Source organism: Salvelinus namaycush, chromosome 23 (assembly GCF_016432855.1).
Source record: "Salvelinus namaycush isolate Seneca chromosome 23, SaNama_1.0, whole genome shotgun sequence".
NCBI classification, from domain to species: domain Eukaryota; kingdom Metazoa; phylum Chordata; class Actinopteri; order Salmoniformes; family Salmonidae; genus Salvelinus; species Salvelinus namaycush.
Genome location: NC_052329.1, coordinates 12,387,592 through 12,531,770, shown reverse-complemented (window position 1 = coordinate 12,531,770; position 144,179 = coordinate 12,387,592). Strand labels below are relative to the sequence as shown.

General features: G+C 44.3%; 1 pseudogene; it reads right to left on the bottom strand.

Moving 5' to 3' along the window:
- Positions 1-35,811: 35,811 nt before the first annotated feature.
- LOC120018083 lies at positions 35,812-115,042 on the bottom strand (annotated as a pseudogene).
- Positions 115,043-144,179: the final 29,137 nt, after the last annotated feature.

The following is a 144,179-nucleotide window of genomic DNA, read 5'->3' as shown; positions in this document are numbered from 1 at the left end:
GGCACTTTCACATATGGCCTGAATGAGTGAGAGTGAGTGAGTGAGGTGGGTGGGTGGGTGGATGGTGCTGGGGAATGAGTGTGTGGTTGATGGCTGTCCCACCAAAGGTAAAAACTGAGAGAACCCATGTACAGGTAATTACTGGGAGAACCCATGTACAGGTAATTACTGGGAGAACCCATGTACAGGTAATTACTGGGAGAACCCATGTACAAGTAATTACTGAGAGAACCCATGTACAGGTAATTACTAGGAGAACCCATGTACAGGTAATTACTGAGAGAACCCATGTACAGGTAATTACTGGGAGAACCCATGTACAGGTAATTACTGAGAGAATCCATGTACAGGTAATTACTGGGAGAACCCATGTACAGGTAATTACTGAGAGAATCCATGTACAGGTAATTACTGGGAGAATCCATGTACAGGTAATTACTGGGAGAACCCATGTACAGGTCATTACTGAGAGAACCCATGTACAGGTAATTACTGGGAGAACCCATGTACAGGTCATTACTGAGAGAACCCATGTACAGGTCATTACTGAGAGAACCCATGTACAGGTAGTTACTGGGAGAACCCATGTACAGGTAATTACTGGGAGAATCCATGTACAGGTAATTACTGAGAGAACCCATGTACAGGTAATTACTGGGAGAACCCATGTACAGGTAATTACTGAGAGAACCCATGTACAGGTAATTACTGGGAGAACCCATGTACAGGTAATTACTGGGAGAACCCATGTACAGGTAATTACTGAGAGAACCCATGTACAGGTAATTACTGAGAGAACCCATGTACAGGTAATTACTGAGAGAACCCATGTACAGGTAATTACAGGGAGAACCCATGTACAGGTAATTATTAAGCGGACCCATGAACAGGTAATTACTAGGAGAACCCAGGTACAGGTAATTACTGAGAGAACCCATGTACAGGTAATTACTGAGAGAACCCATGTACAGGTAGTTACTGGGAGAACCCATGTACAGGTAATTACTGGGAGAACCCATGTACAGGTAATTACTGGGAGAACCCAGGTACAGGTAATTACTGAGAGAACCCATGTACAGGTAATTACTGAGAGAACCCATGTACAGGTAATTACTGGGAGAATCCATGTACAGGTAATTACTGAGAGAACCCATGTACAGGTAATTACCGGGAGAACCCAGGTACAGGTAATTATTAAGCGAACCCATGTACAGGTAATTACTGGGAGAACCCATGTACAGGTAATTACAGAGAGAACCCAGGTACAGGTAATTATTAAGCGAACCCATGTACAGGTAATTACTGGGAGAACCCATGTACAGGTAATTACAGAGAGAACCCAGGTACAGGTAATTATTAAGCGAACCCATGTACAGGTAATTACTGGGAGAACCCAGGTACAGGTAATTACTGAGAGAACCCATGTACAGGTAATTACTGGGAGAACCCATGTACAGGTAATTACTGGGAGAACCCATGTACAGGTAATTACTGGGAGAACCCATGTATAGCAGGTCAGGGACAGGAGGGGATCACAGAGGAGATGAGAGACGAAGGAAGCAAGGGAGAGGCAAGGTCTATAGTCATGGTAGGTTATATAGGTCTGTGTGTGTACGTGTGTGATATCTACAGTACCAGTCAACAGTTTGGACAAACTTACTCATGCAAGGGTTTTTCTTTATTTTTACTGTTTTCTACATTATAAACTCAGCAAAAAAAGAAATGTCCCGTTTTCAGGACCCTGTCTTTCAAAGATAATTCGTAAAAATCCAAATACCTTTACAGATCTTCATTGTAAAGGCTTTAAACACTGTTTTCCATGCTTGTTCAATGAACCATAAACAATTAATGAACATGCACCTATGGAACGGTCGTTAAGACACTAACAGCTTAAGGTCACAGTTATAAAAACTTAGGACACTAAAAAGGCCTTTCTACTGACTCTGAAAAACACCAAAAGAAAGATGCCCAGGGTCCCTGCTCATCTGCGTGAACGTGCCTTAGGCATGATGCAAAGAGGCATGAGAACTGCAGATGTGGCCAGGGCAATAAATTGCAATGTCCGTACTGTGAGACGCCTAAGACAGTGCGACAGGGAGACAGGACGGACAGCTGATTGTCCTCGCAGTGGCAGACCACGTGTAACAACACCTGTACAGGATCGGTACATCCGAACATCACACCTGCGGGACAGGTACAGGATGGCAACAACAACTGCATGAGTTACACTACAATCCTTCCATCAGTGCTCAGACTGTCCACAATAGGCCTAGAGAGGCTGGACTGAGGGCTTGTAGGCCTGTTGTAAGGCAGGTCCTCACCAGATATCCTGACATGACCCTCCAGCATGACAATGCCACCAGCCATACTGTTCATTCTGTGCGTGATTTCCTGCAAGACAGGAATGTCAGTGTTCTGCCATGGCCAGCGAAGAGCCCGGATCTCAATCCCATTGAGCATGTCTGGGACCTGTTGGATCGGAGGGTGAGGGCTAGGGCCATTCCCCCCAGAAATGTCCGGGAACTTGCAGGTGCCTTGGTGGAAGAGTGGGGTAACATCTCACAGCGAGAACTGGCAAATCTAGTGCAATCCATGAGGAGGAGATGCACTGCAGTACTTAATGCAGCTGGTGACCACACCAGATACTGACTGTTACTTTTGATTTTGACTCCCCCCTTTGTTCAGGGACACATTATTCTGTCAGTCACATGTCTGTGGAACTTGTTCAGTTTATGTCTCAGTTGTTGAATCTTATGTTCATACAAATATTTACACGTTAAGATTGCTGAAAATAAATGTAGTTGACAGTGAGAGGACGGTTCTTTTTTTGATGAGTTTAGAATAATTGTGAAGACATCAAAACTATGAAAAAAAACATGGAATCATGTAGTAACCAAAAAAGTGTTCAACAAATCCAAACAAATTTTATTTTGAGAATCTTCAAAGTAGCCACCCTTTGACTTGATGACAGCTTTGCACACTCTTGGCATTCGCTCAACCAGCTTCATGAGGTAGTCACCTGGAATGCATTTCAATTAACAGGTATGCCTTGTTAAAAGTTAATTTGTGGAATTTCTTTCCTTCTTAATGCATTTGAGCCAATCAGTTGTGTTGAGGCAATCAGTAGGGGTTGTGTACAGAAGATTGCCCTATTTGGTAAAAGACCAAGTCCATATTATGGCAAGAACAGCTCAAATAAGAAAAGAGAAACGACAGTCCATCATTACCTTAAGACATGAAGATCAGTCCAACCGGAAAATGTCAAGAACTTTGAACGTTTCTTCAAGTGCAGTTGCAACAACCATCAAACACTATGATGAAACTGGCTCTCATGAGGACCGCCACAGGAAAGGAAGACCCAGAGCTACCTCTGCTGCAGAGGATACGTTCATTAGAGTTACCAGCCTCAGAAATTGCTGCCCAAATAAATTCTTCACAGAGATCAAGTAACAGACACATCTCAACATCAACTGTTCAGAAGAGACTGTCAAAATCAGGCCTTCATGGTCGAATTGCTGCAAAGAAACCACTACTGAAGGACACCAATAATAAGAAGGTACTTGCTTGGGCCAAGAAACACGAACAATGGACATTAGACTGGTGGAAATCTGTCCTTTGGTCTGATGAGTCCAAGCTTGAGATTTTTGGTTCCAACCGCTGTGTCTTTGTGAGACCAGACTTAGTGAACGTATGATCTCCACATGTGTGGTTCCCACCGTGAAGTATGGAGGAGGAGGTGTGATAGTGTGGGGATGCTTTGCTGGTGACATTGTCAGTGATTTATTTAGAATTCAAGGCACACTTAACCAGCATGGCTACCACAGCATTCTACAGCGATACGCCATCCCATCTGGTTTGCGCTTAATGGGACAATCATTTGTTTTTCAACAGGAAATTGACCCAAAACACACCTCCAGGCTGTGTAAGGGCTATTTGACCAAGGAGAGTGATGGAGTGCTGCATCAGATGACCTGGCCTCCACAATCACCCGACCTCAACCCAATTGAGAGGGTTGGGATGTTGGACCGCAGAGTGAAGTAAAAGCAGCAAACAAGTGCTCATCATACTCCTTCAAGACTGTTGGAAAAGCATTCCAGGTGGAGAGAATGCCAAGTGTGCAAAGGTGTCATCAAGGCAAAGGGTGGCTACTTTGAAGAATCTCAAATATAAAATATATTTCGATTTGCTTAACACTTTTTTGGTTACTACATGATTCCATATGTGTTTTTCATAGTTTTGATGTGTTGAGTATTATTCTACAATGTAGAAAATAGTAAAAATAAAGAAAAATCCTTGAATGAGTAGATGTGTCCAATCTTTTGACTGGTACTGTATGTATGTGGGTGTGTATATGAACATATTGAGTAATGATCTGTGTGTGTTATGTATGTGTGTTGTGTATATGTGTGTGTGTTGTATGTGTGTGTGTTGTGTATGTGTGTCTCCAGCCCCATTTACATCTGGGTCTAACATGAGTCCTTTTTTCTGATATTGTCCACATTCTGATCGTGCCCACATTTTTAGACAGGTGTAAACGATTAAAAGGCACATTGTGATCTGACTGTGATCAGATCTTCCTGACCACCTCGGGAGCAGTGGTGTAAAGTACTTTATTAAAAATACTTTAAAGTACTTCTTAAGTTGTTTTTTGGGGTATCTGTACTTTACTTTACTATTGATATTTTTGGCAACTTTTACTTCACTACATTCCTGAAGAAAATAATGTACTTTTTTCTCCATACATTTTCCCTGACACCCAAAAGCACTTATTACATTTTGACAGGACAATGGTCTAATTCACACACTTATCAAGAGAACATCCCTGGTCATCCCTACTGCCTCTGACCTGGCAGACCTCACACAAATGCTTAGTTTGTAAATTATGTCTGAGTGTTTTAGTGTGCCCCTCGCTATGCGTCAACAAAAAAAAGAAAATTGTGCAGTCTCGTTTGCTTAATATGAGGAATTTGAAATGATTTATACTTTTACTTTTGATACTTAAGTACATTTTAGCAATTCCATTTACTTTTGATACTTAAGTATATTTAAAACCAAATACTTTTAGACTTTTACTCAAGCAGTATTGTACTGGGTGACACACTTTTACTTGCGCCATTTTCTATTAAGGTATCTTTACTTTTACTCAAGTATGACAATTGAGTACTTTTTCCACCACTGCTCGGGAGGTAGTCAGGCACACAGTGTAATTTACATACAGGGAGAGACGAGGAAATCTGGTCACAATGTGGACACAGTGGAAGGATACGAGACACATTTTAATACATATAATACACATTTAATACACATTTTAATACATGTAGACATATTTTTGAAAATGTGGGCACAATCAGAATGTGGACAAGATCAGGACAAATGATGCATGTTAGAGCCAGGTATAAACGAGGCTTCTGTGTGTGTATCCACTTGCAAGCATCTGTCATCTTATGATAGTGATGTATTTAGTGTTCATGTGAAACTGCTCTTCTCCATGATGTTTCATTACGAGCACTAAAATGCACTTAGCCAATCCAAATTAAAACTAGGCAACAAGTCTGCTCCTGCAAAGTCAGGGATGGCGTATGTGTGTCAGACTCGTCAGATTCCAAGCTCGACAGACGGACGTATTTATGTTGACCTTCGCACGCACGCACACAAACACACACACATTGTTAGATCTCCATCAATATGTCCCCAACAACGTCCATCAGGAATGTGTGTGACCATCAAACCAAGGACAAGCAGCGCTCCATGAGAGACAACAGTCAGGTGAAAGCAGACAGCTTGAAGACAAGATGCCCAAGCAGACACCTGGCCACCTGGCCACCTGACCACCTGGCCACCTGGCCACCTGAAAGCTCTACTGGGCCTTAACCAAATCAACTCCACCCTTGGCTGATATCTAATTGAAGTTGGGCTCCACTAAACCCAAGCTGTTCTCCATCAAATCAAAGAGCACGGTCTATCCATCCAGTTGAATCCAGCAGTCCCAATTGGGTACTGCATGGGTACTCAAATCAAATCAATCAAAGTTTATTCATCAGCTCTAGTTTAGTGACCATGATTTTAGAGCAGCAAGGCTATAGTTTAATGAAGCACAATTCATTTATTCAATACACATGAGGTTATGGGTTATTGCCCATTAATGGCACAAGGTAATGTGCTGCTTTATGGCTGGTAATGGTATGGAACATTCACTGGTTCCGTCCAGTGAACTGATACACACCTAATGCTGCTAGATGCAAATCACTGAATTATGAATGGCTACTTTCAATGCAATTCAGGTGAGTTGGATCAAAACTCCTTTGGGTCCCTGGAAGTCACAAGGTCAATATTAAACAGCTAAAGCCTACTAAAGAGACAAGATGCCTTTGTATAAAAATGATCTCTTTTCAAGAAACAAATGTTGCATTCAGAGCAATATACTTGCTATTTAACACTCCTGAGAAATTCATTGTACAAGTCAATTCGAATGGGTAGCGGGCAGTGCTTTAGTGTTTGTGTAAGTCTCTACTTCCCTCTCTCTCTCTCGCTCTCCTTGAATGATTTCAGAGTTCAATGCCTTTATTTTACGTGTGACTTCCTTCACCATGGATGAAGGTGCTTCGGAAAAGATCACAAAAAGGACAGCAGGCGTCTCGGCTCAGGCATACATTCATCACAGCGAAGTAATTACCCCTGTGGGTAGAATGTCGTGCCAGGCTCCTCGGAACAAAACGGGAGTGAATTTAATTACATTATCTAGCGGAGAGGGAAGGTTGTTCTGTTAGATCAGGTGATGAATGCATCGTGAGGTGTGACTGACATGCTTTCTCTCTGACCCTCAAACACTGCCTGATTGTAAAGCATGTGAAGGGAAGGCAAGGCAGGGCAAGGCATGCAGATTATGCACCAAACTCAATTACCTCCCCCTTTATATGCAGAGGGCAGTGACATCAAAGTGATGCCTTGCCCGGAAAATAGCCCTCCAAGATACGAGAATGTTAATGCGAAGTCAATTTCACACTCTATTGGATTTCTGATTTCTTCCATACACACGTGCACACACACACATACAGTACACACGTACAGGCACAGGCACACACATACAGTATATAAATATATGTGCACACGCACAGACACACACAAACAGTCAGAGTCAAAACTCCTGGCCAAGGAGCGACAGCAGCAACACTATGAGGTCTTCCGGTCAGAGCAGTAACTCCTGGCCAGGGAGCGACAGCAGCAACACTATGAGGTCTTCTGGTCAGAGCAGTAACTCCTGGCGAGGGAGTGACAGCAGCAACACTATGAGGTCTTCCGGTCAGAGCAGTAACTCCTGGCCAGGGAGCGACAGCAGCAACACTATGAGGTCTTCCGGTCAGAGCAGTAACTCCTGGCCAGGGAGCGACAGCAGCAACACTATGAGGTCTTCTGGTCAGAGCAGTAACTCCTGGCCAGGGAGCGACAGCAGCAACACTATGAGGTCTTCCGGTCAGAGCAGTAACTCCTGGCCAGGGAGCGACAGCAGCAACACTATGAGGTCTTCCGGTCAGAGCAGTAACTCCTGGCACTGTCATTTCCAGCCATAAGCTGTCATCATGGACTCCCCCAAGCCCATAAATAAGTGATCACACTAAGACACTTTAGTTACTAAAGAAAGCTCTAACTGGTACAGTACCACGCGTCACATCCCACTGGGCACACACTGGTTGAATCAACGCTGTTTCCACATCATTTCAATGAACTAGGTCTGGGGAGGATGTCGGATTCTCTAGGACATTTTGAAAGGGGGAAAAAAATGTTTGGGGGGGAAGGTCGTCTTCAGACAGGCAACTTCCAAGAAGTCATGAGTTTGGGTAAGCGGGCTACGGCTGAAAAATTAAAACTCTTTATGTAGCCTGTAGGCAGACATGCCAGAACCTCGAGTTTCAAAATTAAAGTTTGCAGGCAAAATCTTTGCAGTGGTTTTAGTGAAAGTAGAGGATGCAAACTAGCCACTTCTGAAATGCACTTGTAACCTCTGTGTTCTCCATCTTGCTAGCTAGCTACGACTTTGTGTCTGGCAGGGATGTTTTCACTAGGACAACAAGCGGATCCGTCCCTGACGTCACCGATGACACGCTGCCCATTTCTGACACCTTCTCTCTATCCCAACTGACTCTGGAACTTCCACAGAACGTGTATGCACGAACATTGGTACATTGTGGAAAGCAACCCGTCTGTCTAGAGAGGCTATACATAAGATATAGGCTGCACTGTGTGTTTGGAGATCCATATACTTTCCAGCTTTCCCCGCTTCCCCGGGGCATAAATAGAAAGCTGAAATAACAGGTTTTCCACATACAGCAGCTGGCCGGAGGCTAGAAGGAAGGCTAGACAGACAGAGTAGTGGTACTGAGATGCCTCCAGGGGGCTTTGCTATAGTGACAGAGGGATAGCAGGCTGTTTCAGCCTCCAAAAGACTCTCTGTGATCACACCAGGCCTGCGCTGCACCGCGCCATGCTCAGCCAGCTGGTGTCCTTTCAATCAGGGCAATTATGTTTTCATTACCTGGAACAGCTTCTCAAAACAATGGTGGGAATTGCATCGTCCTCGTGGCATTTTTGTCAAGGGTGGCAAGAGGGCATATGAGAGGGACATGTGAGACAGGACGCCAGGATTGTGAGCTCGATACCCAGGGCCATCCATATGTAAAATGTATGCATGCATGACTAAGTCACTTTGGACAAAAGCGTCTGCTAAATTAAGGGGTTGGGTTCCATGGCTGGTTGAGTCCGGAGGTTGGGACTGACAGTTGTGGTGCTACCTTGACCTTTTGGTGACCTTTGTATCGACACGGTCTGGGGCTTGTTAGACCTGATCAAGCGGTTATGATCATCAGCAGTAGATGGGTTCATATCTTCATCCCGTTGAGAATCTCCCTCTGACTTACATCTCCTCTAATCTATACTGTAAACTTTACTTTATGCAACACTGTATCCCCATGCTGGAGGTAATTGACATTTTCATCATGACTTGAGAGCTCAGATATTGGCTTCCTGTCTGATCTGTCTATATCAATATGACAGGCCCGGTTTACATGTTCATAAGGAAACAACATTTTAATCTTCTCACGTTGCATTAACACACGGCACGTGCAGCCATGGCGAGTGTTGTGTTCCCTGCCTGTCGGCCTGGCTCTAGGTGTAATTTTCTGAGGAGAGAGAGAGAGAAAGAGAGACAGAGAGTGAGAGAGAGAGAGAATGAGAGGGGGCGGCACAGAGTGAGAGGGAAAGGAAAAGTGCTCCTCATAACGTTATAGAAAAGAGGACATGATGCAGGATTAGCAGGGGATCAAAACTAGCTCGGTGAAATGGTGTGAAGGAGAGGAACAGGGCTCACACTCCTCTCACCTCTCCTTAACATCCCTCCTTCAATCAGAAGGCTTTGGCTTCTTTGTCCTGTAGAGTCTCCTCTCAGTCACCAGCAGGGAAGGTCTGGCCTCTTCAATCTACCAAATTCTCTCTTCATATATTATTCATCCTCAAAATATATAATTTCAAACACTATTATATCCAGACAGACTACACCTCCGGGCTAGCTGTTGGATCCACTAAAAACAGAATAAAATAAAGGATTTAAGTTACAGCAGCAGCTGTCCATTCCGCTCACTCACCTGTGGTCATCCAGACACAGAACCTTGGAAAATGTGTCCTGCGGTGAGCACTGATTGAATCTAGCTGCTTCCTGTAACTGCCATGGCATCCGTTCTACAGCCCTGCTATTACTCAAACAGTGGTTGGAGGGGCAACAAGTGCCGAAGGGCAGCTTATTTGTTCAACCAATGAGTTGTGTTTGAATTGCACACAAAAAAACATGAAGGAGCTTTGCAACCATCTCTGATGGGTACGAGGATCAAATGACTCCTGTGGAGAGTAATCATTATGCAACCTCGTTGAGAGAACGAAGCACTGTGAGGATGGCATAATTGTGGTTTCCAGCTGTTGAAATGATAGACCACATTCCAACAGCCGTCTGAATACCCCCACAGAATTCCATATCCTGTCTGAGGACTAAATATTGATTTCCAGCTCAGTGTGGGAGAGAAAAGAGGGGGGGGGGGGGGGGGTTGAATCTATCATTTCTGCTTATTCAGTCTATATTATTCTAAATTCTTCTTCTTTGACATTGTCTGTTCCTGTCATAAAAAACAATGTTCTAGTGAGTGCCAATATATAAAGCTCCTGGCAGTGGAACTACATTTTATTTACTGGCAGCTTCCCCTCAGTCTCTCTCTCCAGAGGTCCTGTGAATTGGAACTGGCCACTTAACTAAAGCATTCTGATTCCTATGACCTTGTCTCTCCCACTCTGGCACAGAGTGACATCTGCCATCAATGTCATTTAACCACCACAATAAAAGTCAATGAACAGGGGATTGTGCAGTTCAATGTCAGTAGTTAATTTGCTCCTTATCCTTACTGGAGCTGGGATTTGGGCATTTGAAGTGTTGGCGTGATATGGGGGACTACCTTGAAGCTGAAGAGAGATTACCTTGAAGGTTCTCTGAGACACTGAGAGGGGGTAGCTAGCTGCTAGAGAAGTCTCCTGGGAGGTGGTAGCTAGCTGCTAATGAAGTCCCCTGGGAGGGGTAACCTAGAGAAAGCCTTTTTGAAGCATCAGGGGACACAAAAGAGAGAAAGTGGCGCCAAACCACACAACTAATATTGGACACTTCATGGAACACAAAGCCTTCACTCTCATCCTGGAATATCCAAAGCCTGAGGTCATCAGCTTCTCCATCCTGGAGGGGGAAAGCAATAATTTCCAGTCCCAGGGACATGTACTAGTCTGTGGCGACCTAAATGCCAGAAGTGGACAAGAACCTGACACCCTCAGCACACAGGGGCACAAACACATACCTGGAGGTGACAGCATTCCCTCCCACATTCCCGCCCTAGGGACAACTTTGACAACATAACCAACTGAAATTGGTCACAACTCCTGCAACTCTGTCGCATGCTGGGTATGTACATAGTCAATGGTAGGCGTCGAGGGGACTCCTATGGTAGGTACACTTATAGCTCATTTCTTGGCAGTGGAACTGTAGACTACTTTATCACTGACTTCAACCCAGAGTCTATCAGAGCATTCACAGTCAGCCCACTGACACCCCTATCAGATCACAGCTGTAACGGCTTTCTTCTGTGGATGAAGGAGAGGAACAAAGCGCAGCGTAGCCAATGTTCATCATGTTTAATGAAGACCATAAACTTGAACACTACAAAAATACATAAACAACAAAACGTGAAAACCGAAACAGTCCTATCTGGTGCATAGAACACAAAGACAGAAGACAACCACCCACAAAACCCAACACAAAACAGGCTACCTAAATATGGCTCCCAATCAGAGACAAACGACTAACACCTGCCTCTGATTGGGAACCATATCAGGCCAAACACAGAAACAGGAAAACTAGACACACAACATAGAATGCCCACTCAGCTCACGTCCTGACCAACACTAAAACAAAGAAAACACAAAAGAACTATGGTCAGAACGTGACAACAGCAAAAGAAAAACAGATCACAGCAACAACAAAAACAATCAGTCTACTTGAACAGAGGCATCAAAGCTAAAGGAACTGAATAATATTAAGAAACGCTACAGATGGAAAGAAAGTAGTGTGGAAAGCTACCAAAAAACAATTAGGCAAAAACAAATTCAATCCCCTTTAGACAACTTCTTGGACAAAAATGTCCACTGTAATCTTGGCAGAAAACCTAAACAGTATACAGTATACAGTTGAAGTCGGGAGCTTACATACACTTAGGTTGGAGTCATTATAACTCGGCTTTCAACCACTCCACAAATTTCTTGTTAACAAACTATAGTTTTGGCAAGTCGGTTAGGACATCTAGTTTGTGCATGACACAAGTAATTTTTCCAACAATTGTTTACAGACAGATTATTTCACTTATTATTCACTGTATCACAATTCCAGTGGGTTAGAAATGTACATACACTAAGTTGACTGTGCGTTCAAACAGCTTGGAAAATGACAGAAAATGTTGTCATGGCTTTAGAAGCTTCTGATAGGCTAATTGACATAATTTGAGTCAAATGGAGGTGTACCTGTGGATGTATTTTATACGCTGATGAAGACAGCTTGGCTGTCGAAACGTTGGTAATTACATTTTTGCGTCTGAGCTCCTAGAGTGTGCGGCTCTCCTTTATTTTTAAGTTTTCTACTCCGCTAGCCAGCACCTCGCCTAAATAGGTGTGCGTTTCTTTTTCTTCTAGAGTATTTCAAGGCCTACCTTCAAACTCAGTGCCTCTTTGCTTGACATCATGGGAAAATCAGAAGAAATCAGCCAAGACCTCAGAAAAAAATGTGTAGACCTCCACAAGTCTGGTTCATTCTTGCGAGCAATTCCCAAACGCCTGAAGGTACTATGTTCATCTGGACAAACAATAGTACGCAAGTATAAACAACATGGGACCTCGCAGCCGACATACCGCTCAGGAAGGAGACACGTTCGGTCTCCTAGAGATGAATGTACTTTTGTGCGAAAGTGCAAATCAATCCCAGAACAACAGCAAAGGACCTTGTGAAGATGCTAGAGGAACCAGGTACAAAAGTATCTATATCCACAGTAAAACGAGTCCTATTTTGACATACCCTGAAAGGCCGCTCAGCAAGGAAGAAGCCACTGCTCCAAAACCGCCATTAAAAAGCCAGACTACGGTTTGCAACTGCACATGGGGACAAAGGTTGTACTTTTTGGAGAAATGTCCTCTGGTCTGATGAAACAAAAATAGAACTGTTTGGCCATAATGACCATTGTTATATTTGGAGGAAAAAGGGGGATGCTTGCAAGCCGAAGAACACCATCCCAACCGTGAAGCACCGGATTGGCAGCATCATGTTGTGGGGGTCTTTTGCTGCAGGAAGGACTGGTGCACTTCACAAAATAGATGGCATCATGAGGCAGGAAAATTATGTGAATTTTTTGAAGCAACATCTCAAGACATCAGTCAGGAAGTTAAAGCTTGGTCGCAAATGGGTCTTCCAAATGGACAATGACCCCAAGCATACTTCCAAAGTTGTGGCAAAATGGCTTAAGGACAACAAAGTCAAGGTATTGGAGTGGCCATCATAAAGCCCCGACCTCCATCCTATATAAAATTTGTGGGCAGAAATGAACAAGCGTGTGCGAGCAAAGAGGCCTATATACCTGACTCAGTTACACCAGCTCTGTCAGGAGGAATGGGCCAAAATTCACCCAACTTATTGTGGGAAGGTTGTGTAAGGCTACCCAAAACGTTTGACCCAAATTAAACAATTTCAAGGCAATGCTACCAAATACTAATTGAGTGTATGTAAACTTCTGACCCACTGGGAATGTGATGAAAGAAATAAAACACTCTACCATTATTCTGACATTACATTCTTAAAATAAAGTGGTGATCCTAACTGACCTAATACAGGGAATTTTTACTAGGAATAAATGTCAGGAATTGTGTAAAACTGAGTTTAAATGTATTTGGCTGAGGTGTATGTAAACTTCAACTGTATTCGACCGCTCAGCTTCCCTATCAAATCAAAAAATGTAAAACAGAAAACGAACAATGACAAATGGTTTGACGAAGAATGCAAAAACCTAAGAAAGAAATTGAGAAACCCATCCAGCCAAAAACATAAACACCCAGAAAACCTTTGCCTACTGTACGTCTTCACCATGGTGAATCACTAAAACATTTCAGAAACACACTACCCAAAAAGGAACAGCATGTTCCAAATCAGCTCAGTGCAATTGAAGAATCCAAAGACTAACCACTACTGGGAAAAATTGGAAAACATTAAACAAACTTTCAACAAGGAGTTATATCGAAAACTGAGATGTATGGGTACACCACTTCTATCTTTTTGGTCTTATAACAGCAAAAACATATGATCAAAAATACATCTTAGTCAACTATTAAAGACTTTGAGAACCTGGTGGATGCTTCAACTACATTGAATGAACTACAGGACAAAATACAAACCCTTCAACCCAAAAAGGCCTGTGGTGTTGATGGTATCCTAAATGAGAAAATATACAGACAACAAATTCCAATTGTATAAGGCACAAGGCAAGACCCAGATGCAGACACGGGAGGCAGATGGTTAGAGTCCAAGATGTTTATTAACAATCCAAAAGGGATTGGCAAGAGAATGGTCGGGGACAGGCAAAATGTCAAAACCAGTTCAGAGTTCCAGAGGTACAGAATGGCAGGCAGGCTCGAGGTCAGGGCAGGCAGAATGGTCAGGCAGGTGGGAATGGAGTCCAGAAAAACAGGCAAAGGTCAAAACTGTGAGGACTAGTTAAAGAGAATAGAAAAGCAGGAGCATGGGAAAACCACGCTAGTTGACTTGAACATACAAGACAAACTGGCACAGAGAGGCAGGAAACACAGGGATAAATACACCAGGGAAAATAAGCGACACCTGGAGGGAGTGGAGCCAATCACAAGGATAGGTGAAACAGATCAGGGATGGACAAATTGGCTATACTTACTCTATAAAATCTAATTTGCAACCAAGGACTGATCACCCCATTCCACAAAAGTGGAGACAAATTTGACCCCAATAACTACTGTGGGATATGCGTCAACAGCAACCTTGGGGAAATCCTTTGCATTATCATTAACAGCAGACTCGTACATTTCATCAATGAAGGCAATGTACTGAGCAAATGTCAAATGGGCTTTTACCAAATTCCCACCCTGCACACCCTAATTGACAAACAAACAATCTAAAACAAAGGCAATGTCTTCTCATGCTTTGTTGATTTCAAAAAAGCTTTTGACTCAATTTGGGAAGATGGTTTTATATACAAATTGATGAAAAGTGGTGTTGGGGGAAAAACATCCGACATGATCAAATCCATGTACACAAACAACAAGTGTGTGGTTAAAATTGGCAAAAAATACACATATTTCTTTCCACAGGGCCGTGGGGTGAGACACAAATGCAGCTTAAGCACCACCCTCTTCAACATATATTTCAATGAATTGGTGAGGGCACTAGAACAGTCTGCAGCACCTGAACTCACTCTACTAGAATCTGAAGTCAAATGTCTACTGTTTGCAGATGATCTGATGCTTCTGTCCACAACCAAGCAGTGCCTACAGCAGCACCTTGATCTTTTGCACAGATTCTGTAAGACCTGGGCCCTAACAGTAAATCTCTTCTTTTTTCAGCTAGACACCATTGCCCTAGAGCACACAAAAAATTATACATAACTCGGCCTAAATATTAGTGGCAGGTAACTTCCACAAAGCTGTGAACGAGCTGAGAGACAAGGCAAGAAGGGCCTTCTATGCCATCAAAAGGAACATAAAATTCGACATACCAATTAGGATACCAAATAATGCATGTAGAGTAGAATTAGGCCGATACCCGCTAATTATCAAAATCCAGAAAAGAGCTTTTAAATTCTACAACCACCTAAAAGGAAGAAATTCCCAAACCTTCCATAACAAAGCCATCACCTACAGAGAGATGAACCTGGAGAAGAGTCCCCTAAGCAAGCTGGTCCTGGGGCTCTGTTCACAAACACAAACAGACCCCACAGAGCCCCAGGACAGCAACACAATTAGACCCAACCAATTCATCAGAAAACAAAAAGATAATTACTTGACACATTGGAAAGAATTAACAAAAAAACAGAGCAAACTAGAATGCTATTTGGCCCTAAACAGAGAGTACACAGTGACAGAATACATGACCACTGTGACTGACCCAAACTTAAGGAAAGCTTTGACTATGTACAGACTCAGTGAGCATAGCCTTGCTATTGAGAAAGGTCGCCGTAGGCAGACCTGGCTCTCAAGAGAAGACAGGCTATGTGCACACTGCCCACAAAATGAGGTGGAAACTGAACTGCACTTCCTAACCTCCTGCCAAATGTATGACCATATTAGAGAAACATACTTCCCTCAGAATAAACAGAAACACAAAGAATTCGAAAAACAAACTCCCATATATTTTGAGTGAAATACCAGCAAGATGTGTGACCTGTTGCCAGTGAAGAACCAACACCATTGTAAGTACAACCCATATTTATATTGATTTATTTTCCATTTTGTACTTTAACTATTTGCACATAACTTGATATTTGTAATGTCTTTATTATTTTGGAACTTTTGTTAGTGTAATGTTTACTGTACATTTTTATTGTTTATTTCACTTTTGTTAATTATCTTGTTCACTTGCTTTGGCAATGTTAACATATGTTTCCCATTACAATTGTCACGGCTGTTGAATGAAGTGGACCAAGGTGCAGCGTGGTGACCGTACATTTTCTTTTTATTAGAAATGACACCAACAAAACAATAAACAATACAAAACAAACTGTGAAACTTAAGGATAGACTTCAGGATAGACAACCAAAATTAATAATGAATGTATGTGTGTTATATTAAACATAGAGGGAGTAAAATGTTGGCAAGCAATAAACATTTCAGAACAACTATGGCTGAATTATTATATTTACACTTTCAAAAATACGAGTTGAATAAGAAATGGGAGAGATTACGAATTTTGGCAAAGAGATGTATTTATAGACTAATACAAAACCAGGAGCGGATTTAGGTACGGGCGACATGGGCGGGCTGCACGGGGCGCCCCGGCGCTGAAGGGGGGTTTTCCCAGGGCGCCATACAAGCTAGAACTGCCACATACACTTGAAACAAGTAGCCAAACCGAAAACTGCAAACAAAAATGCTTTCTGCTACTAAGATCGGTGAAATGTAGGCTAAACTGACAACAGAGTGAAGAGCAGAAATCTCAACTAGCAAGCAAGTCGCAGCAATGAAGAACGCGAAGGGGGAGAATTCTGGCAGGGGGGAGATTTCCGGCACAACACCGGAACGCATGAGAAAACAAAATCACCTTTATAGTGCAACTGACGGAAGTTGCACACAAGGAGAACATTTTTAGTGGCCTAAGGTCCGGGAAAATGTGGCCTTTGATGAATCCATTTCATGCAATTCTACATACTTTTACATGACTGGAGACTTTTATGCCGTGTTAAAAACATGGGAACTCGGAACTGGGGAATATCTGACTTCCGACTTCAGTACGTTCAAGACCACTGGGAACTGGGGGAACAAATCATCCAACTCGGAATTCCAAGTCGGAAACTCAGACCTCTTTCTTGAGCTCTGACTTTCCCACCTGAAAATTACTGACGTCATGATTCAACATCGTTCCCAGTTGTCATGAAAGCACCATAATAGCAAAGAAATGATCAAAATTACAGGCTACGTTGACACTGATAAACTGAGAATCTGAGATCAACAAAAAACGACCTTAAATCCACCAATAGCCTATGCCTATGTGTGTGCAGACACATATAGTAGGCTACAATATGAGGAGGGAATTAAAGTCCTAAAAACACTTTCTAGCTTCACTGACTCACACAATGATGCGCAGCTGACTCGCTGGTGATGGCGGATGTGCTCGTGCCAAAAACCTTTCTCTCACTTGTTTTACTTTGTAAAACAATATACCTGTTTGAAAGTTTATCAAATATTTCGATAGCCTACAGCAGACAGATTAGAGTCTTCTCTTTTCAGATGGAGCCATTTGCTGAGCCATACTTGTGTTTTCCAGCAATTGTATTTGAAGTCTTGCCAAAGGCCAGTTATGTCTGCATCTGTTTGTTCACTGACAGATTTGCCGCACGTTCCCGACTGCAGGCTATGCCTTGTTTTTGGGCTACACTCCACACCTACAGGCAAAACATTTTTAAAGAAGCTGATCGATCCTCTGTGGTTAAATGGTATGCTTTCTCATGGTGTAGTAGGTTATTCTGAATTATTTAATTTCTTTCTGTACAGACAGCAGCAACTCTATAACTTTGGCAAATGTATTTAAATCTATCAGGGGTGCTGCAGCTCCTCCTCCATTCTATAAGGTAATACATGATGAAGTCCAACGCTGGAGAGATGAGAGTTGTAGGCTTTTTCATGTATATCAGACAGTGGCGGTTCTAGCTTGTATGGCTCCCTGGGCGAACCCCCCCCCACACCCCAAAAAGCACCATTCTACACTAACTGTTTTACTCAGACATTTGGAACAACACAAATACATAATCATAATATTTAAAACTATATAAATATAAAATATATACAAAAATAAGACTCATAAATATCAAATATATGTAACAAAGACAAATAGAAACAAATTTTAGTATATAAATACAAATAAAAAAGAGAATCAAATTATTACACAATTACCCTATTGCTAAAAAAAAAACACACAAATAAAACTAAATTGCACAAATTCTATATCACACAAATACACAAATAGAATAACACACTTATAAAGAAGAGAACCTGATTATTACACTATTGCACTTCAAACAAGAAACATACAAACTAAACTGCACAACTGCCATCATCACTGTCAAACGCTCCCTAAAACACTTCAGGGAGCAGGCCTTTCTAATCGACCTGGCCCGGGTATCCTGGAAGGATATTGACCTCATCCCATCAGTAGAGGATGCCTGGTTATTCTTTAAAAGTGCCCTCCTCACCATCTTAAATAAGCATGCCCCATTCAAAAAATGTAGAACCAGGAACAGATATAGCCCTTGGTTCTCTCCAGACCTGACTGCCCTTGACCAGCTCAAAAACATCCTGTGGCATTCTGCATTAGCATCGAATAGCCCCCGTGATATGAAACTTTTCAGGGAAGTTAGGAACAAATATACACAGGCAGTTAGGAAAACTAAGACTAGCTTTTCAAGCAGAAAATAGCATCCTGTAGCACAAACTCAAAAAAGTTCTGGGACACTGTAAAGTCCATAGAGAATAAGAGCACCTCTTCCCAGCTGCCCACTGCACTGAGGCTAGGAAACACTGTCACCACTGATAAATCCACCAAAATTGAGAATGTCAATAAGCATTTTTCTACGGCTGGCCATGCTTTCCACCTGGCTACCCCTACCCCGATAAACAGCCCTCCACCCCCCACAGCAACTCGCCCAAGCCTCCCCCATTTGTCCTTTAATTTCCAGGAGTCTGGCTTGGACACCTTTGTTTTTGCCTCTCATGTTGGCCCCATTATCATAAGACTGTCCTCTGTAGTACTCAAAAGGAATTGTTAGCTCCTCTAATCTTTTGACAGGGATGCCAAATGTTGGCCCGTGGACTTCACTGCCTCCAAAACCCCCATAAAATGTTCCTTTATGTGGGGCTCAATCACAACTGACAACTGTTCAGTGTGGCTGATATCTGAGGTGCAATCTAGAATGATAGAGAATCATTTTTCCAGCTTGATGTCACTTACCATTATTGAAATAAACTTGCTGCTCAACAAATCAATGAGTTCATTCTGTATTTGGTGGCCAAGGTGCTGGTGGTGTGACTCGAGGTCCCTTTTGGGACATGGTTAAGGTGCTCTTTCATGACTGGATCAAAGTGTGCCATCAGTTCAACCTCTTTGAGGAAATTTCCATTTGATGGAGAGTACAGTGTTTCTGTGTGTCCCCATAGTGCCAGATTTCTAATTGCCAGAGACTGCACAATAGCAGTCAGACGTGTCAACACCTCTCTCCATCTTATCCTCTCAGCCTCCATAAGTGCCATCTCTTATCCGGCATAAATTAACCACTACAGATTACGCAATAGAAATGCAACGTTTATTTTTGTTTGAGCCAGTATATGCATTGTTTACCGTGAATGCAGTCTCTGCTAACCCGAGAACTTTGCCTTTAAATTTAAATCACACAGTAACGCTGAACTTCCACGATACGGATTAAATAGAGTCCTTAATTCCTGAAATCTTCCCGTCTTTATCCTATTGGGAGGAAGTCAACCCTCCAGACTGACACTGACATTTTGATTGAATCCTTTTACTTAGTCACATTTTGATGAAAGATTGGAAGTCTAACAAATCCCTTAAAAATTGCTCAAAAGAACTGAAATCTTTGGTCAATGTGTTATTGAATGTCATTGAATGACATCATGATATGGACTAGGCTCAATGCCCTGATGTCAGTCCAGTGACTAGGCTCAATGCCCTGATGTCAGTCCAGTGACTAGGCTCAATGTCTTGATGTCAGTCCGGTGACTAGGCTCAATGTCCTGATGTTAGTCTGGTGACGAGGCTCAATGTCCTGATGTCAGTCCAGTGACTAGGCTCAATGTCTTGATGTCAGTCCGGTGACTAGGCTCAATGTCCTGATGTCAGTCTGGTGACGAGGCTCAATGTCCTGATGTCAGTCCAGTGACTAGGCTCAATGTCTTGATGTCAGTCCAGTGACTAGGCTCAATGTCCTGATGTCAGTCCAGTGACTAGGCTCAATGTCTTGATGGCAGTCCAAGGACTAGGCTCAATGCCCTGATGTCAGGCCAGTGACTAGGCTCAATGTCCTGATGTCAGTCCAGTGACTAGGCTCAATGTCCTATTGTCAGTCTGGTGACTAGGCTCAATGTCCTGATGTCAGTCCGGTGACGAGGCTCAATGTCCTGATGTCAGTCCAGGGACTAGGCTCAATGCCCTGATGTTAGTCCAGTGACTAGGCTCAATGTCCTGAGGTCAGTCCAGTGACCCAGCTCAATGCCTTGATGTCAGTCCAGTGACTAGGCTCAATGCCCTGATGTCAGTCCAGTGACTAGGCTCAATGCCCTGATGTCAGTCTGGTGACTAGGCTCAATGTCCTGATGTCAGTCCAGGGACTAGGCTCAATGTCCTAATGTCAGTCCAGTGACTAGGCTCAATGCCCTGATGTCAGTCCGGTGACTAGGCTCAATGCCCTGATATCAGTCCGGTGACTAGACTCAATGTCCTGAGGTCAGTCCGGTGACTAGGCTCAATGTCCTGATGTCAGTCTGGTGACGAGGCTCAATGTCCTGATGTCAGTCCAGTGACTAGGCTCAATGTCCGGATGTCAGTCCAGGGACTAGGCTCAATGTCCTGATGTCAGTCCAGGGACTAGGCTCAATGTCCTGATGTCAGTCCAGTGACTAGGCTCAATGTCCTGATGTCAGTCCAGGGACTAGGCTCAATGTCCTGATGTCAGTCTGGTGACTAGGCTCAATGTCCTAATGTCAGTCTGGTGACTAGGCTCAATGTCTTGATGTCAGTCCAGGGACTAGGCTCAATGTCCTGATGTCAGTCCAGTGACTAGGCTCAATGTCCTGATGTCAGTCCAGGGACTAGGCTCAATGTCCTGATGTCAGTCCAGGGACTAGGCTCAATGTCCTGATGTCAGTCCAGTGACTAGACTCAATGTCCTGATGTCAGTCCAGTGACTAGGCTCAATGTCCTGATGTCAGTCCAGGGACTAGGCTCAATGTCCTGATGTCAGTCCAGGGACTAGGCTCAATGTCCTGATGTCAGTCCGGTGACTAGGCTCAATGTCATAATGTCAGTCCAGTGACTAGGCTCAATGTCCTGATGTCAGTCCGGTGACTAGGCTCAATGTCCTGATGTCAGTCCAGTGACTAGGCTCAATGTCCTGATGTCAGTCCAGTGACTAGGCTCAATGTCCTGATGTCAGTCCAGGGACTAGGCTCAATGTCCTGATGTCAGTCCGGTGACTAGGCTCAATGTCCTGATGTCAGTCCAGTGACTAGACTCAATGTCCTGATGTCAGTCCAGTGACTAGGCTCAATGTCCTGATGTCAGTCCAGGGACTAGGCTCAATGTCCTGATGTCAGTCCAGGGACTAGGCTCAATGTCCTGATGTCAGTCCGGTGACTAGGCTCAATGTCCTAATGTCAGTCCAGTGACTAGGCTCAATGTCCTGATGTCAGTCCGGTGACTAGGCTCAATGTGCTGATGTCAGTCCAGTGACTAGGCTCAATGTCCTGATGTCAGTCCAGTGACTAGGCTCAATGTCCTGATGTCAGTCCAGTGACTAGGCTCAATGTCCTGATGTCAGTCCAGTGACTAGGCTCAATGTCCTGATGTCAGTCCGGTGACTAGGCTCAATGTCCTAATGTCAGTCTGGTGACTAGGCTCAATGTCCTGAGGTCAGTCCAGTGACTAGGCTCAATGTCCTGATGTCAGTCCAGGGACTAGGCTCAATGTTCTCATGTCAGTCCAGTGACTAGGCTCAATGTCCTGATGTCAGTCCAGGGACTAGGCTCAATGTTCTGATGTCAGTCCAGTGACTAGGCTCAATGTCCTGATGTCAGTCCAGTGACTAGGCCCAATGTCCTGATGTCAGTCCAGGGACTAGGCTCAATGTTCTCATGTCAGTCCAGTGACTAGGCTCAATGTCCTGATGTCAGTCCAGGGACTAGGCTCAATGTTCTGATGTCAGTCCAGTGACTGTTGTTGAACAGGTAATAGAGCATGTATGTCTAATTTGGTCCTTCATCAACTGTTTCCTTTCCTTCTCTGTTAGAAACACACACTAACAATTACATCATGTGCCCACCGACACACTCGGGGAAATCAGCTGTTGAGATTAATAATTTGCATTTAGATCACATATTAAAATGTACGTTGAACGTATGAACAGAAGACAATAAATACATATTCTGGCTTGTACAGTAACATGTCAGAATTAGACATTCATTCATCCATGTTTCTCAAATGTCAAATTTCGAAGTTGTTCCAAACGTCACATTTTGAACTGTTTAAAGTTAAGTTTAGACATTAACTCAGAATTTTTAAGGGTAGGGTTAAGTTTAGACATTGACATTTAGAAATCTTAAGGATAGTCATTAACTCTGAATGGTTAAGGTAAGGGTTAAGGTTTGGGATAGGCTTAAAACAAAAATATCAAAAGTAATTGCATATCTCTGGATTCAAACATGCAACCTTTGGTACCAGGGGCAGATTGCCAGCAGCATACCACCCAGCATCCCACTGCTGTCTTGCCTCTGAAGATAAGCAGGTTTGGTCCTGGTCACTTCCTGGATTGGAGACCATGTGCTGCTGGAAGTGGTGTTGGAGGGCCAGTAGGAGGCACTTTTCCCTCTGGTCTAAAAATAAATATCCCAGGGCAGTGATTGGGGACATTTCCCTGTGTAGGGTGCAGTCTTTCAGGTTGGGACGTTAAATGGGTGTCCTGACTCTCCGTGGCCACTTAAGATCCCATGACACTTATAGTAAGAGTAGGGTGTTAACCTTGGTGTCCTGGTTAAATTCCCAATCTGGCCCTCATACCATCATGGCCACCTAATCATCCCCAGCTTCTAATTGGCTTATTCCTCTCCCCTGTAACTATTCCCCAGGTCGCTGCTGTAAATGAGAGTGTGTTCTCAGTCAACTTACCTGGTAAAATAAAATATGCTTATGCAAATCTGCCATCCCCAATGTCTTAGCTAAACTGAAACCTATTTGAAGGTAACAGTGCTCACAGTGGCCAGATTCCATGTTTTCCTCAGACATGGATGGGTGTTGAATAATGACTTCTATCACGGGTGACCTTTCTGCGTATTGTCACATTTCCATTAAGTCTGGGATTTCTTCCATATAAATAACTTACCTGTTTCTCTTTAACTTTGCAGAGGACATTTGTAGCTGAAGGTGAATGGCTCCTGAGACTTTGAATGGTCCAATGATGATTTCCCTCTCTGCCTCTCCTGTCTGTATTTACTGCCTGTTGGCCTGCTAGCATAGGGGGGAATTCCGACCCGAGGTAGCCTTTTCCTGCAATCAAATTACCAAATCGTGCTGTAGTAGCCTCATGGGTGGAATGTTCTTAATATTTTTCCTAATTAATAAACATGAATATTTTTTAAACACCAAAAATCTGGTGTTTCTATGTCAAACGGTTTTATTGTATTTCAGTCTTCTGTGATGTATATAAAGTGTAATATTGGGATGAAAACTCAAAATTGAATATATTTCAACTCTATATCTGACAAGCCCATAACTGTCACGACTTCTGCCGAAGTCGTTGCCTCTCCTTGTTCGGGCGGTGTTCGGCGGTCGACGTCACCGGCCTTCTAGCCATCATCGATCCATTTTTCATTTTCCATTGGTTTTGTCTTGTCTTCCGTGTCTGTGTATGTCTTCCCACACACCTGTTTTCAATCCCATTCATTACCTATTGTGTATTTAACCCTCTGTTTCCCCTCATGTGTTTGTCAGAGATTGTTTTATGTCAAGTATTGTTTTCTTGTTGTATAGGTGTGCGACGGGTCCTCATACCCATGTTTATTTGATATATGTATATTTTCGTGCTTGGAGCATATTGAGTGGACATTTAGTAAAAGTCTACATTTACACTCCGTCTTACTCTCCTGCGTCTGACTTCCATGCCACCTATACACACTATTATGACAATAACCATGTGTGTGAGGTGTATACTTTTTGATTTAGCCCTTTAGTAAAAGATTATAGTCTACCCCAACTTTCTCTGTTTCCTATTTCTATCATGTTAAATATTAGCCACTATCAATATTGACCAGAAGGCCTAATAATTAAGTGATCATGTCCTCGAAGCCGTTGTTTGGAGGATATATTGGGCCAACATATCCTCCAAACAATGGCTTCGAGGGAATTATGACTTTTATACAAAGAGTTACCAACATATTGAAATAATGGTTGACATATTTTCATTAAAAACGCTATATTGATGAATTTATTCATAATATTTCATCCTTCCACAAGATATAGTCCCTACACAAATCTAGCTGCCTGCCTGTCTATCTAATTCCGATTCTCGAAACGTTCATTACTATGAGACAGATGGATATTTTATTTGAATATTGAAACAATGTTGCAAATGTCGGCGAGACAGACAGCAAGGGTTATACAAATCTCCGCTGTTGAAAACTAAATCTTAGTCCATGTGAGATAATGTCTAGATGCTTTTTATAGTGGAGATCAAGTTTGTTAGTTACCTGGCTGGGCTGATGAGACAGTGGATTGCGCAGTCAGATGGGACAGAGTAAATAGGTATTTTAAGGTCATAGATTTAACCGGTGGTAACTTGTGGAATAGACACTGGCTGGAATGCGGTTTAAACCAATCAGCATCCAGGATTAGACCCACTCGTTGTATAACAACACATATTCAACTGATAATTTACTGTTAGTTCCCTTCAGTTGGTATAGCCTACATTATCATTACATTTAATTACATTGTTTCGTTTACCCTAATTTGCTTCCTGTCTAAACACCGTCACGTCCGTGTTGCTTAGGATAATTTGTATTTATTATGGATCCCCATTAGTTCCTGCTACTTTTCCTGGGGTCCAGCAAAATGAAGGCAGTTATAGCGTTTTTAAAACATGAGAATGCATTCACAACACATTAATTGTGTGCCTCAGGCCACTACCACATATCTACAAAACAAAATCCATGTGTACGTGTGTGTATTGTGTGTATGTTATCATGTGTGTATGCATGTGTCCGTGCCTGTGTCTCTTCACAGTCCCCGCTGTTCCATAAGGTGTATTTGTATCTGTTTTTTAAATCGGATTCTTCTACTTGCATCAGTTACCTGATGTGGAATAGAGTTCCATGTAGTCATGGCTCTATTTAATATTGTGTGCCTCCCATAGTCTGAACTGGACTTTGGGATTGAAGTTATTTAAAATATGATGAAAAAAACATGACTGTTAGGAAGTCATTACAACAACAACAATGGACTTCAGAAACAAACTTTCAAACCAATGGAAACTTCTTGGCAGGGAAAAAAACACATTTGAATAAATGTGAGTTTTGACACTCATATGTAGGTGTCATAACCAGCCATAAAATAATGCAATATACAGTGCATTCAGAAAGTATTCAGACCACTTAACTTTTTCTACATCTTATTACGTTACAGCCTTATTCTAAAATTGATGAAATTGTTTTTTTTTACCTCATCAATATACACACAATACTCCATAATGTCAAAGCAAAAACAGGTTTTAGAACTTTTTGGAAAAGTATGAAAAATAAAACACTGAAATACTGAATTTACATAAGTGTTCAGAACCTTTACTCAATACTTTATTGAAGCACCTTTGGAAGTGATTACAGCCTCGAGTTTTCTTGGGTATGATGCTACAAGCTTGGCACACCTGTATTTGGGGAGTTTTCTCCCATTCTTCTCTGCAGATCCTCTCAAGCTCTGTCAGGTTGGATGGGGAGTGTCACTGCACAGCTACTTTCAGTTCTCTCCAGAGCTGTTCAATCGGGTTCAAGTCCGGGCTCTGGCTGGGCCACTCTAAGACACCAAGAGACTTGTCCCGCGTTGTCTTGGCTGTGTGCTTAGGGTCGTTGTCCTGTTGGAAGGTGAACCTTCGCCCCAGTCTGAGGTCCTGAGCCCTCTGGAGCAGGTTTTCATCAAGGGTCTCTCTGTACATTACTCCATTCATCTTTCCCTCGATCCTGACTAGTCTCCCAGTTCCTTCCGCTGAAAAACATCCCCACAGTTCAATCTTTGCCTTTTGGCAAACTCCAAGCGGGCGGTCATGTTTCTTTAACTGAGGAGACGCTTCCTTCTGGCCAATCTACCATAAAGGCTTGATTGGTGGAGTGCTGCAGAGATGGATTGTCCTTCTGTAAGGTTCTCGCATCTCCACAGAGGAACTCTGGAGCTCTGTCAGAGTGACTATCGGGTTAATGGTTACCTCCCTGACCAAGGCCCCCAAATGCTGAGTTTGGTCGTGAGGGCAGTCCTAGGAAGAACCTTGGTGGTTCCAAACTTCTTCCATTTAAGAATGATGGAGGCCACTTTGTTCTTGGGGACCTTCAATGATGCAGAAATGTTTTGGTACCCTTCCCCAGATCTGTGCCTCGACACAATCCTGTCTCTGAGCTGTACGGACAATTCCTTCGACCTCATGGCTTGGTTTTTGCTCTGACATGCACTGTCAACTGTGGGACCTTATATAGACAGGTGTGTCATGTTCAATCAATTGAGTTTGCCACAGGTGGACTCCAATCAAGTTGTAGAAACATCTAAAGGATGATCAATGGAAACAGGACGCACCTGAGCTCAATTTCGAGTCTCATAGTAAAGGGTCTGAATACTTATGTAAATAAGGAATTTCTGTTTTTGTTTTTTTATACATTTGCAAAAAAAATCTAAAAACCTCTTTTTGCTTTGTCATTATGGGGTATTGTGTGTAGATTGATGTGGGAAAAAAATATTTAATCAATTTTAGAATAAGGCTGTAACTTTACGAATGCCCTGTATGTCACAACTGGTGTAAATATATGGGTCATGACAGTTTTATGACCATATTATGAAAGGTTATGACAAGTTATGTCAGCTGTTATGGCATATTATGACATGGTTATGACCGTGTCATAATGTGTTATGACACTGGGTGTCAAGTAAAGTGTTACCAATGAATCAAACAACCGTTTTCTTTCGTGCATAAAGACTCTCCTAACCTTTTTTTATGATTACTAAATCATTTCCTAAACCTAAATAATCTACAAGATCAGAGTATTTTTAAATCTACCAATTCTAATAATAATTACCAATATTCTGAACCCGTTCTCTCAATATATTTTAGTTAGTCTGTCGACAAAATTCGAACTAAAAGGTACACTGTATTTAAAAAGATGGCTTAAGATAAATCTACTGAAACCCCTATTGAATGAAAACCACGAGAAAATCTATTGGCCAGCAAGTGGGAGCGTTTTCAGCTGTTTAATTACATTTATTCAGAGCGTGCAAGGTAGCCACACCTGCAGATCGGGTTATGCAACTGAATAAGGTAAGTCTGATTACCAAATGCTGATAAGTGTGTAGAAAAGGCGTAAATTCTCCTTAGTGAATAATAATATGTTCTTTGTGCTGCTTTGCAGTTGGCCCCAGCTCTCTTAAATACTGAATGAATATATCTGTTGCCACTGCTGTGCCAGAAACATACACTAGCTAGCTGTGGATTATACATCAGATGTTCTATTCAAGAGCATTATCAAAGCAAATAGAAGATGGTAGAATGAAGTCTAGACAAAGGGCACTACTGTAAACATACAGTGAAGATTTACCACACCAAATAGAAACCTGTATTTATAGCGTGTGTAGTCTGTGTGTGTGTGTGTGTGTGTGTGCGTGGCATTTGTGTCTGCCTGACCCTTTCTATGGTAACTGACAAAAAGTAGTTGGCAGGGATGACATGTTAGGTCTCAATTATGGACTGGAAACATACCAGAGGACTGTGAACGTACTGTGCCTCTGCTAGAGAAGCAGGGTGAAAATAGAAGGCAAAGCCAAAGCACCACCAGACAGAACAGTGATAGCAGCTCAATTATTCATAACTGAACTGTGAGAGGAAGCATCACTGGGGTTTTACGCCCCAATTAGACTGGTTAGTGACATAGAGAAAACAGGAAGTGAGCAGTCACATCACAAAGACAATAGAAAGTAGTCATAACCCATAGAGATGGAAAGAGGTATTAACTCTGTATATATGCCATTACGGCATCTGTGAAGCATGAGCAGCTCCATAACCCCATTGAGGCTATATCTCCATTTTAAATTAGTCATTTTTCTTCTTCTGTTGTGTTTGAGAAAAGTGTAAGCTAATATTTGTGATTTACCGCCACCAGCAGTGCTAAAGCCATTTTGAAGATGAATACAGTGATATGATCATTGACTGATTGCTCTCAACCAATATGAATCCCCATCCAGTTGACTACTTTAAAATGGTGGAAGCACTCAATGGCAATGTCCATGCAAAAACAGGTTATAGCCAAGTTGAGTCCTCTAACTATGTCTATGCCCAAACCTTGCTTCATGTCCGCAACCCAGTTCAACCCTAACCCTCAAACACAACCATAACCCTCAACTACAAACCTAACCCCTAACAACAAACCTAACCCTAGCTTCATGTCCACATCCCGGTTCAACCCTTAACCTTAACCTAGCCTCCACCACAACCCTAATCATAGCTTCATGTCCAAATCCAGGTTCAACCCTATTCCTAGCCTCAACCATAACCCTTAACACCCACCCTAACCCTAACCCTGGCCTTAACCACAATCATTACCCTAACTCTAGCCCTGTGGCCCTCCAATACCAGAAGTGAATAACACTGCTTTAGGGTACAAAAAAGCTTTATATCGGAAATGGTGAATCTGAAAAAATATATACTGCAACATACTTGACCAGAAATGTGATTTCCCAGACCTGGATCCTTTGTTTGAACTGCAAGAGGCAGCCCCACTCATCCCGGGTGATATTCCAAAACGTCGCCGGAGGAGAAAAAGGGTGGGTCCTAGTCAGACTCAGGCGGCGAGCAAACCATTCCAAGTATATTACTTGCTAACGTTCAGTTCCTGGACAATAAAGTACACTCAGGGTAAGGATCTCCTTCCAGAGAGACATAAAGGACCATAACATACTCTGTTTTATGGAATCGTGGCTCTCTCCTGATATATTGTCCCCGTCCATACAGCCAGCGGGGTTTTCCGTTCATCGCGTGGACAGGAACAAAGAACTCCTTTAATCTCCCGATCTTGAATACCTCACCATCAAATGCCAACCGCATCAAGTGCTGCTGCTCATGAGGACTTTATGCTCCCGATCTCCGTGGCCGACGTGAGTATTACATTTAAGCGTGTTAACCCTTGCAAGGCTGCCGGCCCAGAAGGCATCTCAAGCTGCATCCTCAGAACATGCGCAGACCAGCTGGCTGGAGTGTTCACGGACATATTCAATCTCTCATTATCCCAGTCTGTTGTCCCCACTTGCTTCACAATGTCCCCCATCGTTCCTGTACCCAAGAAAGCGAAGGTAACTGAACTAAATGACTATCGCCCTGTAGCACTCACTTCTGTCATCATGGTGTTTTGAGAGGCTAGTTAAGGACCATATCACCTTCACCTTACCTGACACCCTTGACCCACTACAATTTGCATACCGCCCCAACAGATCCATGGACAAGGCATATTGCACTGCACACTGCCCTATCCCAACTGGACAAGAGGAATACCTATATAAGAATGCTGTTCGCTATTCTTCGACTACAGCTCAGCCTTCAACACCATAGTGCCCTCCAACCTCAGCACTAAGCTCAGAACCCTGGGTCTGAACCCCTCCCTGTGCAACTAGGTCTTGGACTTCCTGACGGGCTCACCCCAGGTGGTGAAGGTAGGCAACAACAACTCCGCCACACTGATCCACAACATGGGGCCCACAGGGGTGCGTGCACAGCCCCCTCCTGTACACCGTGTTCACCCATGACTGTATGGCTGCGCACGTCTCCAACTCAATCATCAAGTTTGTTGACGACACAACAATGGTTGGCCTGATTACCAACAACGATGAGACAGCCTACAGGGAGGATGCGAGTGCCTTTGTGGAAAAATAACCTCTCCCTCAACGTCAACAAAAAAAGAGAGAGATGATCGTGGACTACGGGGCCGTAGTGGAGAGGGTCAAAAGCAGCGTGCACATCACTGATGACCTGAAATGGTCCTATTGAGCGCCTTCTGTTGGGCTGTATCATCGCCTTGTACGGCAACTACACTGTCCGCAACCGCAGGACTCTCCAAAGTGTGATGCGGTCAGCCCAATATACCATCGGGAGCACACTGCCTGCCTTCCAGGACACCTACAGCACCCGGTGTCACAGGAAGGCCAATAAATCAAAATGTATTTATAAAGCCCTTTTTATATCAGCAGTTGTCACAAAGTGCTTACACAGAAACCCGAGACTAAAACCCCAGGGAGCAAGCAATGCAGATGTAGATAAGAGTACATGGCCATTAAGGCCAGATCGTTCTTCAAGATGTTCAAACGTTCATAGATGACCAGCAGGGTCAAATAATAATCACAGTGGTTATAGAGGGTGCAACAGGTCAGCACCTCAGGAATAAATGTCAGTTGGCTTTTCATAGCCAAGCATTCAGAGGTTGAGACAGCAGGTGAGAGATAGAGAGAGGGAGGGTCAAAACAGACGGTCCGGGACAAGGAAATACAACCGGTGAACAGGTCAGGGTTCCATAGCCGCAGGCAGAACAGCAGAAATTGGACCAGCAGCACGACCAGGTGGACTGGGGACGGGGACCGCCAGGAGTTGTCAGGCTAGGTAATCCTGAGGCATGGTACTAGGGCTCAGGTCCTCCGGGAGGGGTAGACAGAGAAGAATTAGAGAGAGCATACCTAAGAACACCAGATAAGACAGGAGAATTACAGATACAGATACAGTATGCCAGACTCAGGGCACATAGATTATTGCAGCATAGATACTGGAGACTGAGACAAGGGTAGTCAGGGGGCACTATAGCCCTGTCCAAAGTTACCCCCAGACAGGGCAAACCAGGCAGGATATAACCCAACCCACTTTGCCAAAGCACAGCCCCCACACCACCAAAGAGTTATCAACACTAACTTACTACCCTGAGACAAGGCTGAGTATAGCCCACAAAGATCTCCCCCACCGCACAAGCCTGAGGACAGGAAGGAAGATCCCATCAGTGACTCAACCCACTCAGGTCGAGTATAGCATGATGCACCCCTCCTAGGGACGGCATGGGAGAGCCTGAACAAGCCAGTGACTCAGCCCCCGTAATAGGGTCAGCGGCAGAGAATCCCAGTAGAGAGAGGGGAGCCAGCCAGGCAGACAGCAAGGGTGTTTTGTCACTCCAGTGCCTTGCCGTTCACCTTCGCACCTCTGGGCAAAACTACACTTAATCATAGGACGTACTGAAAATATGAGTCTTCAGTAAAGACTTAAATGTTGAGTCCGAGTCGGCATCTCTCACATAGATTGGCAGACCATTCCATAAAAATGGAGCTCTATAGGAGAAAGCCCTGCCTCCAGCTGTTTGCTTGGAAATTGTATGAACAATAAGGCCTGTTGTATTTAGAACTAACTGAAGTTTATTTAGTGCCTTATCTGGGTAGCCGGAGAATAGAGCATTGCAGTAGTCTAATCTTGAAGTGACAATAGCATTTTTCGACAAAAAGTTTCAGTTTTTTGCAATGTTACGAAGATCGAAAAAGGCTGGTCAAAGTGAGAGATCAGGGTCCAGAGTAACTTGAGGTCCTTATTTGAGATAACAAACATCGTGCAATATTCGAGATTCATTGTCAGATTCGACAGCAGATCTCTTTGTTTCTTGGGACCTAAAACTAGCATCTCTGTTTTGTCAAGGACCTCATCCACCTGAGCCGCGGCCTATTCACCCCACTATCATCTAGAAGGCGGAGACGGTACAGGTGCATAAAGCTGGGACCGAGAGACTGAAAAACAGCTTCTAACCCCAGGCCATCAGACTGTTAAAGAGCCACCACTAGACTGCCTCTGCCCTGTAGCCTGCCCTCCGCCCAGTACCCTACTCTGCCTTTCAGTCACTAGCTGGTTGTACTCTACCATGCACCTTAGGGACTGCTGCCCTATGTACATAGTCATTGAACACGGGTCACTTTAATAATGTTTGCATACTATTTATTTATCTACTGCTGTACAACATTTTGGATTTATTTAAAGATTTTGGATTATTCTGTGCTTGTTGACATTTACTGCATTGAGTGATAGGAACTAGGAACAAAAGCATTTTGCTACACCCGTCATAACATCTGCTAAACTGTGTACACAAATGTTTTTATTTCATTTGATTTGATACTCCAATGGCTTACTCTATGCCATCCTACCGTCCTCGCTTTCTCTTTATCCCCTAGCTACCTTACCACCCACCCTTCCATGGTCCATGCCAGGTCGGACGTAACTGTCAGAGAAATGTAATCCTGCCATTGTTAAGTCTGTTCCTGTTCTGATGCGTCAAGACGTAAATCTCAGGCTGCTGTCATGCAGGCAGGCCCACATCTCTTCACTCAGAGACATACACACACACACACAGGCTCAGGGTGGGAAAGGGGAGGAGGGGGGCTGTGCGACGACAATCCCCCCTGACAAGCTTTTTTCCAGGCTGTTCAGACGCTTTATCTCACCGCAATGACTTTGTCATTTGCCTTTCAGCGATGGCAATCTGCCAGCCTCTCGTTGAGAGATCAATTAAACACCTCTGTTGTGCACTACCCTCTGTGAAACATGTGTCTCTGTCTGTCCGTCGGTGTCTGTGTGTCTGTCTCTGTGTCTGTCTGTCTGTCTCTGTGTGTGTGTGTGTGTGTGTGTGTGTGTGTGTGTGTGTGTGTGTGTGTGTGTGTGTGTGTGTGTGTGTGTGTGTGTGTGTGTGTGTGTGTGTGTGTGTGGAATAACTAAGATGGAAGAGACTTTGCCTGGAGATATGTGTGTTAACACGATGTCATATGTGAACAAACCAAATAAAGGTGACAGGTGTGCACCTTGAAAAAAACTTACAATATCCACACTATCTGGGCCAGTGCAGCAGTACTGTCTGTCAGAACTTGTGTGGTCTCATGTTCCAGGAGAAAGTGCAGAGTTGACCTGGTTATGGCAGAATGAACAGGTTTCTCACACACACACACACACACACACACACACACACACACACACACACACACACACACACACACACACACACACACACACACACACACACGCACAGCACCCCCCCCCCCCCCCCCCCCCCCCACACACACACACACTGGACCCCAGGAAAAGTAGCTGCTGCTTCTGCAAAAGCTAATGGGGATGTAAATAAACAAATAAATAAATAAATCAGGGAGATGAAGGGTGCTCTGGAACTTCAGCAATGTTTGGGCTGACAGAGGCAATTTGTATGCATTAATCTCCCATCCAACCCTAAGCAGTGCTCACAGAGGGCGGCCTCAAGTACTGCGCATGTGCAGAATCATGGGGCAAGCAGTGGAGTGAACGGAGAAGGAATAGCTAAGAGCAGACAGGAAATAATGAGAGAAAGAGTGGGAGAAAGGCGAGAGAAAGATGGAGGAGGAGATAGTGTGAGGGGAATGAAAAAAAAGAATGAAAAACAGTGCTTAAAGAATAGAGCGAGAAAGAGAGAGCAAGGAGAAAGAGAGGGAGAGGAAGCGGGAGAGAGACTTCTCACCAGCAGCTGTAGTTTTCACATCACTGCACAGAAAAACATGTAAGTGTATTTTACAAACCCAGCAATTTCCAAAAGTGAATCTGCATCCTCTAAATTAATTGTCTTGGCCATCTCAGTTATTATTTACACTCTTATCAATGTGTCTGAAAAGCAGGAATAATAACTAAGAAAAGTTGTTAAAAGTAAACGTTTTTATTAACATCTAAACTTTTACATTGACAACCCTTCAAAAGCATATTCTTCATCAGTTTTATACGTAAATCACAGCAATAAATACAATGTATTTCGCTTAATTAAAAAATAAAAAATATTATAGCTTGACCACTGTGCTCCTTCTCCCTGTGCATCCACATGCATACATGCCAATTAAGAATGATCTTACCATCATCATCATCATATAATCTTTGTCAACATCATCGATATCTTCAGCAGCAGTTTTCACAAGGTCATCAATAGAAATGTGAAGGTCATTTCCGATTGAACTAACATATGCAGTGTGTACAGTGAATGTAGTCTCTGCTAACGTGGGAACATTGCTTTTAAATTTCAATCACGCTGTAACGCTGAACTTCCGTGTTACAGATTGAATAGAGACCCTTGCTTCAAAGCAAAACAAAAATAAAAAACAAACAAACAACCAAAGCAATACACAAAGCATCAAAGTTTATCATGCACATTCTTCATCATTATGGAACACAGCATCACAACAACGGTATTCAGCGTCATTACGGCCTGAATTCATTCACTTGATTTGTACTAAGATTAACTTCTTCATAAAAACAGTATTGTCCTTATTCACATATAGTATTGAGTAAGTTGGTTTGCTGTAGTGTTTTAAGGTAATGACATGAAGTGTAAAATGCATAGAATAGGTCACATGTCTTCATGCATTACTAAGAGTACAGTTGAAACCTGTAAACTGCATAAGTACAATGTCGTCCGAGTTAAAACAGCTTTATTGTGCTTATAATGTACCAGCGAGGGTTTTTCAGGACACTCCGTCGAGGGGCATCACAGCACCCCATTCCTGACTCAACAGAAATGACCAAATCTGCTGATGTATCTAATGTAGTTGTCTATTCAGTCTTATATCCTTGTGTAACTCTAAGCCTAACGCTATATGCTGACTCCAACCCTAACGAGTTAACCCATACTAACTGGGTTAAATTGTAAAGGGGTTGTTTTTGGTAAATCTCCTGTTTGAGACCATGAGCATAAAATCAGGCACCTTTTGACAATCCAATTGCCTAGTTAGTAGTAGGACCTTGTGAGCTCCTACCGTTGGCATGCTCCATTGCTTATTTGTTATTTACAACCAATAGGGTTTTTACAAATAGTTTTCTACGCTAATGTACGCTAGCCATAATGATTGTCATAATGATATAGATATATCGATATAGAAAATATAATAAACTGTGTGATAAATACTTTTACAGAGGAAACTGTGAAGATAACAAATGTGTCTTTAAATACCCTGTCTTATACAAAAATGTCATGGACGTAATGGTGTAAAAAAAATGTAATAATACTTTTGGGGCTTACACTTTGAAATGCATAATACTACAGCAGCAGAGAGGAGGCAGGCAGCCTGAGGTGTATACTTAAGGACATGATACATAATAAGATAGAACATATATGCTTCATGAATGGCACTCTTCGAATTGTGAATAACACAGTCAGTTAGCATCAGTCAACACCTTTGTGTATGTCTCTCTCTCTCTTTAATACGCACCATTCCGAGACTTCTTTGAGGCTTCGGTAACAGCACAACTGTGCAGTCAGTGAGATACAGGAGAGAAATGGAACTCCATGACTGAAAAAAGAGAGAGAGAGAGAAGAAAAAAGAAACAAGTCCAACAACACCATAGGGGAGGAGTGGAGGAGAGAAGTGGAGGAGAGAAGTGGAGGAGAGGAGTGGAGGCGAGAAGAACCTTGGAGTCAGCGTCACAAAGCCTCTCCCTTGACGTGATCGTTGTTGTTGAGTCCCAGTCTGGGCGAGTGCTTGCTCCTTATACCCTCTGTACCCCCCTGTGACGCCTCCTGGAAGAACAGACCAGGCATCCACATGGACATGATAATCCGTTTGTATTCCTTACGGAAGTTCTGGTTGAGCAGGCCGTAGATGATGGCGTTAAGGCAACTGTTGAAGTACGCCATGAAGTAGCTGACCACAAACAGCCACTCGGGGATCCGTGGCGCCACCGTCTCTGGGTCGATGGCCACGGCCAGACCGATGAAGTTGAGCGGCGCCCAGCAGATGGCAAAGAGCACGAACACCACGAACATGGTGATGAAGTTGCGCATGTCGCTGGGTTTGAGGCGGGGCTTCACCTCTGACTTCACCTTCCTCCTCACCTGGATGACCAGGATCCAGATCCTCAGGTAGCAGAAGGTAACCACGGCTATGGGCACAAAGAAATGAATCACCACCACGGTGATGGTGTACGATGTACTGACGGCCTGGGCAAAGGTACACGAATACACCCTGGGGTCGTACTGGAGCGACCCTACGAAGAAGTTTGGTATGATGGCCAGGATGGTGAGAAGCCAGATGAGCCCCACCAGGAAGAGGGTGTTGCGGTAGCTGTAGAGCCTGTCGTAGGCAAAGCTGTGGCAGATGTAACAGTAGCGGTTGATGGCGATGCCGGTGATGTTAAAGATGGAGCCGATGACGCTCAGGCCCATCAGGAAACCACTGACCTAGAAAGAGAGAGAGAAAACAGAAGCCCTGTTTATACTTGGTTCTAACATTCAACCTTTGTCCTAATCTTGTCCACATTCTGAATTTGCCCACATTTTCAGAAATATGTCTCCGCATTGTGACCATATTTCCTCATCCCTCCCTGTATGCAAATTATTTGACAGCTATTCTTTCAAAATAATATTTATTTATTTTAAGCCATATGGATGCCATAAGTCAATGGTGCCACCTGTAAATGATTTCATAAGGCAGGATAATTATGATTTAAATGGTTTCATTGTCCAGATACGTCTATATTTGTAAGATATCCAGACACAATGAGTGCCTGACTACCTCCCGAGGTGGTCAGGAAGATCTAATCATTGTCTGATGACAATCTGTATTTTAATCATCTACACCTGTATAAAAATGTGGGCACAATCAGAATGTGGACAAGATCAATACATATAACATGTTAGAACCAGGTATAAACAGGGCTAGAAAGGCAGAGAGACAGACAGACAGACAGACAGACAGACAGACAGACAGACAGACAGACAGACAGACAGACAGGCAGGCAGGCACACAGACAGACAGGTCTTAGTCACTTTGCACTGTGTCTCTCCCAGCGACCAGCCGTCATGGAAGATGGCGTAGAGCACCAATGGGTAGGGGTAGAAGGCCACCACGAGGTCAGCAAAGGCCAGGCTCACCACAAACACGTTCCCTACAGAGGAGAGACCACAACACATTAGCTTATTGGTCCTTTATCAAGGGAAAGGGTTCGGGTTACAGGTAAGGGTTAGGCTTGAGGCTAGGGTTAGGTTTAGGTTTGAGGCTAGGGGTAGGGTTAGGTTTGAGGCTAGGGATAGGTTTGGGGTTAGGGTTGAACCGGGGTGTGCACATGAAGCTAGGGTTAGTGTGAAGGTAAAGGTTAGGGTTAGTGCTTAAAATTGCATTTGAGTTAAAAAGTGCTTGGCCGTGTCTCAATACCTGTATTTGTGTTCCAAATAGTAGACATTTTGGGTATGTGAAAAAATATAGTTTTATAGTATGTGAAATATAGAAAGTTTTGTATGCTTTAAATGCCAGGATGTCATATTAATTTAGGCTTTTGATCTAGTAGAATTCGCTGCACACAATTAAGGAAGACGTGTGTGTCTGACAACAGAGGAGGAGGACGGGCTTGTGGCAATGGCTGGAGCGGAATAAGTGGAATGGTAGCAAATACATCAAACGAGTGGTTTCCATTTGTTTGATACCATTCCATTAGCGCCGTTCCAGCCATTATTATGAGCCGTACTCCCCTCAGCAGCCTCCATACATATACAGTGCATGGCATACTCTGCCACTTCACGATGAGGCTGGAAGTCAAGGGCCGTGCCCAAAATCTGGTTTACCTACTACTTATTTAATCTGCATACTTAACATGCATACTGTGTACTATTCATACTTCATTGCATATCAATCACACAGACACAACCATCCACCGAGAAACAAACACCTGCTATCATTCAAATACATTTGCTCATTGAATCACATCTCATTACCTTTTTCCTGGGTCTAATTTCCTGTGTTATACTACACTATTCCCACCACACGGGTCAATCAAGATTAAAGGAGACTTCTGCTCGGTAATGACTTGGAAGTCGAGAATGACTTGAGGACAAGTATGGAATATTAAGGGACTTAGAGACGGCGTAGAGAGAATAGAAAGAGGATGTATCTTTAGGAGAAGAATATATAACTAGAGTGATGTGAGCAGGATTTCTCAGACAGATCTGCTGTGTTGTTAGCACGCAGGATGCTAAGCCATGCGGTCTCAGAGCTGACTCACTCGATCGCTCGTCACCCAGCTAATTGAATGAGAAAAGGTACACGGCTCCTAATTGCCTTGTGAAAACAATCATTGTGTCAAGTCACTCCCACTTTGCCACGACAAAATAAAGTATGTGTACTGTGCAGTGGACACGGGGAAAAGATTGTTAGCGTTAGCATATTAGCATGCACTATGTACTTTTCATTCCCCTAGATTCGCTCCTCATTTTGAATGGCAGTTAATTTCCACCTTAGCCTGCGTACTAATATTCATATTCGTCAGTCTAGATTGTTCCGATGCAAGGCCTTACCTCAGACCAGCCATTCTCCCTCTACAATGTACTGTATTATACTGAACTTTACTCTACTCAACAGTACTCCACTGAACTCTACTCTACTGTACTGTACTGTACTGTACTCCACTGAACTCTACTCTACTGTACAGTATTGTACAGTACTCCACTGAACTCTACTCTACTGTACAGTATTGTACTCTACTCCACTGAACTCTACTCTACTGTACAGTATTGTACAGTACTCCACTGAACTCTACTCTACTGTACAGTATTGTACTGTACTCCACTGAACTCTACTCTACTGTACTGTACTGTACTGTACTCCACTGAACTCTACTCTACTGTACAGTATTGTACAGTACTCCACTGAACTCTACTCTACTGTACAGTATTGTACTGTACTCCACTGAACTCTACTCTACTGTATTGTACTGTACTCCACTGAACTCTACTCTACTGTACAGTATTGTACTGTACTCCACTGAACTCTACTGTACAGTATTGTACAGTACTCCACTGAACTCTACTCTACTGTACAGTATTGTACTGTACTCCACTGAACTCTACTCTACTGTACAGTATTGTACAGTACTCCACTGAACTCTACTCTACTGTACAGTATTGTACTGTACTCCACTGAACTCTACTCTACTCTACTGTACAGTATTGTACTGTACTCCACTGAACTCTACTCTACTGTACAGTATTGTACTGTACTCCACTGAACTCTACTGTACAGTATTGTACTGTACTCCACTGAACTCTACTCTACTGTACAGTATTGTACAGTACTCCACTGAACTCTACTCTACTGTACAGTATTGTACTGTACTCCACTGAACTCTACTCTACTGTACAGTATTGTACTGTACTCCACTGAACTCTACTGTACAGTATTGTACTGTACTCCACTGAACTCTACTCTACTGTATTGTACTGTACTGTTCTGAACTCTACTGTACTGAACTCAACTCTACTGTGCCGTGCCGTGCTGTACTCTATTGTACTCTACTGTACACTACTGCGCTCTACTGTGCTATACTTTGATGTCCAAACTTGTGAAACATAGACGTTTATGATTGGTTCAGATTTGGTCTTGTTTGGGGGCAGAGCTCATAAAAATAATAGCCAGTGTGTAGAATAATACACAAAATATGCAGAGGAGGATATTGGATATTTCTACCTTTGTGAACCTATTCAGGATACATCACTATGAAGAGAATGACATTCATATCCATAATTATGCATTTCTGTATAGTACAGATTAGGGACCAATGATGAAATTCTGTTACCGCAATTCCGTTACCAGGTATAATTCCACTTCACTTAGTGTAGTTCAATAACCAAAATATGTTTTTTCAAAGTCAAGGATTCATGTCATAGCTGACACCTCATTCTTCTGCAGACATCTTTGATACAGAGTTTTTAGAAAACGTGTTCACATATAAAACTGAGGGAGATTTTACCTAAATTCTGTTACCAAACTTTGCATCTGCACAGTTTTTCCAGTAAATTTGTTTTGTAACATTTTCAGTGTAAATTGTTAAAAATATTCCTTGTGCATGGATTTGTATGGTTTGTTAAAATTTTAAATCAATCGTTTTTGTTTGGCATAAATTTTAGGTGAAAAAATCAGAGTCTCAGTGCAATTTCGTTATCGTGGAATTACCCATTACTGTCTCCTCCAGTTAACATTACAGGTATTAAAATGAATGATATTGCTGCTCCGGTCCAATGGCTACGGAAGGAAGGGAAAGAGGCCTATGCTTCATACAAAAATTATTTCCAAACATTTCCTGCCACTTCAAAGACATTTCTCTCCTTCAGACTTTTCCACTGTGCTTCCATTTCTACTCTGTTCACTATTCCCCTCTGCTTGTCCTTTTCCCCATCTCTATCACTCTCTGTCATTTCTACTTCCTCATATCTATCGCTATACTTTCTACACCTATTAGAACAACAGTTGTGAAGTTATAATAGGTGCTAAACAACAGACCTTGAAGAGGTAATCTGCAGTTCAAACAATAACAAAGCTGACCCCCCCCACTGTTTTGGTAAAAAGCTGAGGGAAGAGGCTGGAAAAATGTCACCACATAGACAGAGCTATGGATGTATGGATAAATTGGCACATGGTGGGCGAAACACATAGGGATAATACCATGAGCTCACATTGGGAACAAATGGGGCCAATGTGAAGCCGATGAGCCCAATGTGGTCAGCCTAAATGAGGACATTATTTTAGCCCTGGGCCCACATCATGCCAGTCATGGCCGTAACTAAATATGAGGACACCGAGGTCCGGACCTTGGTTATTTTATATATATATGAAGTCGGAAGTTTACATACACCTTAGCCAAATACATTTAAACTCAGTTTTTCAGTTTTCCTGACATTTAATCCTAGTAAAAATTACCTGTCTAAGAACAGTTAGTATCACCACTTTACTTTAAGAATGTGAAATGTCAGAACAAAAGTAGAGAGAATGACTTATTTGAGCTTTTATTTCTTTCATCACATTCCCAGTGGGTCAGAAGTTTACATACACTCAAGTAGTATTTGGTAGCATTGCCTTGAAATTGTTTAACTTGGGTCAAACGTTTTGGGTAGCCTTCCACAACCTTCCCACAATAACTTGGGTGAATTTTGGCCCATTCCTCCTGACAGAGCTGGTGTACCTGAGGCAGGTTTGTAGGCCTCCTTGCTCGCACACACTTTCTCAGTTCTGCCGACAACTTTTCTATAGGGTTGAGGTCAGGGCTTTGTGATGGCCACTCCAATACCTTGACTTTGTTGTCCTTAAGCCATTTTGCCACAACTTTGGAAGTATGCTTGGGGTCATTGTCCATTTGGAAGACCCATTTGCGACCAAGCTTTAACTTCCTGACTGATGTCTTGAGATGTTGCTTCAATATATCCACATAATTATCCACCCTCGTGATGCCATCTATTTTGTGAAGTGCACCAGTCCCTCCTGCAGCAAAGCCTCCCCCTTTTTCCTCCAAATATTACAATGGTCATTATGGCCAAACAGTTCTATTTTTGTTTCATCAGACCAGAGGACATTTCTCCAAAAAGTATGATCTTTGTCCCCATGTGCAAACCGTAGTCTGGCTTATTTATGACGGTTTTGGAGCAGTGGCTTCTTCCTTGCTCAGCGGCCTTTCAGGTTATGTCGATATAGGACTCGTTTTACTGTGGATATAGATACTTTTGTACCTGGTTCCTCCAGCATATTCACAAGGTCCTTTGCTGTTGTTCTGGGATTGATTTGCACTTTTTACACCAAAGTACTTTCATCTCTAGGAGACAGAACGTGTCTCCGTCCTGAGCGGTATGACGACTGTGTGGTCCCATGGTGTTCATACTTGTGTACTATTGTTTGTACAGATGAACGTGGTACCTTCAGGCATTTGGAAATTGCTCCCAAGGATGAACCAGACTTGTGGAGTTCTACAATTTTTTTTCTGAGGTCTTGGCTGATTTCTTTTGATTTTCCCATGATGTCAAGCAAAGAGGCAGGGAGTTGGAAGGTAGGCCTTGAAATACATCCACAGGTACACCTCCAATTGACTCAAATTATGTAAATTAGCCTATCAGACGCTTCTAAAGCCATGACAACATTTTCTGTAATTTTCCAAGCTGTTTGAAGGCACAGTCAACTTAGTGTATGTACATTTCTAACCCACTGGAATTGTGATACAGTGAATAATAAGTGAAATAATCTGTCTGTAAACAATTGTTGGAAAAATTACTTGTGTCATGCACAAAGTAGATGTCCTAACCGACTTGCCAAAACTATAGTTTGTTAACAATACATTTGTGGAGTGGTTGAAAAACGAGTTTTAATGACTCCAACCTAAGTGTATGTAAACTTCCGACTTCAACTGTACGTACACAATTAAGAAAATCAATTATGGGTCAACATCTAAATATTGCTCCCAGAATGCTTATATTCATGATCTGACTGAGTTCTAATCACATCTCTCCACTACCCTCTCTCCACTGGGATTCTCTGCCTCCAACCCTATTACAGGGGCTGAGTCACTGGCTTACTGGTGCTCTTCCATGCCGTCTCTAGGAGGGGTGCGTCACTTGAGTGGGTTGAGTCACTGACGTGATCTTCCTGTCTGGGTTGGCGCCCCCCCTTGGGTTGTGCCGTGGCGGAGATCTTTGTGGGCTATACTCGGCCTTGTCTCAGGATGGTAAGTTGGTGGTTGACGATATCCCTCTAGTGGTGTGGGGGCTGTGCTTTGGCAAAGTGGGTGGGGTTATATCCTGCCTGTTTGGCCCTGTCCGGGGGTATCATCGGATGGGGCCACAGTGTCTCCTGACCCCTCCTGTCTCAGCCTCCAGTATTTATGCTGCAGTAGTTTATGTGTCGGGGGGCTAGGGTCAGTCTGTTATATCTGGAGTACTTCTCCTGTCTTATCCGGTGTCCTGTGTGAATTTAAGTATGCTCTCTCTAATTCTCTCATTCTCTCTTTCTTTCTCTCTCTCGGAGGACCTGAGCCCTAGGACCATGCCTCAGGACTACCTGGCATGATGACTCCTTGCTGTCCCCAGTCCACCTGGCCGTGCTGCTGCTCCAGTTTCAACTGTTCTGCCTGCGGCTATGGAAACCTGACCTGTTCACCGGACGTGCTACCTGTCCCAGACCTGCTGTTTTCAACTCTCTAGAGACAGCAGGAGCGGTAGAGATACTCTTAATGATCGGCTATGAAAATCCAACTGACATTTACTCCTGAGGTGCTGACTTGTTGCACCCTCAACAACTACTGTGATTATTATTATTTGACCATGCTGGTCATTTATGAACATTTGAACATCTTGGCCATGTTCTGTTATAATCTCCACCCGGCACAACCAGAAGAGGACTGGCCACCACTCATAGCCTGGTTCCTCTCTAGGTTTCTTCCTAGGTTTTGGCTTTTCTAGGGAGTTTTTCCTAGCCACCGTGCTTCTACACCTGCATTGCTTGCTGTTTGGGGTTGTAGGCTGGGTTTCTGTACAGCACTTCTGTACAGAGATATCAGCTGATGTAAGAAGGGCTACATAAATACGTTTGATTTGATTTGATCTGCAAAAGATAGGCTACTAAGTTCTCATAATAACTTTGCTTTACATAGAGTAGGTTACTGAGACAGACAGTGATGTGGCGCTCAGTGGTGAGGCAGGCTGCAATGCATGCAGGAGAAGCAGAGCGAGAGAGAGAGCGAGCGAGCGAGAGAGAGCGAGAGAGAGCAAGCAAAAAGAGAGGTTAGTACAGTGGTTCCCAAACTTGGGGTCGGACCCCCATGCAGGGTTCCTGAGAAAATCTGTACTAATCTTATCAAACATGTTAGGAACTTAAAAAAGAAGAAGATATGTTTCAATTTGAACATCTCATACAGTAGCTCTCTTTACATAAATACTGTATCTATTTGTAGCCCCCCACCATGCCACCCCTCCCGGATGGACCTCACTAAAACTCAAATACTGGTTACAGCCCCCTGATGCCAATGTGGGCATGTTTACTGGGTAGTTACAGTACTTGGCACCAATACAGTCTACTGGAGATTGGGAGATGTAAAAACCCACCAACAGACTCTTTGGAGAGTAAAGCTTCAGACCCCTGGGGCAGGAGCGAGGGAATATAAGAGATTATCCTGTTGAATACTGAGAGAGAGAGAGACAGAGAGAGAGAGAGAGAGAGACAGAGAGAGAAGAGAGCGAGAGACACACAGAGAGAGAGAGACAGAGAGAGAGAGAAGAGAGAGAGAGACCGAGACAGAGAGAGAGAGAGAGAGAGAGAGAGAGAGAGAGAGAGAGAGAGAGAGAGAGAGAGAGAGAGAGAGAGAGAGAGAGAGAGAGAGAGAGAGAGAGAGAGAGAAAGAGAGACAGAGAGAGAGAGAGAGAAAGAGAGACAGAGAGAGAGAGAAGAGAGAGAGAGAGAGAAGAGAGACAGAGAGAGAAGAGAGATAGAGAGAGAGACAGAGAGAAAGAGAGAAGAGGGCTGCTGTAGGCCTTTTTTAATTTCCCTTTCCACGCAAGCACAAACGGGGCCAAGGCTATGCACGATTTGAGAACTTTTCCTCTGGGAGCGAGACAGAGACAGAGACACACACGCACAAACACACGCACAAACACACACACGCACAAACACACGCACAAATACACACACGCACGCACGCACGCACACACGCACGCACAAACACACGCACAAACACACACACAAAGGCACAAACACACGCACGCACAAACACACGCACGCACAAACACACACACGCACGCACAAACACACGCACGCACAAACACACGCACGCACAAACACACGCACGCACAAACACACGCACAAACACAAGCGCGTGCGTCTTTGGAGTGTTCCATCAAACAGCAATTACACAATTCCAGTTGCTAGGCACACACAAACACATTCGTTGTCTCAGTTGGCATAACCCACTTAGAATGCAATGTTAATTCAACATTTCCATTAACCGATGAGGAAAACTGTGCTTTGTTATTGATTTAACATGATCTAATACACCCTTCTCTGCCAATGCAATTTCATCCTACCACCCCCTTTGGCATTCCCCAACCACATTGGTACTGTGGTCCCTCTGGCACTTTTCTGCCTCTCACACTCTTTGCTTTATAAGTCTCTCTATATACACTACCGGTCAAAAGTTTTAGAACACCTACTCATTCAAGAGTTTTTCTTTATTTTTACTATTGTTTACATTGTAGAATAATAGTGATGACATCAAAACTATGAAATAACACATATGGAATCATGTAGTAACCAAAAAAGTGTTAAACAAATGGACGCAATCAGAGAAAGAGACAGATAGAGAGAGAGAGAGAAAGAGAGAGAGCCAGTTTCATCAGAGCACTTGATGGTTTTTGCGATTGCACTTGAAGAAACTTTTTATATTTGAGATTCTTCAAAGTAGCCACCCTTTGCCTTGATGACAGCTTTGCACACTCTCACAACCAGCTTCATGAGGTAGTCTGTACAGCACTTTGAGATATCAGCTGATGTACGAAGGGCTATATAAATACATTTGATTTGATTTGATTTTGATTTAGTCACCTGGAGTGTGTTTCAATTAACAGGTGTGCCTTGTTAAAAGTTGATTTGTGGAATTTCTTTCCTTCTTAATGCGTTTGAGCCAATCAGTTGTGTTGTGACAAGGTAGGGTTGGTATACAGAAGATATTTGGTAAAAGACCAAATCCATATTATGGCAAGAACAGCTCAAATAAGAAAAGAGAAACAACAGTCCATCATTACTTTAAGACATGAAGGTCAGTCAATCCGGAAAATGTCAAGAACTTTGAAAGTTTCTTCAAGTGGCTTGGTTTTTCTAATGACTGCCTCGCCTGGTTCACCAACTACTTTGCAGACAGAGTTCAGTGTGTCAAATCAGAGGACGTGTTGTCCGGACCTCTGGCAGTCTCTATGGGGGTACCACTGGGTTCAATTCTCAGGCCGACTCTTTTCTCTGTATGTATCAATGATGTCGCTCTTGCTGCGGGCGATTCCCTGATCCACCTCTACGCAGACGACACCATTCTGTATATTTCTGGCCCTTCCTTGGACACTGTGCTAACTACCCTACAAAAGAGCTTCAATGCCATACAACACTCCTTCCGTGGCCTCCAACTGCTCTTAAACGCTAGTAAAACCAAATGCATGCTTTTCAACCGTTCGCTGCCCGCACCCGCCCGCCCGACTAGCATCACCACGCTGGACGGTTCCAACCTAGAATATGTGGACAACTATAAATATCTAGGTGTCTGGCTAGACTGTAAACTCTCCTTCCAGACTCATATTAAACATCTCCAATCCAAAATCAAATCTAGAATCGGCTTTCTATTTCACAACAAAGCCTCCTTCACTCACGCCGCCAAACTTACCCTAGTAAAACTGACTATCCTACCGATCCTCGACTTTGGCGATGTCATCTACAAAATAGCTTCCAACACTCTACTCAGCAAACTGGATGCAGTCTATCACAGTGCCATCAGTTTTGTTACCAAATCACCTTATACCACCCACCACTGCGACCTGTATGCTCTAGTCGGCTGGCCCTCGCTACATACTCGTCGCCAGACCCACTGGCTCCAGGTCATCTATAAGTCTATGCTAGGTAAAGCTCCGCCTTATCTCAGTTCACTGGTCACGATAACAACACCCACCCGTAGCACACGTTACAGCAGGTATATCTCACTGATCATCCCCAAAGCCAACAACTAATTTGGCCGCCTTTCCTTCCAGTTCTCTGCTGCCAGTGACTGGAACGAATTGCAAAAATAGCTGAAGTTGGAGACTTTTATTTCCCTCACCAACTTTAAACATCAACTATCTGAGCAGCTAACCGATCGCTGCAGCTGTACATAGTCCATCTGTAAATAGCCCACCCAATCTACCTACCTCATCCCCATACTGTTTTTATTTTATTTACTTTTCTGCTCTTTTGCACACCAGTATCTCTACTTGCACATCATCATCTGCTCATTTATCACTCCAGTGTTAATCTGCTAAATTGTAATTATTCGCTCCTATGGCCTATTTATTGCCTACCTCCTCATGCCTTTTGCACACACTGTATATAGACTTTCTTTTTTCTACTGTGTCATTGACTTGTTTATTGTGTTATTGGCTTGTTCATTGTTTATTCCATGTGTAACTCTGTGTTGTTGTCTGTGTCACACTGCTTTGCTTTATCTTGGCCAGGTCGCAGTTGCAAATGAGAACTTGTTCTCAACTAGCCTACCTGGTTAAATAAAGGTGAACTAAAAAATTAAAATAAAGTGCAGTCACAAAAACCACCAAGCGCTATGATGAAACTGTCTCTCTCTCTCTTTCTCTCTCTCTGTCTGTCTATTTCTCTCATTTGTTTAACACTTTTTAGGTTACTACATGATTCCAGATGTGTTATTTAATAGTTTCGATATCTTCACTATTATTCTACAATAAAAAATAAAGAAAAACCCTTCAATGCGTAGGTTTGTCCAAACTTTTGACAAGATACCCATCCCAACTGCTCTGCTAGATCCTCTAAAGCAGTCTCCAGTATCTCTGGCACGTAACTCATCTATACATTTTTAAGGGGAGTGGCAATCGATATCCTTTTATCGATGTACAGGTGCTGATTCTGTCATTCATCACACCGTGTTTTGTGGTTAGGCAAGGCCAGACCAAACTAATCTAGCACCCTACTTGCCCCCGCTACAGTTTCCAATTCTCCTAGGATTTTCACTGGAAAATATGGCCATAGAAGAGCCTGTTCACACACTAACCTTCCTCATCCATCACTCTTACGGTCAGACAAGGCCAAGGTCAGTCCTAACTGCCTGCCAAGCAATTCACTACTTTTCTGTCTCAGTGTCCCCTAGGCTGGCCTAGTGGTTTTTAATGGAGAAAAGGTGGCCATAGTGGTGTCCATTCCTATACTATTTTCCTTATCCATCTCTCCTTCATTTGATGTTGGGCAATGCCCATGCAAGACAGGACAGGACAGGACAGGACAGCCCCAACAGCCACCCTCCAGCAGCCTCCATCCCACTCCCCTCCACTGGCATGGCAGGGTCCTTGGCTGGCCATAACTGTGCCTGATCATCTCTACCCAGCAGGGGCTCTGAGTGTCAACCAGAGTCCATCCTGTGCCTGCCGTGAGGTCAACGCCACTCTTGTCAGCCCTATAGTCACGTGGAGAATTGTCATCTTTATCAGAAAATTGCCATCAATATCAGAAACTTTGAATATCCCACGGAGCACAATTAAATACATTATTAAAAAATTTAAAGAATATGGCACCACAACAAACCTGCAAAAAGAGGGCCGCCCACCAAAACTCACAGACTAGGCAAGGAGGTCATTGATCAGAGAGGCAACAAAGAGACCAAAGATAACCCTGAAGGAGCTGCAAAGCTCCACAGCGGAGACTGGAGTATCTGTCCATAGGACCACTTTAAGCCGTACACTCCACAGAGCTGGGCTTTACAGAAGAGTGGCCAGAAAAAAGCCATTGCATGAAGAAAAAATAAGCAAACACGTTTGGTGTTCGCCAAAAGGCATGTGGGAGACTCCCCAAACATATAGAAGAAGGTATTCTGGTCAGATTAGACTAAAATTGAGCTTTTTGGCCATCAAGGAAAATGGTATGTCTGGCGCAAACCCAACACCTCCCATCACCCCGAGAACACCATCCCCACAGTGAAGCATGGTGGTGGCAGCATCATGCTGTGGGGATGTTTTTCATCGGTAGGCACAGGGAAACTGGTCAGAACTGAAGGATTGATGGATGCCGCTAAATAGAGGAAATTCTTGAGGGAAATCTGTTTCAGTCTTCCAAAGATTTGAGACTGGGACGGAGGTTCACTTTCCAGCTGAACATTGACCCTAAGCATACTGCTAAAGCAACACTCGAGTGGTTTAAGGGGAAACATTTAAATGTCTTGGAATGGCCTAGTCAAAGCCCAGACCTCAATCCAATTGAGAATCTGTGGTATGACTTAAAGATTGCTGTACACCAGCGGAACCCATCCAACTTGAAGGAACTGGAGCGGTTTTGCCTTGAATAATGGGCAAAAATCCCAGTGGCTAGAGGTGCCAAGCTTATAGAGACATACCCCAAGAGACTTGCAGCTGTAATTGCTGCAAAAGGTGGCTCTACAAAGTATTGACTTTTGGGGGGTGAATAGTTATGCAGCTCAAGTTTTCATTTTTTTGTCTTATTTCTTGTTTGTTTCACAATAAAAAATATTTTGTATTTTCAAAGTGGTAGGCATGTTGTGTAAATCAGATGATACAACCCCCCCCAAAAAATATATTTTAATTCCAGGTTGTAAGGCAACAAAATAGGAAAAATTCCAAGGGGGGTGAATACTTTCGCAAGCCACTATACATCATCGTGCATGGATGTGTCTCCCTGTCAGGAATACCATGCCACGGTTGCCCTTAGTTTGAAGATGTAATCTGAAGACAGGTGTTTCCTGTAGCTATCATACTCAAAATCTGCTCCTCCAGAAAGTGGAGAGCAACACTTATGCAGCTCCACTACACAATACATTTTTTACATGCAGCGTTCGACAGGATTACCAACACAGACTGACAAGCTTCTATGGCAGACCAATCTGAACTGTCCCGCCCACTCATTATCTCAGCCAATCATGGCTAGTGCGAAGGTTGCTCCCTTTTTCTGTGGCTTAACCAACAAGGCTCGTAATTTAACAATTGTATTTGTATTTACAGATGGCATACAAGTTTGTTATTAAGGCGCATGAACGTTCACATGTTCAAGATGGCATTTCAGCCAAAAAAACACATTTTGAAGTGGTGACTTGCGACACACACCTAGTTTCCTGAATCGGGTCACATTTTACATCAAACAATTTTACTTTATTCCTAGTTTAATCACTCTCTCTCACACACACACACACACACACAGACAGACAGACAGACAGACAGACAGACAGACAGACAGACAGACAGACAGACAGACAGACAGACAGACAGACAGACAGACAGACAGACAGACAGACAGACAGACAGACAGACAGACAGACAGACAGACGCACACACACACACACACACACACACACTGCTAAATGATGACCTCTGGGTCATGGTTAATATTTTCCCTTGCAGCCCAGTGGTGTGATACGTTTGACTCTGTGTCACCTTACGCATCTTCTCTAATGGCATCATCAGACACCTGAACTTTAACCCTTCACAGGACTCTGCCTGGAGAAACCCCCAGGGTGTGTCTGGAACCCTATTGACTACATTCTTAGAAAAATGCTACTATCTAGAACCTAGAAGGGTTCTTCGGCTGTCCCCATAGGAGAACCGTTTGAAGAACCCTTATTGGTTCCAGGTAGATCTATTTGGCTTTCCACAGACGGTTCTACATGGAACCCAAAAGGGTTCTAACTGAAACCAAAAAGGGTTCTACCTGGAACCAGAAATTGCTTTCCTATGGGGACAGCTGAAAAACCCTTTCGGAACCCTTTTTTCTAAGAATGTATATAGTGCCCTACTTTTGATCATACTAAACATACATTTAGTATTTATTGACACTTCAGAGTGTTTCATCGTTATAACTACCACAATGTGGTGTATCACTCGTATACTAACTATGTTGATAAGTACACACAGACATAGCAACACACAATGGATGCAATGAGAGAGAGAGAGAGAGAGAGAGAGAGAGAGAGAGAGAGAGAGAGAGAGAGAGAGAGAGAGAGAGAGAGAGAGAGAGAGAGAGAGAGAGAGAGAGAGAGAGAGAACAGACCCACAAAGAATTAAAAAACAAGTCCAATTTTGATAAAGTCCCATATCTATTGGGTGAAATACCACAGTGTGCCATCACAGCAGCAATATTTGTGACCTGTTGCCACAAGAAAAGGGCAACCAGTGAATAACAAACACCATTGTAAATACAACCCATATTTATTTATTTTCCCTTCTGTAGTTTAACTATTTGCACATCGTTACAGCACTGTATATAGACATAATATGACATGTAATGTTTACTGTTCATTTTTTATTGTTTATTTCACTTTTGTTTACTATCTATTTCACTTGATTTGGCAATGTAAACATATGTTTCCCATGCCAATAAAGCCCCTTGAATTGAATTGAATTGAAAGAGATAGAGACAGAGAAAGAGATAGAGAGAGACAGACAGACAGACAGCGAGATAAACCGACAGTCTGAACTACAGTGTCAGACCTTAACCTAAACATTAACCCCTACACTCATGTAAAATAAAAAAGCATGTCTATTTTATTTACCACATTTAGAACACAGTTTTGTAATTGCTTACATCAATAAGTAAGTCCATAGGGCAGTGCAGAGCCTCAAGGTCTTACCAGGCTTAGCACTACACGCCTGTGTATAATTCCCCAAGATGGACCTAGCTATGGAAAGAAACAACCACCACCACTACAGAGGAAAGAACTGACCTACCGAAGGCAATCTCGGTTGAGCTTTTTGTGCTAATCCCAAATTGTTAAGATTTTCAGGAAATATCTTGTACTTTTTCTATTTTCTCTGTTGTTATGTAAAAATGTTTGTTCAGTCATTCATAGCTTCCTATATTTATATTCAAATTCCGTATCACATTCTGCTCTTGTTCCCAGTAAATATGAATAAGGAACTGTGGAGAAAACCTCTGTTTTGAATGATGAATGCATTTATCCCTTCTTTCCTCATTAGACAAACAGCTGTTCCCAGTTTCTCCTAGCTTCCTGTGAGTTAGCGATTTACTAGAGCCCTAACTGTGACCCCGTTATACAACCCTGACCCCGGGCCAGCTCTTACTCATCACGATCATCACAGCTTAGCTGGAGAAAGCCGGAGGGTAGAGGAGAGAGTGTGAAGTGGGTGGCAGGATGGGGGTGTTTGGGTCAGCCTGGAGAGAGCAGAGAGCGGGTAGCGCAGCACTGGTGGCCGGATGGGGTGTGTTGGGGTCAGTGCTAACAACAGCTAGGTTAATCAGGGTAACTAAGGATCTAGAAAGAGAGGCTGAGGGTGAGTGAATCTCATCGTCCTGCAGGGTGCCTCAGCTACAATAGCTACACCTGGTTGGTTTATAATTACAGGTTGGAGGGGAGGAGACAGCACCATTTGTCCAGATATTAACACCGAGGGGGAACAAAAGCCACGGCTGGTTCTGTAGAATAAAACTAAGGCTGGTTTGGCAGACATACACTGAGGCAGACGATGTCAGGGCAAGTTAAGAAATAAAAGAACAGCAAGAGGGAAATAAAGCTAGTCGAGAAAAAGAAAGAGCCTCCATCAGGTATCACTTTGCATTGAGGGGTATAAGCCATGTTAGAGGTGTCTCATTCTAGTACCAGCTCTGCTCTCTCTTTCTAAACGGTGCAGAGACAATCGACAAGCCAATGTGCTGCTAAACAACAGAAACCATAAGTAGGTAAAGTGATAACAAGATGAACAGAACAAATGGATCTCACCATTCTGCCGTAACTAATAAAATAACCAGTGGTGGAAAAAGTACTAAATTGTCATACTTGAGTAAAAGTAAAGATACCTTAATAGAAAATGACTCAAGTAAAGGTCACCCAAAAAATGTATGGGGGTAAAAAAAAAAGACATGATAGGGCCTGAGGATAATGAAAGGGAAAGAAAAAACAGAATGAGGGTTGGAGAAAAAAGAGAGAGGAGGGAAAAGGTTTTTGCATCCTAAATATGCCATTAGTGCTCGTTTGGCCATTTGAAAAATGTCCTCCATTCATACATTTCCAATTAGCTAATGAGCCAATTACACCCTTGGAGCTCTTTAATTGGTGTATAATTGATGTATGGGGGTGTTGTGGACATGCTAATGTGCTCCTCCACACAAACAGACAGGGGGAACAGAGCATTGTTAGGGATAGAACAAGTGTTGGGCTACATCTGGCCTCTTATTCCCTATATAGTGGCCTACTTATGACCCAAGCCCTATGGACCCTTGTAAAAGTAGTGCACTATATAGCGAATAGGGTGGGTAAAAGCCAGTGGAGGCTGCTGAAGGGAGGATGGCTCATAATAATGTCCGGAACGGAGTAAATGTGTCTGATGTATTTGATACCATTCCACCTATTCCACTCCAGCCATTACAACGAGCCCGTCCTCCCAAATTAAGGTGCAACCAACCTCCTGTGGTAAAAGCTACACCGCATAGCATCCTAGTATGAACACATCAGAAGGTGATTCCACATAGCCCTGGAATCTTAATGAGCTATAATCTAACCTCTGGTGCTGTTAATGCTATTTATTCCCTCTCTCTAATCCCCTGCGGAACTCATGTATTGAGGAAGCACTAACTGAGACACAACCATTAAGGGAGTATAAAGACATCTACTTTTAAAAGCTAGCCACGTCTGACTGCAATTACATCAGGGTGATGAACGTCAGGATGCTGACTACTATGCAAAATGTGGTACTCGTTGCCACACACACCCACATTCTTTTTACATCACAGTGCCGGTGGACGATCTGAAACCTGAAACACGACATCAATTGAATTAGAGAGTAAGAGAAAGCGAGAGCTTTTGTACTTCAACCATTTGCACATCGTTACAACACTGTATACATACATAATATGACATTTGTAATGTTTTTATTCTTTTGGAAGTTCTGTGAGTGTAATGTTTACTGTTCATTTTTATTGTTTATTTCACTTTTGTATATTATCTACTTCACTTGCTTTGGCAATGTTAACACGTTTCCCATGCCAATAAAGCCCTTGAATTGAATAGAGAGAGAGTGACCGAGAGAGAGAGCGAGAGCGAGGCAAAACCACCACGACAGTCAGGTAGGTTTCACTATGAAATGGTCTAAACCAGGGATCATCAACTAACCAGGGATCATCAACTAACCAGGGATCATCAACTAACCAGGGATCATCAACTAACCAGGGATCATCAACTAACCAGGGATCATCAACTAACCAGGGATCATCAACTAACCAGGGATCATCAACTAACCAGGGATCATCAACTAACCAGGGATCATCAACTAACCAGGGATCATCAACTAACCAGGGATCATCAACTAGCCAGGGATCATCAACTAGATTCTTTCTTGAGTAAGTGGGTGGAACATAATTACAAATAATTTGTAGATGCCAAATTGACAGCAAGAAAACCAAACAAATATAATATGTGACTAGAACATAATCAAACCTTGCTTACATTTGTATATGATCATATATACAGTAGGCTACCTCTCTATTATGCGTGGGAATACTTTGGAACAGATTTCAAAAATTTAAATCACATGGAGCTGATTGCTGGAGTTTTTATAGTCTTTTACGTTCCAACAATAAACATTTTAAAAAGTTTATTTATTTGCTCAGAAAACCTGGGGGGAGAAATAAAATCACCCGCGGACCACCATTTGGGGAACCCTGGTCAAAACTGAGGATTCGCTTTTGATCAAAGTGCTAAATGATCATGATCCCTGCTCAGTGCGCTGTGTCTGTAAAGTGATCTTTAGTCTGGTGTGCCTGACTTCTGATTGAAGACACCAGTCTGGGCGATAAATAATAACATTTCTCTCCAAGACAGAGCTAAGTATCAAGATATATATAGCTGCATATTACACATTGATGAATGGTGAGAGCCATAGGTCATTCATTCTCCACCCCAGTCCGCTGCTCTAGCTAGCGTCACAGCCTCACCCTTTCTCTACTCTCCTTCACATGAGTCCTGTTTTGACTGTTGTCTGTTGAGCACTCTAAAGGGAGTTCCTCACCCTCCGACTATTCAGACACACTTCAGAGAAGACATGGCCAGTACAAACGTTGGGCAGAAACCTACTCTGCTCCTATTATACCTGCATTTATCAACCTGGCATCTCATTAGTTGTACCGGATGTGCTCTTTAACGTCTGACACCCATCCTGACAAGTAACAAAGATATCTGACAATCACGACAATCATATAACTATGTAACACAGAGATATATATATATATATATAACATGTATACATTTACAACCATCTCAGCTATTTCCCACAGTGCCCCCGGTCATATCTGGTGGCTCAGGTGGCTCCCAACTTGGACAAATCGTCCTGAGAAGGGCTGCATCATCGCCTGGTTACGGCAACTGCACCGTCCATAACCTCAAGGCTCTCCAGATGGTGGTGCGGTCTGCAAAACGCAGACCGGGGGCAAACTACCTGCCCTCCAGGACACCTACAGCACCCGATGGCACAGGAAGGCCAAAAAGATCATCAAGGACAACAACCACCCGAGCCACTGCCTGTTCACTCCGCTACTATCCAGAAGGCGGGGTCAGTACAGGTGCATCAAAGCTGGGACCGAGAGACTGAAAAATAGTTTCTATCTCATACCCATCAGACTGTTAAACAGCCATCACTAACACAGTGAGGCTGCTGCCTACATACAGACTAGTCACTTTAATAATGCCACTTTAATAATGTTACATGTCTTGCATTACTCTCATATGTATATACTGTATTTTATACCATCTAATGCATCTTGCCTATGCCGCTCGGTCATTGCTCATCCATATATTTATATGCATATATTCATATTCCATTCCTTTACTTAGATTTGTGTGTATTAGGTAGTTGATGTGGAATTGTTAGATTACTTGTTAGATATTGCTGCACTGTCGAAACTAAAAGCACAAGAATTTCGCTACACCCGCAATAACATCTGCTAACCATGTGTATGTGACCAATAAAATGTGATTTGATTTGAAACAGCTCTGCCAGTAATTCCATTCACCTGTCTATCTGTTTACCAGATTCAGTCACAGCTGTACAGCGAGGATCCATTAACAGCCAGCGTTGGGGGAGTAACGGATTATATGTAATCCGTTACATGTAAGGGATTACAAAAAACGGTAACTGTAATCTGTTACATTACCAGCAAAAATATTGTAATCAGATTACATATACTTTTGAAAAACTAGATGATTACTTTGAGGATTACTTTTACATTCAGAAAGGATGTATGCGAAAAAATCTTTGACACTTCTCAGTTTTCTCAATGACATTCAAATCAGCATTGAAAAAAGGCACAAATAAAAATGTGTTCAACGTGAGCGAATCTGACCACAAGTCAGAGACCACTATGATGACACACCGAATGTGTTTGATGATTCGCGGGAAAAGAGCAGGAACAGGCTTTTGTAGGCTACAGTCCAAGCTATGTCTTCCAATGGTGCGACTGCTGTCGGCATCCAAAGATAATCCAACTTGAATAAACACTTTGAGGTGAAGATGACAGCAGTGTTGTAGTCTACGGAGATCACTTATTATTGATATCTACATAACGCATTGATGTGAATCACACTGCTGCTCTCTTATTTAGCTATTTGCGCCTTACGGATTGTGGTTGTTGTGGATGGCTCCCAAGTGGCGCAAACGCTTTAAGGCACTCAGTGCTTGTCCCTACAGACACCCTGGTTCGATCCAAGCTGTATTACAACTGGCCGTGATTGGGAGTCCCATAGGGCGACGCACATTTGGCCCAGCATCGTCCGGCTTTGGCGATGTACTGTAGGCCGTCATTGTAAGTAAGAATTTGTTCTAAACTGACGTGCCTAGTTAAATAAAGTTTCAATTAAAAAAAAATATCAATGTGCATTTGAACCCAATAATGTTTGAATAAAAATAAAAAGTTTAAGCTGCCTATCAATCATTGTTTTTGAAACCAGTGGACAGCCAGTGAAAAATGAGCTCTTGCAACAGCTGCATAGTGCGGATCCCAGCCTATGGAATAGAAGTGGTGCTTTTATTGCTCAATATAATTAATGCTGATAAAAAATAAATCCATAGGCTGAATAGACACATATTCAAACTAGTACACTTTTGATAGACTTAAAGGGGCAATCTGTAGTTGCTTCATCCATTTTTGGATTTATAAATGATATATACACTACCGTTCAAAAGATTGAGGTCACTTAGAAATGTCCTTGTTTTTTAAAGAAAAGACAAGTACATTAGAGTGTCTAGTTTGAGATACAGACACCTCACAAGTCCTCAACTGGCAGCTTCATTAAATAGTACCCGAAAAAACACCAGTCTCAACGTCAACAGTGAAGAGGCGACTCCGGGATGCTGGCCTTCTAGGCAGAGGTCCTCTGTCCAGTGTCTGTGTTCTTTTGCCCATCTTAATCTTTTCTTTTTATTGGCCAGTCTGAGATATGGCTTTTTCTTTGCAACTCCGCCTAGAAGGCCAGCATCCTGGAGTCGCCTCTTCGCTGTTGACGTTGAGACTGGTGTTTTGCGGGTACTATTTAATGAATCTGCCAGTTGAGAACACTCTAATGTACTTGTCCTCTTGCTCAGTTGTGCACCGGGGCCTCCCACTCCTCTTTCTATTCGGGTTAGAGACAGTTTGCGCTGTTCTGTGAAGGGAATAGTACACAGTGTTGTACAAGATCTTCAGTTTCTTGGCAATTTCTCGCATGGAATAGCCTTCATTTCTCAGAACATGAATAGACTGACGAGTTTCAGTAGAAAGTTCTTTGTTTCTGGCCATTTTGAGCCTGTAATCGAACCCACAAATGCTGATGCTCCAGATACTCAACTAGTCTAAAGAAGGCCAGTTTTATTGCTTCTTTAATCAGGACTACAGTTTTCAACTGTGCTAACATAATTGCACAAGGGTTTTCTATTAGCCTTTTAAAATGATAAACTTGGATTAGCTAACACAAAGTGCCATTGGAACAAAGGAGTGATGGTTGCTAATAATGGGCCTCTGTACACCTACGTAGATATTTCATAAAAAATCAGCCGTTTCCAGCTACAATAGTCATTTACAACATTAACAATGTCTACACTGTATTTCTGATCAATTTGATGTTATTTTAATGGACAGAAAATGTGTTATTCTCTCAAAACAAGGACATTTCTAAGTGACATCTGTAAGTCTTTGCTTGGTAAAGCTCTCTTATCTCAGCTCACTGGTCACCATAGCAACACCACCCGTAGCACGCGCTCCAGCAGGTATATTTCACTGGTCATACCCAAAGCTAACACCTCCTTTGGCTGCATTTCCTTCCAGTTCTCTGCTGCTAATGACTGGAACAATTTGCAAAAATCACTGAAGTTGGAGACTCATATCTCCCTCACTAACTTTAACTTTTTGGCAGAGCAGCTTACCGATTGCTGCAGCTGTACACAGCCCATCTGTAAATAGCCCATCCAAACAACTCCCTACCTCATTCCCATATTTGTTTTTGTTCTTCTGCTCTTTTGCACACCAGTATTTCTACTTGCACATCCTCATCTGCACATATATCACTCCAGTGTACATTGCTAAATTGTAATTACTTCGCCACTATTGGCCTATTTATTGACTTACCTCCTTACTTCATTTGCACACACTGTATACAGATTGTTCTATTGTGTTATTGACTGTACGTTTGTTTATCCCATGTGTAACTCTGTGTTGTTTTTGTCGCACTGCTTTGCTTTATCTTGGCCAGGTTGCAGTTGTAAATGAGAACTGGTTCTCAACTGGCCTACCTGGTTAAATAAAGGTGAAATAAATAAATACATTTAAAAAATTGAACGGTAGTATATATATCCATTGATTGTTAAAGAATATAACTTATAAACGCCTCATGAGCTTAGTTCAACTGTCACACTCCATGAGAACCCAAAATATAAGCTTGTTTTTGTAAACAAACACTGTATAGAATCATCACATGGTTAAAACAATAATTTTGATGGTCAGTCCTTGCATCCATAGCTCTGTCTATTAATCTGAGAGTGGTTACATTTCTCCAGGCCCATCCCTCAGCTTTCTACCAAAACAGAGGCAGAGCTTTTTGTTAATGTTTCATCTGTGGATTTGCCCTTTAAACAGCTGCATATTATCAAAATATGAAAGTATCACCAACAAAAAGGTAAACAATAGGCCTATAGCAAATGCAGCATATGGCATTCATTTTCCCCATGTAAATAGCACTTCTCAGTAGTACTCAAAGCATGCCATTCCATGAGCGCAGCATTTATGTTTAAACTCAAATCGATGAGCAAGAGAGTGATTGAGGAGGAGGAGGATGAGAGGTTGCTGTACCCCTAATTCATCTCTCTCTTTCTCCTTTCCTTCCTCTCTCTCTCCCACTTTTTATGCCTCCCCCCCCCCCCCCCCCCCCCTCTCTCCATCTCGTTCTCATCCCTCATCTCCTGTCCTGTCTCTCCCTGGCTGTCCAGATAAAGACGAATCATTTCTGCTTGAGTGGCACTTCCATGGAGGGCTCCCTGATATATTCCCACTGTTCTCCTCATCCATCCATCCCTCCTTCCTTCTCCTCCCTCCTCTTTCCCTCCACCTCATTCACATTTTCTCTCAGTTCTGCCCTCTCCCTCTCTCCAGTTGTCAGTCGCTAGGAGCCAAGGCCCTGAGTAGAAGGCAGGTTTGTATATATTTGAGCAGTGACTGAGAAATGTGACACTAACTAAGACCATGAAGGAATTGTGTTTGAGCATTCACAGAGGAAGACTATGAGTGGACAGAGAGTGAGCCAGTTTAGATTGCAGGTTGCTATTCAGGCTCTCTCTCGGTCACACCAAAAAGGTCCCATATGTAGAAATGTGCAGTGAGCGTGTGCCGGTGTCTGTACAAATTGTTTTGAGGCTGTCATACAGAAAGATTTAAATTCCGTACACAACATGACCATGATGTCACAAATGACGTCAGCCAATTTTGCCCACTAGGTGTGTGGCTGTGGGCATGTTGAAGAGATAATATATTTGGTGATGTGGTGGCTGTGGGCATGTTGAAGAGATAATATATTTGGTGATGTGGTGGCTGTGGGCATGTTGAAGAGATAATATATGTGGTGATGTGGTGGCTGTGGGCATGTTGAAGAGATAATATATTTGGTGATGTGGTGGCTGTGGGCATGTTGAAGAGATAATATATTTGGTGATGTGGTGGCTGTGGGCATGTTGAAGAGATACTATATTTGGTGATGTGGTGGCTGTGGGCATGTTGAAGAGATAATATATGTGGTGATGTGGTGGCTGTGGGCATGTTGAAGAGATAATATATTTGGTGATGTGGTGGCTGTGGGCATGTTGAAGAGATACTATATTTGGTGATGTGGTGGCTGTGGGCATGTTGAAGAGATACTATATTTGGTGATGTGGTGGCTGTGGGCATGTTGAAGAGATAATATATTTGGTGATGTGGTGGCTGTGGGCATGTTGAAGAGATAATATATTTGTTGATGTGGTGGCTGTGGGCATGTTGAAGAGATAATATATTTGGTGATGTGGTGGCTGTGGGCATGTTGAAGAGATAATATATTTGGTGATGTGGTGGCTGTGGGCATGTTGAAGAGATACTATATTTGGTGATGTGGTGGCTGTGGGCATGTTGAAGAGGTAATATATTTGGTGATGTGGTGGCTGTGGGCATGTTGAAGAGATAATATATTTGTTGATGTGGTGGCTGTGGGCATGTTGAAGAGATAATATATTTGGTGATGTGGTGATGTGGTGGCTGTGGGCATGTTGAAGAGATAATATATTTGGTGATGTGGTGATGTGGTGGCTGTGGGCATGTTGAAGAGATAATATATTTGGTGATGTGGTGGCTGTGGGCATGTTGAAGAGATAATATATGTGGTGATGTGGTGGCTGTGGGCATGTTGAAGAGATACCAATCAACACCCCCCCAAGTCAAGCATGCACACACCCCCCTGCCCACCCAATGTCCCCCACTCCCGCAAAGAGGGCCTCAACATGAAACTCACACATACGCCCAGGCTGTGAGCAGGCAAACAGGCCCAACCTCCAAACTTACACTAGCCCAAGCCAATGGCATGTAGCAGATGCTCAGCAGGCTCTGCTCACACTTACTGGTCTGAGGCCAAACCACACGACTAACAACATTGGGCACTTTATAGAACACAAATCCTTCACTATCTCATCCTGGAATTTACAAGGCCTGAGGTTATCTGCCTTTGGCCTAAATTGTAGGAATCTGGACTTCACCAAATAAATCGTAAATACAGACATTGTCATCGTACAAGAAACATGATATATATATATATTTTTTTTAATCTTTATTTTAACAGGGAAAACAGACTGAGACCTGGATCTCTTTTACGGCTGTGCCCTGTGTAAACATGTTGACATGTACAGTTTTAGACATACAGACAAGAACATTTCAAAACATACACAATTCAACAGAAACAATCACAGACAACATCATATTGATCCTCCATAAACATTTTAAAATGGGCAAGGGACACCAGAGTGTCTAACTTAAGTTGGATCTGCAGTTTGTTCCATAAATAAGGTGCAAAGGAACTGAAGGCAGTCCTACCCAACTCTGTGGAGACCGCAGGAGTCTCTAATGTAATCCACATCTGTGATCTGGTTTTAAAATTAGTACATCTTGTGGAAATTAATGATGATATATATGGAGGTAGTTTTAAAAGAAGTGCTTTATAAATAAACAAGAGAGCATGTTGCTCTCGCCTCACAGATAGAGAGACCCAACCCACATGTTGATATAGGATACAGTGATGAGTTCTGTAACTATCACCCGTGATAAACCTGAGTGCACAATGGTAAATAGCATCCAGTGGTTTTAATGTGTTTGCCGATGCATGCATATAGATAATATCACCATAATCTAAAACGGACATAAAAGTAGCCTGCACAATTTTTTTTCCTATTTACAGAGGACAGACAAGCCCTGTTTCTGTAAAGGAATCCTATCTTGAATTTGAGCTTTTTTCCCAATTCAGTAACATGTTTTTTAAAAGAAAGCCTATCATCTAACCATACCCCTAAGTATTTATATGCAGAGACCTTATTGATTTGAGTACCATCCAAGCTAGTGATTACAAACGTGTTTCTAACTGAGAGTTTAGACCTAGAAAAAAACATGACATTTGTTTTCTTAGCGTTTAAAACAAGTTTAAGCTGTAAAAGAGACCCCTGTAGTATCCTAAAATCAGACTCCAACTGCATTAAAGCTTGGTCTGCTGTTGGAGCAATAGAGTACATCACTGTGTCATCTGCATATAAATGGAATTTACAATATCTGACATCATCACCAATGTTGTTTATATAAAGTGAGAACAATAGTGGGCCAATTATTGAACCCTGAGGGACCCCTTTAAGTAACTGTAAGGGGTCAGACTTGACCCCATCGACCATGACGGCTTGAGTTCTATCTTTAAGATAGTCATAAAACCATCGGCAGGCATCAGTGCCCAGTCCTATTGATGACAGCTTACTCAAAAGGATAGCATGGTCTACAGTGTCAAAAGCTTTTGACAAATCTACAAACAACGCAGCACAGTGCTTTCTATCGTCTAAGGCATTTGCAATATCATTTACAACAAGCATAGTGGCCGATGTGGTACTGTGTTTAGATCTAAAACCAGATTGATTGGTACTAAGAATACTGTTAGCAGAAAGAAAAGATTGTAACTGTTTGTTGACTATAGATTCTAGAATCTTTACCAGACAAGGGAGCCTAGAGATGGGTCGATAGTTATCCAAATCACTACCGTCACCTCCCTTATGCAATGGCAGAACAAAAGCTGCTTTCCACACCTTAGGGATATTTCCTGTGCTTAATGTTAGATTAAAAATGTGTGTTACTGAACCAGCAAAAATAGGTGCAGCACACTTAAGTAAGTACGGGTCTAAATTGTCAGCGCCTAAGGATTTCTTAGTATCAATGGCACACAGGGCAATTAGAACCTCTGCTTCAGTTATTTTCTGGAAACTAAAAACAGGGTTACCATTTTTCAGAGTAACGGTTGAAAAGCAAGACGAAAAATCAACTAACTGGCCAGTACCACAAAGTCCACTTTTCCTTTCAAATAAAAAACCAGCAGAGATGAAATGCTTATTAAAAGCATCACAAATATCATTTTTTTCAGTTAGAATACAGAAGTCTGAGGTAATTTGCTTAGGAAGAGAAACAGCAGAATTCCCCCGTTTCAGTGAATTAACGGTTTTCCAGAATTTTGCAGGATCTCCTGCAGAATCTGTCATAGCATTAAGGAAGTAATTTGATTTTGCCTTTTTGACAGCTGCAGTACATTTATTTCTCAATTGCCTAAAAAACAGCCAATCAGCTGGAGTACCTGTTTTCCTCGCCAAGGCCCAGGCCCGATTCTTTTGCAGGAAAAGACCTGACAATTCAGGAGAGAACCAAGAACTGGTTCGGTTTCTTACTCTGTGATTCTTAAGCGGGGCATGTTTATCAGACATAGAGGTAACAATAGAAGAGAAAAAAGCAAGGGCTAAAACCGGGTCCAGAAAGCAGCAAGTGGATAAAAGCTCAGAGTGATATAAGTCAAGGATAAAAGCTTGCTGTGAGAAATGTTTATAATTTCTCTTAGAGATTATACAGGGATCAGAGTGTTTCAGCCTGGTATCTCTAATACAAGCAATAGGGCAGTGGTCACTGATATCATTTGCAAAAACCCCACTGGCTGTGTATTTATGGGGGGTATTTGTTAGAATAATGTCTAGTAGAGTGGATTTTACTGGGTTCTTAAAGTTGGGACGGGTTGGTTTAGTTATCAGCTGAGTTAGATTTAGCTCAGTACAAATGCCTTTTAATTTATCGGATACTGGTGAGAGCCAATCCAGGTTAAAATCTCCCAAAATCAGTAATTCAGAGTTTGCATAATTAGACAGTATATCAGATAATTTGCATAGAGTACAAGGAGGAGCTGAGGGGGGGCGATATACCCCTGCTAGAGTTAAATGAGCATTATTACCAAGTACCACGTTTAAAACTAGACATTCATATTGCTTTGAGACAGAGGTTGATATGGACACAGAAACATTTAAGCAGCATTTAACATAAATCGCAATACCACCACCTCTACCAACTCTATCAGTTCTATAAATATTGTATCCAATCAACTGAACATCTGAATCTGGCACAGAATCACACAGCCACGATTCAGATACAATCAGAACGTCAACATTTGATTGTGAGACCAAAATTTCAATAAAGTCCAACTTTTGGATCAGGCTTCTAGCATTCAAATGAATTATTCCAATACCATTGCTACGGGAATTCATATCAGATGGAGTATCCAAGGTAGCACCTGAAGCTGCACTGGATGAGCAATAAACCATTTTCGAGCTATTGACAGAGCTCAATTTTATGGGGACAAGATTACTACTAACAATACCTCTCTGCATGTGAGTAGTATTCGCAATACGGTGATTGGACAATAATCTAGGAATTGCAGAAAGGTTGTTAACTGTAGTTTGTTCCATATTTGCAATTGAGGAACTAATTAATGAAACTGGGAGAGGAGCATTGAACATAGTCTGATAGGGGAGCGTACAATCCCAAAAGTCAACCCCCGAGAATACACAACGTCAGGTATCAAAGGCTCTACATGAGGCAAGAGTAAGAGACATGTTGGTGGAGAGGATGCTGGAGCCATACCTGTTAAGATGTAAATTGTCCCGAAGAAATAGACCTGGTCGGTCTGTAAAAGCTGCAAAGTTATCCACAAAAGGAATTCCCATCGTGCAGCAGTATCCCTTAAGCCAGGTGTGTAATTGGCGTATACGACTAAAAACCATATCCGTATAGCGTGGGGATGGAAATGGACCGGAAACAACACACTGCTTCCCAGATTCCAGCAGCGTATTTATCAATGTTTTAAAATCGTCTCTCAATTTCTCTGACTGCTGGAGTTTAATGTCATTTGACCCAACATGGACAATGACAGTTGAAGCGGCGGAGTGCTTGCTAATAAGTAGCGGTAGCATGGAATCTAGGTCAGAGATCCTAGCGCCAGGGTAGCAGAAGGTCTCAGCTTTCCGGATTGAAACGTTTCGGACCATGGATGAACCCACCACGAGAACGGAAGGACTACAGATGGGTTTATTGGGTAAATGACGGGGCCTCTCCCGGGTGATCTGCCTCCTAGCAGGTTGAGGGGGGCTAGCAGCTGAGACTGACGACCTAATGGCAGGCAAGGAGCGCAGATGAGTGTGCTTGGGCACTTCCACCTGAGAGTGAGATGGCAGCAGTAGAGATGAAGCGGAGGGACCCTGTACAGTATGATTGGAATGCACTTCCAGGTCTTCCAGGACCTTGAATCTCCTCCCCAATTGTAGCACCTCCGAAACATTTGATGGATTCCGTTTCCTGGAGTGCTTTCCTCCCCGGACAGCAATCCAGGCATCCTGAGGCGGAGTAGAAGGGGTGGAACAGACCAGGCCCTTCGGTTTAGCTCCTAGTCTGGGCCATGGCTCGTTTAAGGGAACCGAATGGAGTTTCTCAGTTACAGGCTCCCCAGAAGTGGAGATGCCGAGCCAGGGGCAGGTGACGTCGTCGATTTTGGAGGTGGTTTGTATAACCATGGAGTCCAGGAGTTCTTCGTCCTCCTTGATCTGGCGCAAGACAGATACTCTCCCCTCCAGCTCAGCGACTCTCTGGCTCAGGTACTGGCAGGTGGTACATCCAGGGGTGAGCGAAGCCATGAGAGACAGGTGGGTTTGGGCCCGGAGGCTAGCAGTTAGCAGTTTGTTTTTAGCCTAAAGCCAGCTTTTTGCCGAACTTTTCCAGAGAGAAAAAAACACTTTCCATCCACCGTGGAGCGAGATTCCGGGACAAGAGAGAGTGGTCCTAGCTGGTAAAAGTTAACCGCGATGCGGAATCCATGCAAACACGTTCGGTATTTATGATTAACAAAGATTGGTTATGTTTTAGTTAAAAATAACAAACCTAGTTTTTCCAGCATACAGTGTTCAGAAGCGCACTCTGATGACGCGAGGGCCAGCCAACGAGAGCGTATGTAGAGGAGATGGACCCACTGGTTGCCCTCTAGGTTTCAGAGAGCTGGTAGTCCACCAAACTACCAGGTGTGAAACAGGGAAGCGACTCAGGGTGTATGCTAATTTGGTATAGAGCAGGAATAACTCACTCTATTAAATTAATTAAAACATGAACATTTTACATTTGGCTAGAAATTCAAAAAGAAAATTACTTTAACAGAAAATGTCCTTGTGTGCTACCTATATCCCCCCACTAGAATACCCATACTTTAATGAAGACAGCTTCTCAGTCCTGGAGGGAGAAATCCATAATTTCCAGGCCCAGGGACATACTGGTCTGTTCTAACCTAAATGCCAGAACTGAACAAGAACCTGACACCCTCAGTACACAGGGGGACAAACACCTGCTTGGAGGTGACAGCATTCCTTCCCCCATATGCCCCCTTAGGCACAACTACGACAACATAACCAACAAAAACGGGTCACAACTCCTGCAGCTCTGTTGGACTATGTACATAGTCAATGGTAGGCTTTGAGGGGACTCCTATGGTAGGTACACCTATAGCTCATCTCTTGTAGGTAGTACTGAAGACTACTTTATCACTGACCTCAACCCAGAGTCTATCAGAGCGTTCACAGTCAGCCCACTATCAGATCACAGCAAAATCACAGTCTACTTGAACAGAGCAATACTCAATCATGAAGCATCAAAGCCAAAGGAACTGAATAATATTAAGAAATGCTATAGATGGAAGGAAAGTAGTGTGGTAACCTACCAAAAAACAATTAGGCAACAACAAATTCCATCCCCTTTAGACAACTTCCTGGACAAAAATTTCCACTGTAATCGTGGCACAGTAATAGTGAAGGAGTAAACCTGGCAGAAGAAAACCTAAACAGTATATTTGACCTCTCAGCTTCCCTATTTAGTCTAAAAATGTCAAACAGAAAACCGATGAAAATGAACAACAATGACAAATGGTTTGATGAAGAATGCTAAAACCTAAGAAAGAAATTGAGAAACCTATCAAACCAAAAACATAGAGACCCAGAAAACCTGAGCCTATGCCTTCACTATGGTGAATCACTCAAACAATACAGAAATACACTACGGAAAAAGAATGAACAGCACATCAGAAATCAGCTTAATATAATTGAAGAATCCATAGACTCTAACCACCTCTGGGAAAATTGGAAAACACTAAATAAACAACAACACGAAGAGTTCTCTATCAAAACGGAGATGCATAGGTAAACCACTTCTCCAATCTGTTTGGCATTATAAAAAGAACAAACAGCAGAAACATATATATATGATCAAATACAAATCTTAAAATCAACTATTAAAGACTACCAGAACCCACTGGTTTCTCCAATTATGTTGAATGAACTACAGGACAAAATACAAACTCTCCAGCCCAAAAAGGCCTGTGGTGTTGATGGTATCATCAATGAAAATTATACAATATACAGACCACAAATTCCAAATGGCTATACTTAAACTCTTTAACATCATCCTTAGCTCTGGCATCTTTCCCAAAATGTTGAATCAAGGACTGATCACCCCAATCCACAAAAGTGGAGCCAAATTTGACCCCTATAACTACTGTGGGATATGCGTCAACAGCAACCTTGGGAAAATCCTCTGAATTATAATTAACAGCAGACTCGTACATTTCCTCAGTGAAAACAATATACTGAGCAAATGTCAAATTGGCTTTTTACCAAATTACCATACGACAGAGCACGTATTTGCCCTGCACACCCTAAATGACAAACAAACAAACCAAAACAAAGATAAACTATTCTCATGCTTTGTTGATTTCAAAAAAGCTTTTGACTCAATTTGGCATGAGGGTCTGCTATACAAATTGATGGAAAGTGGTGTTGGGGAAGAGCAGAATTAGGCTGATACCCACTAATTATCAAAATCCAGAAAAGAGACGTTAAATTCTATATCCACTTAAAAGGACGCAATTCCAAAACCTTCAATAACAAAACCATCATCACCTACTGAGAAATTAACCTGGAGAAGAGGCTCCTAAGCAAGCTGGTCCTGTTCACAATCAGACCCCACAGAGCCACAGGACAGCAAGACAATTAGACCCTACCAAATCATGAGAAAACAAAAGATAATTACTTGACACATTGGAAAGGATTTACAAAAAACAGAGCAAACTAGAATGCTATTTGTCCCTAAACATAGAGTACACAGTGGCAGAATACCTGACCACTGTGACTGACACAAAATTAATGAAAGCTTTGACTATGTACAGACTCAGTGAACTTACCCTTGCTATTGAGAAAGGCTGCCGAAGGCAGACCTGGCTCTCAATAGAAGACAGGCTATGTGCACACTGTCCACAAAATGAGGTATGACCATATTAGAGACACATATTTCCCTCAGATTGCACAGACCCACAAAGAATTAGAAAACAAATCCAATTTTGACAAACTCCAACATTTATTGGGTGAAATACCACAGTGTGCAATCACAGCAGCAACATCAACAACAAAAAAGGGTCGACCAGTGAAGAACAAACACCATTGTAAATACAACCTATATCTATATTTATTTATTTATTTTTGTACGTTAACTATTTGCACATCGTTACAACACTGTATATAGACATAATTTGACATTTGAAATGTCTTTATTATTTTGGAACTGTAAGTGTAATGTTTACTGTTCATTTTTATTGTTTATTTCACTTGTTTATTATCTACTTCACTTACTTTGGCAATGTTAACTTGTGTTTCCCATGCCAATAAAGCCCTTAGATGTAATTGAATTGAGAGAGGGAGAGAGCAATATACATAATATGACATTTGAAATGTCTTTATTATTTTGGAACTTGTGTGTGTGTACTGTTAATTCTTTATTGTTTATTTCACTTTTGCTTATCCTTTTCACTTGCTTTGGCAATGTAAACATATGTTTCCCATGCCAATAAAGCCCATTAGAGAGAGAGAGAGAGAGAGAGAGAGAGAGAGAGAGAGAGAGAGAGAGAGAGAGAGAGAGAGAGAGAGAGAGAGAGAGAGAGAGAGAGAGAGATGGCATTTGTGAGACGGCATTTGTGAGACGGCATTTGTGAGACGGCATTTGTGAGACATGGAGAGGGTTTGGTCCAAATCCACCAATTATAGTTGGAATGTTGGAGAAGGGAGCTGCACTTTTTTTTTGGGGGGGGGGGGGGGGGGGGGGGGGCAAGGATCCAAACAGCTTTCTGACTGCTTAGAAACCAAACAGAACATCAAATCGTTACCTCTTTTGAACCGTCCCACAATGAAGAACTCATGATGTCAGTGGTTTCAATAAAAAAGACATTGATTGTATCAGTGATAAGAATACAGGTGTATTTTTCCTTGAACAGAACTTTTCCTGCTGATCAAATGTTATTGGTCACATACAGATGGTTAGCAGATGTTATTGGTCACATACACATGGTTAGCAGATGTTATTGGTCACATACACATGGTTAGCAGATGTTATTGGTCATATACACATGGTTAGCAGATGTTATTGGTCACATACACATGGTTAGCAGATGTTATTGGTCACATACACATGGTTAGCAGATGTTATTGGTCACATACCCATGGTTAGCAGATGTTATTGGTCACATACACATGGTTAGCATATGTTATTGGTCACATACACATGGTTAGCAGATGTTATTGGTCACATACACATGGTTAGCAGATGTTATTGGTCACATACACATGGTTAGCAGACGTTATTGGTCACATACACATGGTTAGCAGATGTTATTGGTCACATACACATGGTTAGCAGATGTTATTGGTCACATACACATGGTTAGCAGATGTTATTGGTCACATACACATGGTTAGCAGATGTTATTGGTCACATACACATGGTTAGCAGATGTTATTGCGAGTGTAGCGAAATGCTTCTGCTTCTAGTAGCAATATCTAACAAGTAATCTAACAATTCCACAACAACTACCTAATACATACAAATATAAGTATGGAATGGAATATAAATATATAAATATAAATATATGGATGTGCAATGTCAGAGTGGCATAGGCAAGATGCAATAGATGGTATAAAATACAGTATATACATATGACATGAGTAATGCAAGATATGTAAACATTATTAAAGTGGTATTATTGAAGTGACTAGTGATCCATTTATTAAAGTGGCCAATGATTTCAAGTCCGTATGTAGGCAGCAGCCTCTCTGTGATAGTGATGACTGTTTAACAGTCTGATGGCCTTGAGGTAGAAGCTGTTTTTCAGTCTCTCGGTCCCAGCTTTGATGCACCTGTACTGACCTCGCCTTCTGGATGGTAACGGGGTGAACAGCCAGTGGCTCAGGTGGTTGTTGTCCTTGATGATCTTTTTGGCCTTCCTGTGACATCGGGTGCTGTAGGTGTTGAATGCTGAGCTATAGTCAATGAGTTGCATTCTTACATAGGTATTCCTCTTGCCCAGATGGGATAGGGCAGTGTGCAGTGTTATGGAGATTGCATCGTCTGTGGACTTATTGGGGAGGTAAGCAAATTGAAATGGGTCTAGGGTGACAGGTAAGGTGGAGGTGATATGATCCTTGACTAGTCTCTCAAAGCACTTCAGGATGACAGAAGTGAGTGCTACGGGGCAATAGTAATTTAGTTCAGTTACCTTTGCCTTCTTGGGTACAGAAGCAATGGTGGCCATCTTGAAGCATGTGGGGACAGCAGACTAGTATAGGGAGAGATTGAATATGTCCGTAAACACACCAGCCAGCTGGTCTGCTCATGCTCTGAGGACGCGGTTAGGGATGCCGTCTGGGCCGGCAGCCTTGTGAGGGTTAACACGTTTAAATGTATTACTCACGTCGGCCACGGAGAAGGACAGCCCACATAATACAGTGCCACCGACGTTATTATCCTCAAATCGGGGAAAGAAGGTGTTTAGTTTGTCTGGAAGCAAGACGTCGGTGTTCGTGACGAGGCTGGTTTTTCTTTTGTAGTGATTGTCTGTAGACCCTGCAACATATGTCTCATGTCTGAGCCCTTGAATTGCAATTACAACCGAAAGTACAATTAACTTCTGAAAAGTGCAATGGTATTAGTAATTCAGTAAAAAAAGTTGGTTGGACTTTTTTCTTTGAATTTTGATCATGACCTGCATTCAAAAACAGAGTTTACACTTATCTCAAGATGACCGTACATTTAACTGGAAGGCTTGGGTACATTACTCCCAATCTCACACAAAAACAAAAACACACACACACACACACACACACACACACACACACACACACACACACACACACACACACACACACACACACACACACACACACACACACACACACACACACACACACACACACACAAACAGTTGCCTAGAGATCTGAGTGAGAGTGACAGGCAGATGTTCCACTCCTGTCCCTCTCAAGGCGATGAATAAACAAACAAGCCATTTACTATGCAAATAATGAAATCCTCCCTTGGACTGTGGCAGGGCTTCCCAATCAATCATGCTGCGCTGAAGAGACAGAAACGTGTGTGTGTGTGTGTGTGTGTGTGTGTGTGTGTGTGTGTGTGTGTGTGTGTGTGTGTGTGTGTGTGTGTGTGTGTGTGTGTGTGTGTGTGTGTGTGTGTGTGTGTGTGCGTGCCTGTGTGTGTGTGTGTGTACAAATCAGTGTTTCAAATCAAATCAAATCACATTTTATTTGCCACATGCGCCGAATACAACAGGTGCAGTAGACCTTACAGTGAAATGCTTACTTACAAGCCCTTAACCAACAATGTAGTTTTAAGAAAAAAACTTTAAAAAGTAAGGGATAAGAATAACAAATGATTAAAGAGCAGCAGTAAATAACAATAGCGGGGCTATATACAGGGGGTACCGGTACAGAGTCAATTTGCGGGGGGGAAACAACAGATTAGCTGTTCAGGAGTCTTATGGCTTGGGGGTAGAAGCTATTTAGGAGCCGCTCCGGTACCACTTGCCATGGGGTAGCAGAGAGAACAGCCTTTGACTAGGATGGCTGGAGTCTTTGACAATTTGTAGGGACTTCCTCTGACACCGCCTGGTATAGAGGTCCTGGAAGGCAGGAAGCTTGGCCCCGGTGATGTACTGGGCCGTATGCACTACCCTCTGTAGTGCCTTGCGGTCGGAGGCCGAGCAGTTGCCATACCAGGCAGTGATGCAACCCGTCAGAATGCTCTCGATGGTGCAGCTATAAAACCTTTTGAGGATCTGAGGACCCATGCCAAAACTTTTCAGTCTCCTGAGGGGGAATAGGTTTTGTTGAGCCCTCTTCACGACTGTCTTGGTGTTCTTGGACCATGTTAGGTTGTTAATGATGGTGTTGGAGTTGTGTCTGGCCATGCAGTCATGAGTTAACAGGAAGTACAGGAGGGGACTGAGCATGCATCCGGGCCCCCATGTTGAGGATCAGCGTGGCGGATGTGTTGTTACATACCCTTACCATCTGGGGGCAGCCAATCAGGAAGTCCAGGATCCAGTTGCAGAGGGAGGTGTTTAGTCCCAGGGTCCTTAGCTTAGTGAAGTGCTTTGAGGGCACTATGGTGTTGAACGCTGAGCTGTAGTCAATGAATAGCATTTTCACATAGGTGTTCCTTTTGTCCAGGTGTGAAAGGACAGTGTGGAGTGCAATAGCATTTTGCATCATCTGTGGATCTGTTGGTGCAGTATGCAAATTGGAGTGGGTCTAGGGTTTTTGGGATAAAGGTGTTGTTTTAAATATTTTTTATTTCACCTTTATTTAACCAGGTAGGCCAGTTGAGAACAAGTTCTCATTTACAACTGCAACCTGGCCAAGATAAAGCAAAGCAGTGTGACAAAAAACAACAACACAGAGTTACACATGGGATAAACAAAAGTACAGTCAATAACACAATAGAAAAATCTATATGCAGTGTGTGCAAATGGAGTAAGGAGGTAAGCAATAAATAGGCCAATAGCAGCGAAGTAATTACAATTGAGCAAATTAACACTGGAGTGATAGATGTGCAGATGAGGATGTGCAAGTAGAAATACTGGTGTGCAAAAGAGCAAAAAAAGTAAATAAAAACAATATGGGGATGAGGTAGGTAGTTGGATGGGCTATCTACAGATGGGCTGTGTACAGCTGCAGCGATCGGTATGCTGCTCAGGTAGCTGATGCTTAAAGTTAGTGAGGGAGATATAAGTCTCCAACTTCAGTGATTTTTGCAATTCGTTCCAGTCATTAGCAGCAGAGAACTGGAAGGAAAGGCGGCCAAAGATTTGTGGGGTTTGGGGATGACCAGTGAGGTATACCTGCTGGAGTGCGTGCTATGTGAGACATGAACAGCCTTTCAAAGCATTTTATAGCTACAGACGTGAGTGCTACAGGTCGGTAGTCAATTAGGCAGGTTACCGTAGTGTTCTTGGGCACAGGGACTATGGTGGTCTGCTTGAAACATGTTGGTATTACAGACTCAGACAGGGAGAGTTTGAAAATGTCAATGAAGACACTTGCCAGTTGGTCAGCGCATGCTCGCAGTACACGTCCTGGTAATCCGTCTCGTCTCACTGGGCAGCTCTCAGCTGTGCTTCCCTTTGTACTCTGTAATAGTTTGTAGGCCCTGCCACATCCGACGAGCGTCGGAGCCGGTGTTGTACGATTTGATCTTAGTCCTGTGTTGATGCTTTGCTTGTCTGATGGTTCGTCGGAAGGCATAGCGGGATTTCTTATACGCTTCCGAGTCCCACTCCTTGAAAGCAGCAACTCTACCCTTTAGCTCAGTGCAAATGTTACCTGTAATCCATGGCTTCTGGTTGGGGTATGTACATACAGTCACTGTGGGGATGACGTCCTCGATGCACTTATTGATAAAGCCAGTGACTGATGTGGTGTACTCCTCAATGCCATCGGAAGAATCCCGGAACATATTCCAGTCTGTGCTAGCAAAACAGTCCTGTAGTTTAGCATCTGCTTCATTTGACCAGTTTTTTATAGACCGAGTCACTGGTGCGTCATGCTTAAATTGATCTTGAAAGCAGGAATCAGGAGGATAGAACTATGGTCAAATTTGCCAAATGGAGGGCGAGGGAGAGCTTTGTACGCCTCTCTGTGAGTAGAGTAAAGGTGGTCTAGAATTTATTTCCCTCTGGTTGCACATTTAACATGCTGATAGAAATGAGGGAAAACTGATTTAAGATTCCCTGCATTAAAGTCCCCGGCCATTAGTAGCATCGCCTCAGGGTGAACGTTTTCCTGTTTGCTTATGGCGGTATACAGCTCATTGAGTGCGGTTTTAGTGCCAGCGTCGGTCTGTGGTGGAATGTAGACAGCTACGAAAAATACAGATGAAAACTCTCTAGGTAGATAGTGTGGTTGTCACGGTCGTCGTAATAACATTCGGACCAAGACGCAGCGTGATATGGGTTCCATAACTTTTTATTCGTGAAACGCACAAAAACAATAAAGAGCAAATTACACGTGAAGCTATGGAGTGCTCACAGGCAACTACACATAAACAAGATCCCACAAAAAAACAGTGGAGAAATGGCTGCCTAAATATGATCCCCAATCAGAGACAACGCTAAACAACTGCCTCTGATTGGGAACCATACCAGGCCACATAGAAATAAAACAACCTAGATTACCCACCCTAGTCACACCCCGACCTAACCAAAATAGAGAATAAAAAGGCTCTCTATGGTCAGGGCGTGACAGTACCCCCCCCCCCCCCCCCCCCAAAGGTGCAGACTCCGGCAGCAAAACCTGCCTCTATAGGGGAGGGTCCGGGTGGGCATCTAGCGTGGGTGGCGGCTCAGGTGTGGGGCGAAGTATCCACTACACTCGCGGATCCGCCAGCATCGGTGGTGGCTCTGATGCGGGACGAAGAACCCGCTCATCCCGCGGTTCCAGCATCGGTGGCGGCTCTGGTGCGGGACTTTGCCCCCGCCGAGACCACGAGTCCGGCCATGGAGCCGGGTATAACGCCGTGCCTGGACTGGGCCTCGGCGCAGAGGAGGACCATGGTGCTGGGTTGAATGCCGCACCTGGACTGGGCACCGGCGGAAGGCTCCTGCCCTGGAGCTGGACTGGACACCGTGCCTGGACTGGACCATGGTGCTGGGTTGAATGCCGCACCTGGACTGGGCACCGGAGGAAGGCTCCTGCCCTGGAGCTGGACTGGACACCGTGCCTGGACTGGACACCGGCGCAGAGGGAGGCTCCTGCCCTGGAGCTGAACTGGACGCCTTGCCTGGAAGCGCCGGACCGTTGACCCTCGCTGGAGGTTCTGGAACGCATACCGTCGCTGGCGGTTCCGGACCGTGAACCGTCGTAGGAGGTTCCGGACCGTGGACCGTCGCAGGAGGTTCCGGACTGTGGACCGTTGCAGGAGGTTTCCCGACCGTGGACCGTCGTAGGAGGTTCCGGACCGTGGACCATCGTAGGAGGTTCCGGACCGTGGACCGTCATATGAGATTCCGGACTGTGGACCGTCGTAGGAGGTTTCCGGACTGTGGACGGTCGCAGGAGGTTCCGGACTGTGAACCATCGCCGGAAGCTCTGAACTGGGGACCGTCGCCGGAAGCTCTAGAATGGGAACCGTTGCCGGAAGCTCTGGATTGGGGACCGTCGCTGGAAGCTCTGGACTGGTGACACGCATTTCATGGCGCGTGCGAGGAGCAGGCACAGGGTGTACCGGACTGCGGAGGCGCACTGGAGGCCTAGTGCGTGGAGCCGGCACAGGTTGTACCGGACTGGTGACACACAATTCAGGGCAAGTGCGAGGAGCTGGCACAGGACGTACTGGGCTGTGGAGGCGCACTGGAGACCTGGTGCGTATTGCCGGGTCAAATTGTACCGGAACGATGACACACTTCACACGGCGAGTGCGGGAAGCTGGCACAGGACGTACTGGGCTGTGGAGGCGCACTGGAGATCTGGTGCGTAGAGCCGGCACAAATTATACCGGAACGATGACACACTTCGCACGGCGAGGGCGGAGAGCTGGCACAGGGCGTACTGGGCTGTGGAGGCGTACTGGAGACCTGGTGTGTGGAGCCAGCACACATGGTACCGGACAAATAACACGCTCCTCAAGGCGAGTGCGGAGAGCTGACTTAGGTGGAATCAGACTGATTACACATTCCTTAGGGCGAATGTCGTGCATCATACACCAACACAACAACTCTCTCATTTCTCTCTCCTCCAATTTCTCCATCAACTCACTAACGGTCTCTGACTCCCTCCGTTCACTCTCCTCCAATTTCTCCCTCTTCTCCCAGACTGGCTCTGGTTCACTCCCCGGCTCCGCCGACCACCCCTTGTGACCACCCCTTGTGCCCCCCCCCAAAAAAATTATTTTGGGCTTTCTATGTGGCCGCGAACCCCCGGCGTCGTCGCTGTCCTCCCTTCTCTCCTTGCGTCTGCTTCCAAGGAAGGCTTTCGTCTCCTGCCAAGATTTCCTCCCAAGTCCAGGATATCTTCTCCTCCTTGATCTCCTCCCAAGCCCAGGATACCTTCTCCTCCTGAGCACGCTGCTTGGACCTGGTGTGGTGGGATCTTCTGTCACGGTCGTCGTAATAACATTCGGACCAAGGCGCAACGTGATATGGGTTCCACATCTTTTTATTTGTGAAACGCACAAAAACAATAAAGAGCAAGTTACGAACGCTAAACAGGTGCCTCTGATTGGGAACCATACCAGGCCAACATAGAAATAAAACAACCTAGATTACCCACCCTAGTCACACCCCGACCTAACCAAAATAGAGAATAAAAAGGCTCTCTATGGTCAGGGCGTGACAGTGGTCTACAGCTGATCATGAGATACTTTACCTCAGGCGAGCAAAACCTCGAGACTTCCTTAGATATCGTGCACCAGCTGTTGTTTACATAAATGCATGTCTTACCAGAGGCTGCTGTTCTGTCCTGCCGATAGAGTGTATAACCCGCCAGGTCTATGATCTTAATATTGTCGTTCAGCCACGACTCGGTGAAACATAAGATATTACAGTTGTTAATGTCCCATTGGTAGGATAAACGTGCTTTCAGTTCGTACCATTTATTTTCCAGCGATTGAACGTTAGCTAGCAGGATGGAAGGCAAGGGCATATTAGCCACTCGTTGCCTGATGCTCACAAGGCACCCTGATCTCTTTCCGCGAAGTCTCCGTTTCCTTCTCCAGCGAATAATGGGGATCTGGGCCTGGTCAGGTGTGTGTATTATATTCCTCCCGTCCAACTCATTGAAGAAGAGCTCTTCGTCCAGTTTGAGGTGAGCAGTTGCAGTTCTGATGTCCAGAAGCTCTTTTGGGTCATAAGAGACGGTAGCAGCAATATTATGTACAAAACAAGTTACGAACAAAGCAAAACATTTTTTTGCATGGCTGGTTTAAGATACCGGTGCCATTACTGCTGCCGTGTGTCCCGTTGGTAGGATAAATACACTCTGTGCATGTGTGTGTGTGTGTGGCTGTCTGTCTTCAGCCCCAGCAAAAGCAGAGAGGAGTGACTCTGTATGAAATTAGGGTTAGGATCAACATCTGACCTAATGTTGGCACCCTGACTACCTTCCACTGTATGGCTCTAACACACACACACACACACGCACAAACATTGGAACACACCACAAGCACAGGACCATGGCCTTATGCCCAAGTTATGCACTGAGAGAGAGCGAGAAAGAGGGAAAGAACGAGAGAGAGAGGGATAGAGAGATAGGGATAGATAGAGAGAGACACCTGTAAGGGAGAGAGAGAGGGAGACAGAGACATACAGACACAAACACTGAATAACAAAACTGCTGTGCAGTGCAGCACTCTCTAACCTGGCAATTTCCCCTTCATGAACACCTAATCAAATTACTGAGGTGTAAGTGCATACTGCATCGCTCTGCAAGGTGACACTGGCACACAGGATTATGGACCTTTCAAAAAACTGTTTTGCCTCCCATTCTCTCTCTCTCTCTCTCTCTCTCTCTCTCTCTCTCTCTCTCTCTCTCTCTCTCTCTCTCTCTCTCTCTCCCTCCCTCTCTCTCTCTCTCTCTGCCTCTCTCTCTCTCTCTCTCTCTCTCTCTCTCTCTCTCTCTCTCTCTCTCTCTCTCTCTCTCTCTCTCTCTCTCTCTCTCTCTCTGCATGCTGGGAGTGTTTGGTGCATGCTGGGAAGTGTGTGATCGAGGGAGTGCGTGTGTTGTGTAGAGTTGGATATTCAGAACTTTCTTTCGGTTTTTTCTTTCTTGGTGGCATTCTTTGGTTTCTTCTGTGCATGATTAAGATTATTATATATATTTTTTTTTTTGGTGTGGTAGAATTAAGTATTTGGGTTTTTTCGTATCGAAATTACCTTGATTTTGGCGGGGATGGCTTCCAGAATTGGAATGCCGTCCCTGTCACTTCGGCACGGCTTTAGGTGTGTTACTGAAGCTACTGTCACGGTGGAGGAGTTTCTGGTCGCCGTAGGAGAGAAGGTAGGATACGATAATGTTGCTTATGCGTCACGGATGAATAAAGCGATGGTGGTATTTCTTAAGGAAGAGCGCCTTGTTGATCGTATGGTTGAGCAGGGCGTACTTCTTAAGGGAATGTTTATTCAAGTTACCCCGCTTTTTTCTCCGTCAACAAGGGTAACGATTTCAAATGTACCACCGTTTATTCCAAATGAGCTATTGGAGCGCGAGTTATTGCGCTTTGGGAAGTTTGCAAGCTCAATTAAGGTTGTTCCGTTGGGTTGCAAACACCCGGCGTTGAAACAGGTTATGTCGTTTCGGCGACAGGTGTTTATGTTTTTGGACTCACCGGAGCAGACTTTAGAGATATCGTTTAAAGTCAAGTATGACAATAGAATGTATATGGCGTATGCTAGTACGGGTAGTCAACGGTGTTTTGAGTGTGGGGATGTTGGCCATAAGCGACATGCTTGCCCGAAAAGGGAGAAGGCAGAGGGAGGGGCGCAGGTGGTCACCGTAACGCCTGGGCCCACTGATGTAGGGAGAGGTGGGCTGACAGTGGTTGAGCAGCCACAAGCACCTGTTGCCGAGGAACAAGTTATCCGTGTTGAGGCCACGAGTTTGCAACTTGTATTAGAGGGAGATGTTATGCAGCGGAAAAATATTGTTGTAGAAGGTAAGGATGGATCTGAAGAGCCAGTTCCTCAGACTGGTGAGGAGGTGCCCAGTACGAGTACTGGGGCACAGGAGGGGGTTCATATGGAGTTAATCTCACAGGTAGTGGAGGAGATGCCCACTACGAGTAATGGAGTACAGGAGGGGGTTCATGTGGTGCTAATCTCCCAGGTAGTGGAGGAGATGCCCACTACGAGTAATGGAGTACAGGAGGGGGTTCATGTGGAGCTAATCTCCCAGGTAGTGGAGGAGATGCCCACTACGAGTAATGGAGTACAGGAGGGGGTTCATGTGGAGCTAGACTCCAAGGGAGTGGAGGAGATGCCCACTACGAGTAATGGAGTACAGGAGGGGTTTCATGTGGAGCTAGGCTCCCAGGTAGTAGAGGAGATGCCCACTACGAGTAATGGGGTACAGGAGGGGGTTCATGTGGAGCTGGGCTCTCATGTAGTGGAGGAGATGCCCACCACGGGTAATGGGTTTCAGGTGGGGCTAGTCTCCCAGGTAGTGGAGGAGATGCCTGGTACGAGTGATGGGGTGCAAGTGGGGAGTGTTGAAAGGGATGTGGTAGAGGGGAGTCAGTGGTCTATGGCCTCAGCTGAGGAGGATCAGGAGAAGGATATGGATATCTCTTCTGATATGACAGCAGCTGGTGAGGACTCAATTTATGATCTAGAGGAGGTAAATGGGTTTCTGGATCAGACTTTTGGGAAATCTGTCAAATTGGCAGAATATTTTGATGTTGATAAGTTTGTGAGGTCAGCTGTGATATTACAGAAGACGGTGGGGTTGGACGAGTTGAGTGAGAAGAAGCGGTTTCGCTTGAGGAAATTTGTTACTGCTGTTACAGCAGCAAAAGGTGGTGGGAAACGTGGTCAGGTTAATAAGAAAAAATTTAAATAATGATGATGATCATGCTTCATAGGGTGTCTTCTTTCTCTTTGGTTTCTCTGTGGTATCTTCTGCTTTTCCTTTCACTTTTCTACATGGAGGTACTAAGGGTGGGCTCTCTCAATATTAATGGGGGAAGGGACAGGAATAAGAGGGCTTGGGTTTTAGAAGAAATAAAACAGAAAAGGCTTAATGTAGTTTTCCTACAGGAGACACATAGTGATGAGGATAATGAGGTTGACTGGGGAATGTGGTGGGAGGGGCAGCATATACTCAGTCATGGTACTAATTTCAGTGCTGGGGTGGCCATCTTGTTTTCCTCAGGGTTAGGGGTGACGGTGATATCTACAACAGAGATTGTCAAGGGTCGGGTTTTATTGGTCAAGGTGGATGTTATGTGGGTTTTGTTTGTTTTTTTGAATGTTTATGCTCCTAATGAGGGTACAGAGCGTCTTGTTGTGTTTGATAAAATAAAAGAAACCTTAAGACAGTGTGACCAAGAGGGGTGTATGGTTTTAGGGGGGGACTGGAACTGTACTGTGGATTTTACTGTTGATCGCAACGCTGAAGAACCTCACCTGCGGTCAGCCACTTTCCTGTCTGGCCTATTAACTGAGTTAGAGCTTTCTGATGTGTGGAGAGTAAGGAATGCAAAAGTTAGGCAGTACACATGGTTGAAAGTGAATGAAGGTCGTGTCAGTGCAGCAAGGTTAGATAGGTTGTACGTATCTGATCAATACTGTAGTAGGGTTGGAAGGTGTGCCATTACTCCTGTGGGTTTCTCTGATCATCACATTATAACTGTTGATATTCACTTGTCCTGTCCACGAAGGTCATCACCTTACTGGTATTTTAATGTTAAATTGTTACATGATGTCAAGTTTTGTGAAAGGTTTTTGTTGTTTTGGGAAAAATGGAGGGTTACAAAAGGGAATTTTGAGTCCTTGAGACAATGGTGGGATGTTGGGAAGGCCCAAATACGAGTATTTTGTCAACAGTATACTGCTTTGTCTCAAATTGAAGTTAAAGAGACTATCAATGCCCTTGAACAGGACATCAAATCAATTGAATTGAAGCTGCTCACTCAGAATGACCCTGGACTAGTCATGAACTTACAGGACAAGAGACATGAACTGAGGTCGTTTCTGCATGAAAGAGTGAAAGGTGCCTTGATTAGGTCTCGTTTCGCTTCCCTCAAGGATATGGATGCTCCTAGTGCCTTTTTTTTTAACCTTGGACAGTCGAAATTACAACGTAAACAGATGGTCTGCCTTCGTCTCCCTGATGGGAAGGTGACCACGGATGACAGTGAAATGCGTCAACATGCCGTGGATTTCTACTCTGCCCTCTATAAGGCGGAGGATTGTGACTCTCTGTGTACTGAACAGTTGTTACATGGTCTTCCTAAATTGGGACCTGAACAGAGAGTCGCATTGGACTCTGACATTACACTGCAAGAGCTGTCCACAGCAGTTATGCAGCTCTCAACAGGCCGAGCCCCTGGCATTGATGGTTTACCATCTGAGTTCTATAAGCACTTTTGGGGGTCTATTGGGGAGGATTTTTATGAAGTGGTGTGTGAATCTTTTCATGAGGGTTCTCTTCCTGTATCCTGTCAACGTGCGGTGCTTTCACTGTTGCCAAAAAAGGGGGATTTGGCTCTCATAAAAAATTGGAGACCTGTTGCTTTGCTGTGTGCAGAATATAAAATAGTTTCAAAATGTCTCTCAAACAGGTTGAAAGAGTATCTGGGATTGTTGGTCCACAAGGACCAGTCCTACTGTGTACCTGATCGCTCAATTGTTGACAATTTGTTTCTGATAAGAGATGTTCTAGACATTTGTAAACTGTCTGATGTAAATGTGGGTTTACTTTCTTTGGATCAGGAGAAGGCTTTTGACCGAGTGGACCACCAGTATTTGTTCAAAACGATGAAAGCCTTTGGGTTTGGGGATGTTTTTTTGTCTTGGATGAATTTACTGTATGCTGGGGCCTCGTGTATGGTGAAGGTGGGGGGTGGTTTGAGTTGCCCCATCCCTGTCCAAAGGGGTATCAGGCAGGGATGCCCAATTTCAGGGCAGTTATATAGTCTGGCGATTGAACCAATGCTTTGTTTTTTAAGAGCGAAGCTTACTGGTTTCTCTGTGCCAGGTGTAATGAAGGGTCCCACGATAGCACTGTCTGCGTATGCAGATGATGTGACAGTTTTTATTACAGGGGCTGAGGATGTTAAGGTTCTCTCAGACGCTTTAATGGTGTATGAGGGTGCCTCCTCAGCTAGAGTCAATTGGGGAAAGAGTGAAGCGCTGTGGGCAGGTCAGCTTCAGATAGGGTCCGCTCCACGGTTACCAGGGGGGCTTCAGTGGGGCAGAGATGGGATGAAGACATTGGGTGTTTTTCTAGGCTCTGATGTCTTTCAGAAAAAGAACTGGGAGGGTGTAGTGGAGAAAGTGTGTGCCAGACTGTCAAGATGGAAATGGGTGCTACCCCAGTTGTCTTATAGGGGAAGGGTACTGGTAATTAATAATCTTGCTGCTTCTACCCTGTGGCACAGACTAATGATTTTGCAGCCACCAAAGGGTCTGATACAAGAGCTTCAGAGGACCCTTGTCAATTTCTTCTGGTCTGGACAACACTGGATCAAAGCTGCAGCTTTGTACCTGCCACTGCACGAGGGGGGGCAAGGCCTGGTGGACATTTCCTCTAGGATCATGGCTTTCCGGCTTCAAGCAGCCCAGAGACTGTTGTACAGTGACGGTTCTAGCTGGGTTGACACAGCCTACGCACTGATGAGGAGAGCAGGCTGTTTGGGCTTAGACAAGCACCTTTTCCTCTTAAAGCTGGAGGGGGGTGAGTTGAATGGCCTGACTCCATTCTATGAGTCTGTTATGCAGGCTTGGAGAGTTCTTGTCAAGTCCCGTAAGGCCGGCACGCTACCAGGGATGTGGCTTTTTGAAGAGCCTCTTTTTTATAACACTGCCATCCAGTCCAGTGCTCTGGGTTCAGCCAGCCTGCGTTCATGCCTGTTAGGTGTCGGGTGCACCAAGCTGGGTCATCTGATGCAGAGCAGGAGCAGATCGTTGGAGGAGCTGGGAGAAAGAGCGGGGATCCGATCATCTCGCCTACTGAGGAAGGTCGTCGCTGAGGTCTGTGACTCCTTGCCAGTTCTTCATCGTCAGTATGTGACTAACATTTCCAATTCTGATCGGTGGAAGGAGGGTCTGGATTATGTGTTCCCTGCACTGATTGTTAGTGCTGCGGTGGGGGCATTTGAGGAGGACGTGGGGATGCTGCTTTCCTTCGATACCCCGGAGCTGGGGGATTTCAAGGAGGTGGGAAAGAAGGCCATGTACAGAATATGTGTAAAGGTGTCCCATGCCTCTTCCCTGGAAGGGGTAAAATCGACGAGGTGGGCGGGTGTGCTTGGTCCAGGTGCTTCCCCAAAAGGCTGTTGGCGATCATTATACAAACTGCCGATTGATAAGAGGACAGCTGACCTCCAATGGAGGATCATACATGGAGCTATAGCCACCAACATGCATCTGGTACATCTGGACCCTACTGTTGAGGAAGGGTGTCCATTCTGTGCAGAGTCTGAAAGTCTGGCACACCTGTTTTTACTGTGTCCCAGGTTGGTCGGGATGATTGACCTGATCACTGACTGGTTCTCAACGTTGGGAGAGGTTTTCTCTTCCCAACTGTATATATTTGGGCCAAAGTACAGGTTCAGGCAAAAGGGTGTCGTTGTGTTGCTTAATTTTGTATTAGGGGCAGCAAAATTAGCGATATGGAAGACCCGAAAGAACAGTATTCGGGAACAGGGGTCTGTGGATGTGGTGGGAATGCTGGAGGGAATGGTGGCAGCGAGACTAAGGGTTGAGTTTGCCTATTATAAACTTGTCAACAATATTGATCTGTTTTTGAGTATATGGGGTATTCAGAGGCTGTTGTGTTTAGTTACTGTGGAGGAGGAGTTGGAGTTGTGTTTTTAATTGATGTGTAACTGTGGTTTTGTATGAGTATTTATTGTGTGGTGGGCTCCCAGACCCAATAAAGATTATTTCAAACTCAAACTCTCTCTCTCTCTCTCTCTCTCTCTCTCTCTCTCTCTCTCTCTCTATCTCTCTCTCTCTCTCTCTCTCTCTCTCTCTCTCTCTCTCTCTCTCTCTCTCTCTCTCTCTCTCTCTCTCTCTCTCTCTCTCTCTCTCTCTCTCTTCCCCCCCCCCCCCCTCTGGTGTGGTGCCAGGATAACAACCTCTTCCTCAACGTGATCAAGACAAATGAGATGATCGTGGACCACAGAAAAAGGAGGACTGAGCATGCCCCCATTGACGGGGCTGTAGTGGAGCAGGTTGAAAGCTTCAAGTTCCTTGGTGTCCACATCACCAACAACCTATCATGGTCCAAACACACCAAGACAGTCATGAAGAGGGCACGACAATGCCTATTCCCCCTCAGGAGACTAAAAAGATTTGTCATGGGTCCTCAGATCCTCAAAAGGTTCTACTGCTGCACTATCGAGAGCATCTTGACCGGTTGCTTCACCGCCTGGTGGCAACTGCTCGGCATCCAACCGCAAGGCACTACACAGGGTAGTGCATACGGCCCGGTAGATCACTGGGTCCAAGCTTCCTGCCATCCAGGACCTCTATACTAGGCGGTGTTAGAGGAAGGCCCCAAAAAATTGGCAAACATTCCAGCCACCCTAGTCAAAGACTGTTCTCTCTGCTATCAAGTCTAGGTCAAAAAGGCTTCTTAACAGCTGCTACCTCCAAACTATAAACTACTTGCATTGCCCCCCCACCCCCATTTTTACGCTGCTGCTACTCTCTGTTTATTATCTATGCATAGTCACTTTACCTCTACCTACATGTACATATTACCTCAATTACTTTGACTAACCGGTGCCCCCGCACATTGACTCTGTACCGGTACCCCCTGTATATAGCCTCGTTACTGTTATTTTATTGTTGCTCCTTAATTATTTGTTATTTTTCTATTTTTCTTATTTTGTTTATTTTTTCAATTATTTATGATTATTTTTTTTACTTCAATTTATTTTAGTAAGTACTTTCTTAAACCTTTTTTTATTAAAACTGCATTGTTGTTTAAGGGCTTGTATGGCGCATGGAACAAATAACATTTGATTTGATTTGATCTTAATCTGACCAGTTATTTACATCAGAAAAATAATCCCGTAGCAATTGATTATTGCTTCGATTATAATTAATGGAGATTTTTGTAGGGTTTGATACATTTTTATTTAGTGGAAATCAAGTCTGGCATTTTAAAGTGGAAATTACAAACTTTAGAAGCCTCGAATACACTACAAGTTTGCATTTCCTGCTGTGCGGAACATTTCCTGCAACAACAGGTTGATAAAATACACTAGTCTAAGACAATGGCTACCAAGGTCCAAGGACATGTCTTTACAGCCAGCCTGGCTCGATACAAACAGCACTTTGCTTGTCTCTATGAATGGATAATCAGTGAAATAGGAGTCGTGAAAGTAGGCCCTGAACAAAGGAATTGGCTAACACTGTTAGAATCCTTAAGACAGGGACACACACAAGCAGGAATGCATGTACGCATATACATGCGCAAAGCGATATCTGACACCTAGCGGTTTCCCTGTGGCAGCAAAAAGACGCCCTCGCTACTCCTTTCATCCCTTTAGTTTCAGGTAGCCAATCAAAAGCCGTACCCCTGAGGCCAAGCATTGCATTGGCATCGCTCTAAAATCCCTCAACTTTTGACCTTTTAGCTCTGCATGTTCTTCCCCTCATCATTCCTGCCAACGCTGTTCATCCTTAATAAGAAATGAAAAACAAATGTTCTGGATTAAAACACGGGGCCAAACTGCTGAATACAGAGACGTCTCTAAATTAATCTCATGCCATGGAACGTGCTTCTTTCATTGGAATGGTGGGTCATTCTTAAAGAATTATTATTTATAGATTATGGGCTCTTTTCAATCCGTTTTAGCCGACATCTGCATAGCGGTTGTTTTGGCAGTGGCGGAGGTGGAACCACATTAGAGCTGTTAAATCCATGCAGGTTAGAGATTTTTGTCACAGATGTGACTAATTTCCGGAAACTAGGCATATGTCGCATGTCACTATTTCTGTCACGCCCTGACCTTAGTAGTGTTTGTTTTCTTTATTATTTGGTTAGTTCAGGGTGTGACAAGGGTGGTTTGTTTAGTTTTTGTATGTCTAGGGGTTTTCCTCGTCTAGGTGTTTATATGTCTATGGTTGCCTAGATTGGTTCTCAATCAGAGGCAGCTGTTTATCGTTGTCTCTGATTGGGGACCATATTTAGGTAGCCATATTCCTTGGGTATTTTGTGGGTTGTTATTCTATGTTTAGTTGCCTGTTCTGCACTAGCCATATAGCTTCACGTTCGTTTTGTTAGTTTGTTTAGTGTTTATTTCGTTTATTAAAGAAGAATGTATTTGGATTGGTCTGCCATGTAGCTTGCTTCTGTCTATAATATGAGCTGGTCAGTATGTGTAGGTAGTTCTTTATAACACAGCTTTTTTTGACAGACATCACGTAGTAGAACTGCACAAGTGTTGATCTCCACTTTCTGGAGGACCAAGCTTTAAAATCAGTGGAATTAGAGTAGGATAGCTAAAGAGATGGAGAAAATTCTGCCATTTGATTGCAAATATGCAGACAGAGTTGAAATGAGAAGATGTATAAAACACCTGTCTCCGGATTACATCTTCAAACTAAGAGCAACCATGGCATCCATGACAGAGAGGTAGAAGCTTCCATCCATGTATCGGGTAAGAGATTCTAGCTAGCTACATTTTCAGATATAACACATTTTTAATTGAGTCAGAAAGTCATTTTTATTTCAAGTTAAGTTGTATTGTTAGCTAGCTAACTAACGTTAGCTGGCTGGCTAGATAGCTAACATTACGTGTATGACCTGTGTAGAAATATTCGTATCTCAGAGCCATTTGCATTGCTAGTTATTGACTTATGTTAGCTAGCTAACATTGAACCTGGTTGGTTAGCTACCTGCAGATTCATGCAGGGTAGTAACGTTATTAGTTGGGATTATGGTTCATTGTTTAGCTAGCTAGCTACATGTCTAAACAAGACTCCACTCTACAAGTAACTATTTCAATAGAATGTTTATGGAAACAATTTAATTACAACTGATGATAGACATAGCTGGTAAATTTGCTCTGGCTATCTACTCAGATTTCAGAGCACTCTTGTCTGAGTGTGCCAGAGCGCAGAATAACTGATGAATTTACATACGGTCAACACCTGTTGAATATTGGCACAAAAAAAATATTAAATTGTTGCCAGCAGCACAGTTGCAGTCACCAACACTCTGGATAACATAAAAACATCCTAACCAGTTCTGCTAGGGCGAGTAAAATGGTCAGAGTCTGTCTAGAAGTAGCTAGCAAGCTAGCCAACATTAGCCAGTTATCTTGGGTGTTTGACTGCTGTTAGGTCAGAACGCTCGGATCAACCATATTTTTTGGCCCTAGCGTCCAGTGTGGGCTCTGAAAGCTCCCAGAGAAAAACGCCCGAAATTTACGAACGGCCAATCTGACAACACTCTGAGTTTAAGAACGTTAAGAGCACACTCTGGCACTCCAGATTAAATGATGAAAACACCCGTAGTATAAGCCAGCCTTTAGTCTTGAAATCTTTGGTTGTTTCACATGTGAATCCTTAAAGAGATGGGTGGGGCTAAAGCTTAAAAGGGTGTGAACGATGCTGAATGGGTGTCCACAAAGAAGGGCTCTCCAGTAGTAGTACGAAAACATTCAAGGGCCATTTTCTCAAAAGTGAGGTTACAAAAGTTTATACACTTTCAACGCAGAAGTACTTTCCCATTGTTCCTCAACTGTAGTGTATGATAATATACAATTTTATAGCTCTGAGTCTCTACCTCCATCCAATGTAAAAAAAAAAAAACACAATTTCAAATTTTGCTACATAAGACCGAATTGAGCCAGTCGGTCATGTCACGCCCTGACCTTAGTTATCTATGTTTTCTTTATTATTTTGGTTAGGTCAGGGTGTGGCTAGGGTGGGTATGCTAGATTTGTCTTGTCTAGGGCTTTTGTATATCTAGGGGTTTTGTAGGTCTAGGTATATATATGTCTATGGTGGCCTGATATGGTTCCCAATCAGAGGCAGCTGTTTATTGTTGTCTCTGATTGGGGACCATATTTAGGTAGTCATTTCCCCTTGGGTATTTGTGGGTTCTTGTCTATGTGTAGTTGCCTGTCAGCACTCTTTTGTATAGCTTCACGGTTAATTTTGTTATTTTGTTATTTTTGTTTAGTGTTCATTCTTAGAATAAAGAAGAATGTATGCATACCACGCTGCGCCTTGGTCTCCTCCTTTCGACGGCCGTGACAGGTCACAAATCTCATTCTGGAGGCAGCTCTGCAGAGTGGTCACAAGCTGGCACAGTCACAAAGTCGGAAAATCTGATTTTAAACCTAACCCTAACCTTAAACCTAACCACATTGCTAACCCTAGGCGGATGAATGGCATGACAATAAGCCTCAGGATCTTGTCACGGTATCTCTGTGCATTCAAATTGCCATCGATAAAATGCAATTGTGTTTGTTGTCCGTAGTTTATGCGTGCTCATACCATAATCCTACTGCCACCATGGGGCACTCTGTTCACAACGTTGACATCAGCAAACCGCTCACCGATTGGACACTCAACCAAATTCTCTAATACTACGTTGGAGGCGGCTTAAGGTCGATAAATTAATATGAAATTATCTGGCAAAAGCTCTGGTGGACATTCCTGCAGTCAGCATGCCAATTGCATGCTCCCCTCAAAACTTGAGATATCTGTGGCATTGTGTTGTGTGACAAAACTGTACATTTTAGAGGGGCCTTTATTGTCCCCAGCACAAGGTGCACCTGTGCAATGATCATGCTGTTTATTCAGCTTTTTGATATACCACACCTGTCGGGTTGATGGATTATCTTGGCAAAGGATTAATTCTCACTAACAGGGATGTAAAAAAAATTCCACTGTATTTACAATATATACACTGAGTGTACAAAACATTAGGAACACCTTCCTAATATTGAGTTGCACCCCCTTTTGCTCTCAGAACAGCCTCAATTCATTGGGGCATGGACTTTACAAGGTGTCAAAAGCGTTCCACAGGGATGCTGGCCGATGTTGATTCCAATGCTTCCCACGGTTGTGTCAAGTTAGCTGGATGCCCTTTGGGTGGTGGGCCATTCTTGATACACACGGGAAACTGTTGGGAGTGAAAAACCCAACAGCATTGCAGTAGCTTGGCACCTACTGACACCTACTACCATACCCCATTAAATATTTTTCCTTGCCTACTCACCCTCTGAATGGCACACATACACAATCAATGTCTTAATTGTCTCAAGGCTTAAAAATCCTTATGTAACCTGTGTAATCCCCTTCATCTACACTCCCCAATACCCTTCATCTACACTCATATAAGTGGATTTAACAGGTGACAACAGGTGACATCAACAGGTGACATCAATATGGGATTATATTTTTCACCTGGTTTCACCTGGTCAGTCTATGCCATGGAAAGAGAAGGTGTTCCTAATGTTTTGTACAATCAGTGTACATGCTGTGCCTGTGAGAACACAAGCCTATTGCAGTTATTATATTTTCATTGATATTACATAACATAGGTATCTATGTAACATTCCAGCGTTGACATCAGCACAGCGTTAAGGGTGGCATCACTGCTGTGAGTTAACGAGCTCGTCAGTTGCCAGGGTGATCCTGAAAATGACATGAAGACCAACCTGGCAGACTCAGGAAACTGTGTATAGAGGAAAAGAGGCAGTTCACTCCCGGAGAGGTGAACAGAATTATCTGAAGGACAATAAAAACATTGCCCATCAGTGACTACGCTACACCACCACCACCACCACGAACGAGAGAGAACGAGAGAGAGAGAGAGAGAGCGAGAGAGAGAGAACGAGAGAGAGAGAGAGAGAGAGAGAGAGAGAGAGAGAGAGGGAAGAGGTAGAGACAGAGCTACATTTCCTATTACACTGTGAAAAATACTCAGACCTAAGAGAATATTTCTTTCCCAAAAATTATAATTCAATACAAAGATTTTGGAACTATAAAAGATGACGAAAAAATCGAATATTTATTGGGTGAAAAGTATGTGTCAAATATGTGTCCTCCTGCCACAACCTGAGGGACAGCCAGTGAAAAGTGCAAAGCAATGTTGATAATATTTCCCATCTTGTTTTGTTTTGTCTTTCATACCAGGTCATGTGTCTACTCAGTCATGTTGAGACTACTGTTGCTTTAATGTATTGTTGTTCTGATTAATATTGTTGTTGTAGTTGTTGTTAATGGTAATCCCATGTCCACTACTACTATTATTATTGCTGTTGGTCCCACCATTTAATTTTTTTAATTTTAATTTTTTTTGTTGTTGAATTTTATCCCCTTTTTCGTGGTATCCAATTGTTAGTAGTTACTATCTTGTCTCATCGCTACAACTCCCGTACAGGCTCGGGAGAGATGAAGGTCGAAAGCCATGCGTCCTCCGAAACACAACCCAACCAAGCCGCACTGCTTCTTAACACAGCATGCATCCAACCCGGGAAGCCAGCCGCACCAATGTGTCGGAGGAAACACCGTGCACCTGGCGACCTTGGTTAGCGCGCACTGCGCCCAGCCCGCCACAGGAGTCGCTGGTGCACGATTTACATTTACATTTAAGTCATTTAGCAGACGCTCTTATCCAGAGCGACTTACAAGTACATACATTCAAGTACATACATTTTTTTTTTTTGTACACGATGAGACAAGGATATCCCTACCGGCCAAACCCTCCGTAACCCGTACGACGCTAGGCCAATTGTGCATCGCCACACGGACCTTCCGGTCGCGGCCGGCTGCGACAGAGCCTGGGCGCGAACCCAGAATCTCTGGTGGCACAGCTAGCGCTGCGATGCAGTGCCCTAGACCACTGCGCCACCCGGGAGGCCCACCCTTTATTTATATATAAATATATATATATTTTGTATATATATACATATATATTTGATTTTGATTTTTCGATATGTATACTTTGACAATGTAAGTGATAATGAACTTGCCATGTCAATTGAGAGAGAGAGAGAGAGAGAGAGAGAGAGAGAGAGAGAGAGAGAGAGAGAGAGAGAGAGAGAGAGAGAGAGAGAGAGAGAGAGAGAGAGAGAGAGAGAGAGAGAGAGAGAGAGAGAGAGAGAGAGAGAGAGAGAGAGAGAGAGAGAGACTTCTCTATCTTCAGGAGAAACAGTGAGACACTTCATCCACTATACATACCACAATGTATAGCACATTTCAAGGTTCCATGGAGTTAATCAATATAAATGTTTGAGCTGCTATGTCTGCATGTAACTGCCCCAGGTGAAATTGTATTTTGTAAGGTCAGAAAAAGATATTTGGAGAAAAAAACACATGAGTAGCTCCACTAGGTTTGGAGCTGGAGATAGTTACAGGGAGTTGGTTTAGAATGTGTTTTAATTGCTAAAGTTACCATTCGCGTTGCATTTATTTTAGTGTGTAATTTAATAGTTAAAGTTAGCATTTTGTGTGTTTTAGAGTGTCTATGAATGGTTCGAGTTAGCATTAGCAAAGTGTGCGTTTTAGAGTGTGTTTGAATGGTTAGAGTTAGCATTAGCAAAGCATGTGATTTAGAGTGTGTTTGAATGGTTAGAGTTAGAATTAAATCATTTCTAATTGTATTGGTCACATACACATGGTTAGCAGATGTTATTGCGAGTGTAGCGAAAGGCTTGTGCTTCTAGTTCTAGTTCTGACAGTGCACCAATATCTAACAAGTAATATATAACAATTCCACAACAAATAACTACTACATACAAATCTAAGTAAGGAATGGAATAAGAATATATATATATAAATATATGGATGAGCTATGTCAGAGTGGCATAGGCTAAGATGCAATAGATAGTATAGAATACAGTATCTACATATGTGAAGAGTGATGCAAGATATGTAAACATTATTAAAGTGGCATTATTAAAGTGACTAGTGATCCATTTATTAAAGTGGCCAAAGATTTAAAGTCTGTATGCAGGCAGCAGCCTCTCTGTGATAGTGGCTGTTTAACAGTCCGATGGCCTTGAGGTAGAAGCTGTTTTTCAGTCTCTCGGTCCCAGCTTTGATGCACCTGTACTGACCCCGCCTTCTGGATAGTAGCGGGGTGAACAGGCAGTGGCTTGGGTGGTTGTTGTCCTTGATTATCTTTTTGGCCTTCCTGTGATATTGGGTGCTGTAGGTGTCCTGGAGAGCAGGTAGTTTGCCTCCGGTGATGCATTGTGCAGACCACACCACCCTCTGGAGAGCCCTGCGGTTGTGGGCGGTGCAGTTGCCGTACCAGGTGGTGATACAGTCCGACAAGATGCTCTCGATTGTGCATCTGTAAAAGTTTGTGAGGGTTTTAGGTGACAAGCCAAATTTCTTCAGCCTCCTGCGGTTGAAGAGGCGCTGTTCTTCTTAGTTTGTCAGTGATATGTATGCCGAGGAACTTAAAACTTTCCACCTTCTCCACTGCTGTCCATCGATGTGGATAGGGTGCTGTTTCCTGTTGACGTTGAGTGAGAGGTTATTTTCCTGACACCACACTCCAAGAGCCCTCACCTCCTCCCTATAGGCTGTCTCTTCTTTGTTGGTAATCAAGCCTATTACAGTACTGTTTTGTTTCGTCTGTAAACTTGATGATTGAGTTGGAGGCGTACATGGCCACGCAGTCCATTGGTGAACAGGGAGTACAGGAGGGGGCTCTGCACGCACCCTTGTGGGGCCCCAGTGATGAGGATCAGCAAAGTGGAGATGTTGTTTCCTACCTTCACAACCTGGGGGTGGCCCGTCAGGAAGTCCAGGACCCAAATGCACATGGCGGGATTGAGACCCAGGGCCTCAAGCTTAATGATGAGTTTGGAGGGTACTATGGTGTTGAATGCTGAGCTATAGTCAAAAACAGCATTCATACATAGATATTCCTCTTGTCCAGATGGGATAAGGCAGTGTGCAGTCTTACTCATGTCGGCAACAGAGAAGGAGAGCCCAGACGCCTTGGTAGCGAACCGCGTCGGTGGCTCCGACTCCCTCTTCTCCGGCGGCGTTGTTTTGGGTCAGCCTCTGGAATCAGTTCAAATGCCCTGGGTGGTGCGGTACAAAGAATCCGCTTCGGGAAAGTCGTATTCCTGGTTGTAGTGCTGGTAAGTTGACGTGGCTCTGATATCCAATAGTTCTTCCCCGCTGTATGTAATAAAACTTAAGATTTTCTGGGCTAATGTAAGAAATAATACATAAAAAAACGAAATACTGCAAAGTTCCCTAAGGACTAGAAGTGAGGCAGCCCTCTCTGTCTGCGCCATTTTCCACCGTGTGTGTTTTAGTGTGTGTTAACTGGCTAGAGTTAGCATTAAGCATAGTCCCAGCAGGTTTAATTGAAATAATTTATCAGAGAGGATGGCCAAGGTGCCAAAGTCATTCAAATGAATCATACATCACTGGAAGCAAACACAATGTTGGAGCATTCTAGCATATGCTCCGGGCCATGGCTCCCTACCAAAATAGCACACAGGGGATTTGGAGGTACACACAGGAACGTGAACTGGGTTACTATCAGCTCACTATACCCCCTAGAGTCACTTGGTGTCAGTACGCACTCTGCTCTTTTCTCTACTCCGATGTCCTTTCCTCTCTTCTATCCCCCTTATCCTTCTCTCTTATTCCCTTCTCATCTCTTCACCCTCCTCCACTTTCCTCCACTCTCCTCCTTCCCGTCTCTCCACTCCTCCACTTTCCTCCACTCTCCTCCCTTCCTCTTCTCGCCACTCCTCCTCTCTGGTGTCCTATACTTCCCCTTGCTCCGTCCTCTTCATCTTCTCTCTGCTGTCCCCTTTCATTCCCTCTCCACGCTTCTTTTCCCCTGATCTCTCCTTTCCTTTCTCATCTTCTCTTGTCTATTCATAATTATCCCCATTCCCTCTCCTCTCCATTCTACCCCCTCTACCTTTCTTCCCCCTCCTCCCCTCTCCATTCGGAGTGCATGGGTACAGAGGGATCATCTCTTTGAAATGGGAGCCAATTGTCTGGGAGAGACGCTCCTTCAGTTTTATACCATGCCATCAGGGAGGTTTAGCTGTGACAAAGCTCGCTGCTGAATAAAGATGGCTGTTGAGGGAGAGTATGTGTGTGTGTGTGTGTGTGTGTGTGTGTGTCTGTGTTTGTGTGCGTACGTGTGTTTGTGTGTGTACCGTGGCTGGTGTAATGATTGACGTTCTTTTTAAAGGCTCATGGAAACATTGGGTCCACCTCAAAGCCTAGCCCCCAACCACCCACCCTGACACACACACACACCCACCCTGACACACACACACACCCACCCTGACACACACACACACACACACACACACACACACACACACACACACACACACACACACACACACACACACACACACACACACACACACACACACACACACACACACACACACACACACACACAACAATAAATGGACTCTCTGGCATAACAAGAGTTGAGCATTTTGAGCCTCTGTTCAACTTGTTGACAAAGCATCCGCTCCACCCACAGAAAGGAGAGGGAGAGCCATCCAGTCCAGTCCAGTCATCCCCTTCAAAACAGCCAATGAGTCAGTTGGTCAAGCTCCCCAGCAGCCGACACACATCCCAATTTAGCTCAGCTCCGGATGCTAACACAGAGACGGCTGGGTTCTTACTTGGGTCTCACTGGGCCAGCCGTGTTCAACTCTGAGGGGGTGGATGAGAGGCTTTGTGTTGGGTTACGCTTCACATCGTCATGTAATGAAAATGAAGCTGACATTTCAAAGTCACCTTGCACCCCTCACAGGCTTAGTGTGTGGCCCTTGGCACGCAAGTATAGTGTGTGTGTCCCTTGGCACGCAAGTATAGTGTGTGTGTCCCTTGGCACGCGAGTATAGTGTGCGTGTAAGCTGTTTGCTGACAGCACGGAAAACGGAGGGGAGTGCTAGCAGAGGCGACAGAGCGTTGATGCCCCACACCCTTGGCCTGTTCCGTGTGTGTGTAGCTCTTAGCATGATGGCCACCGACGATACCCTCTCTGAATTCCCTTCCTCCCTCATCAGTTGTATTAGAAGTCACAAGACAACTTCCCCAACCCCTCGAGATCCCCGCTTCAACAGCCTCATAGAATGACAGTGTGAATGACAGTATGATGGAAGGTGACCTCCAAGGGAAGCAGTTCCAAACACACACATACACACACAAACTCAGTTACCGTAGGGGGTAGAGGTGATAGTTGATATACCATCAGATAGCTGGTGCTAGGCCCGACAGCAAATCACAACAAATAACAATACTTGTTTTGATATGGTTCAAGAACGGCCAGGGCAAATCTTTTAAAGGCTTTTATGGCCAAATTCTCAGATCTCATCCTACCTAAATATTGAAAAAGAACATCCTGTCACGACTTCCGCCGAAGTCGGTCCCTCTCCTTGTTCGGGCGGCGTTCGGCGGTCGACGTCACCGGTCTTCTAGCCATCGCCGCTCCACCTTTGATTTTTCATTTGTTTTGTCTTGTTTTCCCGCACACCTGGTTCACATTCCCTCATCAGACTAAATATATATTACCCTCTGTTTCCCCCATGTCTGTGCGTGGAATTGTTCTTTGTGTAGGGTGTTACGCTACAGGCTGGCTTGCGCTAGGTTTGTTTGTTTTGTTTATTCCGGTTCATGTTACCGTGGTTGTGCTTTGTGCTGCCTCGCCTGTGCCTTTGGGCCAGGGTGTATATTAAAGTTCTCCTGTTATCACCCATCTCTGCTCTCCTGCGCCTGACTTCCCGGCAACCAGTCACTCACCCCGTTACAGAATTCCACACCGATCACTGGAGTCAGCAGGATTGGGTGCCCCCGTTGTGGGGGTAGAGGAGCGCGTCTGGGAGCAAGTGGCGATGCTTCACCATCTCGGCGCTGTCATGGACCGCGTCGTCCAGACTATCGACCCCTGGGAGAGACAGGGAGTCCCTCCAGCGCCCCCACCAGCACAACAAGGGTCTCCACTACTCGCCTCCCCTGCACCCGGTCCCAGTGGGATTCGTCTCGCCCTTCTCAGGGAGTTTGATGGGACGGCGGCACGCTGCCAGGGGTTCCTGCTGCAGCTGGACCTGTATCTGAGGACCGTCCAGCAGACGTCCCGTGCCTCTCGGGGAAAGCCCTGGAGTGGGCTAACGCCGTGTGGGTAGAAGGAGATGCAGCGCTGGACCACTTCGAGGAGTTCACCCGCCCGAGGGTAGAGCGGCGGGTGAACGTCTCTTCCACCTGAGGCAGGGGACGAGGAGCGTCCAGGAGTTTGTCCTGGACTTCTGGACCCTGGCCGCCGGAGCGGGATGGAACGACAGGGCCCTGATCAACCACTATCGCTGCAACTTGCGCGAGGATGTCTGTCGGGAGTTGGCCTGCAGGGACACCACCCTCACCTTTGACCAGCTGGTGGACCTGTCCATCCGGCTGGATAACCTGCTGGTCACCCGTGGACATTCAAATGCGGCTCTGTCGGTTCCATCTCCTAGCACCACCGCTCCGGTGCCTATGGAGCTGGGGGGGTGCTGTGCTCAGGGAGGCCAGAAGGGGGGCCTTCACGTGCACCATCTGTGGCCGCAGAGGTCACACTGCTGGTCGGTGTCGGGTTGGTTCCTCTGGGGGTCGAGGCAGCAGGCAGAGCGCTCTGGCGTCATCCCAGGTGTGCTTGCACCATTCTCACCCAGAGCCCTCTGTTGCCCACCTGTTTTTGCAAGCCAACTTTTTTGAGTTTTCCCCACATTCCCAGCATAAGGCGCTTCTCGATTCAGGCGCAGCTGGGAATTTTATCGACAGAGCATTCGCCCATAGTTTAGGGATCCCCATTGTTACAGTGGTCACACGTTGGACAGTCGACCATTAGGGTCCGGCTTTATCATGGAGGCCACCACTCCTTTGGTAATGGTGACGCAGGGGGGTCACAGGGAGAGAATCAGTCTCTTCCTCATTGACTCTCCTGCGTTTCCCGTGGTGCTAGGCCTTCCCTGGTTAGCCTGTCATGACCCCACTGTTTCATGGCAACGGAGGGCTCTCACGGGGTGGTCGTGAGAGTGCTCGGGGAGGTGTTTGGGGGTTTCCATTGGTGCTACTATGGTGGAAAGTCCAGACCAGGTCTCCACCGTGCGCATTCCCCCCGAATATTCCGACTTGGCTCTCGCCTTCTCAAAGAAGAAGGCGACTCAATTATCACCCCATCGTCAGGGGGATTGTGCGATAAACCTTCAGGTAGACGCCGCACTTCCCAGGAGTCACGTGTATCCCCTGTCACAGGCGGAGAAGGCGGCTATGGAGACATATGTCTCCGAATCTCTGCGTCAGGGGTACATTTGGTCCTACACTTCACCCGCCTCCTCGAGTTTCTTTTTTGTGAAGATGAAGGAGGGAGGTCTGCGCCCGTGTATTGACTATCGAGCCCTTAACCAGATCACTGTGAAGTACAGTTACCCGCTACCTCTCATGGCCACATCGATTGAGTCAATGCACGGGGCGCGCTTCTTCACTGAACTGGATCTCAGGAGCGCTTACAACCTGGTGCGTATCCGGGAGGGAGACGAGTGGAAGACAGCGTTCAGTACCACCTCAGGGCATTATGCGTACCTCGTCATGCCGTACGGGTTGATGAATGCTCCGTCAGTCTTCCAAGCCTTTGTGGACGAGATTTTCAGGGACCTGCACGGGCAGGGTGTAGTGGTGTATATCGATGACATTCTGATATACTCCGCTGCACGTGCCGAGCATGTGTCCTTGGTGCGCAGGGAGATTGGTCGACTGTTGAAGCAAGACCTGTATGTCAAGGCTGAGAAAAGCCTGTTCTTCCAGCAGTCCGTCTCCTTCCTAGGATACCGCATTTCCACGTCAGGGGTGGAGATGGAGAGTGACCGCATTTCAGCCGTGCGTAATTGGCTGACTCCTACCACGGTAAAGGAAGTGCAGCATTTTTTAGGGTTTGCCAATTACTACCGGAGGTTTATTCGGGGTTTTGGTCAGGTAGCGGCTCCCATTACCTCACTGCTGAAGGGGGTTCCGGTGCGTTTGCAGTGGTCGCTGAGGCGGACAGGGCTTTTGGTCACCTAAGGGCTCTGTTTACCTCGGCTCCCGTGCTGGCGCATCCGAATCCCTTTTTGGCGTTCACGGTGGAGGTGGACGCGTCCGAGGCTGGGATAGGAGCCGTACTCTCTCAGCGCTCGGGTGTGCCACCGAAGCTCCGCCCCTGTGCCTTCTTCTCGAAGAAGCTCAGCCCGGCGGAGCGAAACTATGATGTGGGGGACCGGGAGCTGTTGGCTGTGGTGAAGGCGTTGAAGGCGTGGAGACATTGGCTTGAGGGGGCTCAACACCCTTTTCTCATCTGGACTGACCACCAGTCTCCGCGAGGAGACTGAATCCTCATCAGGCAAGGTGGGCCATGTTTTTTACCCGTTTAGTCAGACCAGGTTCCCAGAATGTTAAGGCAGACGCACTGTCCCGGCTGTATGACACAGAGGAGCGGCCCATGGATCCTACCCCCATACTCCTGGCCTCCTGCCTGGAGGTAGTATGGGAGCTGGACGCGGACATTGAGCGGGCGTTACGTGCAGAGCCCGCTCCCCTCCAGTGTCCCGTTGGGCGTCTGTACGTTCCGTCTGCTGTCCGTGACCGGTTAATCTATTGGGCCCACACGTCACCCTCCTCTGGTCATCCAGATATCGGTCGGACGATGCTCTGTCTGAGTGGGAAGTACTGGTGGCCCACCTTGGCAAAGGACGTGAGGGTTTATGTTTCCTCCTGCTTGGTGTGCGCCCAGTATAAGGCTCCTAGACACCTGCCCAGAGGTAAGCTACACCCCTTACACGTTCCACAACGACCTTGGTTGCATCTGTCGGTCGATTTCCTCACCGATCTTCCTCCCTCACAGGGTAACACCACAATCCTGGTCGTTGTGGATCTTTTTTCCAAGTCCTGCCATATCCTCCCTCTGCCCGGTCTCCCTACGACCCTCAAGACTGCGGAGGCCTTGTTTACACATGTCTTCCGGCACTACGGGGTGCCTGGGGATATAGTGTCTGATCGGGGTCCCCAGTTCACTTCGAGGGTCTTCGAGGGTTCGAGGGTTCATGGTTCGAGGGTTAATGGAACGTCTGGGGGTCTCGATCAGCCTTACCTCGGGTTTTCACCCCGAGAGTAATGGGCAGGTGGAGAGAGTGAACCAGGATGTGGGTAGGTTTCTGCGGTCTTATTGTCAGGACCGGCCGGGGGAGTGGGCGGTGTTCGTGCCCTGGGCCGAGATGGCTCAGAACTCGCTCCGCTACTCCTCCACTAACCTCTCGCCCTACCCCGTACTGGGATACCAGCCGGTTCTGGCGCCTTGGCATCAGAGTCAGATCTGGTTCAGGTGCGAGGAGGAGACCTGGGACGCCGCCAATGTTCATCTCCAGCGGGCCGTGCTGCGCCAGAAGGCCAGCGCAGATCGTCACCGCAGTGAGGCCCGGTGTTCGCACCGGAAGACCGGGTCTGGCTCTCGACCCGAAACGTGCCCCTCCGCCTGCCCTACCGTAAGCTGGGGCCGCGGTTTGTTGGGCCATTTAAAGTCCTGAGGAGACCGAACAAGGTTAGTTACCGGTTACAGCTTCCCCCCAAATACCGTATTAACCCCTTGTTCCATGTGTCTCTCCTCAGGCCGGTGGTGGCTGGCCCGCTCCAGGAGTCTGAGGTGCTGGAAGTTCCTCCACCCCCTTTGGACATCGAGGGGGCCCCGGCGAACTTCGTTCACTCCATACTGGATTTGAGGAGTCGGCCGCGGGGCTTTAGTACCTCATGCACTGGGAGGGGTACGGTCCGGAGGAGAGATGCTGGGTCCCGGTGGAGGACGTTTTGGACACTTCTATGCTGCGTGAGATCCACTGTCTTTGTTCGGATCGCCCTGCACCTCGCCCCCCGGGTTGTCCCCGAGGCCGGTATCGGCGCGCTGCTGCCACTAGTCCCATTACAGTCACTAGTCCCATTACAGTTACTAGTCCCATAACAGTCACAAGTCCCATTACTGTCACTAATCCCATTACAGTCACTAGTCCCCTTACAGTCACTGGTCACATTACAGCCACTAGTCCCAATAAAGCACTGGTCCAATTATAGTCACAAGTCCCATTATTGTCAATAGTTCGATTACAGTCACAAGTCCCATTACAGTCACTAGTCCCAAAAGAGTCACTAGTCCCATTACAGTCACTAGTCCCATTACAGTCACAAGTCCCATTACAGTTACTAGTTCCATGACAGCCATTAGTCACATTACAGTTACTAGTCCCATTACAGTCACTAGTCCCGTTACAGTTACTAGTCCCATTGCAGGCACTAGTCCCATTGCAGGCATTAGTTCCATTACAGTCACTAGCTCCATTACAGGCACTCGTCCCATTACAGTCACTAGTCCCATTACAGCAACTAGTCCCATTACAGTGACTAGTCCCATTACAGCCACTAGGACCATTACAGTCACTAATCCCATTACAGCGACTTGTCCTATTACAGAAATGTGTCCCATTACAGTTACTAGTCCCATGACAGCCATTAGTCCATTTACAGTTACTAGTCCCATTACAGTCACTAGTCCCATTACAGTCACTAGTCCCATTAAAATCACTAGTCCCAATACAGTTACTTGTCCCAATACAGCCACTAGTCCTATTACAGTCACTAGTCCCATTACAGCATCTTGTCCATTTACAGACATTAGTCCCAATACAGTCAGCAGTCCCATTACAGCACTCCTCCCATTACTGTCAATAGTCCAATTACAGTCACTAGTCCCAATACAGTCAATAGTCCCATTACAGTCACTAGACCCATTGCAACCAGTAGTCCCATTACAGCACTAGTCCCATTACTGTCAAAAGTCCCATTACAGTCACTATACTCATTACAAACACTAGTCCCATTACAGTCAGTTGTCCCATTACAGTCACTTGTCCCATTACAGTCACTAGTCCAATTACAGTCACCAGTCCCATTACAGTTACTCGTCCCATTACAGCCACTAGTCCCATTACAGTTACTCTATAATATTATATAATGCTCTCTATTACTCTCTCATTGTCTCATTTCTCTCTTTCACATAATTCTGGATTGGGAAGGATAGGGAGCGTTGCAGTCATCTTCATGGCCTCGTCACGGCTACCTTCTCTGGCTCTCTGTAGTGAGCTCTGGAGAGGTTCCATTGGGTACACTTCATGAATATAATCATGTAAATGGGGTCTGGAGTGGAGCAGCCAGAAGTCTTAGTGGCCCCGGCGTCTCTCCCTGGTTTGGCGAGGAGGAGGAGGAGGAGGAGGAGGAGGCTTTTGGCGGAGCAGAGCCGCACACGCCTGTGAAGTGACGGAGCCTGCACTCTTTCAGATAAGTAAATGTCATGGGAATCCACCAAATCACGTTACATTAGTGAAGAGCGCAGCAGAGTGAGAGAGAGAGAAGAGAGCGAGAGAGCGAGAGAGAGGAGAGAGAGAGAGAGAGAGAGAGGAGCGAGAGAGACAGAGAGAGAAAGAGCGAGAGAGCGAGAGAGAGAGAGAGAGAGAGAGAGAGAGAGAGAGAGAGAGAGAGAGAGAGAGAGAGAGAGAGAGAGAGAGAGAGAGAGAGAGAGAGAGAGAGAGAGAGAGAGAGAGAGAGAGCTACACCAGCAATGGCTCTGTTTCTGTCTCATCACACTCTCGCTCTCCGTACACAAGAAGACACTTATACGATCAGTCAAAACACACACACACAGTCTTGTATAACTAACCTTGTGGGGACACACAATTCAAACCCATTCAAAATCCTATTTTCCCTAACCCCTAACCCTAACCTTAACCTGAAAACTTAACCCTAACCCTAAACCTAACCATTGCTCCTAACCCTAAAACTAAACATAGCTACTAACCCTAAACCTGATTCTAACCCTAACACTAATTCTAACTTTAACCCTAAACCCCCTAGAAATAGCATTTGACCTTGTGGGGACTTATAGTTAAACTTATAGTTAAACACGTCCACACACACACACACACACACACACACACACACACACACACACACACACACACACACACACACACACACACACACACACACACACACACACACACACACACACACACACAACATCATGCACTCAGCACAGCAGGTAGAGCACAGCACAATGGAGAGCTACACTTAATAACATACAAGTCATACATCAGTGACAGTGCAGCACTGAAAGGATCCATTATCAGAGAAGAGATCCTATGGAGACATACTGACACAATGTCAAACACACACACACACACACACACACACACACACACACACACACACACACACACACACACACACACACACACACACACACACACACACACACACACACACACACACACACACACACACACACACACACACTATAGATAAAAAATATCCCCACACACAACATACACATCCACTGGGGATTCATTAAGAGACACAGCGAGCTGAAAGCCGAAAGCCTGCTTTGAGTGACTTCTTGGTGATATAGCACTTGAACCTGCTGTCTGAATCTTTCTGTCACTCTCTCCCGATGAAGCAATGTTTTTCTCTCTGTCTACAGTTCTGTCTTTTTACCAAGACAAACTATTGTATTTTTCTGAGTCGCACTCAGATATTCTCCCCCCCCCCCCCCCCCCCCCCCACACACACACACACACACACACCACACACACACCACACCACACCACACCACACCACACACACACACACACACAAAATACATTTATGAAAAGGTGGCATATTTTCTGAACTCAAACCCACGATAAAGATGACCAAGGAGAGAGTTTGTCGGTGGGTAGATTTGTGTGGACATGTACGCTGCTGTACGTGACAGCGTGTTCATCTTTACTCTACGACCATGAAAAAGACTCAAAATAACTTTTAATGAGACCAGTCTGCTTTAGTGCATTCAAAGAACCTGTGCCTAAGCATATTCAGGAAAATAGTAGTAGTGCACTCAGAAACCAATCAGAAAATAGTAGTAGTGTCACGCCCTGGCCTTAGTTATCTTTGTTTTCTTTATTATTTTGGTTAGATCAGGGTGTGACATGGGGGATTTATGTGTTTTGTCTAGTCTAGGGGTTTTGTATGTTTATGGGGTGTTTTCTAGTTTAGGTGTTTGTATGTCCATGGTTGCCTAGATTGGTTCTCAATTAGAGGCAGCTGTTTATCATTGTCTCTGATTGGGAACCATATTTAGGCAGCCATAATCTTTAGGGATTTGGTGGGTTATTGTCTATGTATTGGTTGCTTGTGTCTGCACTTTATATATATAGCTTCACGTTCGTTTTGTTGTTTTGATTAGTTTGTTTAAGTGTTCTTCGTTTCGTTATTAATAAATAGAAGAATGTATTCGTATCACGCTTGTCAGGGTTGTGTGCGGCGAAGTAGCAGAGTCAAATGCAGGACACAGGTGTTGAGCGAAACACAAAACGTTTACTCAAAAATGACAGCAAAATTCCACAAAGGGAATAATTACAAAACATCATATGAACTAACAACAACCACTAACGTAACAAACAATCACGGACAAAACAGAAATGAAAGCCAGAGGGTTAAATAGGGAACATAATAGGGGAATTGAAACCAGGTGTGTAATTATGCAGACAAAACAAAACGAAACAGAAAAATGGATCGGTAGTGACTAGAAAGCCGGTGACGTCGACCGCCGAACACCACCCGAACAAGGAGAAGGGCCGACTTCGGCGGAAGTCGTGACAACGCTGCGCCTTGGTCCTCCTCTCTTCCTCCATACAACGAACGTGACAAGTAGTGCACTGAGAAACCAATCAGAAAATAGCAGTAGTGCACTCAGAAACCAATCAGAAAATAGTAGTGGTGCACTCAGAAACTAATCAGAAAATAGTAATAGTACACTCAGAAACCAATCAGAAAATAGTAGTAGTGCACTCAGAAACCAATTAGAAAATAGTAGTAGTGCACTAAGAAACCAATCAGCTGTAGCCTCACTACAATCAAAGTAGCCTCGCTACTTTTATAGTCTCGCTACTGTATATAGCCTGTCTTTTTACTGTTTTATTTATTTACTTACCTATTGTTCACCTAATATCTTTTTTGCACTATTGGTTAGTAAGCATTAGTAAGTAAGCATTTCACTGTAAGTTCTACACCTGTTGTATTCGGCGCACGTGACAAATAAACTTTAATTTGATTTGATCAGAAAATAGTAGTAGCGCACTCAGAAACCAGTCAGAAAATAGTAATAGTGCACTCAGAAACCAGTCAGAAAATAGTAGTAGTGCACTCAGAAAACAGTCAGAAAATAGTAGTACACTCAGAAACCAATCAGAAAATAGTAGTAGTGCACTCAGAAACCAATCAGAAAAGATTAATAGTGCAGTCAGAAACCAGTCAGAAAACCAGCTTGTGCTTCAGAGCAGAGGAGAGGCGCAAGTACAGATCAAAGCCCCCAACGGTTTTCTGGGAACGGTCAACCAACTTACAGCACTGGCCACACTCAAACCACATACTGTAATACGCAGAAACACACACACACACAAGTGTGTACACACACATTTGCACAACATTTAACACCACACACGCATACTCACTCCCTCTTTCCCTATCTCTGTCTAACTCCTTGCCCTTTACCATCCTCCCTCCCTCCCTCCCTCCCTCCCTCCCTCCCTCCCTCCCTCCCTCCCTCCCTCCCTCCCTCCCTCCCTCCCACTCTCTCTCTCTCTTTCTCTTTCTCTCTCCCTCTCTCTCTCTCTTTCTCCCTCCCTCCATCCCTCCCTCCCTCCCTCCCTCCCTCCCTCCCTCCCTCCCTCCCTCTATTTTCTCCAACCAACTGGCATAAGACTAACCTCCAGACAGTGATCTAAACACATTGGGCTCTGGGTTGGACTATGGCCATGTCTTGAAGTTCTAAGGTCACACATAGAGGATAGCAGAAGATCCAGGGGGTCACATACAACAATCTATCAGCAGAAGCACCATACAGAGACCCTGTTAAGCAGCTAATCACTCCCACTGGATTGACAGAAAAATGTGGTTGAGGGAGGAAAGACACAGGGAGGGGTGGAGGGGAGGGAGAGAACGAGGGGAGGCACAGAGAGGGAGGAAAGGAGAGGAACGGAGAGGGTGTGAGGTAGAGAGGGAGGAGTGGAACAGAGGGAGGGAGGTAGAGGAGGGGAGGAAGAGGGAGGTGTAATAGAGAGAGAATGTGATTATCGGTGCAGACTGATAATAAACTGAGGCATTATATCCGCAACCCAGATAATTACTTTTTAATGGAATCAATTCTAACTGAACTTTTACCAAACCAAAATAGTTTGAATATCTCTACCAATTAAATATTCAGACAGCAGGTGGCAAAAGGTATTAATAGACACATTTTAGGCAATATATCCGTAACCCTGATAAATACTTTTTAATGAAATCAATTCTAACGGAACTTTTTCCAAACCAAAATAGTTTGAATATCTCTACTGTCATGACATTGGCCTGGGGGTAGGTTTATGACAGTCATAAATACCTCTTCCCCCCCCCCCCCCCCCCCCCCCCCCCCGTTCCTCTCCCTACTCTACTGATGTGACATTAGAAAGCCCCTTTGGTTAACATAGAGATTCTGGGAACATCAGAAGTTGGGGGGAAATGAACTATATTCTGGTAATCCGACCAACTGAACATATGCGGTGGTACTTAAGGTATATTATGTCAGTTCGGTTGCCCTCTGACACATTCTCATCAATGATAGAATGACATAAACTCTACTGTGGAAAGTCTAAACATCAGAGGTATCGGATCCACATGGAATTGTTGTTTAATTCAAATGTTTGAATATGAAATTATTTGTGAAGAGATGAAATGTAATTTTAGCTTCCAAATGAGAGATTTGGGTTTTCATAAGTTTGGGCCTCTGCTCAACCAGTGGCCCGCCCCTGTGAAGAGACATGGGTTATAAACTTTTCAGACACACCCCTCTCCCTCCACTATATAAGCCATTGACGAAGATTTAACCTTCCGTTCCGAGGATATGAGGGTGACGATCCCATGTCAGAATGGTTCAGGTAATAACTACAGAACGAAACCAACCTCAGCATGAGCTTTGGTTGCGACTGGTATGAACTTTGAAATCTTATTCACTACAGAAGTGATACCTCCTAGCCGTTGAGTTAGCAACAGCTGCTACAAACGCAGGTTAGGAAGGAACAGACAAAGTATCCCATCTACTACACAACGACGTTACTACAACGTATCCAGTGACCACCAGAGACATTCTTCAAAGGACAGAGGACTCGGTTTGGCAACACGGTCTTCCATCTACCACCAACCTACTGAAGCGCAGCTCAGAGTAAATATTTATTGCATTTTCTTTTTCCAAATAGGCGGTAATTTAGAATGCATAAGATACTGTATTTACGATAGCACAGCTTCGCCTCTGTTCCAGTCTCCCGCTCTTTCACTCAAGCCCAGCCCTTTTCCTTTTTGTAACAAACTGTCATATCTGTTCCGCCCGCTATTGACGTTTTCCTTTATGACGGCAATTTGTAATCAAGTTATGATTTAATTGTGTATGTGTGATTCTGTGTGATTAGTTAGGTATTTAGTAAATAAATAATTAAACCCAATTTTGTATTGCTGATTCAACTTGTTAGCCAGGGTTCGTGAAGATAACCAAGAATTTACAACTTTCAGATGAGACTGAAGTAATGTGACGATTAATATTGACTGCTATTGATGTAAAATATTATTAGGTCTTTAAGAGTTTATTCAGAAGATAACAGCTCTATAAATATCATTTCGTGGTGCCCCTCCTCTCTATTTAATTATATTTACATGATTAGTTCAATCAGGTAATATTAATTACGGAGAAAGTATTTTATAGAATAGCATGTCATAACACTTAATCCGGCATAGCAAAGACACGACACTACCAATTAAATATTCAGACAGCAGGTGGCAAAAGGTATTAATAGACAGATTTTCTGGTCGATGGTTATCGTAAAAGAGGTGCAGAGTTAGATGGAGGGAGCTGTAAATGGTGGCTGGCAGTCAGAAAATAGGATGTTAAAATGTTTATAAGTTTATGCTTATAAACTTGTTGCAATTCAGCATGGTGAGACATCTATCAGTTATCTTAGCCTCTAACCTTTAGTACCTGTGAAAATCACACAGGGGAAGGCAATTATGAGCACATAGAACAGACGTTCAAAAGGTTTTGGAGGGGAAAAAAGAGAAGCTGCAGGGGTAGAGTGCTGCCCACACACACACACACACACACACACACACACACACACACACACACACACACACACACACACACACACACACACACACACACACACACACACACACACACACACACACACACACACACTACCAACTCACCAGCTCTGGCACACTCCACAAGGGAGATAGAGAGAGGGAAATAAACAGAGGAGTGGGGGAAAGAGAGAGGAATGGGATAGATGATATGGAGAAAGAGGGGGGTTAAGAGAGAGAGAGAGAGAGAGAGAGAGAGAGAGAGAGAGAGAGAGAGAGAGAGAGAGAGAGAGAGAAATAGAGAGTAAGAGAGAAGACAGAGAGAGAAGAGAGAGAGTGACAGAGAGAGAGAATCTGGGGTGAGATAGAGTGCCATGTAGGCTTCAAAGGCAATGTCTGGCGACGTGCTGTCAATGGACCCGGGCGCTGTGTCTGGGACGAGGTCTGGCTCTAGGAAGGTCTCCCCCCTGGCACATTTAGGATGAATACCTCTGTGCCTGCCTTTAATTGGCTCCTGCTCATTACGAGTGGGGGATAGGAGAGCTCTGGGACCTGTTAACAAGCCAGGCATATTAATAAGAGGGTCAATTAGATATTCACCCTCATATCCCCATTCAGCCACACTGACTATGGGGTTCTCAGGTAGCCTAGCAGTTAGAGCATTGGGTCAGTAACTGAAGGGTCGCTGCTTCGAATACCCGAGCAGACGAGGAGAAAAATCTTTTGATGTGCCCTTGAGCAAGGCACTTAACCCTAATTTGCTCCAGGAGCGCTGTACTACTATGGCTGACACAGTAAAACAACACATTTCACTGCACCTATTCTGTGTATGTGGGAATAAAACATGTAATTTTTTCTCCTATAGGTCAATACATGCACACACGCGTGCACAAACGCAAGTAAGCACAACGCAAGCCTACTTGATGGTAATAGCGCTCACTCTCACCCCTAGTGGACGGTTTTGAAGGCATTTCCTGACGTCCTCAGGACATGGATAGACGTCCAATTTCGATGGCAATCTTGAACAATCTGGCTGCACCACGAGCCGCCAGAACAGCTTCAATGCGCCTTGGCATGGTTTCTACAAGTGTCTGGAACTCTATCAGAGGATGCCACAACATTCTTCCATGAGAAATTCCATCATTTGATGTTTTGTTGATGGTGGTGAAAAACGCTGTCTCAGGCACCGCTCCAGAATCTCCCAAAGTGTTTAATTAGTTTGAGATCTGGTGACTGAGTCACACACACAAAAAAGCACACACTTTAAACCGCCTGTGCTCCTTTGAAACCCCTCTTTAAAAGTCACTGAGGTCTCTTCATCTAGCCATGGTAACCCAAATAATATAGAGCAATAGTAATGACGTCTTTTTGTAGGCACTATAACTCCGTCATAGCTCGTTGGCCAAAGCCAATGGGGAAATTAACAGAGTTTTTGTAGGGTTTTTGGATAAACTCTGAAAATAAGGTTTGTTGTAAAGACAGGATTAGGAGATAATGTATGTTTTTTTCTATGAGGTCATCTTCATTAGCTAACTTCACTTTTTGTAAATTTGGAAGCATTTATATAATAAAATAAAGCACATAAAGCACATAAAAGCTTATGAAGGCTTCATAATTAATGTTTAATGGGTGATATTATCTCATTGAACAAAACGTATAAGATCTCCAAAGCCTGTCTTAACCTCAGACCTTGTTTTCTGTGTTTATCCCAAAGCCCTATTCCTTCCCAATTCATTTCCGCCATATGAATGGCTGAACGAACCAGATGTAACTAATTTCATTTTTTAGGACTACAAGCTGGCGAGCTTTATGGGCATGATGGGATGTTAATTGCTTAACTAACTCAGGAACCACATCAGTGTGGAAGCACCTGCTTTCAATACACTTTGTATTCCTTATTTACTCAAGTGTTTCCTTTATTTTGGAAGTTACCTGTATGTGTGCTGTTTGATCAAACTGAAAATGAACGTTCCCAAGGCAAAGTGCCAATATTTGCTTGCAATGGTACTTACAGTATTCTTCCTCTGGTTTAAGAGCTTTAGGATCATGTAGTTTGTTTGTGTGTGTGTGTGTGTGTGTGTGTGTGTGTGTGTGTGTGTGTGTGTGTGTGTGTGTGTGTGTGTGTGTGTGTGTGTGTGTGTGTGTGTGTGTGTGTGTGTGTGTGTGTGTGTGTGTGTGTGTGTGTGCAGTGATGCTGACAATTCTCTCGCTCTGTGTTACACAACACAATACAATGCACAATGAACTAGCTCTTTACAGTTTAGCACAGCCATTCCAATGAATTCTCTCTCCATTCCCAGACTACAGCAATTTCTCTCTTATTACAATAATGACATAAAAACCTATACTACCAACAAGTACTCAAGACATTTTATCAATAGATGTTGTCTTTGGAATGCAATATTTATGCAACTAGGAGGCGGCTAGGACACAAGCACTTATTTTTTCTTTGTGTATTGGGGCTAGGTGCGAACTGTCACATCTTGGCATCTTGACTGGCTGCACCCATGCGTTAGATCAGGGTAGAGGTGTCATGTCCATAGGGGGTACAGAGGCACGTGCCCCCTCACAGTGGTCCTCTTGGAGCTCTTTCCATGACATAAGCTGGCCAGGTGAATCCAGGTGAAAGCTATGACCCCTTATTGATGTCACCTGTTAAATCCAATTCAAATCAATGTAGATGAAGGGGAGGAGACAGGTTAAAGGAATTTTAAGCCTTGACACAATTGAGACATGGATTGTGTATGTGTGCCATTCAGAGAGTGAATGGGCAAGACAAAAGATTGAAGTGCCTTTGAATGTGGTATGGTAGTAACTGCAACGCTGCTGGGTTTTTCACGCTCAACAGTTTCCCATGTGTATCAAGAATGGTCCACCACCCAAAGGACATCCAGCCAACTGGACATACAGTAACTGTGGGAAGCATTCGAGTCCACATCGATCAGCACCCATGTGGAACACTTTCGACCACTTGTAGTCCATGCCCAATGAATTGAGGCTGTTCTGATGGCAAAATGGTGTGAAACGCAACATTAGGAAGGTGTTCCTAATGTTTTGTCCACTCAATGTATGTATATACAGTACGAGTCAAAAGTTTGGACACACCTACTCATTCAAGGGTTTTTCTTTATTTTTACTATTTTCTAAATTGTAGAATAATAGTGAAGAAATCAAAACTATGACATAACACATATGGAATCATGTAGTAACCAAAAAAGTGTAAATCAAATCAAAATATATTTTAGATTTTAGATTCTTCAAAAAGCCACCCTTTGCCTTGATGACAACTTTGCACACTCTTGGCATTCTCTCAACCAGCTTCATGAGGTAGTCACCTGGAATGCATTTCAATTAACAGGTGTCCCTTGTTAACTTCTCTGCGCTACGGATCCCTTCTACGGGATCATTTGCCTAAACAACCGCTGAATTGCAGGGCGCATAATATTACTAAAAATATTTATAATCATGCAATCACAAGTGAAATATACCAAAACACAGCTTAGCTGTGCTTTGAAAATATGCTTGCAGCAAAAGCAATCCAAGCTTTTGTGAGTGTATCAATCAATGCTAGAACAGCTAGCCCCAAATTAGCATGGTCACGAAAGTCAGAAAAGCAATAGAATTAATCGCTTACCTTTGATAATCTTCGGATGTTTGCACTCATGAGACTCCCAGTTACACAATAAATGTTATTTTTGTTCGATAAATATTACTTTTATAACAAAAAAACGCCATTTGGGTTGCGCGTTATGTTCAGAAAACTACAGCCTCGTTCCGGTCCTGAAAGGCAGAAGAAAATTCCCAAACGTATCAGATTCAAAAATATTACAAAAAATATTTATAATCATGCAATCACAAGTGAAATATACCAAAACACAGCTTAGCTTGTTGTTAATCCACCTATCGTGTCAGATTTTGAAAATATGCTTTGCAGCGAAAGCAATCCAAGCTTTTGTGAGTGTATCAATCAATGCTAGAACAGTTAGCCTTATATTAGCTTGGTTAGCTTGGTCACGAAAGTCAGAAAAGCAATACAATTTATCGCTTACCTTTGAGAATCTTCGGATGTTTGCACTCACGAGACTCCCAGTTACACAACAAATGTTCTTTTTGTTCGATAAATATTACTTTTATAACAAAAAAACGCCATTTGGGTTGCGCGTTATGTTCAGAAAACCAAAGCCTCGTTCCGTTCAACGAAAATTCCAAAAAGTATTGTAATGGTCGTAGAAACATGTCAAATGTTTTTTATAATCAATCCTCAGGTTGTTTTTAACAAACATAATCGATAATATTTCAACCGGACCGTAACCTCTTCAATAAGAGAGAAAAAGAAAATGGAGAGCTACCCCTCTCGCGCGCAGGAACTAATCAGAGGACACCTGACTAGTTTTGAAAATTCTCGCTCATTTTTCAAAATAAAAGCCTGAAACTATGTCTAAAGCCTGGTCACAGCCTGAGGAAGCCATTGGAAAAGGAATCTGGTTGATACCCCTTTAAATGGAAGAAAGACGGGCCAGGAAACACAGATCAAAAAAAAAAAAACACTTCCGGGTTAGATTTTTTTTAGGTTTTCGCCTGCAGAATCAGTTTTGTTATACTCACAGACAATATTTTGACAGTTTTGGAAACTTTGGAGTGTTTTCTATCCTAATCTGTATATGCATATTCTAAGATCTGGACCTGAGAAATAGTCCGTTTACCTTGGGAACGTTATTAAAAAAAAATAATAATAATCTGACCCCTAGCGTCAAGAGGTTAAAAGTTAATTGTGTAAAGTATTTCCTTCTTAATGTGTTTGAGCCAATCAGTTGTGTTGTGACAAGGTAGGGTTGGTATACAGAAGATAGTCCTATTTGGTAAAAGACCAAGTCCATATTATGGCAAGAACAGCACAAATGTGACTCATTTCAGGAAAGTAGGTGTATGTCGCGGGTCACTACTTCACAGGAGAGCCATTTAAACGTTTTTTTTTTATCAAAATGTTTTTTTTTGCAGAAATGCCTTCTGGAACATATGAATTTTCATGTGCCTTAATAGCAAACTTGTATGCCATCTGTAAATACAAATAAAATAACAACCGGATGTGATGCAGTCTGGATTTGAACCAGACTGCAGTGCAGGAGGCATCACTGCAGTCCCTGGTTCAAATCCAGACTGCATCACATCCGGTTGTGATTTGGAGTCCCATAGGGCGGCGCACAATTGGCCCCGTGTCGTCTGGGTTTGGCTGGGGTAGGCCACCATTGTAAATAAGAATTTGTTCTTAACTGACTTATATATTTTTTTAAAACAGACTGCTGTGCCACTCGGGAGACCTGCTGAGAGGAGACTGAGTGAATCAGGCCTTCATGGTCGAAGTGCTGCAAAGCTACCACTACTAAAGGACACCAATAATAAGAAGAGACTTGCTTGGGCCAAGAAACATGACCAATGGACATTAGACTGGTGGAAATCTGTCCTTTGGTCTGATAAGTCCACACCTCCAGGCTGTGTAAGGGTTATTTGACCAAGAAGGGGAGTGATGGAGTGCTGCATCAGATGACCTGGCCTCCACAATCACCGAGCTCAACACAATTAAAAGATGGCTTGGGATGAGTTGGACCACAGAGTGAAGGAAAAGCAGCCAATAAGTGCTCAGCATACGTGGGAACTTCTTCAAGACTGTTGGAAAAGCATTCCAGGTGAAGATGGTTGAGAGAATGCCAAGAGTGTGCAAAGCTTTCATCAAGGCAAAGGGTGGCTACTTTGAAGAATCTCAATTAACACTTTTTTGGTTACTACATAACTCCATATGTGTTATTTCATAGTTTTGATGTCTTTGCTATTATTCAACAATGTAGAAAATAGTAAAAATATAGAAACCTCTTGAATGAGTAGGTGTACCCAAACTTTTGACTGGTACTGTATATATATTTTGATGTATTATTATTATTTGTTGTTGATTCTTTGTAATACTCCTAGCCACTTTGCAATTTTATGATGTTGTTTTTTGAAGTTGTTCTGAATAAGACTCACATGCCTTTCAAATGTTTACCCAGATTTTAGAAAAGATGTAGAGAAGCATATTTAAGGAGTGTTAGTAAATTTACTCTGGCGTGCCAGAGAGCGCTCAGAGTGTGCTCTGGGCGTTCGTAAATTCAGAGCATATGCAGAAAAATACATAGAATTAAGCCTAATAATTATTGCTCTAGATTCCCGGAATAAGCTGCCCCTCAGACTTTTAGGGTGCATGACACCCCTAGTAGATGATGCCTGAATAAAAGCAAGTGAACCGAGCACGATAAATCACGACTGTGACTGCTGTTAAAGTGCTACAGAGATTTGAGAGCTCAGTGTTGAGAACAACAGACTGGAATTGACCGACAGTACTACAACTAATCCCCGGCCCCTGCATTACATCCCCAAACCATCACAACTGAATTGTATTTCTGTCTTCAAACATATATTACAATATTAATCAGTAACCTAGATGACAGCTACCTAGCCCGTTCAGAAAACGTCAAACAAAATAAATATATTATAAATCACGCGAATGGGCACACAGCTGACGTGTGTTGGTATAATTGGTGCTCGTGCGCCTATTTTCCGCGCTGGTGGATAATGGCGGGAATCCATCGGTTTATACTGTGTTACTTTTGCATTTTCTCTATGGACACGACAGGCCTATGAACACAGTTCTAGTTTAAAAATGTTGTCAAAACCCAATTTGAAATAAAAAAGTGTAGGCCTCTGTTTATACACAAACAAAAAAACATGTATATTTGCTTATGTATTATTTAATAACAATACTATTAAATAACAATTAAGGTCAATATTGATAGAACAATGGATTAAGGCAACAATAAAGCAAGCTAAAAGAATCCCATGAGATTTAAATATGTTATCCTAATCATAATCTATGTATACTTTATGTGTACATTATTTGGTAGGAATCGAGCGCCACAATAAGATCTGAGAACTCACTGTAGCTCTTCACAAGTGACTCCCGAATGACTCTCAAAGCATTGCCATAGGTTAAAACACCTTACAGACAATAAGACATAACATTTTCTCATAACAATCGTCAACATTCGATACAATCATAATTTTTTATCTGTGCATAAAGTAAACTAAATGCATATGATGTTCACACCATCCGCATAGGAGGAATACATTCAGTATGTTCAGCAGTCTCATTCATATGGGGTCTTGACTGTAGGCTTATTGGTGTGAATGAGACCGTTCATTGATTCAGATAAGGCACAAGACCGAAATCCTATTTTCAAAATCTCTCCTTGTCATTGCATTTATAATATATATTTTTTATTGGTCGATAAGTCAATGTTATGCCAAATAATTTCAACAATATTAAGGTAGGCTATAGGTAGGCTATAACCAGGGGTACCATCTTTCTCCGTCTCTCTCTCACACACACACACACACACACACACACACACACACACACACACACACACACACACACACACACACACACACACACACACACACACACACACACACACACACACACACACACACACACACAAAGAGACACAAACAATAATTATCCACTTACCCGCATTCCTAAGTTTCCGGTTCCTAAGCACTGAAATGATAACCAGCAAGTTGCCCAAGACATCCACCACGGTGGTGAAGATCAGCACGCTGGCCAGCACAGTGATAGCCCATGCGGGACGCGCCCCCGGCCGCGCTTCCAGTTCCGTGCGGTTCCTGGAGAACGAAACATTCTCTGGCATTTCGAAAACCTTAGGGCTGCCAATTTATGTCCTCCCCGTCCGAGTCATTCAAACCCCGCTGTCCTTCTGACAAAACACTAACATGTTGTTGCAAAAGTAGACTTGTAGCCTATTTGATAGCTGTATATGTTAAACGTCGCGTTGGGTTTTGACAGTCTGTGATGCACACAGTTTCTCAACTTGCTCCGAGTGAGCGCGCGTTCATCGAGTTGTTTATAACTGCGCCCGCTCTGGCTAGCTGACCCTAATGTCCCCTATCGATCAAATAGTTGAGATTACTCGTGTGTGCTCAATGCCCTCATTCCTGGCAGCTCATTTGCATATCCAGTCCAGCTGTTATCCCTGTGTGAACGCGCCTATCGCTTTCTCTCAATCCTCCTCTCTCCTGTTCCGGTCGGACCGAACCTTGCCCGCAGTGCTGTGAGCTGCCGTGTGTCTTTCCTCTGGCAAAGTCTGGCTGCGATCTGAATTATTTGTTTTAAAATTGTCTCGGAATTGCGAATCCACAGCGCAATCAGACTAGCGAGCGAGAGCCAGACGGTTGGTTGTATTCAGAAAGAGGATATATCGGGGAAGCGGATTCATTAACTCGTGCTTCGAACCCGAGCTCAGTGAAGCGTGCGTTTGTTTCATGATTATTGTTTCGCTCAGCGCGGTGACAATATTTTGTTCATTAATTTGAAGATGTCTGTCTGCCTGCGGTGCGCCGTCTGGAAACAACGTTGTATGACATCGAAATGACTATTATTCCACAACAGATTCCGGCTGTGACCGACCTTTTCACAACAAAAAGTGTCAAGTTCCCAGTATGAAGAGCGCACTGGCTAGCACCACGGAGCGTGAATTGGGTATGAGGGACTGGAATGTCAGACCCACTGGAAAAAAATGGTTGAATCAATATTGTTTTAATGTCATTTCAATTAAAACATGTAATGCGATGACGATGAATCAACGTGGAAAACTGACTGGATTGGCAAAAAGTAATCTATGAAAGGGAATTTCGTCTTTTCACGTAACTTTTTTTTTTCAATTTAAAGTTTTATTAAGTTTTCAATCAACCAACCAAACACATTCCACATTCACAGATGTGACTTAAAAAAAAAATAATAATAATAATAATACAAAATTGTTTTATATATATATATATATATATATATATATATATATATATATATATATATATATATATATATATACATACATACACATATACATATACACACACACACAAATAATAATTATAACAAAATTTAAATTATAGAACTTGCAGCAGCACTATCAAGGTTCTTATTAGCTATTTCCAGCCTTAGCTGAGATGACGAGCCAATAATTAGTTTTTAGATTTTACAGCACCTTACACAACACGCATCTGCTCACCTCCCTGATTCCCCCATTCACTCTGTCCAATTTGAAATATAGTTGAGTAGTGGAGACCAGAGTCTATCAAACTTGGGCTGTCTCTTGTGGAGGTCATAAGTGAGCTTTTCAAGAGGGAGAAAGTCAACAATCTGGTCAATCCACATTTTAAATGTAGGAGAAGTATTAGAGGCCCACAATAGAAGAATACATTTCTTAGCAAAGTATGTAATGGTCATGAGCAAATTTTCTCTGTCAGGATCAAGAACAAAGTCCTGCTGGGCATTAAGAAGATAGAGACACGGGGTCATATCAAACTGTACATCTAGTATTTTCTGTGCAGCAGTATGTATAGATTGCCAAAATCTGGCAATCTCTCTACAGCTCCAAAATACATGCATATAGGTTCCACTTTCAGAGGTACATCTTTTACAGTTAGGAGAAATGTCTGTTTTCATTTTATGGAGTCTCAGGGGAGTGTAATAAAATTTGTACAAAAATTTGTAATTAGATTCTTTCATTTTTACATTAGTAGAGGAATTCACGTTAGTTGACAACTCAACCAAATGTAAATCAAAACTAGATGTTGAAATGATGTCTGTGCAGAGGGGGTATTGTGCACCTCCTCTCTGGGCTTCTGGGGAGCACCATCTCCTATGAGTTCCCTCAACCAGTTCCAGTGTGCTATATTCTCGCCCCAACAACTGTATATATATATATATATATATACAGTTGAAGTCGGAAGTTTACATACACCTTAGCCAAATAAATTTAAACTCAGTTTTTCCCAATTTCTGACATTTAATCCTAGTAAAAAATCCCTGTTTTAGGTCAGTTAAGATCACCACTTTATTTTAAGAATGTGAAATGTCAGAATAATAATAGAGATAATTATTTATTTCAGATTTTATTTCTTTCATCAAATTCCCAGTGGGTCAGAAGTTTACATACACTCAATTAGTATTTGGTAGCATTGCCTTTAAATTGTTTAACTTGGGTCAAAAGTTTCGGGTAGCCTTCCACAACCTTCCCACAAAAAGTTGAGTGAATTTTGTCCCATTCCTCCTGACAGAGCATGTAACTGAGTGAGGTTTGTAGGCACCCTTGCTTGCACAATCTTTTTCAGTTCTGCCCACACATTTTCTATAGGATTGAGGTCAGGGCTTTGTGATGGCCACTCCAATACCTTGACATTGTTGTCCTTAAGCTCATTGTCCATTTGGAAGACCCATTTGCGACCAAGCTTTAAATTCCTGACTGATGTCTTGAGATGTTACTTCAATATATCTACATAATTTTCCTGCCTCATGATGCCATCTATTTGTGAAGTGCACCAGTCCCTCCTGCAGCAAAGCACCCCCACAACATGATGCTGCCACCCCCGTGCTTCACGGTTGGGATGGTGTTCCTCAGCTTGCAAGCTTCCCCCTTTTTCCTCCAAACATAATGATGGTCATTATGGCCAAACAGTTCTATTTTGTTTCATCAGACCAGAGGACATTTCTCCAAAAAGTACGATCTTTGTCCCCATATTTGTGGAGTGGTTGAAAAACGAGTTTTAATGACTCCAACCTAAGTGTATGTAAACTTCCAACTTCAACTGTATACAGTACCAGTCAAAAGTTTGGACACACCTACTCATTCAAGGGCTTTTCTTTATTTTTACTATTTTCTACAAAGTAGAATAATAGCGAAGACATGAAAACTATGAAATAACACATATGGAATCATGAATGTCCATTTGATTTATACAACATGCCTACCTACCACTTTGAAGATGCAAAATATTTTTAATTGTCAAACAAACAAGAAATAAGACCCCAAAAACCTAAAACTTGAGCATGCATAACTATTCATCTCCCTAAAGTCAATACTTTGTAGAGCCACCTTTTGCAGCAATTACAGCTGCAAGTCTCTTGGGGTATGTCTCTATAAGCTTGGCACATCTAGCCAATGGCATATTCTCAATTGGATTGAGGTCTGGGCTTTGACTAGGCCATTCCAAGACATTTAAATGTTTCCCCTTAAACCACTCAAGTGTTGCTTTTGCAGTATGCTTAGGGTCATTGTCCTGCTGGAAGGTGAACCTCTGTCCCAGTCTCAAATCACTTGAAGACTGAAACAGGTTTCCCCCAAGAACTTCCCTGTATTTAGCGCCATCCATCATTCCTTCAATTCCGACCAGTTCCTCAGTCTCTGCAGATGAAAAACATCCCAACAGCATGATGCTGCCACCACCATGCTTCACTATGGAGATGCTGTTCTCAGGGTGATGAGATGTGTTGGGTTTGCGCCAGACAGTTGATGGCTAAAAAGCTCAAATTTAGTCCCATCTGACCAGAGTACCTTCCTCCATATGTTTGAGGAGTCTCCCACATGCCTCTTGGCAAACACCAAACGTGTTTGCTTATTTTTTTTTTCAAGCAATTGCTTTTTTCTGGACACTCTTCCGTAAAGCCCAGCTCTGTGGAGTGTACGGCTTAATGTGGTCCTATGGACAGATACTCCAATCTCCGCTGTGGAGCTTTGCAGCTCCTTCAGGGTTAACTTTGGTCGCTTTGTTGCCTCTCTGATTAATGCCCTCACTGCCTGGTCCGTGAGTTTGGTGGGCGGCCCTCTCTTGGCAGGTTTGTTGTGGTGCCATATTCTTTCCATTTTTTAATAATGGATTTAACGGTGCTCTGTGGGATGTTCAAAGTTTCGGATATTTTTTCATAATCCAACCCTGATCTGTACTTCTCCACAACTTTGTCCCTGACCTGTTTGGAGAGCTCCTTGGGCTTCATGGTGCCGCTTGCTTGGTGGTGCCCCTTGCTTAGTGGTGTTGCAGACTCTGGGGCCATTCAAAACAGGTGTATATATAATGAGATTATGTGACAGATCATGTGACACTTAGATTGCACACAGGTGGACTTTATTGAACTAATTATGTGACTTCAGAAGGTAATTGGTTGCACCAGACCTTATTTAGGCGCTTCATAGCAAAGGGGGTGAATAAATATGCACGCACCACTTTTCCGTGAATTAAAAAATAATAATTTTGAAACAAGTTATTTTATTAATTTCTCTTCACCAATTTGGACTATTTTGTGTATGTCCATTACATGATATCCAAATAAAAATCCATTTAAATTACAGGTTGTTATGCAACAAAATAGGAAAAACTCCAAGGAGGATGAATACTTTTGCAAGGCACTATATCTGTGAGTTATGAAAACTAAGTGTTTTGCAAATTTTGAACTTACAATACTGGAAAAGCTAAATCAAAGTCCAGGTATACAGATTTTGGATGATATTCTAGCAGAAATAACCGGGAAAGTTTCATAGACAACAGCTAAAGGAGAGGACGCTAACGTTACCTTAGACTGGTAAGTGAAATACCAGTCTTTATATTTATATCTTTTATATTATAAATCCGAAAGCCACAACATGTCAAAGTCAACATACAATGCACATTGGGCTCCCGACTGGCGCAGTGATCTAACACACTGCAGTACCTGGTTCGAATCCAGGTCGTGATTGGGAATCCCATAGGGCGGCGCACAATTGGCACAGCGTCGTTCTGGTTTGGCCGGGGTAGGCGTCATTGTAAATAAGAATTTGTACTGACTTGCCTAGTTAAAAAAACGTTAATTTAAAAAATAAACAAATAATTGGTCCACACACTTCACCACAGTGTTCTCCACTCTATATAATATATGTTTATAGATGTGTTGTATATTTGATGTATTGCTAAAAAAGGTGTCATTGTAAATACGAATTTGTATTGACTTGCCTAATTAAATAAAGGTTAATAAAAAATTATAATTGGTCCAAACACTTCACCACAGTGTTCTCCACTCTATATAATATATGTTTATAGATGTGTTGTATATTTGATGTATTGCTAAAATAAAGGTTCAAGAAAATAAGTAATAAACTTACTGAGTTCTTACTGGATTAAAAAATAATCTTACTGGATAAAAAAAAAACTTTAATAGTGGTAAAGACTGACTTCAAAGAGACCCCATTCAAGTCCTCCATCCCCCACTTACTCTGACTGCTGCTCTCTCTGGCTTCACAACAAACCCCTGCCCGGCCATCTAGAGGTGTGAAAACCCAGCCAGCCTACAAGTAGAGGATGGTAAGTGCTTTTCAGCAGAAAGAGACTTGGGACCAGCAGCAGAATCTTGTGTAGAGGGTGTTCTAAATACTGTTATTGTAAATAGTGTGTACATAAAAAAAAAAAAACGTATTTAAAAAAAAACTTTGTGTGTGGTTTTTGGTGTGTTTGTTCACTTATGATATTAGATCAGTGTTGGCTGCTAACTTGGCCCTATTTATTTCACTTCTGCGTTTGCAGACATTGGATCAGCATTCTTGTCGCGTCTCCTGTTAATACATTTTACGTAGGGAAGCTAATGATCCATCATGTATGACATTCCTGGGAGTGTGTAAACTTGTATTTTTTTAGCATAGCATTTTTGTATGTTTTCTATAGTTATCTTCTTGAAAATGTATCAATCTACCAATTCGGCCACTTGGGTACATTTGGGCAAATCGTGAAGGACACCTGGGAGACTTCATACTAAATGTAATGTAGCTTCCTCATTTTTGAAGTTATCAGTCTGAAACTTTGCACATACACTGTTGCCCTCTTGTGGACACCATCTAAATTACCCCCAGCTTCCTAGCTGAATGTGTGACTTTTCTCTTGCATTTCAAAGATGATGGTACAAAAAAAATACAAAAAAACGTTGTTTTTTTTCTTTGTATTTTCTTTTACCAGATCTAATGTGCTATATTCTCCGACATTCATTTCACATTTCCACAAATGTCAAAGTGTTTCCTTTCAAATATGCATATCCTTGCTTCAGTGCCTGAGCTACAGGCAGTTAGATTTGGGTATGTTGAAAAAAAGGGGCTGATCCTTTTTGGCATTATCTCAACCAGCTTCATGAGGTAGTCACCTGGAATGCATTTCAATTAACAGGTGTGCCTTGTTAAAAGTTAATTTGTGGAATGTCTTTCCTTTTTATGTGTTTGAGCCAATCAGTTGTTTTGTGACAAGGTAAGGGTGGTATACAGAAGATAGGCCTATTTGGTAAAAGACCAAGTCCGTATTATGGCACGAACAGCTCAAATGAGCAAAGAGAAACAACATTCCATCATTACTTTAAGACATGAAGGTCAGTCAATCCAGAAAATGTTAACAACTTTGAAAGTATCTTCAAGTGCAGTCGCAAAAACCCTCAAGCACTATGATGAAACTGGCTCTCATGAAGACCGCCACAGGAAAGGAAGACCCAGAGTTACCTCTGCTGCAGAGGATAAGTTAATTCGAGTTACCAGCCTCAGAAATTGCAGCCCAAATAAATGCTTCACAGAGTTCAAGTACAGACACATCTCAATATCAACTGTTCAGAGGAGACTGCATCAATCAGGCTTTCATGGTCGAATTGCTGCAAAGAAACCACTACTAAAGAACAACAATAATAATAAGAGACTTGCTTGGGCCAAGAAACATGAGCAATGGACATTAGACCGGTGGAAATATGTCCTTTGATCTGATGAGTCCAAATTTGAGATTTCTTGTTCCAACCGCCGTGTCTTTGTGAGACACAGAGTAGGTGACCAGATGATCTCCGCATGTGTGGTTCCCACAGTGAAGCATGGAGGAGGAGGTGTGATGTGTGGGGGTGCTTTGCTATTGATACTGTCAGTGATTTACTTAGAATTAAAGGCACACTTAACAAGCATGGCAACCACAGCATTCTGCAGTGATCCGCCATCCCATTTGGTTTGTGCTTAGTGGGACTATCATTTGTTTTTCAACAGGACAATGACCCAACACACCTCCAGGCTGTGCAAGGGCTATTTGACCAAGAAGGGGAGTGATGGAGTGCTGCATCAGATGACCTGGCCTCCACAATCACCCGACATCAACCAATCTGAGATGGTTTGGGATGAGTTGGACCGCAGAGTGAATGTTAAGCAGCCAACAGGTGCTCAGCATATGTGGGAACTCCTTCAAGACTGTTGGAAAACCATTCCAGGTGAAGTTGGTTGAGAGAATACCAAGAGTGTGCAAAGCTGTCATCAAGGCAAAGGGTGGCTACTTTGAAGAATTTAAATTCTAAAATATATTTTGATTTGTTTAACACTTTTTTGGTTACTACAGATATGTGTTATTTCATATTTTGATATCTTCACTTATTATTCTACAATGTAAAAAATAGTAAAAATAAAGAAAACCCTTTAATGAGTAGGTTACTTCAAACTTTTGACTGGCACTGTACAGAGAGACAGACAGACAGACAAAAAAGACAGACAGAGAGAGACCCGGTACCCGGCCACACCCTACTAGAATCTAAAGTCATATGTCTACTGTTTGCTGATGATCTGGTCCTTCTGTCCCCAACCAAGAAGGGCCTACACCTCGACTATCCTGTATAGGCCTATCACAGCCAACATAGTGCACGCTCAGAAAAGAGTCAGAGATAATCTCAGCAATACCTTCCTCTGGGCACCTGCTTCCAGATCGGAACCCTGGGTCCTTGGTTGGGACAGAGAGGATAAGTCGGAAATGGGAAGTGCGTCACCGGTAACTTCACTTCCGTATCCGCTTGTTGTGCTAGCTAAACATGAGCACATTTCAAGCTGGCATTTTAAAAGCCCAGCCCCCCCAAACTCGTGATTTGTTGGGAGAGTTGTCTGTCTGAAAAGGACCCTCCCCTGAACAATGTATTTCCCCTTTTCGAAATGTCCGACACAATATCCTCCCCAGACTTCGTGCCGTTGCCTAGAATACGCTGCTCCAAAGTCTAGGATATCCAAGACTATATATTGTTCTATGACGATGTTAAAGGGACAAATGAAGTTGGAGAAAAGGTTGAGAGTCTCAAAAGCATTGTTTACAAGCTACAGCCCTCACACCATGAGGACACTTGATTTTAGAACCAGGCTACTTGACATCCTTTCAACTCTTCAAATAAGACCTGCCCACAAGTTATAGCCTAGCTGATCTTCTCTAAATGAAACTTGAACTGTGTGGAATTCAAGAGGGTTCTTTCCCCTATATGTAGGCTACAAAGGGTTTCTCCTGTCGGCACTGGCCGTACTGGCAGCCCTGCTGTGAGCTTCTGACTATCAGTAGGGCCACCTGGTATATCAGTGAGTTTGCTGTCTAGGGACACAAAGAGGTGAGCTAGTGTGACAGACACAAGTTTGACTGTGCTGGAAGACGGGTCATACATAGTCTATACATTTCTTCGGTTATTTACCAGCGCCACCTACCACCCACTTTCCGCCTTACTTCAGCCTGGAGGGAGCACAAAGCCTTGTGCTGTATGTCTACATTCCCTGTAGGCCTATCTATTCTCATGAATGTTAAGTAATCCTAAATCAACAGACCTGTTTGATGGATCATATGTAAATGTTGTATTTTTAAGGAGCAAAAAACTATTATCTTGTGGATACAGCATGCCCTCTTGATTTCGGAGAGTCACATTTGTCAGTTATATAAATTATACATTTAAAAATGTAGACTTGGCTTCAGCACACAGTTCGACAGCTGATAAGGAGGTGACAAACACTGCTGTCCGGACTTAAGCAGCCTTGCGGAGTGTGAAACACTTCCACCTCTAGAAATGAAACGGAACTACTATAATTATTTAGGCTAGGTTATTATTATGTTTTATCAGCATTAATAACTATAGGTAAAAACATGGCAGATTAAACATTTCCCTTGAGAAGAGAGGACACAGCATTCAAGCACGAGTTGTTTTCTCAGTGCCTGCCTGGTGTTGGTGCGCACGCGGGGGCAGAGTTTGATTGTTCCAGCGCGTGTCTCGTTAAGAGCTCACAGGTTATGTAACTGCCTGTCTGTCTCTGAATGAACACCAAGGCATATCTGCTTTGATCTAGGCCTCACTGGCTCTACAAAGCAGAGGGACTGCGTATGCATGCATGTGTGCATGTGTGTGTGTGTGTGCGTGTGTGTGCGTGCGTGCGTGGGTGTGTGTGTGTGTGTGAGCGAGAGAGAGAGAGACACATGCAGAGGGATTAGGCCTACCCCCAAATATACCTGGGGGACTCCATACCCCCCTCTGTAAAAGTGTGTGTTTTTGCATTCAGTGTGTTTGTTGTATACATTGTGTGTGTGTGTTTATCTGTGTGTTTGTGCGTGTTTATCTGTGTGTTTGTGTGTGTTTGCATGTGTGTTTGTTGTATGTATGCACATGCTCTCTCCTTGTCCTCCAAATGGTAATCTTCCCAATGCATATGTGCTCCGTGCAGCTGTGTCACTTGTGTAAATGTCAGATTGAGAGGGGTCATTTTTCCTGACTCCTCTCTCCTCTTGTGGCATACGCTCTGCTCTCTCCCTCCCTTTTTCACCACTGCAAAAGCCCAAGACACAATCGTCTGTAGAAATAGACCATGTTTAGCAGACCAAATCGGAGCATGGCAGACAAGCCTGTCCTAGCTCAGGACCCTCTGCCTTACCAACTGAAAGTCAGACTCAGCTATAAGTACAGAGGAGCAGATACAGTTGAAGTCAGACGTTTACATACACTTAGGATGGAGTCATTAAAACTAGTTTTTCAACAACTGCACAAATTTCTTGTTAACAAACTATAGTTTGGGCAAGTCGGTTAGGACATCTACTTTGTGCGTGACACAAGTCATTTTTCCAACAATTGTTTACAGACAGATTATTTCACTTATAATTCACTGTATCACAATTCCAGTGGGTCAGAAGTTTACATACACTAAGTTGACTGTGCCTTTAAACAGCTTGGAAAAATCCAGAAAATTATGTCATGGCTTTAGAAGCTTCTGATAGGCTAATTGACATCATTTGAGTCAATTGGAGGTGTACCTGTGGATGTAATTCAAGGCCTACCTTCCAACTCACTGCCTCTTTGCTTGACATCATGGGAAAATCAAAAGAAATCAGCCAAGACCTCAGAAATTAAATTGTAGAACTCCACAAGTCTGGTTCATCCTTGGGAGAAATTTCCAAAGGCCTGAAGGTACCACGTTCATCTGTACAAACAATAGTACGCAAGTATAAATATAATGGGACCATGCAGTTGTCATACCGCTCAGGAAGGAGACGCATTCTGTCTCCTAGAGATGAACGTACTTTGGTGCGAAAAGTGCAAATCAATCCCAGAACAACAGCAAAAGACCTTGTGAAGATGCTGGAGGAAACAGGTACAAAAGTATCTATATCCACAGTAAAACGAGTCCTATATCGACATAACCTGAAAGGCCGCTCAGCAAGGAAGAAGCCACTGCTCCAAAACCGCCATAAATAAGCCAGACTACGGTTTGCAACTGCACATGGGGACAAAGGTTGTACTTTTTGGAGAAATGTCCTCTGGTCTGATGAAACAAAAATAGAACTGTTTGGCCATAATGACCATCGTTATGTTTGGAGGTAAAAGGGGGAGGCTTGCAAGCCGAAGAACACCATCAGGTAATGGAGTGGCCATCACAAAGCCCTGACCTCAATCCCATAGAAAATTTGTGGGCAGAACTGAAAAAGCGTGTGTGAGCAAGGAGGCCTACAAACCTGACTCAGTTACACCAGCTCTGTCAGGAGGAATGGGGCAAAATTCACCCAACTTATTGTTGGAAGCTTGTGGGAGGCAACCCAAAACATTTGACCCAAGTTAAACAGCTATAAGGCAATGCTACCAAATACTAATTGAGTGTATGCAAACTTCTGACCCACTGGGAATGTGATGAAATAAATAAAAGATGAAATAAATAATTCTCTCTACTATTATTCTGACATTTCACATTCTTAAAATAAAGTGGTGATCTTAACTGACCTAAGACAGAGATTTTTTACTAGGATTAAATGTCAGGAATTGTGAAAAACTGAGTGGAAATGTATTTGGCTAAGGTGTATGTACACTTTGTCACGTTCCTGACCTTATTTCCTTTATTTTGTCTTTGTTTAGTATGGTCAGGACGTTAGCTGGGTGGGCATTCTATGTTATGTGTTTCTATGTTTAGGTTCATTGTTAATTAGCCTGATATGGTTCTCAATCAGGGGCAGGTGTTTTACGTTTCCTCTGATTGAGAACCATATTAAGGTAGGCTGTTCACACCGTTTGTTTGTGGGTGATTGTTGCTGTGTCTGTGTTTGTTGCACCACACGGTACTGTTCGTTTCGCTCGTTCTTTCCTGTTCGTGCGTTCATTGTTTTATGTTCTCAAGTTCAGGTCTGTTAACGTCGTTTTGTTGTTTTGTATTTATCAAGTGTGCTTCGTGTTCGTTTTTTCTTTAAATAAATCATTATGTCTTCATACCTCGCTGCATATTGGTCCGATCCTTGCTCCTCCTCAAACGAGGAGGAGAACGAACGTTACAGAATCACCCACCAACCAAGGACCAAGCAGCGTGGGGAAAAGCAGCAGCAGCGATCGCAGGATTTCTGGACATGGGAGGAAATACTGGACGGTAAATGACCCTGGGCACAACCTGGAGAATATTGCCGCCCTCGTCAAGAGCTGGAGGCAGCTAAAGCCGAGAGGCGGTGGTATGAGGAGGCAGCACGGAAGTGAGGCTGGAAGCCTGTGAGTCAAGCCCAAAAATATATTGGGGGGGGGGGGGGGGGGGGGGGGGGGGGCTACAACGGAGTGTGGCGAAGTCAGGTAGGAGACCTGCGCCAACTCCCCGTGCTTACCGTGGAGAGCGAAAGTACGGGCAGACACCGTGTTATGCGGTAAAGCGCACGGTGTCTCCTGTACGTGTGCCTAGCCCGGTGCGGGTTATTCCACCTCCCCGCACTGGCCGGGCTAGATTGAGCATTGAGCCAGGTGCCATGAAGCCGGCTCAACGCGTCTGGTCTCCAGTGCGTCTCCTCGGGCCGGCATACATGGCACCAGCCTTACGCATGGTGTCCCCAGTTCACCAACACAGCCCAGTACGGGTTATTCCACCTCCCCGCACTGGTCGGGCTACAGGGAGCATTCAACGAGGTAAGGTTGGGCAGGCTCAGTGCTCAAGGGAGCCAGTATGCCTGCACGGTCCGGTATATCCGGCGCCACCTCCCCGCCCCAGCCCAGTACCACCAGTGCCAACACCACGCACCAGGCTTCCAGTGTGTCTCCAGAGCCCTGTTCCTCCTCCACGCACTCGCCCTGTGGTGCGTGTCTCCAGCCCAGTACCACCAGTTCCGGCACCACGCACCAAGCCTCCTGTGCGTCTCCAGAGTCCTGTGCGCCCTGTTGCTGCTCCCCGCACTAGCCTTAAGGTGCGTGTCCTTAGCCCAGTACCTCCAGTTCCGGCACCACGCACCAGGCCTACTGTGCGCCTCAGCCGGCCAGAGTCTGCCGTCTGCCCAGTTCCGCCTGTACTGCCCGTCTGCCCAGTTCCGCCTGTACTGCCCGTCTGCCCAGTTCCGCCTGCACTGCCCGTCTGCCCAGAGCCGCCTGCACTGCCCGTCTGCCCAGAGCCGCCTGAACTGCCCGTCTGTCCTGAGCCTTCAAAGCCGCCCGTCTGTCCTGAGCCGCTAGAGCCGTCCGTCAGTCAGGAGCCGCTAGAGCCGTCCGTCAGACAGGAGCCGCTAGAGCCGCTCGCCAGACAGGAGCCGCCAGAGCCGCCCGCCAGACAGGAGCAGCCAGAGCCGCCCGCCAGACAGGAGCAGCCAGAGCCGCCCGCCAGACAGGAGCCGCCAGAGCCGCCCGCCAGACAGGAGCCGCCAGAGCCGCCCGCCAGACAGGAGCAGCCAGAGCCGCCCGCCAGACAGGAGCAGCCAGAGCCGCCCGCTAGACAGGAGCAGCCAGAGCCGTCCACCAGACAGGAGCAGCCAGAGCCGCCCGCCAGCCATGACCTGCCAGTGACGTCAGCCAGCCATGACCTGCCAGTGCCGTCAGCCAGCCATGACCTGCCAGTGCCGTCAGCCAGCCATGACCTGCCAGTGCCGTCAGCCAGCCATGACCTGCCAGTGCCGTCAGCCAGCCATGACCTGCCAGTGCCGTCAGCCAGCCATGACCAGCCAGAGCCGTCAGCCAGCCATGACCAGCCAGAGCCGTCAGCCAGCCATGACCAGCCAGAGCCGTCAGCCAGCCATGACCAGCCAGAGCCGTCAGCCAGCCATGACCTGCCAGTGCCGTCAGCCAGCCATGACCAGCCAGAGCCGTCAGCCAGCCATGACCAGCCAGAGCCGTCAGTCAGTCCGGTGCTGCCCCTCAGTCCGGTGCTGCCCCTCAGTCCGGTGCTGCCCCTCAGTCCGGTGCTGCCCCTCAGTCCGGTGCTGCCCCTTAGTCCGGTGCTGCCCCTTAATCCAGTGGGGTTAATATGGAGGGTGGCCATTAAGAGGAGGCCACAGAAGCGGGGATTGACTATGCTGGGGTGGGGACAACGTCCAGAGCCAGAGCCGCCACCGTGGACAGATGCCCACCCAGACCCTCCCCTATAGGTTCAGGTTTTGCGGCCGGAGTCCGCACCTTGGGGGGGGGGGGGGGGGGGGGGGGGGGGGTACTGTCACGTTCCTGACCTTATTTCCTTTATTTTGTCTTTGTTTAGTATGGTCAGGACGTTAGCTGGGTGGGCATTCTATGTTATGTGTTTCTATGTTTAGGTTCATTGTTAATTAGCCTGATATGGTTCTCAATCAGGGGCAGGTGTTTTACGTTTCCTCTGATTGAGAACCATATTAAGGTAGGCTGTTCACACCGTTTGTTTGTGGGTGATTGTTGCTGTGTCTGTGTTTGTTGCACCACACGGTACTGTTTCGTTTCGTTTCGTTCGTTCTTTCCTGTTCGTGCGTTCATTGTTTTATGTTCTCAAGTTCAGGTCTGTTAACGTCGTTTTGTTGTTTTGTATTTATCAAGTGTGCTTCGTGTTCGTTTTTTCTTTAAATAAATCATTATGTCTTCATACCTCGCTGCATATTGGTCCGATCCTTGCTCCTCCTCAAACGAGGAGGAGAACGAACGTTACACACTTCCTATTTCAACTGTATGTCTATTGGTCAAGTGATTCAGAGTTAAAACACGTGTCCATGTGGCAGCTTCCCAACACAGACCCAAAACTCTCTTTTTATTTTATTTTATTCACTTATTTTTTTAAACAATAACAACCATATATAAACAAAAGCCAAAAGACCCACAACTATCTATGCCGGGGAAAGAGCTTCTGTCTGTATGAGTCCCTCTCTAACTCACTGCTTGATGAATCACAGAGTGACAAAACACAGTCTCTAAACTACTTTATAAATTGTTCTGGACAAGATGAGCCTGAGGGAAACGGGATTACACTGGGGGTGGGTAGTAAAAGGGGCATAAACAACCACTCTAATAAGGAGGAGGTGGAAAGCTGACAAGACTAAGGTTGTCAGACTGTCAGAGAAGTGTCAGTGTTATTGTGTGTGTTTGTTTGTCTCTTTTGCTGTATAAAACAACTTCAGTAGCATCCGATGGAGGAGTCTGGGTCCATGCTTACCCCCTGACTGCAATTATTTTCTGATTACCTCTTTAGAACCCAAAGCGGCCGTTGAAGTCCTTTCTTTAAATTACTATAGCGGCCGCAAATGGCCTTGTTTTTCTAACAATAATATCTGTGTCAATATCACAAAGTTAACTTGCTAACAACCTGTTGTCATATTCGTGTGGCGGTTGTCATCAACCAGACTTTTCAAAGTTTTATGCACATAATTACTCAAAATGAGGGTGACGAAGGGGACACGACTTTTCACTGTGAAAGAGGCGTTGGTTGAAGATACAAATCTACAAATCTCTACGTTGGTTGAAGATACAAATTTGGACACGTCCTTACACTTTGAAAAGCGATAATGTCGAGATGAGTGAAATAAGTAAACAGCAGATTAATGTTTGGTGTTGTCGATGTTTGATGCTGGGAAACTTGGGGAATAGCTCTCAGATTAGCAAATTCCTGTCATGATAACTTGGTTGGTACAGGCGAGCACATCAGCGGTGGCGCTCGAATGATTGCTCTCTGTCTGTCAGGGCTGTGGGTAACTGGTGAAAGGAGTCAGGCGCAGGAGAGCTGAGATGCGTGGACAAGGTATTTAATACTTGATAACACCAGTATAACCACAATACTATGGTGCGCGAACAATACCGGTACCACAAAATAAATGGCCGTAATAACAAAACCCGGCAACAAAATACCAGCCGTCAGTAACAGCCTGAACAATAGAACAAACCCGCACACAAACATGGGGGAAACCAGAGGGTTAAATAATGAACATGTAATGGGGGAATTGAAACCAGGTGTGTAGAAAACAAAGACAAAACAAATGGAAAATGAAAAGTGGATCGGCGATGGCTAGAAGGCCGGTGACGTCGACCGCCGAACGCCGCTCGAACAAGGAGAGGGACCTCCTCCTTAACTCTGGCGGAAGTCGTGACATTCCCATGGAAATAGTTGCAGTGTTTAACTGTTTATAGTCAGCTAACTAGTTGGTTGTTTTGTGTTGTTTCTATGTAAATCATATGGAAACGACCCAAGCTGCTTGCTATAGCTAGCTACTGTAGCAAGCTTGTTAGCCTGTCAGGCAAGACAAGTTGCATGTAGCTGTAAATTTGAGCTGCACTCACGAAGCGTCAACCTCATCTGTCACTTTTACTAGCCAGCCATACAGAAAACCAGCTAACTAGCCACCGAAATGAAGACTAGAATAATTTGTGTTTATTTGTTGGGCTTAGGTTATTGTTTGTCATGTTTGCTAGGTGCAGATATTAATAGGCTATATATTGCCTCGTTTTCCTATTTGACAGCTTAGCTGGATATTTGTTTGGATATTTGTTTACATAGCCAGCTAACAAGTTACTTGTTTTGTCCTGTTTCAAACGATGCAATTCATTTGGAAACTGTCCCAGATTCGTAACTAATCAGCTAACATTGGCGAACTCAGTAGTTAGTCTTTCAGGCAAGAAAGTAAGAGTTGATTGGAGGAAAGAGTGTGTGTGTGTGTGTGTGTGTGTGTGTGTGTGTGTGTGTGTGTGTGTGTGTGTGTGTGTGTGTGTGTGTGTGTGTGTGTGTGTGTGTGCGTGTGCGTGTGCGTGTGTGTGTGTGTGTGTTGAATGGGAGGCTTGTAACTGTATAACACACTTTATTATGGAAACCCCTTATTAGGAAGTCAGTGTGTATGGTTGAGAAAAAGAAAGAGAGGGAGGAAGAGAGAGACAGTGTGAGGGAGAGAGGGGGGAAGAGAGAGACAGTGTGAGAGGGAGAGAGAGACAGTGTGAGAGGGGGAGAGAGACAGTGTGAGAGGGAGACAGGGAGAGAGAGAGATTATGTTCCTGACCACTATTGTATCCTATTTGTTGCTCCTCTCCTCTCCCTCTGTCACTCTGTTCCTCTAGGTCAGTGAAAGAGAAGGAATTGATGTGGAGAGTCAGGGCTCAGCAGAAAAAGGCAGGGAGAAAGAGGAGTTAGAGATGACTGGAGGGATAGAGATGTGGAGCGAGAGGAGAGTGGAGGGAAAGAGGAAGAGGAGAGTGAAGGAGAGGAGATTGGAGGGAGAGGAACATGATGAGGAAGAGGAGGAGGAGGAAGAGGAGGAAGAAGCAGTGGGCGAGGAGCCAGCAGAGGGAGAGGAGGAAGCAGAGAGAGGAGGAGGAGGAAGAGGGAGGGGAAGAGGGAGATCACACACGGGAGGGGAGCCTATGTTTCCATGGAGTGTTTCTGCCGCATGTCCCACCATTCACCCTTGTACCACACAGCCAGGGCCTAAAGTGACTTGTTTTGGAGTTGTTTTTAAAAGTGCTAGGAAGTTATATCTGCTCCAGAGCTTGTAATGGATTACAATAAGAAAATGGGCGGGGTTGACCATCTTGACCAACTGAAGAGCCATTAACATGTTGGAAGCACAGGCAGAAAATGGTGGAAGTATGTGTTTTGCGCGATGCTCAACATTGCCATCATAAATGCGTACATTGTGTGGGGGACCCTACAAAGGCCCCTTCCCAGAAACCGCAGGCGCTGGTCCCTGAAGGCATTCAAAATGCAGCTTGTGCAGTCATTTTGTGATATGGCTACAGTGGCAGGAAGAGGAGAGCCAAGAGTGTGGCACCAGGGCGTGTAGACCAAGTTGTAACTCATTTGAAAGCAGCAGAAGTTTGAAGGGCACAAGAGAGGGTGTGTGGTGTGCATCTGGAGTGGATGCAGGGCAAAGAGTGGCAGATAGACCTCCTTTGGGTGCTCTACGTGTTTTGAGCCACTTTGCAGGATGGGGCCGTGCTTCCAGAAGTTCCATGACATGTTGTAGGCTAAATGCAAACACTAAAGTGACCGTGTGAAATATGAATTTGTCTTACAAATATTTTATTGTCTCTGAAGAGTTTTGTATCTTCTCTCTTTATCTGTCTCTATCTAATACGTGTTGCATTCACTGAATTGTTGTCAAAGTAGCCTACTATTTCTACATTTTGTGTCAGGCCTGGTCTGTACTAAATCTTATTGAGAGAAGTTATCTACATTTTGTGTCAGGCCTGGTCTGTACTAAATCTTATTGAGAGAAGTTATCTACATTTTGTGTCAGGCCTGGTCTGTACTAAATCTTATTGAGAGAAGTTATCTACATTTTGTGTCAGGCCTGGTCTGTACTAAATCTTATTGAGAGAAGTTATCTACATTTTGTGTCAGGCCTGGTCTGTACTAAATCTTATTGAGAGAAGTTATCTACATTTTGATATAGTCTCTGAATAGTTGTTTGCATTTGTACATTTGTTTGTGTTGATTGTTAATAGTTTTTTGATAGTGAGTGTCTTTACACAATGGAAGACAACATGAGTGTTGTTCATATTGACATGAATGTGGTGTCATATTAAAGAAGAGGTTGTGTTCTTTAAAACTAAGTGAACTTGTAATTCTCATTTGTTATTTGTTTTTGAGCTATGTTTGTTTGTTTGAAATGTGTGAGAAAATGAGCTTCATCATGAACATTCTCAGTAATCTACAGCAGCATTCTAGAATTGTATTGCGGTCTGAAGGGTTAACAAATTGCTGGGGAAAATCAGGACCATTTTACATTTTAAAAAGCTTTTGCAACTCCATAAAGCTGACAGTTCGCTGACTCTCGTGTTTGATTGGGCTTCAGAGAGCCCTCGACAGGCACTTACCCTTAGCATCGCAAAAGAACAAACGAAGCAGTAAAGCGTTGAATTGCACTTTCATAAACATATAAAGAAAATGACAGTCAGCTCCTTGAAAAAGAGCCCTTGATGATAAACATGTGGCACTAAACGCTCTACTCATGGGTCTTGTACCACGTTTGTAATGCCTCTCACGGTCCTAACAAACCACTTTTCACGGTTCTAACAAACCACTTCTCACAGTCCTAACAAACCACTTCTCACGGTCCTAACAAACCACTTCTCACGGTTCTAACAAACCACTTCTCACGGTCCTAACAAACCACTTCTCACGGTCCCAACAAACCACTTCTCACGGCTCTAACAAACCACTTCTCACGGTCCTAACAAACCACTTCTCACGGTCCTAACAAACCACTTCTCACAGTTCTAACAAACCACTTCTCACGGTCCTAACAAACCACTTCTCACAGTTCTAACAAACCACTTCTCACGGTCCTAACAAACCACTTTTCACGGTTCTAACAAACCACTTCTCACGGTCCTAACAAACCACTTCTCACGGTCCTAATAAACCACTTCTCACGGTCCTAATAAACCACTTCTCACGGTCCTAATAAACCACTTCTCACGGTCCTAATAAACCACTTCTCACGGTCCTAATAAACCACTTCTCACGGTCCTAATAAACCACTTCTCACGGTCATAATAAACCACTTCTCACGGTCATAATAAACCACTTCTCACGGTCATAATAAACCACTTCTCACGGTCATAATAAACCATTTCTCTGTTCTCCCGAGTGGCGCAGCAGTCTAAGGCACTGCATCGCAGTGCTTGAGGCGTCACTACAGACCCGGGTTTGATCCCAGGCTTTGTCGCAGCCGACCGCGAGACCCATAATGCGGTGCACAATTGGCCCAGCGGCGTCCGGGTTAGGGGAGGGTTTGGCCGACCGGGATGTTCTGTCCCATCACGTTCTAGCGACTCCAGTGGCGGGCCGGGCTCATGCACGCTGACAAAGTCGCCAGTTGTACGGTGTTTCCTCCGACACATTGGTGCTTCTGGGTTAAGCAAGCAGTGTGTCGACCTTCGTCTCTCCCAAGTCCGTAAGGGAGTTGCAGTAATGGGACAAGACTGTAACTACCAATCGGGGAGGAAAACGGTAAAAAAAACACTTCCCATGGTCCTAACCAACCACGTATTGAAAAACAAGGCCAATTTCTCAAGAATCTCGTTAAGCAGCCAGCACATAGCGGTATAGCTCCCTCATCCCTCCTCATCCCTAAGTGGTCGTCCTGTTCTGAACATGTTTAATGTGAACTTTGACCTGTATCATATCTATTCTATTTTGATATAGTCTCTGAGTAGTTGTTTGTATTTGTACATTTGTTTGTGTTGAGTGTTAATAGTTTTTTGATAGTGAGTGTCTTTACACAATGGAAGACAAAATGAGTGTTTCATATTGACATGAATGTGGTGTCATATTAAAGAAGAGGTTGTGTTCTTTAAAACTAAGTGAACTTGTAATTCTCATTTGTTATTTGTTTTTGAGCTATGTTTGTTTGTTTGAAATGTGTGAGAAAATGAGCTTCATCATGAACATTCTCAGTAATCTACAGCAGCATTCTAGAATTGTATTGCGGTCTGAAGGGTTAACAAATTGCCGGGGAAAATCAGGACCATTTTACATTTTAAAAAGCTTTTGCAACTCCATAAAGCTGACAGTTCGCTGACTCTCGTGTTTGATTGGGCTTCAGAGAGCCCTCGACAGGCACTTACCCTTAGCATCGCAAAAGAACAAACGAAGCAGTAAAGCGTTGAATTGCACTTTCATAAACATAAAGAAAATGACAGTCAGCTCCTTGAAAAAGAGCCCTTGATGATAAACATGTGGCACTAAACGCTCTACTCCTGGGTCTTGTACCATGTTTGTAATGCCTCTCACGGTCCTAACAAACCACTTTTCACGGTTCTAACAAACCACTTCTCACAGTTCTAACAAACCACTTCTCACGGTCCTAACAAACCACTTTTCACGGTTCTAACAAACCACTTCTCACGGTCCTAACAAACCACTTCTCACGATCCTAACAAACCACTTCTCACGGTCCTAACAAACCACTTCTCACGGTTGTAACAAACCACTTCTCACGGTCCTAACAAACCACTTCTCAAGGTCCTAATACTGTGTTCGATCTTGTATAGCCATCTTGTCTCAAGAGGACCACAATGGAAATAAGTCCCAGACTTTATTGTGTGTTATCCTCAATGATTGTATTCATGTGCATGTATGGCTTTTAAGTTTTATGTGTGCTTGTTTTTAAAAATGGTCGAATTAATAAACTAAACTAAAAAACTAAACTAAACCACTTCTCAAGGCCCGAACAAATTACTTCTCACGGTCCTAATAAACCACTTCTCACAGTCCTAATCAACCAATTCTCACGGTCCTAACAAACCACTTCTCACGGTCCTAACAAACCACTTCTCACGGTCCGAACAAATTACTTCTCACGGTCCTAACAAACCACTTCTCACGGTCCTAACAAACCACTTCTCACGGTCCGAACAAATTACTTCTCACGGTCCTAACAAACCACTTCTCACGGTCCGAACAAACCACTTCTCACGGTTCTAACAAACCACTTCTCACGGTCCTAATCAACCAATTCTCACGGTTCTAATAAACCACTTCTCACGGTCCTAATTAACCAATTCTCACGGTCCTAATAAACCACTTCTCACGGTCCTAATCAACCAATTCTCACGGTTCTAACAAACTACTTCTCACGGTTCTAACCAACCACTTCTCACGGTCCTAAATAACCAATTATCACAGTCCTACCAATCGGGGAGGAAAACGGTAAAAAATACACTTCCCATGCTCCTAACCAACCACGTATTGAAAAACAAGGCCAATTTCTCAAGAATCTCGTTAAGCAGCCAGCACGTAGCAGTATAGCTCCCTCATCCCTCCTCATCCCTAAGTGGTCGTCCTGTTCTGAACATGTTTAATGTGAACTTTAACCTGTATCATATCTATTCTATTTTGATATAGTCTCTGAGTAGTTGTTTGTATTTGTACATTTGTTTGTGTTGAGTGTTAATAGTTTTTTGATAGTGAGTGTCTTTACACAATGGAAGACAAGTTCAGGACTGTAGTGTCGTTGGGTTTCGTTTTGTTTATTGTTTTGTTCGTCTTAAAAAAAGTATTCAAATAAATATGGATACATACCACGCTGCGATTTGGTCCTCCTCTCCTTCAACCAACGACGAGAGTCGTTACAGAATCACCCACCAACCAAGGACCAAGCAGCGTGGTAACAGGCAGCGGCAGCAAGAGCAGCGCAAGAAGGAGGAATGGACATGGGAAGACGTTTTGGACGGCAAGGGTTGCTACACATGGGAGGAGATCCTGGCTGGAAAGGATCGCCTCCCATGGGAACAGGTGGAGGCAGCTAGGAGAGCAGAGGCAGCCGGAGAGAGGAGCCAGCGATGTGAGGAGGCAGCACGGCAGCGCGACAGGTACGAGAGGCAGCCCCAGAATTTTTTTTTTGGGGGGGGGGGGGGGGCTAAAGGGGAGTGTGGCTAAGCCAGGTAGCAGACCTGAGCTCACTCCTCGTGCTTATTATAAGCAGCGCGTTACTGGTCAGGCACCGTGTTATGCGGTTAAGCGCACGGTGTCGCCAGTACGTGCCCATAGCCCGGTGCGCTATAGGGCAGCCCCCCGAAAGTGTCATGCGAGTGTGGGCATCCAGCCAGGGCGATTTGTGCCTGCTCAGCGTGTCTGGTCTCCGGTACGCCGTTTCGGTCCAGGGTATCCTGTGCCGGCTCTGCGTGCTGTGTCACCGGGGCGCTGGGAGGGTGCAGTGCGTCCTATGCCTGCGCTCTGCTCGTACCAGGCAAATGTGGGAGTGGAGCCTAAGGGAGAGGTGCGCGTAGTAGGCACTAGATCTCCAGTGCTCACCCACAGCCCTGCACTCTGGAGGGTCCGGGCTAGAGTAGTAGTCCAGCCTGGGGGAGTGGTGCCAAGGCTGCGCATCAGAGCTCCAGTGCTCCCCCACAGCCCAGTCCTTCAGGTGCCTCCTCCTAATACCAAGCCTCCTGTAGGTCTCCCCAGCCTGGTGGGTCCTGTGGCAGCCCCACGCACCAGGCTGTCTCTCCGTCTCCTCCCTACAGGTGTGCCCGTCTGCCCAGCGCCGCCTGCACTGCCCGTCTGCCCAGCGCCGTCTGAGCTGCCTGTCTGCCCAGCGCCGTCTGAGCTGCCTGTCTGCCCAGCGCCGTCTGAGCTGCCTGTCTGCCCAGCGCCGCCTGCACTGCCCGTCTGCCCAGCGCCGTCTGAGCTGTCCGTCTGCCCAGCGCCGCCTGCGCTGCCCGTCTGCCCAGCGCCGTCTGAGCTGCCTGTCTGCCCAGCGCCGCCTGCACTGCCCGTCTGCCCAGCGCCGTCTGAGCTGCCCGTCTGTCCTGAGCCTTCAAAGCCGCCCGTCTGTCCTGTGCCTTCAAAGCCGCCCGTCTGTCCTGAGCCTTCAAAGCCGCCCGTCTGTCCTGAGCCTTCAGAGCCGTCCGTCAGTCAGGAGCCGCTAGAGCCGTCTGTCAGTCAAGAACCGCTAGAGCCGTCCGTCAGTCAGGAGCCGCCAGAGCCGCCCGCCAGTCAGGAGCCGCCAGAGCCGCCCGCCAGACAGGAGCCGTCCGCCAGTCAGGACCTGCCAGAGCCGTCAGTCAGCCAGGACCTACCGGAGCCGTCAGTCAGCCAGGAGCTGCCGGAGCCGCCAGCCAGCCAGGAGCTGCCAGAGCCGCCAGCCAGCCAGGAGCTGCCAGAGCCGCCAGCCAGCCAGGAGCTGCCAGAGCCGTCAGCCAGCCAGGAGCTGCCAGAGCCGTCAGCCAGCCAGGAGCTGCCAGAGCCGTCAGCCAGCCAGGAGCTGCCAGAGCCGTCATTCAGCCAGGACCTGCCAGAGCCGTCACTCAGCCAGGACCTGCCAGAGCCGTCATTCAGCCAGGACCTGCCAGAGCCGTCCGTCAGTCAGGACCTGCCAGAGCCGTCAGTCAGCCAGGACCTGCCAGAGCCGTCAGTCAGCCAGGACCTGCCAGAGCCGTCAGTCATCCAGGACCTGCCAGAGCCGTCAGTCAGCCAGGAGCTGCCAGAGCTGCCTGTCACGCCGGCGATGCCGGAATTGCTCCTCAGTCCGGAGCTGCCCCTCAGTCCGGAGCTGCCCTTCAGTCCGGAGCTGCCCCTCAGTCCGGAGCTGCCCCTCAGTCCGGAGCTGCCCCTCTGTCCGGAGGCGTCCATCAGTACAGTGGGGTTATTTTGGAGGGTCGCCATTCTGAGGAGGCCACGGAAGCGGGGATTAACTATGGTGGGGTGGGGGCCACGTCCAGCGCCAGAGCCGCCACCGTGGACAGATGCCCACCCAGACCCTCCCCTATAGGTTCAGGTTTTGCGGCCGGAGTCCGCACCTTGGGGGGGGGGGGGGGGGGGTACTGTCACGTTCCTGACCTTATTTCCTTTGTTTAGTCTTTGTGTAGTTGGTCAGGACGTGAGCTGGGTGGGTATATTCTATGTTATGTGTTTCATTGGTTTAGGGTTGTCTAATTGGCCTGATATGGTTCTCAATCAGAGGCAGGTGTTTTACGTTGTCTCTAATTGGGAACCATATTAAGGTAGGCTGTTCTCACTGTTTGTTTGTGGGTGATTGTTCCTGTTCGTGCGTTATTTGTGTTTTATATATTCTCAAGTTCAGGACTGTAGCGTCGTTGGGTTTCGTTTTGTTTATTGTTTTGTTCGTCTTTAAAAAAGTATTCAAATAAATATGGATACATACCACGCTGCGATTTGGTCCTCCTCTCCTTCAACCAACGACGAGAGTCGTTACAGCATCGCAGTGCTTGAGGCATCACTACAGACCCGTGTTCGATCCCGAGCTTTGTCGCAGACGGCCGCGACCGGGAGACCCATGAGGCGGTGTACAATTGGCCCAGCATCGTCCGGGTTAGGGGAGGGTTTGTCCGGCTGGGATATTCTTGTCCCATCGTGTTCTTGTGACTGGGTGGGCCGGGCTCATCCACGCTGACATGGTCACCAGTTGTACGGTGTTTCCTCTGACACATTGGTGCTTCTGGGTTAAGCGAGCAGTGTGTCGACCTTCGTCTCTCCTAAGTCCATACAGGAGTTGCAGCAATGGGAAAAGACTGTAACTACCAATTGGGGAGGAAAACTGTAAAAAATACACTTCCCATGGTCCTAACAAACAACTTTTTGAAAAACAAGGCCAATTTCCCAAGAGTCTCGTTTAGCAGCCAGCACATAGCGGTGTAGCTCCCTCATCCCGCCATCCCTCCTCTTCCCTAAGTGGTCGTCCTGTTCTATACATGTTTAATGTGAACTGTGACCTATTTCATACCTATTCTATCCTCCTCCTGCTCCCTATTACCATTACCTCCATTATGTGACTTTGGGGAAACTGTTCTTCAAAGACCTCTCGGTCATCTGAGGGGAGGGTGTGTTACCAGTTAAAAACGAATTGGGTAATATACTATAATGCTAAAATAATTGTCACAACTTCCGCAGAAGTAGGCTCCTCTCCTTGTTCGGGCGGCATTCAGTGGTCGACGTCACCGGTCTTCTAGCCATTGCCACTCCACTTTTCATTGTTCCATTTGTTTTGTCTTGTTTCCCCGCACACCTGGTTTACATTCCCTAATCACACTACATATATATTCCCTCTGTCCCCCCCATGTCTTTGTGTGGAATTGTTTTGTACATGTTTTGTGTGGAGCGCCAGGCTGGTTTTTCCCTGGGTACCGTGTTTAACCCAAAGTATGTTTAATTATTAAACATTGGCTTATTGTGACTGTTGTCGCGCTTTTCACTTTTGCCATTGGCTGGAGGTTTTTGACGCAGTTGTGTCCGTCTGATGTTGCTTCTGCCAAATAAAGTGTGCGCCTGATCACAACTCTCTGCTTTCCTGCCCCTGACTTCTATACCAGTAGCGCACAACCTGACAATAATAGTCATTAATATCCTCTGTTGTGTTCTATAAAGCTTATGGTTCTTCCTCCTTGAGAGAGGTCTTTCCCCAGCCCACTGTTAACTGTGCAAGCTCTAGTCTACAAACCTTTGCTTTCCCTTACCTCTTCCACCCTGTACTGTAAGCCATTATAACACATTGAAGAGTACCTCCATTTTACTACACACATGCACACACTGTTGACGGATGGGAAACAAACAACCCCTCCATCCAATTAGCAACACTGTTGGGTGATGGTCCTGTTGGGTGTTCGTAGAATGTGTGTGTAGAACATACATGTTTTACACACAGGGATGTTCAGGTTTGTATATGTCTCCTGTGTTACATTCTAATCTATTATTACCCTAATGAGAAGCGCTTACATTTTGCAACGTGGTCTAATGAACTGTTCATCAAAGCACACCTCTGTCGACACTCGTGGAAACTGGCGGTGCTGTAGTCAACAAACAGACCAAAACCCCTGTAGCACTTAATGTGAAAGCAAACAAAGATGATGTAACTGAAACAACACACACACACACACACAGCCCACCACAGTATAATATTGCCAAGACAACACACACACAGCCCACCACAGTATAATATTGCCAAGACAACACACACACAGCCCACCACAGTATAATATCACCAAGACAACACACACACACAGCCCACCACAGTATAATATCACCAAGACAACACACAGCCCACCACAGTATAATATCGCCAAGACAACACACACACACAGCCCACCACACTATAATATCACCAAGACAACACACACACACAGCCCACCACACTATAATATCACCAAGACAACACACAGCCCACCACAGTATAATATCGCCAAGACAACACACACACACAGCCCACCACACTATAATATCACCAAGACAACACACAGCCCACCACACTATAATATCACCAAGACAACACACACACACACACAGCCCACCACAGTATAATATCACCAAGACAACACACACACACACACAGCCCACCACACTATAATATCACCAAGACAACACACACACACACACAGCCCACCACAGTATAATATCACCAAGACAACACACAGCCCACCACAGTATAATATCGCCAAGACAACACACACACAGCCCACCACAGTATAATATCACCAAGACAACACACACACACACACACACACACACACAGCCCACCACAGTATAATATCACCAAGACAACACACAGCCCACCACAGTATAATATCGCCAAGACAACACACACACAGCCCACCACAGTATAATATCACCAAGACAACACACACACAGCCCACCACAGTATAATATCACCAAGACAACACACACACACACACACACACACACACAACCCACCACAGTATAATATCACCAAGACAACACACAGCCCACCACAGTATAATATCGCCAAGACAACACACACACACAGCCCACCACACTATAATATCACCAAGACAACACACACACAGCCCATCAACAGTATAATATTGCCAAGACAACATACACACACAGCCCACCACAGTATAATATCGCCAAGACAACACACACACACAGCCCACCACAGTATAATATCACCAAGACAACACACACACAGCCCATCAACAGTATAATATTGCCAAGACAACACACACACAGCCCACCACAGTATAATATCACCAAGACAACACACAGCCCACCACAGTATACTATCACCAAGACAACACACACACACACAGCCCACCACAGTATAATATCGCCAAGACAACACACACACACACACACAACCCACCACAGTATAATATCACCAAGACAACACACAGCCCACCACAGTATACTATCACCAAGACAACACACACACACACAGCCCACCACAGTATAATATCGCCAAGACAACACACACACAGCCCATCAACAGTATAATATTGCCAAGACAACACACACACAGCCCACCACAGTATAATATCACCAAGACAACACACACACAGCCCACCACAGTATAATATCACCAAGACAACACACACACAGCCCACCACAGTATAATATCACCAAGACAACACACACAAAGCCCACCACAGTATAATATTACCAAGACAACACACACACACACACACACACAGCCCACCACAGTATAATATCACCAAGACAACACCCACCACAGTACAATATCACCAAGACAACACACACACAGCCCATCAACAGTATAATATTGCCAAGACAACACACACACACAGCGCACCACAGTATAACATCACCAAGACAACACACACACACACAGCCCAAGACAGTATAATATCGCCAAGACAACACACACACAGCCCACCACAGTATAATATCACCAAGACAACACACACACAGCCCACCACAGTATAATATCACCAAGACAACACACACACACACACAGCCCACCACAGTATAATATCACTAAGACAACACACACACACAGCCCACCACAGTATAATATCACCAAGACAACACACAGCCCACCACAGTATAATATTGCCAAGACAACACACACACAGCCCACCACAGTATAATATCACCAAGACAACACACAGCCCACCACAGTATAATATCACCAAGACAACACACACACAGCCCACCACAGTATAATATCACCAAGACAACACACACACAGCCCACCACAGTATAATATCACCAAGACCACACACACACACACAGCCCACCACAGTATAATATCGCCAAGACAACACACACACAGCCCATCAACAGTATAATATTGCCAAGACAACACACACACAGCCCACCACAGTATAATATCACCAAGACAACACACACACAGCCCACCACAGTATAATATCACCAAGACAACACACACACACACACACACACACACACACACACACACACACACACACACACACACACACACACACACACACACACACACACACACACACACACACACACACACACAGCCCACCACAGTATAATATCACCAAGACAACACACAGCCCACCACAGTATAATATCGCCAAGACAACACACACACACAGCCCACCACACTATAATATCACCAAGACAACACACACACAGCCCATCAACAGTATAATATTGCCAAGACAACACACACACAGCCCACCACAGTATAATATCACCAAGACAACACACACACAGCCCACCACAGTATAATATCACCAAGACAACACACACACAGCCCACCACAGTATAATATCACCAAGACAACACACAGCCCACCACAGTATAATATCGCCAAGACAACACACACACACAGCCCACCACAGTATAATATCACCAAGACAACACACACACAGCCCATCAACAGTATAATATTGCCAAGACAACACACACACACACACAGCCCACCACAGTATAATATCACCAAGACAACACACAGCCCACCACAGTATAATATTGCCAAGACAACACACACACACAGCCCACCACAGTATAATATCACCAAGACAACACACACACAGTCCACCACAGTATAATATTACCAAGACAACACAACCCACCTCACCAGCAGGACAATGACTAACCAGCAATGTGAAAGGGCTGAACAACACATATCGCCTCAGACTCAAAGTTTTATCTGCCCTGTCAGTCTGAATAAGTCTGTGAATATGATATCATCTCTACTGCCTGCCTTCAAAATGAAAGAGAGCAAAGTTGTTAGGGTTTCTGATTTTAGGAGAGAACTATTATATGTCATACTCTAGAGAGCATGCAGGAATTCAGGCAAGTCAAAGGTAGTCTGGCTAACTCAAACATTGGGGTGGTTTATAGAGACACCGAGTCACCT